The sequence below is a fragment of the Lepidochelys kempii genome, chromosome 3, assembly GCF_965140265.1.
Source record: "Lepidochelys kempii isolate rLepKem1 chromosome 3, rLepKem1.hap2, whole genome shotgun sequence".
NCBI lineage: Eukaryota > Metazoa > Chordata > Testudines > Cheloniidae > Lepidochelys > Lepidochelys kempii.
In genome coordinates this window covers 203,481,332-203,625,510 of record NC_133258.1, presented here as the reverse complement: position 1 = coordinate 203,625,510, position 144,179 = coordinate 203,481,332, and the positions used below count along the sequence as shown (strand labels likewise).

Here is a 144,179-nt window from a genome sequence, read left to right as displayed (position 1 = left end):
GGCCACCGTAGGTCCAGTGTCCTAACCACTAAGCCCCACTGTCTCTCTCATCACCTGCACTCCTGTGGCCCAGTATTTGTGCCCATGACCAAAGAAGGCCCCTACACTCTATGGGAGTTCTTTTACTAATTAGGGTGAGTTTCACTATGAAAGGAGGGTGGCTTTGAGGGTCCTTGATAACTGGTTTGTTCATCCAGCTGCAGTGCTGAAGCTGTTTTTGTTCTGAAGAGTTCAGTCACAAGCAGCATTGGGGGACCATATAATATATTCCCGGAAAAAGGAATTCTGGCAATTTCCCCTCTTTGTTGATGTTCAGGTTGTATACTCTCCTCATGAGCAGAACAGATGCAGTCACTGCACAGGTTGTTTTGTTTTAAACACGTTAAAACTTGGGTCAGTAAACACTCTAGTTCAAACATTTTATTGGGCTGCCTGCAGGAATTAATGGGTGAAATCCCTGGCCTGTGTTATTCAGGAAGTCACATCAGAGCACACAGGCCAGGGATTTCACCCATTGATTCCTGCAGCCAGCCCAATAAAATGTTTGAACTAGAGGGTACCTTCTAGAAAGACATTCAGTCTTGACTTGAAGGTTTTAAGCAATCCTTGGTCAGCTGCTCCAACGACAAAACAACAACAATGGTTCCAATAAACAGGAGAAGAAGAAGGATTATTTTGTTCGTGGACGGCGGATCCAGTGCACAGCGGATCCTCCCTCGGTCGCTGTTCCCAGGTGTTCCAGGTACAGCGCTGTATTCAGAACGCCAGCTCACACATCATGCTGGGATTTTCAGTGCTATGCAACAATCTGAATCCCACCCAAGTCTCTCATTACTGGCACAACACGCACTCTCATTTCACGGCGTGTGTCCAGCGGAAAGGGAGGAAGCGAAGTGGAAATAATTTTGTTATTCTGCACACATTACGTTTCTGGCCAAACAGAAAGGAACATGGACAATCCCTTGTGTTATTCCTGGAGAATCAAAACATTTCAGTGACTTTGAGACAATCAGTTTCCAGGAGAAAGACTGGAGGAAAGTACCCTATAGAGACATGGTCATGAGGAAACTGAGGCATCCTGATTCCTGGGGTCCAGTTCTCTGTTCCTGGTATTACACTACCGCAGGCTGGTTTGGAAGTAACACGCTTTTGTGATGTCTAGTTTAGATCTACATGGCTACAGATGGCAGGATTAGGTGTGCATTGTCAGTGCTAAATAACCACTCCTAATTGCCAGCCTCGTGTGCTGATTCCTGGGAGTGAGCTGTAGCACACAGCACCCTGGAGGTGAGAGCTGTTATTCAGGGAGCTCCAGTGACCCCTGAGCCTTTCCATTAACGGGAATGCAACTTTTGGGAGTTTCTCATTTTTTTTCTTTTTCTGCTTTGCATTGTTCAGCAGAGGCACGTCCTCCCCCACCGTCACTCGCTCCATCAAACAGAAACACGGCATCTGTCGGAGACTTCCACCTGGATTCGTCAGCAGTCTAGGCTTTCCCCCTGTGGCCTCCCAAGAGGAATGACCAGACCAAGACACTTTTGGAGAAAGCAGATTCCCTCTCCAAAGGTCCCACTAACGTTCTGTCTCCACTACAGAGTTAGTGCGAGTTACCCACACTTGAGTGAACTCCCCTCAGGTTAGCCTAACACGAGGGGGAGTGGTCACAGGGCGAAATGACACTGGAGATGTCCAGAGTGATTGGATGAGTAGCAGAGCATGGCTGCATCCCCACTGAGTTCCTGACTTAAGGGGCAACAGCACTCAGGCTTCAACCCACCCCCCATTCAAAGCACCACGGAACTCGAGCTAGAGATTTTTGTGTATGGACAGGAATCAAGTTGTAGCTTGAACTAACACAGCAGTGAAGACAAGCCCTAAGCTCTAGATGCGGAGGGAAAAGGTAGCCTTCAAACTGCCCTATTCAGTTCCAAGGGACAGGTGCTGTCCCTTGCAGGATCAGCCATATGAAAAGACTAAGGGCAGATCCCTTTGGGCTAGATTGTACATAGCTGCACCTCCCCCGGCGCGGCCCTGAGAATGTGAAGTCCCCATCCCTCTCCTGCTCCCCCTTGATCTGGGGGAGGAATAAGGTATTTCACCCCTTTCTATTTGTATACACCATGTACCTGAATAGCCTGGGCTTCTCCTGCTCCTCAACCCCTCCCTGCCCCTATTCCTCTCCCCTGGCAGGAGTCACAATCTGAGCAGGGGAGTGGGGACGGGATACTTCCCTGTAGTGCCTTGGGCTGTTAAAGGATTGTAACAATCTAGCCCTTAGAAGTCAAGGACCAGGCTATTTGTGTAATTGTAATGGCCATGGGTTTTCCTCCAATTTGTTTTCTTTCTGGAGAGGAATATTAGAAAACTAGAGCTAGAGAATGAGAAGGAATCCCAGGGAGAGAGAAGAGAAAGCTAGCTCTGTAATGATTTGGGACACTATTTATGGTAAAAAGGTCTAGTAGTTGTTCACACAGGTTAAGCACATCACAGCCTTTGTTGGGGTACAGTGCAAGGATCAGCTGTACCATTTGGGGGCTGCATAATTGCTTTAAATGTTCTTTGGAGTCTAAAGTCTGCGCTTAATACCTTAACAGCAAGTGGGGGCATAGGTCTTTCCCCAAGAATCTCTCCTTCCCTTTTTACTATAACTTTGGCATGACTGGCATGTCTCCTCTTATACAACACAAGGGAGGTGGAGGAAACATAGCTTTTCCCTGACAGAACTTTACTTTTGGAAATTTGTTTTTCATTGCTCAAAATTCTGCCAAACCAGACTGAAATAGTTCACAGAACTAATCCTGTGAATAGGGTTCTAGGGAAACTATGATAGCAGCTTATAAATTCATGTCAGGATAAAAAGTAGCATTTTTTAAAATAAATTTAGGGTCGTAAAAGAACTTCATAGCGATCTGTAACACAGGCAGTAATTTAAATCTATACGTCTTTTATCTACAGTCCCCACGATGATCAATTGCATTTGTCAAATGCTGAGAGGCTGTATGTTCTCTTTCCCCATATAAATCATTCTGTATCTTTGTAAAATCAAATAGAATTAATATTTAAAGTTTCATTGCTTCATATTTCAAGTTGCAGATCATTTGTCTGAATCACAAAGGGCATACGTGGCATTAAGTAATCAGCATATGAACTTTTTAATGTTCAACAGAAAAGCAAATGTATCATTATTAGGAGTGATGTGGGAAAGTTACATTTTCTGTGTGCTTCTATTGCCCACCCCAGAGTGGGTCCTAGATCCATGAACAATTTCCATGGAATTTAGAGAGAGCAATCACTTGCTAAGGGCTTGTCCACGTAGGGAAATTAACCAGCATAGCTATTCTGGAATAAGTATTCCACTGTTGCTATTCCAGAATAACTTTCTCGAGATAAATGTCCAGAGTAACTAACCCAGAATAAAACTAGTTTAAGTCACTCCTGTATTTTTAGTGCACTACTCAGTGCTGTTCGTTGCCCTTGTTAGCAGTCATCATTCAGTTTAAGGGTGCTAGAACGAGGGGGGCCAAAGTGCCCCCTCCCGCTATGTGGCTGGCTGCTCTGGCAGTGAGCCAGCTGCCCTCTCTTCTGGTGCCACAGCAGCCCCTGGTGGGCAAAAGGTGTAATTGCAATGCATCCCTGGCAGAATCTATTATTCTGAGAGGGGAGGAGGGTGTGTGGAATCTGTGGGGGACATGAATTCTGTGCTTATGTTTCTTTTGCTAAAAAGCGGGGGGAGGCATGGCCCCTGGCCCCCCCAGTTTTGGCATCGGTGCCATGAGTGCATCAGCAGGGTGCTCCTGGGCGAGCTTTAGAAACAGGGCCAGATCCTTGGATCTGTACTCAAAGGATCCTTGGGTCTCTACTGAGAAGGGAGCCCTGGGGAGAAGACGTGAGAGGAGGGGAGTCAGAATGTCACAGGAGTGGGGGAGGAGTAAGAAAAGAGGACATTGCAAAGGGACAGCAACACCCACAAGATACCAGAGCGGGAGCAGGCCTGACATGCCAATCCACTCCCCCAAAGATGCTTGAGGGGAGAGCATGCCTGTCCCCTCGTTCCCTGCTGACAGATAACTGGCCACCACCAAAGCAACGATGGTGGGATTAGTGTCTGTTGGAGGGAGGTGAGGGGTTTGGTGGAGGCCTCTCTAGGGCAGGAGAAGATTCAGGGACACAGCCATGCCTCTGGATGCCAGGTCAACCCAGTGCTGAACTCCAGACCTTTTTAGTTGCCACCTTTGCTGGTTCGGGGACGTACCTTTGCTATGTCGAGGCCGGTTTTACGTAGGGTTAACGTACTGTACCCCCAGATTCCCCTTCCTCTCCCTCCTCCCCCGGCAGTGTCGTCTTTTGGGGAACCTGAAATATGGTAAACCCTAGTTTTATGGAGGCTTCCATAACATTCCCTCGTTGCGACGTAACATCCTCCCGCACCAGCGCACTGGTACTGCACCTCACACATGCTGCTGACTTCTTCGTGTTTTAATATTAAATCATTCTCTCCTTGCCCCTCCCCCCCATCTAACAGCGAGGAGGAGGAGGGGAAGAACCCTTCACTTTTTTTTTTTAAAGTGGAATGGGCAAGTGAAGGGTTAAAAGTTCTCCAAACCATGCTCAGCCTCAATCTTCAGCCCCTGACTGGAACTTGGCAGCTCTGCTTTGGAGCCATGAAGAAAGCAGCCATCTGCTCAAAAACACCATGGGGGTGAGGTGGGACTCTCAGCCCAATGCTATTTTATGTTGTGGGTTTCTCAATTTTTCTGCTAGGAAAAGTAAACTTAGAAATAGTGGGTGGTTTCCTCCTTCAAATCTGCACACATCATTAGCAGCTGTCAATCCACACCCTGTATGTCCATCCAGCCTTACTCCAGATGTCATCTGTTCAAATGATTTAATTTTAAAGAGCCAAATTCCCAACTGGTGTGAATCGATTTTGCTGCATTGGAGTCCAACTATTTTGATGCCGTCTTAGCTTCCTCTAAGAAGACAAAAGTACAATCGAATCATTTTGACTGAGGTCCCACTAAACTCAGAGAGGGAGCCAAGGAAGGAGGATAGGAAGAAAGTTATACAACAGTGGATGTTTTGCTGCTTTGTGATATTTCACAATTGCAACACAGACAAGAAGCTTGTTGCAATGTTCAGTTGATAGCTCTGATCCAGGAAGGTGCTTAAGCATGTGCATAATTTTAAACACGTGATTAACCACTAATGTCTGCGGAACCACTTGCATGCTTAAATGTATGCATGTGCTTAGGTGCCTTGCTGGATATAGCAATAAACTATACAAACAGCTTTACCTTTAAACAGGGCCCGATCCAAACCACTGAACTCATTGGGAGTCTTCCACTGACTTCAGTGGGCTTTGAAGTATGTCCATCTAAGGATCTTTACAAACCTAAGAGACAAGGTTGCCCCTTTCACGGGGAGGAGCATATCAAACCCACCTCGGAAGGAACATGCAAGCTGAACTATTGCTTTGGATGATGCAGACTGACCCTGCTGGCTGGGGCAGGCCAGTTCCATTGGCTGGGGCAGGGGCCTGGTTTCTGCATCTATTATTCTGTCCCTCCCAGCCTCTTTGGAGGTGGCTTGCCCCTTCTTTGGTGCCAGAAGGGATCAGTCCACGTTCACCACTGTGTGCAGGCATTGCAGCACAGGACTGGATTTGGAAGGGCTCCTTGGCCTTCCCCCACCGCAAACCCATTTAGGGCCAGAGGAAGTCAAAAGTTAGGACATGGAGGATTTAAAGAGTCCCATGCAACCTTAACTCTGCCCCCTTGTGCAGATGCATGGTACAGTCTTTAATCGCATGGTAGCATACTCTCTCTGTCCCTCTGTGAGCAAAGATGGAAATGATATATAACAACTTAGGAAGAGGCTTAGCCTGGGAGAAGAGAAACATGCTATTTTCCAGAGTGATCACACTACTCATCTAGCAAGAATGGCTTTTGTCAGTTCATTTGGGTGAGCGCTCCTTTCTTTAAACATGATATTCTTGACTAGTTTAGGTAAGTGAGTGGCATTTTTACTCCTGCCGGAATTCTGTGCCAAAAAAAAAAAAAAAAAATTCTGCCCACAATATTTTAAAATGCTGCATATTTTTTGTGAAAATAATGCAATATAATCAAGCTGCTTTCAATTATTTTGGTAATTTATTTAAACTACAATACAATGGATGGAGAACGGGAGTGGGGAGCATTGGAGGAATTCCCCTAACCCCCTCTGTCTAATGTAGCTAGTATTGACCTTTTACTTCTAGTTATTAGTCAACAAATATATGCAGCCATATGCTCAGTGCTACATCATAGGAAACTGAAGAGCAAGTGAGAGCTGTAGACTCAAACGCACAATTTGTATTGGCTACTGACCATCTCCAGAAAGGTCAGTAGCAAACAGTTCATGGAGCACATTTTGATAGGAAATTTTTTCAGTCCAAAAATGTATACTAGTTCTAATCACTAAAGCACCATGAGCATTTATAAGACTATATTATCCTTTACAATAAGGGTCCTTTACACCACTCTGGCAATGTAAAGGAGCCTTAAAAATTTTACACCTGTTTTATGCTCCTGGGGAATTCACTAAGAACAATGGGAACAATTCACTAAGCAGGCAGGCTACTACATTCTGCTCTGCCTGAGGGAACAAAGCTTGCCCCACACCTACCTCTTGAGAAACACCCCAAAGCCCTGCCCCTTCACGCTGAGCATGCTGCAAGGACCGAGTGTCTCTCTCTCTCACACACACTCATGACTGTCCAAACACACACACACACACCCTGCGGTGATTTATCTCTCTACCGGCTGCTCTGGGTGCCCAAATCAAACTGCCTGCACTGTTGGGGAGGGGGTACATGACCACTCTTGTGGCTTCCCTTTGCTTCCCCACCAGAAGTCATTTTTGTGCAGGGAAGCAAATAAATCTGTGGGGAATTCTGCATGAATTCTGCACAAGCAGAGTGACACAGAATTCCCGCAGGAGTAAATCACTTTACAGTGCAATTCTTCCAGGCAGTAACTTTTCACCAGAAAAGCATGAAAGAATAGTTTTCTAATGGTCACATTTTGGAGGAGCCAGGACGTAATTAACAACAACAAAAATCAGTGTCAATGATCTAGGTAATTTCTGTGGCATGGCCTTGTTTTTGTTGTATTTTCTGAGCAAAAGCCAAAAGCTCCACATTTGCATAGCTTTTACCGCAGTTAAAAAAAATGAATTTCTACGTGCTTGTTGTATGCAGTGATGACAATTAAACGTTATGGCTTGCTCTTGCACAAATACATGTCCTCTGCACGGTCTGTGGGAAGGAGCTAATGTGTATTGCATGCCTAGACCTTCATGTTTTAGTCGTTGCTGGCAATGCAAGTTTTCCAAGAACATTCCCTGTCGGATGACAGAACCCACACAGCAAATGATCTAACGCTTCATCTGCAGGAAGCACAATCACAAGATGTATGAGCAGGCTCCAGTTCAGTCTCAGAATTTGTGGCAGTGGGGTGAAATTTTGGAAAAGCTGTTGCCAAGGTTAGCGTTGAACTGTTTGGTATACAGGGGCAGGGGCTTTCCTGTCGTTTCAAAGGCAATGTCGACATCAAATAGCTGAGAATGGGGATGTGACTAAGAGGCTGACCACAGACAAGATCTTGAGGGTTTAAACACCAAGGAGAAAGGGACGGAACTAGGAACAGTCAGAGGAAACTGAGCAACCAAAAACTTAGACTGAATGTCTGGAAAAACGTGTGGCTTAAATCAGTCTATTAGTAGTAGCATGGTAATATTTCGACACCTCAGTTGAGCTCTGGGCCCTATTGTGCAAGGCGCTGCACAGACACAGTAACAGCCAGTCCCTGCCCTGAAGGGATTACAATCTAAATAGACAAAACAGGTGGAAGGGGAAACGAAGGCACCAAGAGGGAAGTGACTCGTCCAAGGCCATGTAGCAGAGCTGCAACTAGAACCCAGCTCTTCTGAGTCCTCGTTTAGTGCCTTATTTATTGGACCCTGTTGTCTCTACTGGTCCATGCTGATTTACACCAGCCGGGGATCTGGCCCTACAAGTGACTTTTAACACTGCCTGAGCCTCCAGAGTTTCATCTGGGGATGGTAATCGTGTTTCAGTCCCTTTCCCCAATTTCTGTATTGACTGTATTCTCCTATTTCTTTTTTGTGCTTGTGTCTCCCATTCTCTTGGTCTGTTCTTGTACCCTGCATTCTCCCATCTCTTGGACTCTCTCTGCGCCTTTCCCCACCTCCCCAGGCTTGTGTTTCCCCTTCCCATTTCTCTCCTCACTTCCAGCCCTAGTCCCCCCCTTGCCTTTGTGGGGCTAGCCTATGAATGGGACTGCAGGCCTTACAGGAGAGAAAGAGGACATAAGAACTATCCGCCTCCCACACAAACATGACCTACCCCTGGTCTGGATATCCAGCAGCTCTCTGGACAGAGCAGGGAGGAACAGGAAACGGCCTGTGCTGGCCTGCACAGTTGGTGGAGGCTGGCAGCAAAGTACTACACCCATGGAGCAGGGGGAAACTGAAGGGCACTGTGCTTCAGAGGTGGGTCTCTGGGGCATAAGGCCTCCTTTTTTGCAACACTGCTGCCCTTATTCAGGGCTGTGCCCAGAGATGCAAACTAGTGCTTAGAGGAGAAGCGTGGTCCAGTGGTTAAAGCAGAGGATGAGGAATCATCATGGTTTCCCCATGATCCTGAGCAAGTTTTCTGCTCTATGCCGTATTTGCCCCAGCTGTAAAATACTAAACACCTCCCAGGGGGGTTGTGAGGTTTACTTCATAAGCGTTTTGAGATCCCTGGGTAAGACGTGCAATAAAAATACAAAGTATTGTTATTCATCCTTTTCGGTTTTTTATTCCCACTATCCTGCACCCTGCATTTCACTGTGAACGACATGGCCACTGCCATCCCAGTGGCATTTGCATGGAGAGGCAGACTTCGATACCCAACTGGCATTCTGATCTGATCCACTTTAACAGGATCTCTGATTTAAAAGCCTTGCTACTGAAGTGGGTCGTTTTCTGCCCCTCCTTAGACAGGAGCCAACACTTCAAAGATCACGCCATAGAAATAATGTTATTTTGCAGATTTTGGGGAGCTGTATAAACTGACAAATCAGCTAGAAAAATGATGACATGAGGGCCCGCTCCTGCATTGCTTCAGAGGGTCATAATCACAGCACTCGTCTAGGGAAGACACTTCAGTATCTTTACTACTGGTAAGAAAAATCGAATATGTCCACCATCATCTTTTGCCATGGATTTAAATATTCCAGGTCACCAGTCCGCAGCATGACTATTGATTAGTACAATTTCAAAAACAATAACGACTCTTGGCTTCTTGTTAACAAAAAGCAGAAGGCTGGTCCGGTGGTTAGGGTGCTAGCTAGAGACCTGGGTTCAAATCCTTGCTCTCCCACAGACTTTCCTGTGTGATCTTGGCCAAGTCACTTAGGCCCAGGTTTAGGCTCCTAAATCAGTTAGGCATTGCTAAGCTGAAATATATCCTACTGGCAGTGCTATGGATCCATTCACAGACCAGGTGTCGGTCTGTATCTCACAGGGGCCCATCCCTTGGTGTTAGCCAAAATGGAAGGGATTAAAAATGCAGCCAACATCCTTCAGGGAAAGCCTATGAGCACATGAACTCAGAACTCCTGCGAACACTTCAAATTCGAGACAGCTTGAAAGGGTTATAGAAAAATCAGCATGACGTTGAATATGAGTCCTCCGTGAAAGCACTTGAACAGCAGGATTTCCTTGCTCTGTCAGAATCCATACGGTATGTTGGTCCTCCCCACTGGGTTGATTTGCAAGTTACTAATGGATTAAACATGGCGCACACACACACACGTTGTATGAGTCCACATTTGTCATTGAGATGAGCCACCCTGCATGAATCGGTCATAAAGCTGTTTCTAAGTTGCTTACTTGAGCTCCATGGCACATCAGCTTCTACTTTCAAGACCTGAAGAAGAGCTCTGTTTGTAGCTCGGAAGCTTGTCTCTCTCACCAACAGTAGCTGGTCCAATAAAAGATATCACTCCCCCCATCTTCTCTCTCTCTAATACCCTGGGGCCGACACAGCTACAGCAAACTGCAAAGATCTGTCAAGAGTGGCGCTTCAGAATGGCAAAAGAGATCTGGGATCAAATTGGAAATGGGCCCAATCCAGATTGTTCTGTTCCAGAGCCCAAGGTTCAAGGGTATTTGGCTCAAAAGTTCAGCTTCTGGCCCCTCTCTCTCGTTCGATAAAGAACATATCGACATGTATTTGACAACGGTGGCCTCAAGGGAATGAGGCTGACCATTTTCAAGATGACTTCCCAGAATCAGTGCTTGGCATGGTCTGAATTGCTGTATAGAATTAACGGTTAGTAGAACGGTAGAGCAGAGCTCCGGGGCATCACAATTCTGGGCTCCCATAAAGTCCCTGAAGTCACTGCACAAGTCAGCCCCCAAAATGAGCATCAGCTGTGTGCACCTCTGGCATCTCTTTCCAGTCTAAAGTGTAGATAGGCTAAATTAGCAGAGGACAAGATGGCCATTGGCTGTCGTTACGTTACAATAAAAGCAGCAGCCTGGAAACAGCTATCAGCCCTGCGTGCGGTGTCTCTGGATCTTCTTGTAGGTCTAAACATTCCAAATTCAGATGTTTAACATGGACCCTCTCACTGCATCTTAATAAATCTTAGTGTAATTTGGCTGCACCCACAGGATGGAGCTGTGTTGCAATCAGACGACTCCTGAGACTCCTTATGAGCCTGATATTCCTGTACAGAGATGAGGTACCGAGAAGCTAAACAGGGAGAATGACAGCACCAGAAAGCTGACAAAAGAGTCTATTGAACAGATTTTGTCCCCTGCATTGCTGTGCAAAGAGCCAGCCACAAGTAGATGCCCAGGAGGTCTTGGCTTCAAGAAGAAACATGTGTTGTCTGCTGATAAATTAGGTGCAAGTTATTATGGTTGTGATGACTGTTCATGAGAGTGGAAGCAGCAAGGTCCCGATTCAGCAATGCATTTAACTTGATTCCTGTGGCAGTTCCATTGAGAAGTTTCAGTTAATTATCTTGCTGAACCCAAGAAAGGGGTTCCCTGGTGCATGAGGCAGGGGGTTCCAGAGGTGTCCACATTGAGCTTTTACTGAAAATCTCCCACTGTCGTAGCACCCATGGAGCAGAAACAGGGCTAGGAACCATTGGGAGTGCTTGCACAGACCACGTGCCAGCATTTTTACCAGTGAGCTGCCTAGCCCTGATCTGAGCAGGGTGGTATAAACTCCCCTGTGAGCCTTAGCTAGCGCCGATGGAGACGCAGTGGTGCCACGGGGGGGTGGGAGGTTTCCAGAAGCTCCGTGTAGAATCAGCCTTAATTGCTCAGGAGCAGGAGCTGAACTTTTCCAAGGTCTTGAGGGGCAGAATCAGGAAGCTAATGAATTTCTAAGGAAGAGACCATTTTTTTAAACAATCAAATATGAAGAGGGGAAAAAATATGCAGCAAATGATACATGAGCAGAACTAATTTTGTATTTATGGTTACATTTTCAAACGAGAGAGGTACACAAGGATGTGTGCGACTGCACACCTAGGACATTCAGTGACTGCCATTGTGCATGCAAAATGGGCAAATGAAAGCACAAATAACCAGAATTGCATGTGAAGTTAGCCAATATGCGCAGTACTTGAGCCGGGGCGCTGTACCATGTTATGACAGCGGGGAATGTGTGTATGCTACACGTGCATTTGCACACCTAATTGGTTTGAAAATCAGGACCCTGGTTCCCTAAATGTTCAGTGAAGCAACAGCAGTTCTCTAGAGCATGTTGTGACCTTACTCGTGATCTAAGCTATAGGGTGGAAGCGAACTTCCTTTTTAGGGTCACATGTATCCAAATGAAAAAGAGGAAATTCAGGTAGCGCTAAATGAAACTCTGTCTAGCAGATGTACTTATCTGGTCCCCATTGCCATAGTATCTAAGCACCTATCTATCTTTAATGCATTTACACTTGCACAGCCCTGTGAGGTGGCAAAGTGATATTATTCCCATTTTGCAGATAGGGAACTGAGACACAGAGATACTAAGTGATTTGCGCAAGGTAAGGGACTTGAAGGGTGGGGCATGGATCAGTGTCCACATCCCACTCCCCATCAGTACCCAGTCTGGCCCACGGAAGCTAATGATCCAACCAGTGGACCAAATTTGGTGATGAATCCTGGTCACGTGCCACCTGAGGCACGTTGCACATATGCTGAGAAGGAGGAACTTGAAGCGGGATATCAGACTGGCACTTTAACCACAGCGTCACCCTTCCTCTCTCCAGTTTTGTCCAAAGTAATGCCATCATTTTTCCTCTGCATTGTTCTGGCCACCCTGAAATAACACTAGTGTCCCTGATCAAGCAAGACCATCTGATGTATGAACAAAACTCGCCGTGGCCAGTGAAACAATGGAGAAAGTTCAAAAGGAGAGTCATCCAGCAACATTCCTATTTCCTTCATTATACACCCTGCCTCACCTGTCTGGGCAGGAGAATCATCTCCGCTCCCATTTCAATAAAGAAGTCCCCACAACTTATGATTTGCAGAGAACCTCTGCTGAATCAGCAGGAAGAGAGTGATAGGGAAAAGATTCTGGCTAGCTTTAATGTGTTTGTCTATGGTCATATCACCCTAACTAGCCCTAATTTTGGAAGCTAATCAGGGTCAGGCCTGATTAGTACCTGGATAGGAGACTACCTGCTGGAATACCAGGTGCGACCATCTGCTGAGGCTCTCCAACTTCTTCAGTGTTACTTTGCTTAAACCATGTATAAGAATTTGAAAAGTTCAGACATTGCACAGAGTTACATTAGTTCCCAAGACACTTCATCATAGACCATTTACTCCCAGTTAGTTTTGACATACTATTATTTTCTCATGTGTAACACAATAACACTTAAAAAGAAAAAGAGGACTTGTGGCACCTTAGAGACTAACACATTTATTAGAGCATAAGCTTTCGTGGGCTACAGCATCGGATGAAGTGAGCTGTAGCTCACGAAAGCTTATGGTCTAATAAATGTGTTAGTCGCTAAGGTGCCACAAGTCCTCCTTTTCTTTTTAGAGATACAGGCTAACACGGCTGCTACTCTGAAACAATAATACTTTCCACTGATGTAGTATCTTTCTTATGAGAACCCAGTAATTAATAATAACAGTACCTACCTCTTATGTAGTGCTTTTCATCTGGAGAGCTCAAAGGCACTTTACAAAGGAGGGAAATATCATTATCTCCATTGTACAAATGCAGGAACGGAGGCACAAGGAAGTGAAGTGGCTTCCCCAAGGTTATCCAGGAGCAGAGCTAGGCAGAGAAGCCACGTCTCCATGTCTCAGTTCAGTGCTTAATCCACTAGACCAGAAGCACTTTGCAAATACTAATTAAACCTCCCACTGCTGTATGAATGCAGTATAATCCCACCCATTTCATGGATGGGTAAATGGATGTAATTTGCCCAAGAACACAGCACGTGAGAGCCAGAACTGAGAACAGAACCAGGTTTTGACTCCACCTCCCTTGTTTTATTATTAAACCACATGGCCTCCTGGCTATTCAGTAACTGGAAAAAGTCAGCAGCCTATTGGTTGTTTTGCCCCTCATGGTAGTAAATAAGAGTGATCCAGTTAGAGACACCAGGGTCTGAGTAGAAGCACTGTGATGTATTTAAATGGAAGATTGCCCGTTAAAAGCAGTGCCTTATCCTCAACAAGCAAAATGTGATCGGGCTTGTCATTATTAGTTATCTCATTTAAGCAGACGGAGAAAGAGAGAAACCATGGCAGCTAAACACACAGTGAAAGTGTAATCGGCTTACTCATCTCTCGGTAACTTACAAACCATAGGACATCTGTCTTTGAGATAGTGTAACTCACTGCTAAAGGGCGGTATGTGTTATTTCAACCGGTAACAGCCCATAATTGCTTTAGTTACATGGAAAACTAATGATACAACAGCATTTTTGCAATTCAGTCACACAGGAAGGTGACTAAACTTCCTTTCTGTTCCGAGCAGCCAGGATTTTGAAAGGAATATCCCAGTTTGCCAAGGGGTGGGTTCTCCCCACCCCTTCCAAAGAAGAAGCACTGCATCAGGCTGAAAAATTGTGGTTCAAAGCAGATACAGGTATCTTTCTGTCTGTAAAGGAGCGATTTTTCCTCTCTACTGCCTGAAAGAGTAATTGTTGCAAAACTGTATTTATAAATAAATTAGTCATGGATGTGAACATTGCTAAAACATGGTCTGTTATACTATATATACTTAGACACTTACATGGCCGCTGTCAGAGTCTTGGCTGAGTGAGCTCTGCTTTGTGTATGCTCACCAGGCAGCTGTGTTTCGACCCTCAAGCTGGATCCATGTGCTTCTAAGCTCCCTGGGTCTGTGCAGGCTCCAGACGCAGTCTCTGGTCTTGCAGATACACTTCCCAAGAACGGTGTGTTCGTCTGGTACCAATTCTAGGAAATAGGAGCCAGCAGCCCTGGGCCCCCAAGACATGTGCTGATTCCCCCTCCCCCTGACTCCCAGGTTGCTCAAGCACACCTCCCCGGAGCTTCACCTTTGTGAGTACTCCAGTTTATAGTTTAACCCTTCAGGGCATGTGTGATAGTTGAAAAAAGTAACTCACAGACTTTGTAGAGGACTTTCTAAACCAATCACACTTTACTCATAGACAAAGCACAAGAAAGGCACAAATCTAGGCAAAATAACAAACACTTGTGTGCCATATTCTCCCTTAGAGTTCTCACCACTCTTGAGTGCTCTTTGGGTTTGGGACAGTGGCCTCAGGGTCTCAGGTCCCCCATTCTGCACCCCATTCCTCCATTTCAGTCTTCTCTTCCTGGTTATGGACTCTTCTCTCCTGCAACAATCTTCCCTCTGTTTGTTCAAGTCCAACAGTACAACGTTTCCCCCCCTTAGCGAGCATGTCCCCTCTTAACAGCAGCTTCTACCTTTTGTCTTTGTTCCTTCTTTTCTGATGGTGATTTTCCATTGCTCCAGTCCCACCCACTGCAGACAACCTGGGGACATCTTGTTTCCCCTAGATTGCAGCTTTCTTATTGTTCAGGTTAGGGACTCTTCATTGTTCCTGTCGTACCTCCCTAGCCCACATCTGCAAGGTACATGACACAAGCCCTGATAGCAAATGGCTGACTCGCTATACACTGAGGCATTCAAAGATACAGTAGTTGCATAAAATTAACCAGAATTCATAAGCTTTACATAAGCACGTTCCCCAAACCATCACATCTCCCATTATAATAGTATCAAAGCACCACACAGTCTGTAATGTATTTGTCCAGCCAGCACCTCTACGAAGTATTATCATCACCCCCATTTTACAGGTGGAGAACTGAGACACAGACCATAAGTGACTCACCTGAGGTCTCACAAGAGGTGTGTGGCGGAGCAGGGAATTAATCCTAGACTAGCACCCAACCACTGGAGCACCCTTCCTCCAAAAGTAGCTCTAGCTCAATGATTCGCAACTCGTGGGCTACTTGCAGCCCAATCAGCACACAGCTGTGGCCCACGTGACATCCTCAGGGCCATACAGATAGGGTATCTATCATGCGGGTGCATCCCACATAACACATAGAGAGATGCATATGCGGCCCACAATGTTAAATAGGTTGAGAACCGCTGTTCTAGATTAACAAAGGTATCAGGTGTCGCACGTTGAGCTTCCCCTTTTTCGTCAGGACGGAGCCTACGACAATGAGTACCAAGAAGGAATGCAAGGGATTGTTGGGTAACATGGAGCCTTTCAACGGTTTCAGTTTGGTTTGATGCTCAGGTCAGTAGAGGCTGCAAGCCATCGCCATCTGATGCCCGATGTGGCTGGACGTACGACTGACCCCAAATCTGGCAATCAGACCTTTGCTAAGTATGTAGCTGGGGCTTCACAGTACTACTGTCATATAAATAAGCACCCTTATATCTTTCAGGCAGATTTTTGCTTACTCTTCTCATTTTCAGATTAGATTATTTGACTCATCTTTGGTCTCTTCTCCTATGGAAAGACTTGTACTGCCTGACAGCTCTTTGGGCAGTCAGCACAGTGGGACAAAGGGCTCCCTTGTACCATTACCATGTACAGCCACGGTGCTTCTGTCTGCCTGGGTGAGAAACGGAGAGCCCCTGAACTAGTCCCAAGAATTCCTGCAGGGACACTACAGCTAGCATGCGAGGCAATGGTACTTTCACCTTCCATTTTATCCTGATTTTGGATTTTCAGTAGCCCCTATTGCTGTTTTAGCTAAGACCAACATTTCCAGACTCAAGTTTGGGCACCTAAATCCACATTTAGGTACCTAAATAAAGGGGGCTGATTTTCAGAGGTGCTGAGCTCTGGGAGGTCCCACTGAGCACCTCTAAAAATCAGGCCCCTTTTCTTAGGGTGGGGGATTTAGGTGCCTCATTGAGGCACCAACACTGGAAGAGTTTAGTCTATGCATATACAGAGATCTGAAACCCAGTTAGGCCCATCCATCACTACGGACCAATGAAATGAAGCCTTCCCCCAGTGGGAGCTAAAGTGAGCCATAACCTAAAGGATGCCATGGTCTTCACCCCCCCCCCCCGCCCAGCCTTGTGTGTACAGCTAAAAATCTCCTGGCACAGGCCCATAGTTGGCATGGCAGACAAGAGATCTCAACCCATCATGCCAGAGCTTTGTCAGAGTATGGACATGGAAGAGACTCAAGATGATTAGCCAACGTATGGAATCCACATGTTAGGGGTCATCCCATGCAGTCTTCCAACACTCTTAGTGCAGCCAGCACTCTTGTGCTGCTGGAGAAACCCATAGGGGAACCCTACAAATATCAGATCTTTCACACCAGACCAGATGCCACAGCGATGGGCATCCTATATGACTGAAGGGACGAGAAGAGTGCAACTGCCTGATGTAATTCGTTCCTGGTGTTGGCATCAGTCAGTCGGAAGAGAAGAAGTTGACCCCAACACAGAGTGGAAAATAATAGAAAATCCTGTGTCAAAATGGAATGAGGGAGAAGAACTATTGTAAAACAAACAGGCATGCAAGCAAGAGCACCAGTCGCCAAAGGCCGCGTGATATGTCAGTTTGGCAGAACAGCGGTTCTGGAACAATAGCCCTGTGTATCAGAAACTGCTGATCTGTGCCCTGAAACTGAGGCATAACCTGTTACCCTAACTCATGGCATGTGACTGGGCCCAGGCAACAAAGATGGGCCTCGTCCCAGCACCCACGAGTTTCACCCCTTTAAATAACAAATAATAACAGTACACAAAGGGGAGGGTTTTCAAAGGTACAATTGGGCAGTACATGCCCAACTTCCTTTGATTTTCCATGTGAGGTGGGGGCCTTTGACAATCTCCCCCTAAAGTCCTAAGCACAAGTGAATTTGGAAGGTTTCTCTCATTTGTAATAAATATAATCATAGTTACAATAAGCGGTGATGTTAGTGACATAAACTGCAACCACTGTTATATATTTGCCTCAAATGTTGTACATAGGGTGTCGTGTGAGGTGTCTATGGAAAGGTTATGATTTGCTGGTTATGATTATGCTATCTGTATGTGTGTATCATTTCTGTAGTTGAAGTTATGAATATTGGCTATGTACTTGTGTCTCAATGTGTTTGATTCTAAGAAGCATTAGTGAAGCATTTGGTCAGCTTCTCGAGAAAGGAATTTGCAGATTAAGTGCCCAATCAAGAAACACTTAACTGACAATGGACTTTGGGAGACTCCAACCCACATGAGAAGTCTTCCTGGGAACGTTCAAGGTAGCATGTGAGCAATGGCTGCTCTCCCTGTAAAGAACGGAATCATGCATGCACATGTGACTTGCCCACGTGACTCCAAACTCCATCTTGCTGCTGTGATTTTCCACAGTAAGAACAAAGGGGCGTCCCTCCACATGGCAGAGAATATAAAAGCCCCGGAAACCCCTCCATTTTGTCTTCAATCCTGCTTCTAACCTCTGGAGGAACTTTGCTACGCTGAAGCTCTGAACAAAGGACCGAATGACCCTTCAAGCTGTGGATGTACCCCAGAGACTTGATTTGAGCCTGCAGTTTATTCCTTTACTGCTACAAGCCTGAACCAAGAACTTTGCCATTACTGTATGTCATTGATTCCATTTAACCAGTTTTAGCTCTCATCTATATTTCTTCCTTTTTATGAATAAACCTTCAGATTTTAGATTCTAAAGGATTGGCAACAGCGTGATTTGTGGGTAAGATCTGACTTGTATATTGACCTGGGTCTGGGGCTTGGTCCTTTGGGATCAGGAGAACCTTTTTTCTTTTACTGGGGTATTGGTTTTCATAACCAGTCGTCCGCATAAGAAGTGGCTGCTGGTGGTGATACTGGGAAACTGGAGTGTCTAAGGGAATTCCTTGTATGACTTCTGGTTAGCCAGTGGGGTAAAACTGAAATCCTCTCTGTTTGGCTGGTTTGGTGCCTTAATAGTAAAGGAACTCCAGCTTTGGGCTGTGACTGCCCTGCTCTAAGCAATTTGTCCTGAATTGATACTCTCAGTAGTGTCCCACCAAAGGCAGCATCGTTCCATAAGCACTTACAAACATTATCTAATTAGTCCTTACTACGCCTCAGTGTGGCTGGGCAGAATTTTCCTACTCTTGGATCCTCAACTTAAAAGTTTCTTGATCTGATTAAATATAGGCTATCCTAAAATAACAACCACTCAGCCACGAATGGAGGCTGATCTTCTGTTATATAAAGATGATGGCGGAATTGTTTTCTACCCCTCCATTTTCCTCATGACAGCAGCTTAACGTTTCAGGCATACAGAGCCAGATCCTCTGCTGCTCAGTGGAGCTATACCATTTTCTACCAGCTGAGGATATGGTCAACAATTTCTGGACAGGAAAAAATCTACATTTCAACCAACCTTTATCTCACCTTTTATCGCTGTTGTCCAAGGATTACTTTCCAGATGAAGAACTAACCTTTTGCCCCCCCCATTTACAAGTGTCTCCTATCAGACATGTGTTCTGCAGAAAGCCAGTGTAAAGCATCCTCCTTTTCTATCCGCAGCCATTTTACTATATCATCCAACTTCTTTAGCGGTTCAAATTCTTGCATTTCTTACCGCTATGAAACAGTGAGATATTTACCCGCCCTGAGGCTGTGTGGCAATGAAAGAAGCAGCATTTTAAAAGATGACCGGATTGTTTACAAAGCCAACCATTAATGTCACCTTAATGGTTGATTGCTTATATGGCCATACCATTAGCTCAAGGTTAGTTGTTTTAAAAACAAACACCTTCTTCAGAATCATCTGTACTTTCCCCAGCACTAAATGAGCTAAGAGCAGGAAGCCTAAAGACTCCATGTGACTATGCACAGCTGGTTCTGTTCAGGTATAAACAGTATATCTCAAGAATGACATACCTGGTCAGTGGTAGAACCAGTGCTTAATTTGGAATGAAAGAGGTGCTGGCGTTCAAGCACTTTTTTTGCATTCATAATCGATGCAGCAAGACCAGAGGAGCCCGGGGCTATGAACTGCTAAGTGTAGAGTCAGGGCGGGGTCTGACTCTACAGACTGGGGGTCAGCCCTGGCAAGCCCTGGCGCAAATTAAGCACTGGGTGTAACATAAAGCGTGATTGCTGTATGGATTGGGTCAGATATACATGTTATAAATCCAAACATACTTTATGGGCTTGCTCCTCATCATGCTGAAGTCAATTGTTTTGCCATCGTTTTCAGTCGGAGCAGGACTGGCTCCTTTATGGGCACAGGATCGATCTGCTTTAAAAACCGGCTTCTCTACAACTTGACACCTAATCATACAGGGACCCTGAACATTTCAGGCCAGGTTCTCTGCTGCAGAGAAAATACAGACAGAGTGAAATACAAATTGAGAGGTGGCGTGGCACAAAGGAGCCAGTTGCAGCTCTTGAATTTGGGGCCCACTCTATTCTGCCCCAGTCCTCAGCATATTTTAGAGCAGCATTGGGGAAGCAGACTATGGTAGGTAGTAGAGGACCATTTGCCAGCTGGGAATTGCAAATTCTCAGTACAATTTGGCTCCATTCCCTCTCCTTCCTGCCACTCCCCTTGAGCCCTGGCTGGTTGAGGGGTGACGTAGAAACTAGCTGCGATGGCTCCAGACCAGTTGGGGACTACTCCACACCTGGCTGAGGGGGAATACTCAGCTGGGGAGATCCATCCAGTCGACAGCCCATTACCCTCAGCAGAGCAGTAGAAAGGGGCCATGGTGCAAGGACTGAAACTGGTTCATTCATTTTCTTGTAGTATTTCATGCAGCTCTATGTATACACACATTCAGTGTAATTTCACTGCCACCCGGCACCCCTTTGGTCAGCACTTTCCGTCCATGCAGAAGACTCAAGTTCAACATCCCTAGATCTGCTACTGAGTGTGCAGCTCAGTGCAATCTTGAAAGCAAGGTCTTCTGACTTGCATAATCCCCTCCGCTCTTCTCTGGTTTATATGGAATGATTTTTAAAGAAAAAAACTGAATTAAACGTATTTATATTTTTTCTAATGGAAGTGAAACCACCTGACACATAAAATAAATAAAATAGAAGGGAAGGCAATTGTAACATCCAAGATTTTTTCTCTTGTATATTAAGAAAATAAGTAGTGCCATGTGATCATGAACTGAGTGCAGAACACAGGGGAAATAAAAGAAATAGCTTGTTGAAGCATATTTTAATTATTGGTTGATTGCAGATCAGATACAGCTTTTCATTTTCATTTACTGAGCCAGATCCTCAGCTGGTGTGAATTGGTGTCGCTCCATTGGAGCTCAGAATTAGCTTAGATGAGCCAAATTCCTTGCTCATTTAGGCCTGTGTAAATCCAGAGTAATCCCCTTATAGTCAATCAATTTTCAGTGCTGTCAAATTGGTATGAGATCAGAATCAAGGGCCAGATTTTCAGCTGGTGTCAATCACTGAGGCTCCATAGGTTTGAATGGAGCTATGCCAGTCTATACAAGGTGAGGATCTGGCCTCAGGTCTTTGAATTTTCAAGCACTTTCTTAAGATTCCCTATGAGCATATGTAGCATGTTAGTTAAAGAAGGCAGATACCAAAATGAGAGGACAAATCCCCATGGTTTTAGATAGTAAATGAGGGTGTTAGATTCATTATATAGCTTAGTTTCTGGCAAGTTTTTTTCTTCTTCTTAATTTGTAGAAGCAATATAGAGAAATGGAGTAATACACAGCCACGAATGTGCATAAAATGACTTTGCCTTTCAAAAAAGGGAATTCTTCCACCATGCCTGTTATTATATAAGGAATCTCCCCCAGTAAAATCCATCATCTTTGTGGGAATAGTTCCATTCCAATGTTTTCTGTGTATCTAACATGAACCACACACTCTCTCTCTCTGCCTTTACACTAATGTTTTGAAACAAGTTGTCCTGATGCGTCAACACACCCAGAAAGTGTGATCTGTATTTTGGGTTGAAGTTACAGCATGTTTCCCCAGCACCATTTCCCAACATTTAGAATAGGCTGCAGTGCTAACAAGTATCCCTGGCTCATACACAGCCATCACATTCTGGTACCCAACAGGTAACCTCAGGCTGCTGCTGTCAATTTATTCTGAACGTGATCTTTTCATGTCATTCCAAGGAGAAGCTTCCACTGAAGGAGAAACATCCCTGGCTGTCATCATTCGCAGGGTTACAGGAACACGGGCTTCTCATTCTTGCCCTGTTTACGAACATTTCCTCAAAGGCCAGCAGCTCAGTGCAAGCGAAACAAAACAGTCTTCCAAGGAATTGTTTGATATTTATTAGAGCAACTTGTTTGCCAGCCACAAACCGCAAGATGGAAACAACCCACCCGAAAACACTCGCATAAACTTACAGTTTCCTTCTAGAGTCTAGATCATTATTCAGATGAGGTCACTGACGAACGAATGCTGTGATCACAAATTATTTCATTTTGCATTAGTCATCTTGGGTTCTGTTCCATTTTCCAGCTTTATGGACAATAAATACGCTACTGGCTGGCTTTTAAAAAAATATATAAATGAATAAGCTCTGGTACCTTACAGTGATCAGAGCCAGCTCCTCAACTGGTGTGCATCAGCTTAGCTCCATAGAGTTGATTTACACCAACTGAAGAGGTGGCCCACCAGTGTTTTGCTTTTAACTCTTGAAAAGCCGTTGGATCCCAGTTCAGTGATGGGGGTAGGCACAGAGCATTTTTAGGCCTGAATGGGTGGCTGGGAGGTGTTCATACTCTCTGCGATGTGACCTCGTATTTTCAAATACATGTGGTTCTAGCAGATGCAGCATGCACTGTAAGTGGGTGTGTGCACCATGCAGAATGCTAGCGGCAGAGACGGAGACAGATTGTGATCTAAAGGGCAAAGCCTGCCCAAATTGAGGGATTCTGTGATCCGGGGCTTTTGGCTCTGCCCCTTATAGGAATACAGGCCAACAGTAAAACTGAAGTGCAGATCTAGGTTCAGATTCCATCTCTCCCATCACTAAAGCTGTGAGGATTTAGTTCAGGCCCATCTTTGGCCAACAGAGTTTACTAGTTGGCTGAGTCAAGGCCGGTAATACAACTTGCACTGCCAAAGGAATAGCAAGATGGAGAATGTATTATAAGGTATCAGAGTAGCAGCCGTGTTAGTCTGTATTCGCAAAAAGAACAGGAGGACTTGTGGCACCTTAGAGACCAACCCATTTATTTGAGCATGAGCTTTCGTGAGCTACAGCTCACTTCATCGGATGCATTCAGCTGTAGCTCACGAAAGCTCATGCTCAAATAAATGGGTTAGTCTCTAAGGTGCCACAAGTCCTCCTGTTCTTTTTATTATAAGGTACGCGTTATTAGTGGCATAATTACGCCATAAATATTGTCCTGCAACTATCTTTAGAGCAATTTGAAAGGTTTTCTATATTGAAAAGGTAAATGATTCTTACAGGAATAACTGGTTTCCACTTATCATTGTGGCTGCTGCCCTTCTTTGATCAGTCAACAGCACGCGTACACACACCCACATGCACACACAGGAAAAAGTTATTAGCTTCATTCACTTAATAAACATTCAACTGGCACTAGGGTGACCAGATGTCCTGATATTAGGGGCTTTGTCTTATATACACAACTATTAACCCCCACCCCACACACAGACACACACAAAAAAGTGTTGTAATTTTTCACACTTGCTATCTGGTCACCCTAACTATAGGGTTTTTAAGAGCCAACAACTGTTTTTGTTCTTCAGCTTTTTTCTTTTAAAGTGGTGGCAAAAGTAATTTTGTAGGCATTTATGTACTTGGGGCTCTTGTAGGGAGACCCTCAATGGACCCAAACAATATAGAACGTGGGCAGGGCTGGTTGGTGAAGGAGGTGGCCAGGGCACCAAGGAGATGTGCCAATCTGGGGACAGAGTCCAATAGACTTACTCACCTTGAACAGTCTCTTACTCAGTCAGGGGTACAAAGTCAATGGCACCATTTGTAGAGAAAGACGCTACTCTTTGGCAGATGTGGTATCAGATTCTGGCCAGGAGTCTATCTCCTGAGATTTGCCAGCAGTGCACATGTCCAGTCACAATTCAAGGGCCAGATTGTGACTTTACACAATGCCTTGAACAAAAGGTGGTGTACAAGCTGGCCTGTCCCAGCAGTAGCTCTGGGAGGTAATGTACTTCCAGGCCACCCTGATGAGTCACAATTCCTCCCTGCTCCCTCTTTGCTCCAAGGAAGTAGTCATTTGTTGCTACCCTATAATAGCAGCAAACTACAACGCTTCCTGTGCCAGCTCAGCTATTCTGCCCACCATGTAGGGGAATGGAGCCAAAGTTCTACCCATTCCCTACCCACTTCCCTACCACCTGCTCCGGGATCCAAAGCTCTCAGCCCCCTCTTACTCCTGCACATGCAGACCCAATGTCCAATGTCATTCTGGGGTTCAGAAGGTCTTGCATGGGTGTCTAGCCCAACACCCAATCTAGCGCTATGGTTGCTGTCTCCTGGTGAAACACGTAGGGAAGTCAAGTTGTGAGAATGCCATCCTCTCCAAGGCTAAATCCTCCCAACAGCAATGATGTCTTGGGTAGGGTATGCAATCTTCACCTCTCCTTCAGCAGTGGAAATCAAACCCACAGCCTTCAGACTTGGCTTGATTTTTAAGTTTCAATGAGATTTAAATAACAAGCCAAGTTTGATGAAAATGGGTTCAAGAAAATACTCTTATGTTTAGAGTGTAGCTCTGAAGCACCTATCTAACATATTAGGCCTTCAGACTCATCTGCAGACCATTCGCTAATCCATTATCAACCAGAAACATCAACGTCTTCCTACTTACTCTCCTTATACATCAACTACCCACTATTGTTAAGAGGCCATATTATTCTTCATATGCAATCCAGAGACATCTTTTCTCCCAACTATTATTCAATCACAAGGCAGAAAACCCAATCCACCTCACCAGCCTACTTTATATAGACTGAAAACCCCACTACAGCTTCCCTACCCCTACTCACCCTCCCATGGTGGATCAGAAACCATAGCTTCTAGCTACAGACTCATATTGACCTTCATGCAATCCACTATACACCTATAGGCCAAGATTTCTGAAAGTCACTAGCAATTTTGGGTGCTTACACTGAGACACCTTAAAGTGGCCTGATTTTCAGAGAGTGCTGAACATCTGCCCTTTGAAAATCAGGTACCTTTAAGATGTCTCATGCTGCTGAGACACCCAAAATCACAAGTCACTTTTGAAGATCTTGGCTGTAGCCCTCAGAACTCAGAGAACCCAGTGCATCAAACCAAACTAGTACATAGTAGGCCAGATCCTCAGCATGAAGTGATATGGATTTACGCCAGCTAAGAATCTGGCTTCTACCTTTATTGTTGGGGAGTCTACACATCTGTTGAATGTTTTGTATTTTCCTTTTTCAATCCTTGATTTCAACATTTCTGAAGTTGTTGTTATGACATAAGCATATCCTTGTTAATGGATGATGGGCAGCTACACAAGGGCAAAGTTAATATAAAGCAAGTTCTTGGCAAAACTAGTGCCATTTGCCGAGTTGTAAGATAAGCTATTTTCCAGCCAAGGATACGAGCTGCAACAACAATGGGAAAAGTGGCAAAATAAAAGCAGAACTTTGGTAACATACTCTTTTAACCCTGGAGTGGACCTAATTTTTTCTGGGTTACAAAGAGATGTATCATTTGCAAGTTACAGATGGAAAATGCTGGTCAAAATTGTTATTCTTACCTTGTTAACAGGTGTTTCAGTAGTATAACTGTATCAGAGTTCAGGCTCTGGCAACAAGTAGCTGCTTGACTGGTTACTGAAAAGTGCGTATAAGTGATGTGCTATCAAATTTGTAAAAAGGTCACCAGGCAGCTGGTTTTTGGCCAAAAATGCAGCTTGGTTTGGTTTTTTTAAAGTGTGTAAGATCTGTTGGTTGCAATTTTCAAAGCTGACACAGGGACTTACACCACTCCCATTAATTTCAGTGGTTCAGTGCTCAAATCTCCTAGCTGGCTTGGAATATCTCAACCAATATAAACAGAAATGTTCTCTTGATTATTGGTATTATTTTATATGAAAGCAGTTCTTTACTGGATCTAAACATTTTCCCACTCCTAGGAGGTGCTGAGCATTCTCAGTTCCTGCCCTGAGAATGGTCACACCTTGAAGGAACTGTCATGTTATTCGGAGTAGTCAGATAGGGTTGTTATAAAATGTTGCTTGTTCTGTGTATCCGAATGTACACGAGTTAGATCTTGGGGAAATGCATATTGTCAGCTGCAGTATGATTCTTTTCAGTTGGTGATCATATCGTTGGTAAAGTCCATTCTGCCTCAACGTATGTTTGATTCATTTACTGGTTACACATAACACTGCTGCCCACATATTATATCCACAAAAGCAAACAAAAATGTTGTAGAGTGCCAAACCATTACAGAACTGAGCCCAGACACTGCAGCATTCTACTTAGGCAGAAAAACTGGAAAATTAAACTGGCTAGAAAGAGACCATTCTATCATCACCATATTGATGGGCTCCCTGCCTGAACTGCATTTCCCATGAGGCACTGTGACATATCAGGGGGATACAGATTAATGTCTATCCAAGCTGAAACAATTTCCGAATGAAAAATTTTAAAAAACTTTCCATTCTGTGAAAGAATTCTAATACTTTCACTTTTTGTTCTGATTCAGAACAAAATCAAAGTTCAAATGATTGGAATTTCCCATGAGAAGAAAATTCCAATTTGCAACCATATCTAATACTTAGCCACATCTGTAAAGGGTCTGATTTTCACTCTTAGCTCCCCCAGGAGGGCAAGACTCAATCCACTTCAAAGTTATACCATTCATGGTGCAAACAGCGAAACTGAACATTTACTCTTACACAGAATAGCTAGATCTGCCTCACCCCATGTGTGAGTATTCTAATGTTCTTGTTTATTTTCTTTATTTCTCTTTGACTTTACTAAGCAAGTTCATTCACTTAGTAAGAATTCATTATTTGCTATCCAAATGTGGAGTCTTGAGAATACGTTTTCTAAAAGAAAACAATAGAAACATCATTCCAAGAATACACAATTTGCTGATTTTTAGCAGAAAACTCATTTCCTTAATTTCTAGATTTAATGCATGGGCACACTAGAAACAAATCTTGATTGTTAAAAAGGATGAATCCTGTCTTTAATGAGCTTGCACATTCCAAGTGCACAAGATCAAATACAAGCTTTGCACTAAACAGAGATTAGACTGATCTTGCACATTGCCCATTAGCTATTACAAATATACATTCCCCTGTAATGATTTGTGATAGTTGAACAGCACAGCTGGATTGGAGCAATTGCCAAGAGCAATTGAATTTCCGCTCACTCCTGAGGAAAGTTAGCAGAGCTCGATCAAATTCATAGAGTGGAAGCAACTGGCGAAGAACCTAAATGTCACTGTATTTATGGTGGTGAAAGGAAAAATTAGTTTGAAACAGGAAAAATAAATAAAGCAAAGACCCATTTTTAAAAATTGCTGGAGAAAATAATCACAGAGAGGAAGAATTGTCTTGCAGTTAAGGTACCTCAGAAGACCTTGGTTCAGTTTTTGGCTCTCTCATGGACTCCCTGTTTGACTTGGGGTAACATCCCTCAAAAGGGAGTTGTACCATTGACTTCAGTGGGAGCAGAGTTAAGATAACACTAAGCACTTCTGAAAGTCCCGCTGCTGTCAACTATTTGAAGTGGGCCATCCTGATTATCACCACAAAAGTTTTTTTTCTCCTGCTGATAATAGCCCACCTTAATTGATTAGTCTCATTAGAGTTGGTATGGCAACCCCCATTTTTTCATGTTCTCCGTATATATATCTTCCTACTGTATTTTCCACTGCATGCATCTGATGAAGTGGGCTTTAGCCCATGAAAGCTTATGCTCAAATAAATTTGTTAGTCTCCAAGGTGCCACAAGGACTCCTCGTTCTTTTTGCTGATACAGACTAACACGGCTACCACTCTGAAATCTAAAAACAATGACACCTTTAGAAAGGTAATTTAAAGTTCAGTTCAAGAGCTGCATAAATTGTGGCTGAGGATCACACAGCACAACCAATCAACAGGGGCCGAGGCTTTGATATTTATCTCACGTGTGCTGGTGAAATTCCATTGACTTCAGAGATACACACTGAGTAGGGGATCCAGAATTCTGCATGACTGAAGTCAATGGGAGCTTTGCCATCAGCTTCAGTGGGAGCAGGTCCTGGCCTATAGCAGTTCCCTGATCTCTTCACAGCATGATTCAAATATTTGTCAGCCTTGAGGGCTCAGTCCTGCCCGGTGCTGGATGCCCTGGCTTGATTCAGCAAAGTGTTTAAGCATATGCTTAACTTTAAGCACATGAGTAGGCACATTGAAGCCAAAGGGACTAGTTACCTATTTAATATTAAGCACGTGCTTGAGTGCTTTGCTGGATCAAGCCAGTGTGCTCAGCACCTTACAGGATTGAGCCCTAAAGCGTTCAACAGCTGAGTGTGCTGCAAGCCATAGAAAACATTTTCATACGTGTGTGTTCAAACTGGTGTAGTCATTCTATCAGATCTAACCAGGGTACATCCTATCCTGAGTTGTCCTCCGAGGCTTTGGCCACATGACACAACCAAGGGGTTTGATTAAGCCAAACTCCATACATGGGAAAAATAAAGGCACATTAGTAAATAAGAATTGTTGAATAAAGATATAGCTCCAGAAATATTCTCCATAATAATAATTAAGCAGCTGGGATGTGACTCTCACAAAACACACAGACCTTGATTGATTAATGTCCAAGTTCCGAAAATATTTTGCCAGGTGCTTACGTCTAGAGGCAGCTGCTTTTGTATATTTATTCATGTCACATACAAGACTGTCTCGTAATACATTAAATCTGTGCAAGTGCTGCTGGAGTCAAAGATGAGCCCAAGACACAAAGTTTGGATCCAGATCCCAATTTACCTACAGCTCAAGGGTTTTTGAATCCAGGATTTAGGGTCCACCCATTATATAGAGAGAGACTAGCTACAGATTCTGGATCCAGATCTGGATTCTGATCCATATTTCCCCAAACTCCATATATTCAGATCTAGTGGTTTGGAAAATTTTCCAGACCAAAACTGAAAGATTTCAATTCTGAAAGGCCACTGTGGTGCCTTATGAGAGTTGTAGTTTGGGTGCCTCATTCTTCCATTCTCTTCAATGGGGCAGGCTCGCCTGTTGGACTTCAGCTCCCATGAAGCACCACCTCCCCTCATCAACAGTGAGGGGAGGCTGTGCATCATGGGAGATTGTAGCAGCCTGCATGGAATTTAGGCCTGGTCTACACTAGAAAATTAGGTTGGCTTAACTATGTTGTTCAGAGATATGAAAAATCCACACTCCTGTGCGGCATAGTAAAGCTGACCTCAGTCCCCATGTAGACAGCTCTACGTCAACAGAAGAATTCTTCCATTGACCTAGTTACCTGCCTCTTGGGGAGGTGGATTCCCTACACCCAAGGGAGAATCCCTTCTGTCAGCATAGGTAATGTTTACGCTACAGTCACTGTAGCATTTTAAGTGGAGACAAACCCTTAGAGGGAGGACCACTGGTTGCAGGAAGGAAGAGTTTGGAGGAGCACTATGAAGTCAGTCTGTTTGCACATGGCTGGAATGCTAACTGCAATTGCAGCATCAGATTAGGTTTAGAAACCTGGAGCAATCTCATGTTACTGCCCATGAAATAGAAATGAACTAGAATTTCCCTGAGACACTGTGGTGGCGTTTCTGAGTTGAACTATTTCGGTCCACAATATTTTGGCTTTTGTGCCAAAAACTTGAAAAAAAACGTGTTTTCAGCTCTAGTTAACATGTTTACCAATACAAAGTGCTAGAGAGACAGCAGTTGGGAGAAACAAAGTGGCTCTTTTCAACCCAGATAATTTAAAGAAGAGATCTTCTACCACATTGCCCCGGCACTTATTCAGAGCTGCTGCAATGACCAAAGTCTCCCTAGCCCAGTCCTCAACATTATAATTTATTTAAGGGAGTGGTGTCTGTAGCTGGAATTAGGTTTAATGAACGGTGGGGAATAGCCAGGGCTTACAGTTTCCAGCTAAAGAATTCAGGTCCGGAGTATCCTTGTACCCCAATAGGAGGATCAGAAATACCAATGGTAATTAAAATCTTAATTAAAGTATATATTTCACCCTGTGCTGTTTCACCTGGGAACTTTCAGTTTGTTGGACTGATCCAATTGGAGATGCAGCTGTCCTTTAATGTATATTATGTATTGCCACCAAACAGCAAAGGAAGCAGCAGTGTCTCCTCACCCTGGAAATAGACATCCTCCTTTTGCTCTAGAGAGAAGCTACTACTAACCTTTGCCAAGTTACTGGGATCGCAGTAATGAGTTGTATACTCGGATCGGCTCTAAAGCCAAATCTTGGCCTGGATCATGGCTCTTAGATCTATGCATGGAGAGGTCCCTGTGGTTGTTTATTACCCCTCATTGTGTGTGGAAGGTGCTCCCCAGGCCAAGGGTCCATGAATGGAGAGAATGGTGAAGGCACGGTGGGCCTGGGGAAAGCACACTGTCCCCCATACATCTGGCCCTGTGAAGATTCCCTAGAGTCGATTGTATAGCCCCAGACTGCATTAGCTTTTCCACAGTGCCTTCCACTAGAGGTTCTGGGAGCTGTTGCAGCCGTGAGAAGCCAATGGTAACAGGGGTCGTATGAAAGCACGCTGCCACAGCCCTGGGGATTTTGGCAGTGAGGTCTCGTATGGAGGCACAGGGTCTTCGTGTGGTTGGTCTTGTCCTCCCACAAAGATCCACACAAATCCCTGGAGATGTGCATCTGTCTCCCCAGGAAAGCCAGCCCAGTCCCTGCAATGGGACTGTGGCAGAAGGATCTCCATGAGGAGACGGTACAGGCCCACTGTAAGTGCTGACTTCTCATTCAGGATCCATCCAAAACCCACTGAACTCCACAGGAGATTTTCCTTGAATTTCAATGGGTTTTGAATTATGTAGTACAATGCCCCCTTCTGGGTATCCACAGAAAGTTCAGCCATCCCTGTAAACACAGTCTGCAATCTAATACATTTAGAGCTAGAGGGCATGTCTGCACTGCAATTGGAAACCCACAGCTGGCCCGTGCCAGCTGACTCAGGCTCACAGGGTTCAGCTAAGGGCCTGTTGAATTGCACTCGGACTTGGGCCGCAGCCAGGGCTCTGGTACCCTTTTACCTTGCAGGGTCCTGGAGCCTGGGCACCAGCCTGAGTCCTCATGTCTACACTGCAGTTAAGCAGTCTGTTAGCGCAAGCCCTGCAAGCCCAAGTCAGCTGGCACGGGCCAGCCAGTGGTGGTTTTTAGTTGCAGCGTAGACATAGCGAGAGACTCGTGCGAGCAATCCTTCCTCGTATGGGCAGTCCCAGTGAAGCCAATGGTACTCGTCCATTAAAGGGGTACCCAAGTGAGTAATGGTTTCCAGGGTCTGGGCCTAAATCACAAAATGCCCTAATGATTTAGCTTGTCTCTTTAAATCTGTTTCCTTTGGTCAACAGTTGGGCTCAGGTAGAGCAGGTCTGGCACCACTGTCCCCAAATGATTGGTTGCTTTAACAAATCTCTTACCCAAAACTGAAGAATCCCTATCACTGGCGGTTCAGAACAGGTTAGACATCTACCTGTCAGGGATGGATTAGGTAGACTTGGTCTTGCCTCAGCACAGGGGAGATGGATTTAGACGACCTCTCAAGATCCCTTCCCGCCCTACGTAGCTGTGATTCTTAGTAGTAAAATAGGTCAGAGCTGTACGATTGGCAGGCTTTAGATTTCCACTTTCGTTAAGAATAGCTATGATTTTTGTCTTAATTCTTTTGGCTGAGATGATGTGCTAACGTTAATTTGCGCTTTTCATCTGATTTGGCTTTATATATACAAGAAAGGAGAAAAAACCCACCAACTTTTTCACTCCTGATTGCATTACATTTATTTTAGCAAGTGTAAATGAACAGGAAAGGCATCACTTCCTACAAGGAACACGTGCCAGCCATGATGATAAATGGAGACCTTCGGTTTCAGTGCTATCCGGCTGTCAAACACTAAATAACCCTTCCCTCCCCGCAAAACGTGTAAAACAGAAACAAAGACCTCTCCATCCCTCACCAATGCCCTGATCCAGCAAAGCATGTAAGCATGGGCTTAAATGTAACCACCAGGTGCCCCAGGGCATTCTGTGGGTTTGCTCATATGCTTAAAGTTAAGAACATGTTCAAGCGCTTTGCTGGATCAAGGCCTAACTGAACATATAAATGAGAAATAGCTTGCTCCATTATACTACATAAAGTGGGGACACCAACCCTTGAGGGAATGTAGAATTTAAAGCCGAGGCTGAGATTTTCAAAGGAACCTAGGGGAGTTAGGCACCCACATGCCTAATGAAACTCAACGGGATTTCAGTGCCAAACTGGCATAGGCTCCTTTGAAAATGCCAGGCGAGGCTTTCAGAAAGGGGAGCCTAAAGTGAGACTCCTAGAATCTTATTTAGATCCCTGAATAAGTGACTGGATTTTCGCCGCCCTGCCCCGCATCTTTAATTAGGGCCTGGGTGCCCCAGTAAGAATGGGGCCTAAGCTGCCTGAATGGTAGAAATCAGACTTGGAATGGCTTCTCCTAGCAGTTTGTAAGGAATGAATTCTGAAATTGCTATGTATGCAAAACTTCCATTAGTGGCAGTCTAACATGCACACCAAGAGGATATCACTATGTGCCAAGGTGCCCTATGACCTGAATTTCAAAAATTATCATAGTTTGGCAATTTTCCTGAGTTATAGAATACAGTGTGTTCTTTCTGCTATCAGCTTCTATTCCTTACTCTGCCAGCACCCTGTAGAGTGACCTTCGGAAAGTCACTTCGCCCCCTCTGTGCCTCTATTTCCCCTTCTGTAAAATGGGGATAATGGTACTCTTCTTCTTCGTAAAGTGCTGTGAGATCTACTGTGTAAGATCTAGGTATTAACACATATACCTGCCCACGCAGCTCTGGAAGTTTTGAAATCAGCAGAATTCATGACTTCCTAATAACCCATTCAAATTAAAAGCCTAAGTGATTAGTCAAAGATACATCCGGCTGTGATCTGAGTCAGCCTCACTTTTCTTCACCCTGTAGCATCACTCAATTTAAAACAAAGCAATGTCCAAAGTGAACAACCCAGCCTGCCCCCTGAGATATCATTTATTATTGCAGTGGGTGAAGCTCTTTGGGGGGAAAAAAATTGCTGTCCTTTTTGGCAACCGTTCAGGAAACGATGCCTGTTCAAATATATTCAAAGGCTGCTTTAGGACCCAGGTGTCTCAACAAATGTTATGTTCTTGGCATATCTAAACCTGTTTACTTTTTTTGGTTAATACTTTCAGTTCTCTTCATGCCATTGTTCTCGGCAGCCTGGTGAGAAAAGAGACATTTGCACAGAAAGGGAAAATGTGCTTCACATATCTGAAAGAATGTCGTGACCTAAAGCACCTCACAGCATACGATAAAAGGGATTTAGGCCTCCATTTTCAAAGCTGACTAATGATTTTCATGCATGGCCTGGTAAAGGTTAAAAGATTTTGCTGCTGTAAAATACAGAGGGAAACAGAAGTTTACAACATGACAACAGTGTAATATGTACAGTAAACAAGGGCTTGCAGAAGCTGGACTGTTATGGGGATTTATTTGATCACAAAAGGAAATCACCCCCGATACATTTGTTACATTTCATTTTCCGTCCACGTTCCACTCCACTTATCAAACTGGTGTCAAGACTGTAGTGAATTAAGTCAGCGGAATGCGCTCTGCAGCCTTGGGGATATTCAGTGTCAGAAGGGAATGATCTCAAAAGGAAAATGGTATGCGAAAATGCTGAATTGCTTCAGTAACTCACGCGGGTTAGAGACGATGCTCCATGCCCTCTACCCCCACCAAGCCTATCAGGCAATGTCTGTATTTGATCCAAGTTCATTCTAAAAGAGCTTGTCCAAAAGGCCTGATCCAAAGCCCCTTAGAGTCAGTGGGAGCCTTTCTACTGACTTCAGTGGGCTTTGGATCAGACCCTAATTCAATATCCACACATAAATATCAAAATTATTTTTTCAATAGAACAAGGGGAAAGTATTGAGCTTTCCTCACCACTTCTGCACAACCAGCCCTTCCTTTGCAGAATCACTGTCAGAAAGCTGTGTTAGCTGCTTTCATACACCCAAATCTTCCTCCCTGCAATGCCACAGTGGCCCTGGCTGGCTGCTGTACAATCTATTCTATACTCCAAAAAGCTTGGTTCCAGACCCAGTTCAGTTTGCTAAGTGTTAACACGGCAGTTAACAAGCACATCATGTACAAAACCCAAACTCTTGGACCCAAGAACTGAATAGCTAAGGATATTACAAATCTTACACTGCCCACCTAGTTTATAGATTTGGGGGCCAGAATGGACCTCATGTATTACAGTGGCCATAAAGTTTCATCCAGTTACTCCTCTGTTGAGTCCAGTCACTCATGTGTGGCTAAAATATATCTGCTGAAAGGCCTCCAGTCTTGATCTGAAGGCTCCAAGAGATGGAGAACCCACCACTTCCCATGGTAGTTTGTTCCAATGGATAACCACTCTCACTGTTAAAAAAATCCTGTGCTTTATTTCTAATTTGAATTTGTCTGGCTTTAACTTCCAGCCCTTGGTGGTTGTTCTGCCTTCCTCTGCAAGATTAAAGAGCCCTTTAATACCTCCTGTTTTCTTCCCATTAAGGTATTTATACCCTTAAAAAAACATTGACAGATTGAGCCAGATCTTCAGCTGGCGTAAATCAGCAAAGGTCCAGTGAATTCAAGGGGGCAAAGCCAATTTACACCAGCTGATGATGTGGCTTATTATCAAGTATAAAGAAACAACCGTTTCATCCCAACATAACTGTAACCCTAACTTTGACACCTAGACTGATGAAGTCTGTTAACGTATATTTGTTGTCTTGATGTTGGTATCTTAGTATCTTCTTTTAAGGAATGCTGTTAACATTTCTCTTTTATCAGTTAATATATTTACCAAATGGCAGCTGACTTGTTTTATTTATTTTATTTTTTTGCCAAAATACATGTAACTGCTTTTTCCTGAGAATAATGTATATGTAGCATGATAGGAAAAGGGTAGAGCATTGTTGATGTATGGTAAAATGATACACACTTGTATGTATTATGTAGACTTGCATTTCAGGCAGATCAATATGTAGTTAAATAATTTTATGGGGTTTATTTCATTGGGGTTTTGTGTTGAATATATATTTTAAGACTGCTGCTGAAAGAGTAGTATTTATTTTGGGGTCAGAGTTAAGGTTGCTCTGTTGTCATTCCGGCCCCGGTTCTGGGAAGCATCCCTGTTCAGGAGAGCGTTTAAGCACATGCTTAAATCCCATCAATTCCAATTCTTTGAAAAATGCATTTTAAAGCCCTTTACTACTCAAAGGCACTACAAATGCATAGGCTCACATTCCACCGTGGTGTAATGTCAGAAGCTTCAGTGGAGTTATACCAGGAATAAATTTGGTCCATAAGGGTACTATTACAACTGACTCTCTATTTCCTTTCTGGGATATTTTCACCCTTGGCTGCTTTACCATTTAATTAATCTACTTCCTTAGCCACCCTTTTCTACTTGACTAGCCTCACACACTGCATTCCTTCTGAGAAGTGGTCGGTGGAGGATAAATTCTTACTGATCTCCTCCATTCTCCTCTCTACATTGTGAATTTGGCACTATCTCTTTCCTGCCTGTCTGGGGGTCTAGCAAGCTATGAGAGTACCTGCGTGTCAGCGAGCTGCCAGCGAAGATAAAACTCCCAACTCACTGGGAAATATATGATGCCTAAAAATTCTCTGTGAAACCGAAGAGAGACATCCCCTGCCATACAGCACAGTCTAGAGCAAAAACAAGGAGTTCGGTGGCACCTTAAAGACTAACGGATTTATTTGAGCATAAGCTTTCGTGGGTAAAAACCCCACTTCTTCAGATGCATGGAGTGAAAGTTACAGATGCAGACATAAATACACTGACACATGAAGAGAAGGGAGTTACCTCACAAGTGGAGAACCAGTGTTGACAGGGCCGATTCGATCAGGGTGGATGTAGTCCACTCCCAATAAGAGATGAGGAGGTGTCAATTCCAGGAGAGGCAAAGCTGCTTCTGTAATGAGCCAGCCACTCCCAGTCCCTACCCCCTGAGTCTAGAGCAAGTATCCTTTCATCTCTTATATATTTCAGTCTCACGTGTGAGGAATCTATGATTATACTGTGCAGTTGAGAAACCTGCTTATAACCCCAAAATGATTATATATAGGCCAGCATAACTATATTACACTGCTCTACTAGAGTAAAGATCATTGGCTGTTTCCAAAGTCTACAGCTCCCCCTTGTGGAGGATCAAGGAAGTGATTACTGATTAAAGAGAAGAGCTGCACAAATATTTACAGTGATTATTAGTGCAAGGTTTGGAAAGATTTAGAAAGGAGAGTGTGTTTGTCCAAAACTTGTCCAGACTTCACTGAGCTGGAACCTGAGCTGGAAGACTTTTGTGGGCAAAACTTACTTGTGAGATTTTCAGAATATCCTGGTTATTGCCCAGCAGGAAGTACATCAGAATAGCTCCTCCCATAGTATTTCAGTGCCCTATCGTCCTCTCAGAGGTGAAGGCCTGGATTCTGGAAAGATTAAAGAATGTGCTTAACAGGATTACTCACAGCGCATAGGCTTCAGAGAGGGAGCGTGGTCTGACGGTTACGGTGCTAGTCCGAGATTTGGGAGGGTTCATTTCCCTGCTCTGCCCCAGACTTCCTTTGTGACCTTGGGCAACTCACTTGGTCTCTGTGTGCCTTCATTCCCCATTTGTAAAAAGGAGAGAATACCACTGCCCTACCCCACCAGGGTGTTATCAGGCTCTCACACGCAAAAGTGATGTACCCTTAGAGAGATAAAACAGGACTGCCCACAGTGAGTGAAGTGAAGCATGTGCTTAAGTCTTTACCTGAATCAGAAAGTGAAAGTAACAAACAAAACTCTTCCAACTTCAGAAATGGCCAGATTCATTTTGAGGTTCAGACCAGTTCTAATATTATCCAAATCAGTTGTCAAACCCCTGGTAATTTCCTCTCTTATATAAACATTAGGGTTTTGGGGTGGTTTTTTGTCATCTTTTAAATGTTTACAGACTTTGTACTTAAACAGATAACGGAAATATATTGACTGTAAATAACATTTTATATAAACTGATTTATAAAAGTGATCAATGTTACTTATACTTTTTATAGGCTCTGCATGGTCTCTGCATTGAAACAGTATTGGGTGTGTGGTATTTCTAAATGCAATTTGATAAGCACCTACAGCATCAGATAGCAGCTCTATAACCCTAAATACATACATTTGGGCCAGTGTCACTTCACTGACGTCAGACTTCAGTGGAACCATGTTGATTTACAGCAGCTGAGGCACTGGCCCATTTTGGGCTAGCTGCTATTTAATTAATGAAGGGCCAGATTTGCATTTGGTGTAAATCTGTATTGTTCAACTGGAATCAGAACTAATCTCTTAATTGAAATCAAGGGCGCTTTAGCTGAGAACCTGACCTGCTGTCTTGAACCTGTACATCTCAAATCAGTTGAGTTCAGCTGAGGGGAGGGGAAGGGGGAATTGCGTGATAATTGTCTCTGGGATATATAGCATTGCTCAGACTTTTCTGGGACTAGCTTGGAGGCCTAATACTTTGCATTCCTATTCAGGACACATGGGTTTAGTTTTTAGCTCTTGCTTTAAGCTGGAGCTGACAGCACGCTGAGTCCCTGAAGGGAAATGAAGTGCTTTATGTTGCTCAACACAGATCATTTCAGCCAAGTGAGGAGAAGAGCTGCTGATCTACAAGCTCTTGTCTCAGCCTCCATCCTTGAGCAAGACAGAGGTGAACATTACCAGCGGTGGGGGATGGACGATGGGGATGGGGAGAGAATGAAGGTAAGTAACCATTTCTGTCCCAGTGAGCAAAGCTGTCATTTAGACATTCACATTGTAAGCTGTCGTTTATTATGGGAAGTGATTTTAAAAAGCGTATTGAGGCTATAATGTATTACATTGCTGTCAAATATACACATACTCAAGTTCATCCAGACTTACAGAAACAATCACCAGTAAATCCCTACTTTCCGTGCATAGTGAAAATCTCATTTTGCAATCAACCTCTATATAAAGCCAGGGACTAGTGATACTCATTCATCGTTATTAATACCAGCAGGGTACATCACTTTTGCATGTGTGCCCCTCTGCCATGTACATTGGCGAAACCGGACAGTCTCTACCTAAAAGAATAAATGGACACAAATGAGACATCAGAAACGGTAACATACGAAAGCCAGTAGGAGAACACTTCAATCTCCCTGGACATTCTGTAACAGATTTAAAAGTAGCCATCCTGCAACAACAAAAACTTCAAAAACAGACTTCAAAGAGAAACTGCAGAGCTACAATTCATTTGCAAACTTAACACCATTAATTTGGGTTTGACTAGGGACTGGGAGTGGCTGGCTCACTACAAAAGCACTTTCCCTCTCTTGGTATTGACACCTCCTCATCAATTATTGGGAGTGGACCACATCCACCCTGACTTGGCCTTGTCATCACTGGTTCTCCACATGTAAGGTAACTCCCTTCTCTTCATGTGCCAGTATATTTATGCTTGTATCTGTAATTTTCACTCCATGCATCTGAAGAAGTGGGGTTTTTATCCACGAAAGCTTATGCCCAAATAAATGTTAGTCTTTTATGTGCCACCGGACTCCTTGTTGTTTTTTTAATGTACAGTCACTGTCAAAACCCCTGCAGATGCACCACTTGTGCACATCAGAGTTTCTTCTGCTGTGGTGCTCTTAGACACCTTTAGCCTCCGCACTGCTGGAGCGAGGGCTCTGCTGTGAGAGGTTAATGAAAAGCAAGAACTTCCTCCTGCTGCTTGTGGTTTTACTCCAGCTGGGTTACCTAGGGAGGTGGTGGACTCTCCACCCTTAGTGGTTTTTAAGGCCTGGCTTGACAAAGCCCTGGCTGGGATGATTTCGTTGGGGTTGGTCCTGCTTTGAGCAGGGGGTTGGATGATCTCCTGAGGTCTCTTCCAATCCTAATTTTCTATGATTCTAACTCAATAGCATTTTAAATACATGCAAGAAGTCACTATCTGCTGCTGCTATATGCCTCTAGCCCAGAAAAACAAAACAGCCTCCGTTAGGAGCTGAAAGCATGTGGGTTTCAATCAGGTGAGTTAGCAGAATAAAGATGCTTCTTTTTTCTAAGCAAGTGCTTTCTGGACTCACTTGCACTATATGTAACTTCATCTAAGCTTCCCTAGAATTCACAGTCAGATATAGGGTTGCCAATTTTGGTTGGACATATTCCTGGAGGTTTCATCACATGACGTAATCTTTAATTACAGATTAATCTTTAATTCCTGGAGACTCCCAGGCAATCCTGGAGGGCTGGCAACCCTAGTCAGATACCCCCCTAGAGGCACAGAGAGACAAGGTGGGTGAGGTATTGCACAGCCAGGGGTGACACATTTTCATTTTGTAAAGGCGCAGTGTCAGGGATGATAGGCACGAAAGAATAATCCTTCCTAAGGACACAAGTAAGTTATCCTTCAGTGGGCAGAAAGTGATGATGCTACGAGGCCATTGGGTTGGACCCTGAGGTTCTTTGTAAAAATGTAAGGTCATGTATTCCTGTTGATCCCACTGATGCCCATAAAGGGCCTGTGGTCCCGTACCGCATTGCCACCCAAGCCTGCATGGGAGAGGGTGTAGAAGGCGGCTGGCTGGGCACCTCCCTGCCCAGGGGCTGTGAGGGGGAGCAGGTTTCTGGGGGCTGCAGCTGAATGGGGCTCTCTGTACATCACCTAACACACGGGGGCGGGGGGAAGGGGAGGGTTTAATTCTGTTTGTTTCGGTGTCACCGGGGGCGGGCGGCGAACACCACCAAACTGTGGTGGCTAGTTTACAGCCAGCCCCACGACTATGCTGCCCCACGGGCTGCAGCCCCATAGACGGGACCTCCAGCCCCGAGCCTTGTGTGGGTGCTGGGGGGGGAGTTAAGCCAACCTCAGGCTGGGGGGCCTGACCCAATGCAGGGAGGGCAGTGCTGGGGGGCGGGGTCCCCAGGGCAGGGAGAGGTGGAGGGGCCCAGGCTCGGGGCGGGAGGGGCGCCTGGCAATTGCAGCCTTCAGTTCTGTGCCCTCATCCAAGATGGCCGACTCGTTGGGGTCCTTCTGAGGGAAAGCGGTCCCTCTGCCCATACTCAAGATGGCCGAGAGTAGCGACCGGGCAGCTCCCTGGGGGGGGGGGGGGAGGGAGCTTTGCTGCCCACACCCAAGATGGCCGGGGAGGGCGGGGTGACGCTTCTGATGCGCACTGGGCGGCCATCTTGCGCTTGGGCAGCAGGCCCGCGGCAGCGTCGGTGGAGCGGCCCCCGCGGCGCAGCTATGGTGGCCGTGGCGGGAGGCGGAGCGCGGTTCCCCGGGCTGTACCATCGCGCGGACAGAGGGGGAGAGACCCGCGCTGCTGAGCCTGGCGGGGCGGTGCGGTGCGGAGCGCGGGCAGGAGCCGAGCCCCATGAGACTGCGCGAGAGCAGCGCGCTCCGCCTGGCAGGGTAAGGCTGGGCTGCCCCATAGCTACGCCCCTGTAGCCTTCAGCCCCTATAGCTCCGTCCTGCCCTCCCCTATAGCTACACCCTCCTCGCCCCTATAGCTCCACCCTGCCCTCCCCTATAGCTACACCCTCCTCGCCCCTATAGCACTACAGCCCCTGTAGCTATACCCTGCCTGCCCCTATAGCTCCACCCTGCCCTCCCCTATAGCTGTACAGCCCCTGTAGCTACGCCCTGCCCTCCCCTATAGCTGTACAGCCCCTGTAGCTACGCCCTGCCCTCCCCTATAGCTGTACAGCCCCTGTAGTTACGCCCTGCCCTCCCCTGTAGCTACACCCTCCTCGCCCCTATAGCACTACAGCCCCTGTAGCTATACCCTGCCTGCCCCTATAGCTCCACCCTGCCCTCCCCTATAGCTGTACAGCCCCTGTAGCTACGCCCTGCCCTCCCCTATAGCTGTACAGCCCCTGTAGCTACGCCCTGCCCTCCCCTGTAGCTACACCCTCCTCGCCCCTATAGCACTACAGCCCCTGTAGCTATACCCTGCCTGCCCCTATAGCTCCACCCTGCCCTCCCCTATAGCTGTACAGCCCCTGTAGCTATGCCCTGCCCTCCCCTATAGCTGTACAGCCCCTGTAGCTATGCCCTGCCCTCCCCTATAGCTGTACAGCCCCTGTAGCTATGCCCTGCCCTCCCCTATAGCTGTACAGCCCCTGTAGCTACGCCCTGCCCTCCCCTATAGCTGTACAGCCCCCTGTAGCTATGCCCTCCCTACCCCATAGCTCTGCAGCCCCTATAGTTATCCCTTGCTTGCCCCTATAGCCCATATAGTTAAAATCTTGCCTATCCCATAGCTCGACAGCTCTCTGTAGCTATACACTGCTCAAATCCTGAAAGCAGAAACTGTGCTGATGAGTGGGGGCTGCCCTATAGCTATAACCTGGCTGCCCCCATTGCTATCCCCTGCCCACCCCCATCTAGGCAGACACTGTGCTGATGGAGAAGGCTGGGGCTGCCCCTATAACTATACCCTGCCCAACCCCATAGCTATATCCTGACCAGCCCTGATAGGCAGCCACTGTGCCACTGGATAATATGGCTGGAGCTTCTCCTATAGCTATATATTCTGCCTGGCCCCTATAGACAGACACTGTGCTGATGAGTAATTTGGCTAGTAATTTGGCCTGTCCCTTATCTGTGCCAATGGGTAAGGTCGGGGGCTGCCCCTATAGCTTTATATTCTGCCTGCCCCTCCTATAGACACACTGGGCTGATGGCTAAGGCTGGGGGCTTTTTCAGGGACCCTGTCCCCTATAGCTAATCCCTGTGTGGAAGGGTAAGTCTTGGGTAACACTGACTGCTACCTTCCTGCCTACCACAACTGAATCCTGTGCTGAAGGGTTTTTGCATGATAGTTGCCCGACTCCCGTTGGCTCCCTGGCCCCCTCTAGCTAAGCCCTGCTCTGATGGCTGCATGACTACCCCGCCATTGCAGCTCAAATTGCTGCTGTGCTAGCCACATGTCATCCCTGGCACCTGCCTTTGGCTCCATGTCTTTGCTCAGTTAAAACCGGTACAGGTGGCAACTTGAGGTAGAGCGCTCCATGGTGTTTAATAGTGTTTGTGTTGCTGTGCCAGACCCTGCCATGCATGTTACTCCCCACACTGTACTGGCTTGTGCCCCGATCCTGCCAGCAAATGCTTAATGTGATGCATGTGAATAGTCCCTTTGACTTCAGTGGCACTGGTCACATACCTAAAATTAAGCACATGCTTAAGAATTTGCAGGATCGGGAATTAATTTTTAAAATTCCTGTCCGTGTTACACCAGCACCTTTAAACAAGGGAGAGTCAGAGTATTTCAATACCTTCTTTTTTAAAGCCTGAGATTGACGGACTGCAGGGAAAACAGTGAAACGGACTATCTAAACTGCTGTAGTGTGCAAAGTAAGCGGACTGAGAAAAGGGAGGCAAATAACTTTTTTCTCTAATCTCTTTTGATTAGCCTTTTAGGATGTGACTCGTAACTAGAATGGGCACAAAACTTTCAGACAGAACTGTGATTTATTTGTTTTGCCAGAGGACAGTGTCCCTTTATAATGCTGCTGTCAGCAATTAGATGTGCAGACCTGCCACGTTTCAGACTTTTGGAGGGAGTCACACCCATATGGGATAAATTTTAAAGCAGTTTAATTTTATTATCTCTACTTTTGCTCTTGAAGTTGTCTTTTAGCAAGACCCAGATAAATCAACCTTTTTTCAAAAATACAGTTTCCTTAAATGGTCCAAGTTTTACAGTCCAAACCTGTGATGGCCCGAAAATTATGGATGGGAGGTGCATTTATTTATCTATTTTTTTTTTTTTAAGTTTGTGAGACAGATCATGCATTTGTTTGTATCCTGCTAATCAGAGCCCCAGTTCTGCATGCACTTACGCATGTGCCCAATTTTACACATGTGAACTCAGTGGAACCCTTCAGGCACATAAACTTAATCAATTGCTTAAATGTCTGTAGGATCAAGGCTTTCTAGCTATACTTTAATGGTCCTTTTCAGCATAGTGCTATACGCTCCCACTTATGCAAATTCCCTTTATCCAGAAGTCCTAGTTTCCAAGTCCAGAGTGTGTCCCCCTATGTTAGTTAATCATCTGCTTATAACTTCTCCATTAGCCTCTTAGTGCTAAGATAATTTACAGCAATGCATCTGTTTTACTGCCGTAGGGTAAATTAATGTATCCACGCACAATGTGGTTCTATGGCTGCAACATTGTGTCCAGTTCAAAGTGCATCATGTGTAACTATTGTGGTTGTTTCTACAGCAGCATCTCTGGTCAGCGCTCCCCTCCCATCTCGGAGCCCCGCAGATGAAACTTGGCCCCTCCCAGTGATCAATGGGGCAGTCATCACTGAGGGACTGTGGTCAGGCATAGCCCCGGGAAGGCAGCCTGAGCACTGGGACAGACACAAGGTAGGCAAGGTGTTCAGGGGAGAGGTTGGTACATACAGCATCACCATTCATTGGCTCACCGTCTGGAATGGCAAGAGCAGCAGCCAGTCGAGTAAAGCAACATCCCTGAGTGACTCTTCAGTCTGTCACACCCAGCTGTTCCCGGACCTAGGGGGTATGTCTGCACAGCAGCTGGGAGCAAGCCTTCCAGCCCAGGTAGCCACTAGCAGGGCTTGAGCTAAAGTGGATGTTGGGGCTCAGGCTGGAGGTTGGGCTGTCCAGCCTAGGGAGTCGGGTGGGTTTGAGAGCCCGAGCCACAGTGTCCACACGGCTATTTTTAGTGTGTTATCTTGAGCCCCACAGGCTCGCTCCCAGCTGCATTGTAGACATACCCTTGCTGCTTCCCAGCCAGAATCCAGCTCAAAATAGCCCCTCTGTTTATGCAAACACTAGGTTATCCGAAAGTGTTGGATGGCTGCCAGGCCCTCTGGGTAAACAAGAGTGTACTGTATCTGGTCATGAATGGATTTTATCGTCACAGTACCCACGTGAGATAGGGAAATATCCTCGTTTTACCCATGAAGAATTGAAGTAGAGGATTGACTGTGACTTGCTGTCACGGAGTCCCTGGGCGATGCTCTGGAACTGCTCCCCATGAAGCCAGTCAGGACTCTGGGGTAGTTGCCTTTCTGTGAGCAGCCTGTCTTCAGGACACACAGCTCACACAGCTTCCACCTTCCTGGGTCTGACCTCGGAGCATTCAGCATCCTCTGCCCCTCCGTGCGCTTCCCCCCAGCGAGTCCGCTCAGGCGAGGCTCCTGGGGAAGCCAGAGGGTCCTGCACCCCAACTTCGCAGTCAGACGGGACTCTCAGCCAGCCAGTAAAACAGAAGGTTTATTAGACGACAGGAACATGGTCTTAAAACAGAGCTTGCAGGTGCAGAGAACGGGACCCCTCAGCTGGGTCCATTTTGGGGGGCAGTGAGCCAGACAACCACGTCTGCACTTCACTCCATGTCCCAGCCAGCCCCAAACTGAAAAACCCCTCTAGCCCCTCCTCCCCTGGGCTTTGTTCCTTTCCCGGGCCAGGAGGTCACCTGATTCCTTTGTTCTCCAACCCTTTAGCTCTCACCTCACAGGGGGGAAGGGCCCAGGCCATCAGTTGCCAGGAAACAGGGTGTCGGCCATTCTCTGTGTCCAGAATCCTGCACACTCCGGCCCTCTAGGGCTCTGCAATGATCATACACCCTTACCCCACCACCTAGATACTTAAGAACTGCCTAGGGGAAACTGAGGCACCCCCACACTATTCAGAGGAAATATTAAGAACAGTCCCACTTCGCCACACTTGCCCAAAGTCCCTGTGGGCAGAGCTGAGCTAAGAATTGAGTCCAGGTCTCCTGAGTCTCAGTTCAGTGCCCTAGCCAGTTCTTATCCATTCAGGAGAGTTGTGTGTATTCTTAAAAATGTATATCCTGTATAGTTCACTACAGCCTTCATCCTGCAATTGGATCCACCTCAGTGGTCCCGTGTGTCCGTGCAGAGCCCCAGTGAAGTCAGCTGAGTTCTACACAGATGTTATGGTCCACCTGTATCAATCCATCTGCAGGGTCAGGGCCCCTACATATTCATGCATGTATGCGACTAATATTAGGTTAAAAGGATCTTCACATAGGGAAATATGTCATGCAAAGGTCTTGGAGAAGTGAAGATGTAACAGAGAATGGGGGAAACTTGCAGTCAGAAAATTACATATATCTCACAGTAGGCAGAGCATATAGATTTCTGGCAAGTTTTATGTGAAGTAATTCCACCAAAGAATTCTGTTTTGAAAACAGTTCAGGGTCAGCTCCTCAGCTAGTGTAAATCTGCATAGCTGCACTGATTTCACTTCAGTGGAGGGAGCTATGCAAAATATATATTAGTTGAGTCTCTGGTCCATAGAGAATGACAGGCAGTGTGATCCAGAAATAGGCCGGAATGGTAAAAGTCCAGGGGGGAAAAAATGACCCTAGAAAAAAATTTTTGTCCAATTCTTGCAGACCACATTTTTCTTTTCTTTTCTTTTCTTTTCTTTTCTTTTCTTTTCTTTTCTTTTCTTTTTTTTTTTTTACCCCTTTCATTTATAATGTAAAATTACCCGGAAGACAAGCACACAGCTGTTGCTGACTGCGTTGTTGTGTACTAAAAACACCATAATATAGCATGGAGCAAACACAAATCACTTCTAATCATGGCTTCAAATTGCCTGTGTTTTATTTTTGAAAAACACTGGAGCTGTTCCTGGAGCTTTATAGGATTCCATAATAACAGAAGTGAGATATATATTGACATTTGCAGTGATTCAGTTATGCCACTTCCGTTTTCTGTAGCCTAGTTTTTCGATCTTGCACGTGAGATGATTCTGTAGAGTGGTTATTCCTTCCCCACTGGGAATTACAGGCAAAATATACACAAGCAAATGTTTAAATGCAACGTTTTGGTGTAAATTTTGCTCTCATACACTTATGTCAGTAAGTCAGTGGAGTTGCCATGTGTCATGGAGACAAGAATCTGGCCCTTTATTACATAAATGATGTACTAATGTTACTGTATGACATTAACACATTGGTTTTGTTCTGTTTGTACAGCACCTAGAGCAGTGGTTCTCAACTTATTTACCATTGTGGGCCGTATATGCAGGTCTCTGTGTTATGTGGGCTGCATCCACACAATATATATACTACCTGTATGGCCCTGAGGATGTCACATGGGCTGCAGCTGTGGGTTGAGAACCACTGGGTTAGCACAATGGGGTCTTGGTACATGACTAGGGCTCCTAAGCACTATAGTAATACAAATAATAGGTAATAAAATCATTTTTGTAATCAGTGGAGGATTTACTGTAACATTGCAGCTTTGCTGTCCTCATTTTGATGGCTCTCAGTGGAATTTTTCATTACTCTTTGCTTGTCATTAGGATCTAATCCAGAGTAGAGCTTGGTAAGAACCAGATTTTCCATTTCAGGGGAAATTTTATGATTTTGAAATTCTTCTATTCCAAAACCAAATGAAAACAACAGCAACAAAAAATTCAAAATTTTCTGTGAAACAAAATTCTCAACAAATTTTGTTCCAGGTTGATCAAAATGTTTCATTTTGATAAAATTGAAACATTTCATTTAGATCACATTTTTGCTCTTAACTTCTAAAAATGTTTTAAATAAAAACAGTAAATTTTGTTTTAAAACAAGTTATCGAAATGAGAAATTGAAATGTTGCATTCTGAAAATGTCAACACAGGTATTTTGACGAAAAATTTCCAACCATCTCTAATCCAGAGCCCATTGAAGTGAGTGGAAAGCCACTTCACCTCCACCACCATTCACTTTATTAGGCTTTGGACCAGACCCTGCGAGCATTCAGACATTTTAAAAAACCCTAATTTAGGCCTGGGTCCTGCAGTGAGCTCTCTTTAGTAGACCCGTCTACCCATTGGAAGCCCCTTTGAAATCAATGGGTTTCACATGTGCACAGGGGTCCCACTTGCAGAGCTCGTTGCAGGATCAGGGCCTTAAAAGAGAGGAGTAAAGAGTTAATTTATAATCTGATAAGAGATTTCAGCAAGCCCTACTTGTTTTATAAGCGCCTTACCATTGTTTTTTAGAAATCTTATATTAATAATACGGTATGTCATTTTGGGCTGTGTTCTGCAAGGGAATAGAAGGGGTTGTGATGGTGGAAAATGTTAAAACAAGGGAAATCTAGACTCAGTCTGTGTGTCCATGTGTTGATCAAATAGTGAGCATGACTTGGCTGTCTGCACTTCTTTCAGCAGTTTGCAAGATCAACACTTTGTAAGTATACTAGTTCCTAGCAGTCAGACTTGGCTATCCACGTTGATACCTGCAGCATACTTGTTTGCCTTCAGCAAATTCTAGCTCTTAAATGTTGTGAAGCCATTTTGTTTTATTGTTTTAATCGAAGACAGTGATTTGTGATCTGAGCTGTAGCTCACGAAAGCTTATGCTCAAATAAATTGGTTAGTCTCTAAAGTGCCACAAGTACTCCTTTACTTTTGTCTTGGTCGTTCATCCCTTAATCATAAACATACAGATTCTCATACTCCTGAGTAATACTGACCCTTTTTCTTTCAATGGACTGCAGCAGCGCTTAAATACTTTCCAGATGCCTTGGACAACTAGCTATAACTGCAGATCTTAATCTCTGTAATTAAAAGTATTTTGTATGGTAAATGTAAGGAAAAAAATGGAATACAGTAAACAGTTCAGGAAGCAAATTTAATTGTCTTGGTTAAAATCAGGATGCTTTTCATTTCCTCTGCCACCACTCAGTGAAACAACTGAAGTGAGTTATTGTCATTGATCTATAAAACTGGTAGACAGGTTATAGGAGTATCACAGAAAAATGTTTACAAGATGTAGAAGTGCTGTATTTGGCATCAAGTGGGCTTAATTTCCTCTTGAGCTGTTTGTTTTGATCCTAATTCAACACAACATCTAAGCATGTGCTTAAGTCCCATTGAAGTCAGTGGGACATAAGCACATGCTTGAATGCTCTGTTGAATTGGAGCCATAATGGGGGATGCAGCCATATACAACAATAATGACGGAAAACTGAGTGTATGCTGTCAGACGTGGTAAGACCAAGATGCCTTTTTCATCAAACGAAAGTATAGTGAATGTACAGTCCAGTAGTCAGTGTCACAGAGTTTAAGGCCAAAGGGACCACAGATCATATGACATAAAAAGAGGCAATGCCATGAATTTAATTGTAACCCTTCTTTGCCCCCACGAATGCCGGTACCTTTAAATCAGATCAATTACTTGACAATTTCCTTCCTTTTGTGAATTTAATAACAGGAAATAAAGTTGTGTTCATATATTGTCAAAACTGAGACTTCTGTAGAAGCCACTGGCATTTTTTAGTTTTACTCAAAGTTCGTTTTCATTGGCTGAAAATAGTTGCCGAATTTCAACCCAAAGCTCAATGCAGTGGCAGAGTTGTAGGCATCTTGAAACTACTTATTCTTTGCTAATGAATGTCCCTGCCTCAAAGAGCTATATGGGTGCACATATATAGCTCTAGGAGTATACATGTTGAGTAATCATCAGTATTTATTGGGATTACCGTAGTGCCCAAAAGCCCCAGGAAGGATTGGGTTTCTGTACAAATGCATAGGAAGAGACTATCTTTGCTCAGAAGAATTTAAAATGTGCCTTTTGCTGTGTTGTTTACTGTATGTTTGTTGAAATCTGTGTATGAACAATCTTGTGCTGGTAAGAATAAGATTAAGCTGTCTAATGGGTCAATTTCTGCCTGCGGTGACATAGTCCAATATACACGCACATCTTTTTACTCTTCTGAAAACTACTTTCCTTTAACAAAGGTATTTTGCTTCCCTCTTCTCTAAATAAACCCCTTTTTTAAATTCACTGGTATGGAGGAGCATATTTTTTTCTGTTCCAAATCAGATGGATGAATAAGGATCCAGTCCTACAAACACGCACAGCTTGTAGCTTTCCCAATATCTGTAATTCCACTGATTTCTATGGGACCTTTCACATGCGTAAAGTTACTCATACATAAGCGTTAGCCGGATTGAGCCCTAAATTAAATAAAAATTAATGGCATGGAGTGTTTGGAAGTATTCCAGGTTGCTTATTATCATTGTCTTTATAACAGAAATCTCGAATAAAACCCTATTCCATCCCTAAAAATGTGTTCCCTGGAACAATGTAGTTGGTCACAAGTTGCTAAGAAACCCTGGAATACAGAGCAGCCAGGAAATGTGTACCGTGCATTACAGTTATTTTGTAAGTCACAAATCATGAATTATTTATGCCTTGCAGATTAAAATTTGCTTAACTATTGCTGTTTTTATTGCATTAGCTTTGAGAATATTGCAACTGCAACAACAGGATTTGTTGTTCAAAAGCATTCATTATGGTGTCTATCGATGTTTATGCATCACGGGATGGTATGTTGAAGGCATGTTTGACCTCTTATTTGCACATTTTACGTACACTAGTAATGTACTTCATGTCGTGTCAAACGTAATTCACATAAGGAACAAAAGTAAAACTTGATGTAATTTAATGCCAATTGTTACTACTGGGCTGAGAAGCAAACACTCCAACATCAAGGTGAAAGTAACTGCACCGCCTAGCTTTTGCATCCTGTAAAACGGAGCCAACAAGCAAGAGAAAGCCACTCCAGCTGTTTGCTTTGGCCTAGTGCTCCTCTTTAGGTTCTAAAATTTAGTTATAACTAAGTTATACGGTTTAGGTAAACACACATTAAATAATAATAATTTTTAAACTTCTACTAGACCAGGAGTGTCAAACTCATTTTTGGAGTGGGCCAAATGCCTTTTTTAATTGTTGTTGGGGCTTTCATTTAGGATTCCACCCTCCCCTCAATCTACAGTGGATCTCCCAGTGCTGTCAGTGGAAGATCCCCACAAAGATCAAGGGTGGAATCTGGCCTTGATTTAGTAACTGCATATTTAGTTTGTTCTTATTAAAGCCACATTCATCAATCGCTCAGTGTGAAAACTAACTTACTCTTACGACACCCACTATATCTGCCTTGTTTCTTTTCCTTCTCTTTCTTTCTGTTTCTCTCAACTGTTCTTTCTTGTTTTGTCTCCTCCTATCTTTTCTCTGCATATCCTTCCCTACAGCAAAGCCCAGTTCCTTCCCATTCACTTCCACCATTTTCCCCATGTCATACAATAAAATTGTCAGTGATTACATACCATTAACTATTTCATGTGTCACTTATGCTCTTAAGTTAACATCACTATGAGATGAATTGGAGCAAAGGAGTTCACACCTCCAAGTTGTTGTTTCAGGCTGTCTGCAGACTAAGGAGGACAGCAGTGCATCATTGGTTTGTAATTGTTTTGCATTTGGGAGGTTAATTTTGCATCCGGGAGGGCTAGAAATTTACTCTAAAGCCACATAACTACATCTAATAGGTCAGATCAGGCCCTCTGGCTGGGTGTTTAACATCACCGTACTATATTATGCTACTAAGACCCCTTGTAGTAACTAAAAGGTACCTGGGTAAAGAATTTGGAGTGTACCTACTCTGTATGGATAGGACTTGTAGCAAGGGAAGACCTATACCTGTCACAAGAGACACCAACCTAAAGCTATTGTTTTCCTAGCACTATAAGGGAACATATGCCAAACAAACTGGGGCAGTGTAATTTACTCCATGAATTATATTGAATCTCAGCATACCACAGTAGGCTAAAGGTTATGAGGAATAGTGGGTAACTACCCACTATATAGATATTTTGGCTCATACACAAAGGTTTGCCAGTTTAGGGGTAGATTCTGAAACCCTGACTTACACTGAACAGTTCCTTACTCCAAGAATAGTCTTAATGACTGCATTGGCTCTAGTAGTGGAGTACAGTACTGCTCAGTGTGAGTGAGAATATCAGAATTGGGGCATCACTGTGTGCTATCAGAGTTGTTCAAAGCTATGGGATGTATCTTGGAGATACTAAATGGATAACATAGTGATCAAAATCAGTTCCTAGCTACATATCCCTTACTAATGTCCTAGGTAATGTAGTGACTGTTTTAGCATTTTCATCACTTAGTTTTGAAATGAGTTGGCATGAACCATCTGGACCTATATCTAAATCCACCTCAAAGAGGGGAGAACCCCATCTTATACCTTTCAGACCGGGCACCGTGGGTATCATAACTTCCTATGAAGAAAACTCTTCAGGGTGAGGAGTACTAACCTGGGTCATATGGGGCTAGTGGAATTGACATAACCTATTAATCATAGAATATCAGGGTTGCAAGGGACCTCAGGAGGTCATCTAGTCCAACCCCCTGCTCAAAGCAGGACCAATCCCCAACTAAATCATCCCAGCCAGGGCTTTGTCAAGCTTGACCTTAAAAATATCTAAGGAAGGAGATTCCACCACCTCCCTAGGTAATGCATTTCAGTGTTTCACCACCCTCCTAGTGAAAAAGTTTTCCTAATATCCAACCTAAAGCTCCCGCACTGCAACTTGAGACCATTACTCCTTGTTCTGTCATCAGCTACCACTGAGAACAGTCTAGATCCGTCCTCTTTGGAACCCCCTTTCAGGTAGTTGAAAGCAGCTATCAAATCCCCCTTCATTCTTCTCTTCTGCAGACTAAACAATCCCAGTTCCCTCAGTCTCTCCTCATAAGTCATGTGTTCCAGTCCCCTAATCATTTTTGTTGCCCTCCACTGGACTCTTCAATTTTTTCACATCCTTCTTGTAGGGTGGGGCCCAAAACTGGACACAGTACTCCAGATGAGGCCTCACCAATGTCGAATAGAGGGGAACGATCATGTCCCTCGATCTGCTGGCAATGCCCCTACGTATACATCCCAAAATGCCATTGGCCTTCTTGGCAACAAGGGCACATTGTTGACTCATATCCAGCTTCTCGTCCACTGTAACCCCTAGGTTCTTTTCTGCAGAACTGCTGCCGAGCCATTCGGTCCCTAGTCTGTAGCAGTGCATGGGATTCTTCCGTCCTAAGTGCAGGACTCTGCACTTGTCCTTGTTGAACCTCATCAGATTTCTTTTGGCCCAGTCCTCTAATTTGTCTAGGTCCCTCTGTATCCTATTCCTACCCTCCAGTGTATCTACCTCTCCTCCCAGTTTAGTGTCATCTGCAAACTTGCTGAGGGTGCAATCCACACCATCCTCCAGATCATTTATGAAGATATTGAACAAAACCGTCCCGAGCACCGACCCTTGGGGCACTCCACTTGATACCAGCTGCCAACTAGACATGGAGCCATTGATCACTACCTGTTGAGCCCGACAATCTAGCCAACTTTCTATCCACCTTATAGTCCATTCATCCAGCCCATACTTCTTTAACTTGCTGGCAAGAATACTGTGGGAGACCGTGTCAAAAGCTTTGCTAAAGTCAAGGAACAACATGTCCACCGCTTTCCCCTCATCCACAGAGCCAGTTAGCTCGTCATAGAAGGCAATTAGATTAGTCAGGTATGACTTGCCCTTGGTGAATCCATGCTGACTCTTCCTGATCACTTTCCTCTCCTCTAAGTGCTTCAGAATTGATTCCTTGATCAATAACTTATTCCTCATTAATAATGATATCCAGTACTATAATTGATGCATTTATATGGTATTAGGAAACATTTATGGTGTCTTCCAAAGGCCCGAGTCAGTATTATGGCACCATTGTGCTGGGACCTGTACAAACACACACAAAAAGACTATCTTTGCTCCTCAGGGTTTATAGTTTAAGACACAGTGTTAGTGTCTTGTGCGCCTAGAGGCAGAAAAGCACAGAACCGTCAAGCTTCTTTCTTACTGCCATAATATTTAGAGGATGTGTCTAGAGATAGTTGGAAAAATGCAGAATTTTTGTGTGAAAAACGATTGACATTTTTAATCACAAAATTTCAATCCCTCTAGGCTGAATGAAAACCTGCAAGAATTTCTCAGTTTTTTTTGCCAAAATATTGTCAACATTTTTAAAATTTTAAACCAGATCTGTGTCTTTATTTCCTTGCATGTTCTATATATTTCTGTACGTAATAGTCATACAATTTAAGTATTGCAAACAGTAGAACCTCACAAACTCGCACCATTAATCTCCTAGCCTGGGTATGCTCATTAAAAACCCGCTAGACTCTCTGCTCAACAAAGATTTAACCGCCTGTTGCTGTCATGCAGGTAGTGTGGCCTACTGGGTAGAATACTGGATTGGGACTCAGTTTGCAACCTGCCACTGGCCTGCAAGGTGACCTTTGGCAAATTACTTCCCCTCTCTGTGCCTCAGTTTGTCCATCTGTAAAATGGAGGGAATGATATGTAACCTCCTTTGTAAAGTGTTTTGGGATCTACAGATGAAAAGCACTGTATAAGAGTTTTACAATTTAGTTCCTTGGTCTCATTTTACTAATACTTAATTATTTTGCCAAACATGCTACAGAACATTTACAGTGAAGGATTATCCTAAATAATTAAAGTTAAGCCTGTCACGGTAAATTAACAAAGTACATTTGGTGACAGCAGTCACCTCAATAGACTTATAGTCTTTGTCAAGCTTTGTGAATTAGAAGATAAGAGAGCAAGCGTCAATGAGTCTTTCAATCTCTAGTGTGAGTGATTGTGATGGTCTGCTTTGCAGTTAAGATGAATATGAAAATGATTGGTGCAGGTGGATGAGATGTGCTCTAATGGACTCTTGCTTTTGTTTTCTGGCAGGATGGAGAAGAAGAAAATTCTAATGAAATCCAAAGTTGCTGCTTCAAACCTTCTGAGTGCGCTGCATTCGCTCTATCAGTTTGGCCACCTCTGTGATGTGACGGTCCATACTGAACACCTAGGGATCCAGGAGGAGTTTCTGGTTCACAAGGCTGTCTTGGCTGCTTCCAGCAATTACTTTAAGGGGCTTTTTCTTCACGGTGAGATGTTGGATGCTAAGAATTGCACCGTGACTCTACAGGACATATACACAGAAGAATTCACCTCCTTTCTGGAATTCGTCTACACTGCAGAAGTAGAGATTGATGCAGAAAAGTTGCATCGGATGAAGGAGGTAGCCGAGAGACTCGAGTGCAAGGATTTGCTTGACATTTGTGAAGAAATGAAGGTGGAGGGTAGAAAAGCCTTAGATTTGAGTGTCCATTTGAAAGGTCAGATATGTGAAAATGGTGGGCCCCAGTGGGTTCGTGTCCAGCAAGCAGAAGACAATGAAGTGAATGATTCTTCCCAAATTGGGGCGACACCCATGAAGAGAAAATTTTGGGACAGCCAGAAATGCAGAAAATTGCAACCAGACTATGAGATTGTTGATGGACAACCTGCAAATCCCAATAAAGGCGGGACAGATCTTCTGGAGTCGAAAGCTGGGATGGCAAAGTCAGACAAACAGAACAAAATAGAGAAAGGTGAGATGATTAGCATGGATACAGTCAACCCAGAGGAAAATAAGACAAGCCATTGTGCCCTAAACCGGTCAGACTCAAAGGAAACCTGCATAGTGATAAAAAATGTGCTCCCTGGCCAGGAGGAGGATGAAAATAGTTTAATTTCTGAGCGCCCCAGTAAAACTGAACGCAGGAAATCACCTCGCAACGTATCAAAAGTCTTGCCACAAATGTACACGTGTGAGAAGTGTAACCAGTCATTCCATTTCATCAAACACTATCAGTCGCACATGGAGCTGGAACACGACATCAACATAGTCCTCAAACACAGCTGCAATGTGTGCGACCAGCTCTTCTCAAATCGCCAGAACCTCAGGCAGCACCACCTCACAGTTCACAACGACGAGCGACGCTTCCCTTGCGTGTTTTGTGACAAGAGGTTCAAGCGCCGGAAGGATATAAATGACCATATCCGGAGGGTGCATGAAAAGAAAAGGAATCCCCAGGCATGTCCATACTGCAACAAGGTTATCAGCTCCAAATGTGGCCTGACAGTTCACATTCGAACCCACACTGGAGAGAAACCTTATAAATGTGAACGCTGCCCAGCCAGTTTTGCTCAGAGGTCTGCTTACAATACCCATGTAAGGTACAGCATTTTGTGTGTGTGTGTGGACATTAAGAGAGGAGTATTTTCAAGATCCTGATTGCTTCAGAGCTAGGTTCTTTGGGCACTTGGAAGGCAATAGGAGTCTTTCCATTGACTACAGTGGGCTTTGGGTCAGGATATTATCAGTTTGCAACAGCTCTGGGGTGATGTTTTCAAAGCCATGCAGGGGATTTAAATGCATTGAAATTATTGGGAGTTGTGCAGCTAAATCCCCTTTATTGGCTTTGAATGTCTCAGCCTTTGGGTTTTAAACATGAGCCCGGGAGAACTGAGATGTGCTAAAAATGAGCAAGACCTGGCTAACGATAATCACAAATCTATTTTTATTTGATCCTATGCCCTGCAGGCTGTGTCGAGGTAGTGTGGGCTTTCACACAGGCCTTTTCTGCACTTGACTGACCAGAAACGAATCAGTAACATTTCACAGCAGTCTCCAGATCTGCAAACAGACAGAATTTGATTTTTATGAGAGCATAAATATAGAATTGCCATTGGCCCAGGACAGAATTCCTGACTTTCAGCTGTTACAGCCCTCCTGAGTCCTGAAGTGATTCCAGGACCCTCTTCAGACTTTTTCAGAGATTCAGTCCTCCTATTATGACCCTCATACTCATACCTCTGTCCTCTTTTCTGTGTCCCTCTGGAGTCCTCTGCTTCCCCAGCCGTGGAAAAGGCCAAGTCAAATAAGTGATGTACATGTTTTGGGAGGTCCTGAGGTATTGGCACTATTAAATATGGAAAAGAAATGTTAGGTTATATGACAGGTATTTAAATATATACGTTTTTATTGTTCTCTTCTCCGGAGTCTTGTACAGTTGAAATCCTGGACCCAGATCTGCTGTGTTGGAGTCAACTCAAAGCAGCCCTAAAACTGTAATAGTTGCCAATAAGAGGATGGCTCCAGTATGGAGGAATCCTTTGTTGAGACCATGCCACCAAAATGCTCCTACTTCACCGCGCCCCCTGTGGATGTATAGGGGGTATATCCCTATACTCTCATTATCTGACTGCCATAACCCATGTTGGAGCCATAGGCAGCTGGCATAAATTAGAGCAGCCACCAGGTAGGAAACTGGTCTGATGATTAGCCTGTTGAATTGGAGATAGTTCACCTCCCAATGACTTCATAAATATCTGCTTGACTTTAGCAAAGCTTTTGACACGGTCTCCCACAGTATTCTTGTCAGCAAGTTAAGGAAGTATGGGCTGGATGAATGCACTATAAGGTGGGTAGAAAGCTGGCTAGATTGTCGGGCTCAACAGGTAGTGATCAATGGCTCCGTGTCTAGTTGGCAGCCGGTATCAAGTGGAGTGCCCCAAGGGTCGGTCCTGGGGCCAGTTTTATTCAATATCTTCATAAATGATCTGGAGGATGGTGTGGATTGCACTCTCAGCAAATTTGCGGATGATACTAAACTGGGAGGAGTGGTAGCTACGCTGGAGGGGAGGGATAGGATACAGAAGGACCTAGACAAATTGGAGTATTGGGCCAAAAGAAATCTGATGAGGTTCAATAAGGATAAGTGCAGGGTCCTGCACTTAGGATGGAAGAATCCCATGCACCGCTACAGACTAGGGACCGAATGGCTAGGCAGCAGTTCTGCGGAAAAGGACCTAGGGGTGACAGTGGACGAGAAGCTGGATATGAGTCAGCAGTGTGCCCTTGTTGCCAAGAAGGCCAGTGGCATTTTGGGATGTATAAGTAGGGGCATTGCCAGCAGATCGAGGGACGTGATCGTTCCCCTCTATTCGACATTGGTGAGGCCTCATCTGGAGTACTGTGTCCAGTTTTGGGCCCCACACTACAAGAAGGATGTGGATAAATTGGAGAGAGTCCAGCGAAGGGCAACAAAAATGATTAGGGGTCTAGAACACATGACTTATGAGGAGAGGTTGAGGGAGCTGGGATTGTTTAGCCTGCAGAAGAGAAGAATGAGGGGGGATTTGATAGCTGCTTTCAACTACCTGAAAGGGGGTTCCAAAGAGGATGGCTCTAGACTGTTCTCAATGGTAGCAGATGACAGAACGAGGAGTAATGGTCTCAAGTTGCAGTGGGGGAGGTTTAGATTGGATATTAGGAAAAACTTTTTCACTAAGAGGGTGGTGAAACACTGGAATGCGTTACCTAGGGAGGTGGTGGAATCTCCTTCCTTAGAGGTTTTTAAGGTCAGGCTTGACAAAGCCCTGGCTGGGATGATTTAACTGGGAATTGGTCCTGCTTCGAGCAGGGGGTTGGACTAGATGACCTTCAGGGGTCCCTTCCAACCCTGATATTCTATGATTCTATGCTTCAGTTACCTTTGGTAAATGAAATAACCAGACAGTCATTCATTTTCTGATATAGCTGTAAAACTAATCTGACATTTTTTTGAAATAAATCACTTTAAAAATGTATAGTGCGTACCTTCTAAAAATGAAACCTACATCTATTTCTGAGTTGTGAAGAATATGTATTAAGGTTATAACAACCAACAAGAATTCACTTTTATGTAAAAAACCATGATTAAATCAAGTCTTCCTGACTAGTGATTTAAATCAAATCCACCCTGCTGTATTATTTTCCCAGCAGGGAACTAGGACACAGAAAAATTGCTCATGATGACATAGGAAGCCTGTAGCAGATCTAGGAATTGAACCCAGATCTTCTGAGTCCAGTCCCGCACCTTCACCATGAGACCATACTTCCACTCAAGCATGAGGATTATTTGCCCCTGTAGCTTTATCCTAGTTAATGCAACTACAGAGAATAATTTTATCCCTATATATATATAATTCTTTCTTAAATTTTATTAATGCATTTAATAAATCAATAACGTTGATACTTTAAAGAATCCCCTCATGAGATTGCATATGTAAAAAGATACCATCCATCTGTTTCTGAAGAAAATCTGCATGCAGAGACTTTTGTGTGACAATGATGTGTGTAGTGAGAAAGAAACAAGGATACTAAGGGAGAGAAGTGTGATTGACAGAAAGAATTAGGTTCTATATAGTATAAACAGTGAGCTCAAAAAAGAGGGTTCAGTGAGGCTAAATTGTAGGAAAATGCAAACTGAACACATAGGAGTAGAAAAATAAATGAAGTAGTAGAGTAGGAGTGAAATCCACAATAGCAGGATGAGCAGATAATTCCAGACTTTTAAAGCAGTTGCAGTTACACAGTATCAGTCTTTGGTGTGCCCAGCACACAAACTGTAATCTTTCAAAAGAATGCAGTGTGGCACTCTGTCTCATGTTCTGTGTTATCTTATCACCTGCAGAGGGAAAGCAGATCGATCTCATGCAGAAATCTCCCAAATAATTTGTTTTAAATTTGTGGTTGTTAAGCGTTCAAATTTAGACTATGCAGGATTCTTTTGAGACAGGTTTTGAGACAGGTTTTGATACCCTTATCTCAGTGTTCATAAGGGTTTCTGTTTCTGGTCCTAAATTAATAAGAAACCTGTTGGTGCTGCAATTTACACAAATAGAGATGTTGCCACCTGCCAGTATTTTTATAAGAAAATGTTTGTGTTATGTTCTTGTTTATTGGTATTATGATGGTGCCTAAGGGTTCTAGTTAAGTATTGGGATTCTGTTGCGCTAAGTACTGTAGTAACACTGTTAGAAAGACAGATTACCATAATTGACTATCTGCACAAACAGTACGCAGATTTGCTTTGTATAATTGCATGCACAAAGTAGGCATGTCATTGCATGAAGTTTACACCTTCAATGACATTTCTAATTTGTTTAAAAACCAAACACTGCATATCTTTCCATAGTCACTGTATTGTAACAGTGAACTCAAGATTATGCTGAAGTGATGAATCCCAGTTCTGTTTTCTTATCCACCTTCCCATGCACACGTCCTGTGTGAAAACAATGGGAATTTTTTCCATGTATCTTAGAGCTGAATAGTGCCTTTGCATTGTGGAGAAATCACAAATGGCCTACAATGAAATTCTTAACCTTTCAATTAAAGTGAAACATCAGTTTTGTTGTTTGAGAATCACACACAAAGTGTTTCAGGGTCCAATGTGGCAAATATAATGTGCTTCTTTAAGGAAGTACTAAGGGTCAAATGCAGTAGATATTTAAAAGTATGCCATTTAGTATTTAATTGCTTTTAATTTAATTAAAAGTAAAGCAAGAGGATGTCAAGTTGTATTTGTAAGAACCCATTTGTTAGACTGAATTTATAGTCATGATATTAATCATGAAAATCATTATATTAATCAGGTAACACACAAATTTGCTTTAGAGAGAGTCTTTTCCTGATGACCTTCTGGTTTTAAACTTCTGCCAGTCCCTCAGTGTAGTATACATTGCTAACTGTGAAAGCAAGGATACCCAATGGTTTCAGTAATGCTTTCACAGAATAACTTGCATAAGACACTTCAGTTATCGTTAATTATCTGGTCTCACCTTTCTACAATATTTCCTTGCTCTCTTGTTCTAGATGTTCTACTAGTTTGTGAAAGGCAACATTAAAATGAATATGAGAAACCCGATTCCTTCGGTGTGCGTGCATATAAAACCAGGTGTTTAACCTACTATGGTTGTGTTCTGTTTTTAACAGAAAAATACATGAATCTGGGCAAGACAGGAAGCTTATGCCAGTCTACTGGATGGTAGTTCCACCTGCAGATAGACCAGATGCAACATGCTGTGAAACCAATATTAGCAAAGAAAGATGGGTTGGAGCATCAGATACTGGGTTGCGAAAAGCTACCAGGAGCAAAGAAGCCATGGACTACGAGGAAGAACCAGAGAGCTCATCTAATGCACAAGTGGATTGCAGCAATGAAGGGGAAGAAAGGAAGGGGCAATATGATGAAGCTGAAGCTAACAGAGAAGATGAAAATGAAGATGGGGATGAGGATGAAGAAGGAACTAATGTGAAGGGGGAAGAGGAGGGAGATTACGATGCAGTTTATTCTGAAGCAGATGGTGGTAAAGATAACGAGGATGTTAGTACAGATGATGACGATGACTCCTCTAATGATAAAGATGCTGAAGAAAATGAATCGGGTGAAAACTTTAAAATAAAGAAGGTAACTAAGGCCCGGGTAACTAAGAAGTCTGCCTATGTTATAACATGTGATAAATGTGATGAGCAGTTTGTCTCTCGGAAAAAATATGTGGATCACTGCAAAGATGTCCATCAGTCCTTGCCCGGTAAAGTCTATCAGTGTGATATCTGTAGCAAGTCATTTGCTAGCTACAACAGCTGGAAAGAGCACAGAGCGTGTGTCCATACTGAAGAAAGGCAATTTGCCTGCACTCTCTGCAATGCTACATTTAAAAGAAAGAGAGATGTGAGGACACATTATATGCGGAAGCACGAAGGGAGAGTGAAGCGCCCACTGTGTTCGGTCTGTGGGAAGATTCTGAGCTCTCGAACTGCATTGGTGTTTCACATGCGGACACATACAGGGGAAAAACCCTACGAATGTAGCATTTGTCATTCCAAATTTGCACAGCCATCACAGCTTAAGATCCACACCAGGTCAGCCTACAGTACCGCTTCTCCCATTACTGAACCCTGCATGCACTCTGTTTCAGCACACCTTCCCTTGGGCGACCCACTGTCCCCCAGTCATTTTTCTGCAGTATCCATGTAATAGAGGAATGCTGGGATTTATGTTGGCCTGTAATATCAATGATTAACAAAGTGTAGTTCTTTTATTTATGTAAAGTTGTTTGTCTACTCCGGGGTCATTACCTCACCCTTGGGAAAGACTTAAAACATAGCAGTACCATTCACACATGGGCAAACATATAGGGATTACTTCTAAATAAGATTGAGCCAGATCCTCAGGTAGTGTAAAAAATGGCAAGAGGGGAAGGATTGCCAAGTGGTTAGGGCACTAGTCTCAGATTTAGGAGGCCCAGGTTCAATCCCGTTGTCTGTCACAGACTTTGTATGTGACCTTGGGCATGTCATGTAGTCTCTCCGTGCCTCAGTTCCCCACCTGTAAAATGGGGACAATAGCACTGCCCTACCTCACAGGAGTGTTGAGTAGAAATACATTAAAAAGATTGTGGAGGTGCTTAGATACTTCAGTGTTAAGTGCCTAAGATATATACATAGAAAATGCCATGAAAGTCCTGTTGCGCTCTGCTGATTTACATTGGTATAAGATCTAACCCAGAAAGTCAGAATTACACCAACAAATCAAGGAAGTTCAGGGTTTGTTTGCATGCCACCTCTTGTACAATGTGCAGCATTTTGACTGACGTCTCAAAACCATGCATGATCTTGCATATCGTATAGTATGAGCTGGAATGTGAAAACAGCACAGAAAGTTGCAGATGCGGGACGTTTGACTTCAGAATGTCCTTGTTTTAGCTCGTTTAAAATCAGATTCCATGTGGATAGTCTTAAACATAACGTGCAAGATTTTCCTTAGCAACCTTGCTCTTTAAAAGTGGGACTGTCCTCCTGAGTTAAAGACCAAGGGCCTGACTCTCAGCTGGTGCAAATCAGTTTGTGTGATTTACACATGTTGAGAATAATAGCCCAGAACGCACTGTAGGTGCCTGGAGAGATCTGCTGCTAGCGTAAGGAAAGAAAACATCCACATTGCTGTCACCACTACCAAAGCAGCAGCCGCCAGTCTTTTGTAAGTTCTGGCTCTTCTCTGCTGTTTGTGTCATAAGAAATAACCTTCAGAGGCTAGTCTTTCTGGAGCCAGAGGGGAAAAAGCAGACCCATCAATGAGGCCCAAGATAACTAAAACTAAAGTAGAATTTTTGAAAAGCCAGTATTTAAATTGAGATCAATGGGACTAAATCTTTCTGCTGTGCCAATTAACACCAGCGGAGTATCTGCCCCAGTACGTTCATCACACTTATAAATAGTGAGGTCATTGATATCTGCTATATGTGAGGTTTTTTTTTCTTCCAAAGACAAATACAGTCTTGATGATAAACTAAAGTAATATACTTGTGTAAATGTCTAGGAACCACATGTTGTATGTAGTGCAGTTGTAGCCAGGTTGGCCCCAGGATATTAGAGAGTCAGGTGGATGAGACCATATTTTATTGGACCAACTTCTGTGGGGGTGAGAGACAAGCTTTCAAGCCACACAGAGCTCTTCTTCAGGTCACCTGGTCTTGTCTGTCTGCACTCACTGTTGTTTTCTCTCCTTTGCCTCATTCACCTGCTAAGATAGGCAAGCAGCCCTTTTATTTGAAATAACCCCTGGCTTTATCAGTTCCTGGCTGATCACAGCAAGAGCATACATATACTCTCACAAGGAGTTTATCAGTATCGGGAGCTTCTCAGAGGAGTAGGATATTCGCTTCATCACTCTGGTACATAGGTGCCAACTCTGTGGGTGCTCCAGGGGTGGAGCACCCACGGGGAAAAATGAGTGGGTGCTCTGCATCCACCAGCAGCCAAGCTCCCCCCTCCTCGCAGGGTGGGGAGGGGACTTTTGGGAAGGGGTGGAATGGGGGTGGGACGAGGGTGATGCAGGGGCGGGGCCAGAGGTGGGGGGGGGGGGTCAAGCACCCATCCGGCAGAGGGGAAGTCGGCGCCTATGCTCTGCTGTATCATCTAGCAGCCAGTATAGGACAATAGTATAGTTGGGCTGTCCGTGCTTTAGGCCACAGAGTCTTAGGGCTGATGCTGCTTTTGAGGCACGAAGGAAGAAAAAGAAAGGAACAGCCAGAGGAAAATCTTGCATGCTCCCCTGTAAGGCATTGTAAGGGAATGATCCTGAGCTGGTGTGAGTCAGCCGAGCTCCTTCAGATTAATGAAGCTACACGGACTTACTCGATCTGAGGAGTATAAATGTCTTTACCAAGGATTTTCTAGGCTCCCCCTTCCCCCCCTGCACAATATTCATGCAAAATCCCAAGCATCAGATAGGGTCATTCATTGCAACAGTACACCTTAGGGGCTGCATGCATCTTTGATGTAATATGCATGCAAACCTTCAATTTCCTTGCTGAGCTGAACACATTTATGCCAACTCCCGCATAGAAAATCTAGGCAAACTCTCCGGGACCGTAACGTCCACAGAACAGGAAATTAATTTCAAGAGGAAATGCTATTTAAAATCCCCCCTGTCTACTATGCTTAATTTGTGCTGGGGCTTGCCAGGGCTGAGCCCTGGAACGTCTAAGCTTGGCAGTTCATAGCCCCGGCACCTCCGGGCTTGCCACCTCAGTTATGAAAGGAAAAAAATTGCTTGAACCCTGGCACTTCTTTCATTACAAATTAAGCACTGCCTATCTAGCTGTGTTTTCTCAATATCTCTCTGTGTTTCACTGCCTGTAGGTCTCATACAGGAGAAAAGCCATATATTTGTGAGGACTGCGGAGCTTGCTTTGCTGACAAAGGCAAACTAAATGGTCACAAGAGGACACATACAGGTAGGAATTAAACACTCTGGGCCCCTCCCTCTACCATTCTCAGCCCTTTATTTGGTCAGGTTGAATACAAGTTGTCTGCAGGACATCCCGGTAGAACAGAAATCATCCAAATTCCTAAGCCTCTTGACAGCAGGGAATAGGTAGGGGCAGGGAAGTGCACTTTCTATTTTTAACTCACAGGAGGTACCTAGATGATGAGGGCCATGTGGGTACCTGGATAGGTAGACATCAGAAAGCCTGTCTGAGATGCAAGACTGAAGAAAGAGATTGGGATAGAGAGAGGGATTTTGGGAGTCATCTGCATAGAAACGGCAGCTGAGGCCGAGTGAGTAAATAGTTAAGTCCACATTGCGAAGAGTTGCAAAGGGACCTCACAAAACTGGGTGACTGGGCAACAAAATTGCATTTATCAACATTGAATTTCTTCTTCCAAATAATGCACACTAGAAAACATAATGCCAACTATACAGTAGAGCCTCAGAGTTATGAACACCAGAGTTACAAACTGACCAGTCAACCACCGCCCTCATTTGGAACCAGAAGTATACAGTCAGCAGCAGCAGACGCAGATTAAAAAAACAAATACAATATAGTACTATGATAAATGTAAACTACTAATAAAAAGGGAAAGTTTAAAAAAAAAGATTTGGCAAAATAAGGAGACTTTCTGTGCTTTTTTCATTTAAATTCAGATGGTTAAAAGCATTTTTCTTCTGCATAACAAAGTCTCAAAGCTGCATTAAGTCAATGTTCAGTTGTAAACTTTTGAAAGAACCATAACGTTTTGTTCAGCGTTACAAACAAACTCCATTCCTGAGGTGTTTGTAACTCTGAGGTTCTACTGTACATACAAAATTATGGGATCTAAATTAGCTGGTACCATTCAAGAAAGAGACCTTGGAGTCATTGTGGATAGTTCTCTGAAAATATTCGCACAGTGTGCAATAGCAGCCAAAAAAGCTAACAGAATGTTAGGAACCATTAGGAAAGCGATAGATAACAAGACAGAAAATATCATAATGCCTCTATATAAATCCATGGTATGCCCACTTCTTGAATACTTGAAGTGTTACTTTCTCCTTTGCATAACACAAGAACTAGGGGTCACCCAATGAAATTAATAGGCAGCAGGTTTAAAACAAAAGGAAGTATTTCTTCACACAGTGCTCAGTCAACCTGTGGAACTTGTTGCCAAGGGATGTTATGAAGGCCAAAATGATAACAGGGTTCAAAAAAGAACTAGATAAATTCATGGAAGATAGGTCCATCAAGGGCTATTAGACAGAATGGTCAGGGATGGTGTCCCTAGCCTCTGTTTGCCAGAAGCTGGGCATGGATGACAGGGGATGGACCACTCGATGATGACCTGTTCTGTTCATTCCCTCTGAAGCACCTGGCATTGGCCACTGTTGGAAGACAGGATGCTGAGCTAGATGGATGTTGGTCTGACCCAGTATGGCTGTTGTTCTGTTCTTAATGAGGTCACGCAGGGATAGGGTGAAGAGGGGAAAAAGGGGTCAGACTCCTGAGAGTTGCCAACAAAGCATGGTGGAGGGGAAGCCAGTTGAAGACCAAGAGAGCAGAGACTCATGGAAATCGAAAGGTTACTGATCGTCCAGGAGAAAGGACTGATCAAATGTGTCAAAGAGAGCAGGAGGATTAGCACGGGCAAAATACAACAGAACATCAGACTTGGCCAGGAAGAGGTTATGGAGGTAACTGGTAAGAGAATTCAGATTGTTTTTTGTTTTTCTTACAGGAGAGCGTCTCTTTAAATGTGATGTGTGTGGAAAACATTTTGCCACCAATGAGTACTTAAAATGCCATAAGCGATGCCACATGGGAGCTAAGCCCTATAAATGTGGTGTTTGTGGGAAAACGTTTGGACTGAGAGCCTCGCTAGCCCAACACAGTAACGTTCATGCAGGTAACAAAGCAAACAGATGTTGTTTTTGGCAATAAATGAGTAGATACTGGTGGAAGTTTGGATCTGAAATTGTTTGCAAAAGGAGCGTTAGCCTTTAACTCAACAATCTTTTTGATGGGCTACATAAGTATAGTGGGGGGGAGTGATTTGGAGCCAGAGTTCACACTTACTCATATTTTTTGTAAAGGAAAAAAAATTCATACACTATTTAAAAAATAACTAATATACCCTGCATTGCCTCCGAGATACAATGTACGGTAGTTGGTTACATTGGGCCAAGTGCAGTTTGACTCTTTGTTCGGAAATTCTTTCTCCGAGACCTTTATCCTGCAAACGCTTACGCACATTCCTAACTTTAATTATTTGCAGAGCTTGATTAAAGCAATCCAGAGCCCTGTACGCTCCCCCAAATGCCCATCCTCCATGGCCATCACCCTAGCAGAGGGTGGACTGGTGGCAGGAGCCAGTAGCAGGGTAGCATTCCCCAGAAGAGGGGCCTGATCTGCTTTAGTAGAGAGGAAGGGGCCAGGTAGCTACCTCCCTGGTTCTATTGGCTGTTGCACCTCCGTTTGGAAACTCAGGCAGGCCCTGCTGGATCAGTTTCACTTGGGTCACATTTTCAAGCTTTTCTTTACAACCAGGGGGGCTAGAAATATTCATCACATGATTGTGGGAGCCAGGGGTGTTGTGCAAGTGCTTTAATCCAGCATTGCTCACATAAATAGTCCTGTTACTCACATAAGTAAACTTAAGCATGTACCGAAGCATCTGCAGGATCAGGCCCAAAGGGACTGATCTTCAGCGGTTGTGGGTTTTGTTCATTTGCAGAGACACGTCCATATTTCTGTGAACAGTGTGGAAAAACATTTACTCAGCAAGGAGCTCTCAGGCGTCACCAGCGTATTCACACCGGTGAAAAACCATACAAGTGCAGGGCTTGTGAGAGAACCTTCACAGACATGTCCACCTTACGGAGACACGTATCGGTACGTTGCCTCTCTGCTGCCTTTGTAGCAGTTAAACTGCAGTACAGAAGTTTAATTAGGGATGAAAGGGGCAGGGAGCTACATTTCTGCAGCTGTTTTTTTTTTATTTTATTTTTTTTTAATTTACTAGGGATTAGAGTTGATGCTTCAGTTTTGATTCCTTATGAAAAATAAATCCTGTTAGGATGAGGGGGAGGATTAGGGTGCTAATTTACAATTACATCAGGCTTTTAATATTATTTATTAGGGTTGTCAAATGATTACAAGAAATAATCACAATTAATGGTGAGATTTTAAAAAATAGTGGCGATTAATCACAGGTTTAATCACATTGTTAAACAATAATTGAATACCAATTTAAATGTGTTATAAATATTTTTGGATGTTCTACATTTTCAAATATATTGATTTCAACTACAACACAGAATATAATGTGCACAGTGCTCAGTTTATATTATTATTTTTATTACAAATATTTGCACTGTAAAAAAGATAAAAGAAATTGTATTTCTTGTAATTTACAAATGTAGAAAAATTTTTTGTTACATAGCTGCACTCAGAAACAAAACAATGTAAAGTTTTAGCACCTACAAGTCCACTCAGTCCTACTTCTTGTTCAGCCAGTTGCTAAGACAAACAAGTTTGTTTACGTTTATGGGAGATAATGCTGCCTGCTTCTTATTTACAATGGCACCTGAAAGTGAGAACAGATGTTTGCATGGCACTGCTGCAGCTGGCATTGAAAGGTAATTACGTGCCAGATATGCTAAACATTTGTATGCCCCTCAATGCTTCAACCACCATTCCAGAGGACATGATTTGCGTTAATTGCTTGAGTTAACTGCTATTAATTGACAGACCTATTATTTATACTGTTGTAGCACCTAGGTGCCCTAGTCATGGACCAGATGACGTACCAATTCTCAGGCCTGACAGCCAAACTGGTCTTAAAATCCAGTTATTTTTAAACAGCAAAATCTGATCATACAGGAAATGAAACACGAGGAAAGACAAGAACCTAGCTAATGTAAAGCGGATGCTGCTATAGCTGGGTTTTTTTAAAATCACAATTAGAGGTCTCCTCGAGCCTAATTTTTAGGCCCAACCTGGACCTGAACCAGACCTAAGCCCACCCAACCTGAGCCTGAGACCCAAACTGACCCCAATCCTTCCTGCGAACCTGAGTCAGCATCACTGTCACCTCCTGCCTGTGGGGCTGGCATGGTGGCAGATGAATGTGCTGACTGCTGCATAGCCTGCTGGCTGCTGCTCCCCACTGTGCTGTGTGCACTATGGAATGAGAGTCACGGCCACTTTTTGGCACACTCACTCCGTGATTGCAACACATGCAGAGCAGCGAGGTGGCAGTGGCTGGCAGGAGCAGGGCACGCTCCTGCCACAGGCAGGAGTAGGAGAACCCACCCCAGCCACAGACAGTCCGGTTGTTTTCCCACCTGATCCAGATGCAGCCCTTGTAATCAGGTTCTGCTGGGATTGGGTCAGGTTGCAGGGCTCTGATCACAAATGCTGTGGAAAGTGGTTTCACCCTCATACTATAGATACGAGATACAGTGTCTTACCATTTCTTGAAACTTCAGATGCATTCTCAGAGTTCTGACAGGACACGCAGCTCCAGGTGATAAACTGGACTGCGAGCAAGATCGCTAGGACACCATTTGGGTCCTTGAAGTGACCTCTTTGGGGAGGAAAATCAGGACTGTCCCAATTTCCATTGGTCAAGTCTAGCATTCACCTGTGTGCTCAGAGTCACATTTCTGCCAAAACTGTGTCATGGCAGTGGACCTGGAACAGTAAATAGGTCAGAATTAGTAATGTTGAATCATTCTCACATTTTAGAGCCCAGCTAACCCCTTCACCCATCCCAGTGCAGCATTGGAATGTTAAAATCAACCCTATTCCATTTTGAACATGGTTAATGAAAGTAAAATCTTCAATTGTTTTAAATTACTATTCAGAAACATTTCTTTCCTCTACAATCTTCGTTTTTTCCCCCCCTAGATCCATGACCGGAATGCTCACTGGAGAAGTTTCTTAATAGATCTTACTACCAAAAAAGACCATAATTGGTCCAAAATAGAAACCTTATCAGATGTCTGTATGGGTGAGGACTCGGCACCTGAAATTTGGTCCGTTGACCAAGGTAAACTTTATAAACCAGAAAGCATTAGCATAAAAAAAGCAGAACAGAGGCAATCTAGTGTTAACATGCGAGACGCTGATCACTCCCTTTTATACTTGTAACTCTTATTGCTCTAACCAGAAAACTATAAAATCTCTAGATACACTATGAATGAAAACATTTCAAATCTTTTTTCAATATAGCTGCTTCATTTTTAAGCTATGTGAGATACTCTTATCTTTTTGCAATTGATACGAGATGTTACATTGCAGTTTTTTATCTTGTTATGGTAAACTATTTATGCCAATTAGGTGTTAGACCTATGTACAGAATTTTATTTTTAAAAAGTATCTTGAATATATCACACAGTAAAATACCCATTTAATTAAAGTATATATGTTTGTTTTTGTGTGTGTATCTATATATACATGCACATGCATAATAGTGTTATTGTAAATTGTCTTTATAATAAAGATATTATGTTTAGAACAATCCACATAAAATGATAACCTATGCTGTATCTAATTTATTTGTACATATTTTATTGTAAAATATTTTTAACTTTCTTGATCAATACAAAAATGTTCAAATATTTGCTGTGTAATGTTATAAACCAACTAGAATGTAGCTGTTTAATGATACAAGTCGGTGGTATATGCTGTTTCCCAGCTTTCGATGGTTCATTTTGTCTTGACACTGTGATATTTGCTTTTAACTCTTAAATATAATTTCTTTGTATACTGTAAAATAAACTTCAAAATTATTTCTTAAAAGGTGATGGGACATCTCTTAGGTCCATATGTATAATAAATAATAAGAAGCTGTGAATTATGGGCTCAGTTTTATAATTCAAAGGTTGACTGAACAACCTCAGATTAAAAGAAATGGTCTTTTGCATGGGGTGTAGTTTTATTGGCCTTCTGAGAGGTTGAGCATTCAAATCCCCGATGGTTTTCATAAGAGTTGTAGATTCTAAACACCTCTGAAGATTACAATCCTTTTATTATTCAAAAAACTGCATATAATATTATTGAGATCTTAAATGCGCCAAAGTCAGGACATTCAGAGCTTTGTTTCTGAGACCAATTGTAACACAGAGCACCATTGCACATCTTTAGTATTTTGTATTATTGAGAATGGTGTTAAATGCATGTCTTACTACACGGTGTGTTCAGTGTGGGGGATTGAAACAATTGTGCTGGAAACAATACTTTTGAATTGCCTGATTATGGGCCAGATTTATTGTTGATGTAATTCCAAAACCAATGGAATTGCACCAGGGATTAAATTGGTCATATGTTCTAAAATCTCATGTTGCATTAATATGATTTTTTAGAAAATGTTTGTGTAGTTGGGGGCAGGGGATTATTGAATTTTCTTGATTTTGGGATAGGAGCAACTTGATTGGTCAAACTGGGTAAATAATGACTGACAGCCCTGATTCAGCAAAGCACTTATGCACAAACTTAGGTCTCATTAATGTCAGTAGCTAATGCCTTACAGGGCTTGGTCATCATTCCGTCTGGGGCCTTGGTTGGGAACATCAGAGTCAGTGTCCTCACAGAGGTCAACATCTTCAGTGATTGTCCAGCACCAGCTGAGGTGGAGCGGGCACTGTGTGTGCATGCCTGATGTACGCGTACCAAAACAATTGCTGTACGCCCAACTCACCAAAGGACGGGGAGGCCAAACGAAACGCTTTAAAGATACCCTCAAGATAAACATCAAGAGATGTGGCATTGACACCACGCACTGGGAGATAGCAGCCCAGGCTAGGGATAACTGGCAAAGATTTGTCAGAGAAGGAACGTCCACTTTTGAGGAAAATCGCTTTGCCTTGGTCACAGAAAAATGCCAGAAAAGAAAGGAAAGATGACGGTCATGCAGCAGTTGTGGCCCAACCCTGACTTCCAACACCACATGCAACATCTGCCAATGAGCCTGCAGCTCCAGGATTGGATTCCTCAGTCACCAAAGAACCCATAAAAAATAAAACCTGTGAAAGAGATCATCCTTGACCTCGAGGGATCACCAATGACGACGATAGGTTAGGAAACTTTGCAGGAGCATCTTGCCTCTTTAATGTAGAGAACACTATTCAGAACATCGTATGTGGAAAAAAATCACAGCATCCGAATCTATTTAGAATGTGTGCTCTGCTCCATGGAAAATTCCATGCTTTTAATCAGTGAGGGGAGCTCTCATACTTGTGAAAGGAGGGTTGTTTGTGTGGCGTGTTTTGTGCAGTTTAAACTAGGCGACAAAGCAATTGTGTTAGTACTCAGAGGTTTTGAAAGCTTCTGAGAATACAGATCTGTGTTGCCTACATAAAAAAAGACAAAAAAATAGAAATACTTTTAGGCTCCAGGGAAGATGAAAATAGCAATGCTCCTTTGATTGTTCCTGCCCCCTGAAAATACTGCACAAGAGGTGAGCAATGGTATGAGAAAATACCCAGTAAAGAACTTAAAATGTGAGCCTTCCAGCTCCTGTGCTGCAGAACAGCCCTATCCCTGCTTCTCTGCCTTCTGTCCCCTGACTCACACATACATTGTCTTCTGAGGAGAGATGTACCCCCTTTCTCTTGGTCTAAGATGAGCTGCAGAAAGTGTAATGGTACAGCTCTCTCTGTGCCCTAGGATAGCTCCTGGATCTACCATGATCTTCCCCAAGAGCCCACTGAATAAATAGGATGGACTGATATGACCCTCTCAACTTCTGCTGTTCAGTGGAGTCATCTACCTGGTAAGTGAGGGGACTTCCTGGGGGAGGTATCAGCCTGCTCCTGTTAGGGTGACCAGATGTCCCGATTTTATAGAGACAGTCCTGATATTCAGGGCTTTTTCTTATATAGGTGCCTATTACCCCCCACCCCCATCCCGATTTTTCACATTTGCTATCTGGTCACCCTAGCTCCTGTGATCTTTTTGTTCTGTATCTGCAGCTCTGACATGAGCAAGTACCCGTTGTGTGAATGCAGGGAGCACCCACCTCTTCTGCAGATGGGAGTCTCTTCCCCATGCTCTTGCAGAGGATGCTCCGTTGTCTGAATGGCAGCATAGCAATAAGTGCTGGTCTCAGTGTACTCTGATGATTAAACGTTTTCTGCTAGCTGAGGCGTGAATAACTTAATTTGTGGGTGAGTTGGCAGCTGTGTTCTTAAATTTGAGAGAAATGCTATGCAAAGTCCTGGTCATGACTGATGGTTGCCTACAAAACGGCTAATGTTTTGTGAAGTAAGGCTCCTAAATAAAAGTAGCCTGAGAATCAGGGGTACTGAGTACCCATAACTTCCACTGGAGTTAATGGAGGCTTTAAGCACTTATTAGCTCTGGAAAAAATGAGGCCAATTTTATTTAGATCCCTAAATTATAGGTGATACACGTAGCAATCCCTACACTTAAGATACTGTTTTCAGTTGTGTATAATAATTTGAGCTGAAATTTTCCTTGATGAATGTCTGCCTCTCGCATGATTTTTTGGTAAACGTCAGCAAAAACGGTTCAGCCATTTCTCAGAACGAGATTAGGGGAAAATGTTACTTTTGCCCATGTTAAAAAAGATCTTGTAACCATTGTGTTGAGAAGCTCTAGCATCTTTATGCTTTGGAGCAGGGACTTGACAAGATCTTTCTTGAGTGGTAACAGCTAATTTAGACCTTGTCATTTTGTATGTATAGTTGAGTTTGTTTTCCAGTGTGCATTACTGTACATTTACCAACACTGAATTTTCAGTTTGTTCCAAAACCCCCTCTATTGACATCTCAATCTGGGAAAGTTCCTCAGATTTGTCACCCAAAAAGAACGGCTCAGGTGTGGGAATCTCCGTCACATCCTCTGCGGTGAAGACTGATGCAAAGAATTCATTTAGTTTCTCTGCAACAGCCTCGTCTTCCTTGAGTGTTCCGTTAGCACCTCCATTGCCCAGTGGCCCCACTGATTGTTTGGCAGGCTGCCTGTTTCTGATGTACTATTTTTTTTAATCGCTGTCGGTTTTTGTGTCTATTGCTAGTTGCTCTTCACATTTGTTTTTGTCCTGCCTAATTCTACTTTTACATGCGACTTGCCAGAGTTTATGCTCCTTTCTATTTTCCTCAGTATGGTTAGACTTCTGGGTTTTAAAAATTGCCTTTTTCTCTCTAACCCCTTCTTTTACTCTGTTATTTAGTTAGCCACAGTAGATTTGTTATCCTTTGGGGGGGGGGGGAGTTGTGGGGGTGTAATACATATAGTTTGAGCCTCTATGATGGTGTTTTTAAAAAGTTTCCCTGCAGCTTGCAGGCATTTCACTCTTGTGACTCTGTCTTTTAATTTCCCTTGAATTAGCTTCCTCAGATCCCTTGTTACTGGGGGGGAGGAGAGGTCCTGTGGGGTTTCTACCCCCCCCCCCCCATGTTAAATGGAATGACAAGACGGGGCCATCTGGAAAGGGGACGAAGCCCGTTTGAAGGCCTGGTGGGAGGAGGCGCAGTGTGAGCCCAGACTGAGGCGCGTGGGGGGCACAGGACTGGTAGGGATGGGACGCGGCCCCGGAGTGGGGTCTCACTCCCAGCCAGCGGCCCCATCCCCGAAAGGGGGAAACGTTGCCAGGCAACCCCGCGACGCGAGGAGGAGGAGTCTGACGCTACTTCCGCCCGGCTCGCTGTCCGTTTGCGTCATATCTCTGCGCCGCCGCCCTGTGGCTCGAGCCGGGAGGGCGGCGACGCTTGGTGTAGTGACGCCCATGGCGGCGGCAGCGCTGCGGCTCCGCCCGTGGCAGTTGCCGGAACTGGCTGGGCGGGGGGAGCGCTCGTGAGCGCCCAGCGCTTCCGGCCGCCGCGCGGAGCCCGGGGCTGCCCGGTGAGTGAGCGCGGCCCGGCTGGGGTGTGAGCCCTGCAGACCGCCCCCCCTCCCGGGGCGGGGGAAGCCCCCGGACATGTGCCCCGGGTGTGGGGATGAGGGACCCCCCCCCAGACCCCTCTGCCCCCTGGGCGCCCACAGAGCCCCTCCCCCCACAGACCCTTCCGCCCCCTGGGCACAGGGGGAGCCCCACAGACCCTCTTCCCCCATAGATCCCCACCCCCTGGGCACAGGGGGAGCCCCACACCCCCCCCTTCCCCCATAGATCCCCACCCCCTGGGCACAGGGGGAGCCCCACAGACCCCCTTCCCCCATAGATCCCCACCCCCTGGGCACAGGGGGAGCCCCACACCCCCCCTTCCCCCATAGATCCCCACCCCCTGGGCACAGGGGGAGCCCCACAGACCCCCTTCCCCCATAGATCCCCACCCCCTGGGCACAGGGGGAGCCCCACAGACCCTCTTCCCCCATAGATCCCCACCCCCTGGGCACAGGGGGAGCCCCACACCCCCCCCTTCCCCCATAGATCCCCACCCCCTGGGCACAGGGGGAGCCCCACACCCCCCCTTCCCCCATAGATCCCCACCCCCTGGGCACAGGGGGAGCCCCACACCCCCCCTTCCCCCATAGATCCCCACCCCCTGGGCACAGGGGGAGCCCCACACACCCCCTTCCCCCATAGATCCCCACCCCCTGGGCACAGGGGGAGCCCCACACACCCCCTTCCCCCATAGATCCCCACCCCCTGGGCACAGGGGGAGCCCCACACACCCCCTTCCCCCATAGATCCCCACCCCCTGGGCACAGGGGGAGCCCCACACACCCCCTTCCCCCATAGATCCCCACCCCCTGGGCACAGGGGGAGCCCCACACACCCCCTTCCCCCATAGATCCCCACCCCCTGGGCACAGGGGGAGCCCCACACACCCCCTTCCCCCATAGATCCCCACCCCCTGGGCACAGGGGGAGTCCCACAGACCCTCTTCCCCCATAGATCCCCACCCCCTGGGCACAGGGGGAGCCCCACACACCCCCTTCCCCCATAGAACCTCCCCCCCCCCTGGGCACAGGGGGAGCCCCACACACCCCCTTCCCCCATAGAACCTCCCCCCCCCACACACACACACACACCCCGTGGCCCTCCCAAGCGTTTCCTTCCCCAGGGGTGTGGGGATGAGGTGTTTACCTATGGACAACTCCCCCTGAGATTGTGAGGCCCACAGACATTTCCTCCCAAGGGAGTGGGGCTGAGGGTTAACCCCACAGACACTCTGAACACAGTGTGAGGGTAGAGGCGTTGGATCCCAGACACACCCCTTTACAGAGGGGCAAAGTACTCCACTCAGGAAGGAACAATCAGTTGCATACCTACGAAATGGGAAATGACTGCCCAGGAAGGAGTACTGCGTAAGGAGTACGGAAAGGGATCTGGGGGTCATAGTAGATCACAAGCTAAATATGCAGCCCGCTGTTGGGAAAAAAAGCAAACCTCATTCTGGGATGTATGAGCAGGAGTGCTGTAAGCAAGACATGAGAAGTAATTCTTCTGCTCCACTCCGCGCTGATTAGGCCTCATTTGGAGTATTGTGTCCAGTTCTGGGCGCCACATTTCAGGAAAGATGTGGACAAACTGGAGAAAGTCCAGAGAAGAGCAACAAAAATTATTAAAGGTCTAGAAAACATGAGCTATGAGGGAAGATTGAAAAAATTGGGTTTGTTTAGTCTGGAGAAGACTAAGAGGGGACATAACAGTTTTCAAGTACATAAAAGGTTGTTACAAGGAGGAGGGAGAAAAATTGTTGTTCTTAACCTCTGAGAATAGGACAAGAAGCAATGGGCTTAAATTGCAGCAAGGGCAGTTTAGGTTGGACATTAGGAAAAACTTCCTGTCAGAGTGGTTAAATACTTGAATAAATTGCCTAGGGAGGTTGTGGAATCGCCATCATTGGGGATTTTTAAGAGCAGGTTGGACAAACACCTGTCAGGGGTGGTCTAGATAATACTTAGTCCTGCTTTGAGTGCAGGGGACTGGACTAGATGACCTCTCGAGGTCCCTTCTAGTTCTATGATTCTATAAGAGGTGTGATGATGGGGGCGAGTGGAATCTCTCCAGCTGTTGTGACGGGGACATTGCCCTGCACATCCCCTCATGCCCAGTATCTCTTGGGGTTGTTGGTGTCACCGTGTTTAACGTGGTTATTGTACCACAGATGCTGCAGGTGGAGTGTAAGGGGAATTGCTAGGTGTTGTGTGGTGCATGGGATGAGATTAGTGTAAATACCCGGCTAGGAAAGGGTGTGAAGTCCATTGTGATGTTTTGATCCAGTTTGATGAGGTCCTGTGGCAACACACCATCACAGTGTCATGCAGGAGTCTGCCCTGTTGGCCAAGCTTCCATGAGTGTCAGCCTGATAACTTCCGTGTTTCCTGATCCCATCCCTACAGCACTGTTAGCTGGGCTTCACATGCTCACTTTATCTGTCACCTAAACTTGATGCCACTCTTCTGTTCCAGTGGCCATTCTACTGTGCCTCACAGATTATAATTGTCACTTTAGCCATACTGGATTATGCCTGACAAAACTGGCTTTCTGTCTTTTGTTTTGTCAGGCAGTTCTGCCTCTAGACCAGAGGTTCTCAAACTGGGGAGTGTGGAATGTATTTGGGGGTGGGGCACGAGCAGCTTTTTTTTGTGGGGGGGAGAAACTTGTTGTGCACATTTTACCCACAGCAATGCCTAACTAGCAAAACGGATTCCTCCAGACATATCAGGCCCTCAGATGGCACTGTCCTTTTTGTCGGATTTCTGTTTAAGCTTGCATAGCATTCTACATAGTCGTTGCCATCTGTATGTTAATCTGTTTGCTACGACACTGTGTGCACATTTAATTGCACACATGGACCACAATCACAATTTTGCTTTTATTACAATGGATCGTTGGCTCAAAAAATAACCAACGCAAGTGAAAAACAGAAGCCGAACCTGATTGAAGTGAAGCACTGCCACTGCACATATTGGTATATGTACTTGTGTGATGGGGCAGGGCATAAACTACTACAGACACAAAGAAGGAGAGCACGATCAAATAGGTTTGACAACCACTACTCTAGACGGTGGCACTTTAGTATGGCATGTGACTTGGATAACAGATAGCTGGCCATACATGAGCACATGGTCCCCAGTTCTACAAGCTGTTCCCCGTGGGCAGACTCCCTGTGCCCACACAGCAGTTTGCAGGCTTCAGTGACAGAGCATCTTTTTTAGGAGAAATGGATATGGATGTTTCTCTTGGCACAGATACGTGCTTGAAGCAGAGAATGCTGTTAGCAGTTTGAACGAGAGTTTGTCACCCACTGGAAGTGAAAGCCTTCCATTGCACTATATACCTTATTGAATATGTTAAATTAGTGTTTCCTGTTTGAACAAATTCCAATAGAATGGAAGACCAATGTTAAGGACGAGTGCATTCTTTACCTTGATGGTAGTTCTTAGTTCTATTATCACAGCTTTATGGAGAGTGTGGGTTATTAATGTTCATATAATACACTGGTTTAATGATTCGGATAGTCTCTCTTGGGCCTGACTCTTAGAAACTAATAGATAGGGTATACAGTTTAAGGAATTCTCTAGCTCAAGTGGAAGAGGCTGGTGACTTTGAAGCTGAAGATTCTGTGCTCACTCTCTGGTGATGACCATTGGTGTCTGTACTCGGGACAGTTCGTAATAATAGCTTTTTCAACTTTTGGTCATTTGTTCAATCAGTAAACAAGTAGCTAATTACAAAGTGATACAGGAAGTATTGTAACATGTAAAGTAGTTAAAGGCTTGTACCTCTACTGAAAAACTCACTTCCAAACTGTGCTGATATCAAATGCTTTATCAATTAACGGATCTTTGCTTAGTTAACCCCAAAATATATAGTCTGAGATGAGAGGGAAGAGAAAATGTCTCTGGGATAAATTAAAAGAAATGGAAGTTGTGTTTAGCCATCCAAGCTCCATCGTCCATGCTTGGTAAAAGATGTCAATCTACAGTAGGCCTTGCAAGAGGCAGACCAATCATAAGAACGTAAGAGCTGTCATACTGGGTCAGACCATGGTCCATAACCCTGTTATTTTAGAACAGTTTTCCCAACTTGTGGAGATAAATAATTAGCCCCACTGTTTTATAGTCTCCTTGACTTCTGTGTTTTGAGAACTCATATTTTCACTTCATCCAACTTTTGTTTAAAATATCTTTTTGTTTACCCCAAAAGCCTATTCTCAGGAATTATTCTATTTGGGATTGTAAGTATGCTTTTATTATGCACCTTAATGAAAGCATTTCTTTTTATCCTTCTTTTGTTCACTTAGTCTTTATTACATTTTAGAATCCTATTAGATTGAACTCTGCACTTTTTTAGCATCTTACTTCTGATTTCTTAAGGAGTGAATCTGCCATAATGATGACTGTGACTTGAAATAGAAGTTAACTTCTGAAAAATCTAATTACTTTCTATGAATGGCTGCTAGCTTATTTCTAATAGAAATGAGACACAGCTAATCTAGTCTGTGCTTCGGGCCAGATTTTTCAAAAGTGCTTTTCTGAAAATCTGGCCACTTTATTAAGGTGTCGGAATGGGAGTTGGGCTTTTAAGTTTTGGTTTCTTCATGATAGGCAACTAACATGTGATGTTGTTAACAGCAATTTGCAGAAAGAAGAAAGATGGAAAGTAATGCAGTGTTGCTAGAATCAAAGTCCTCGCCGATAAACCTTCTTAACGAAATGCATCAGCTGCGTCTTCTGGGCCATCTTTGTGATGTGACCGTTAGTGTGGAGTATCAAGGTGTCAGGGGAGAGTTTGTTGCTCACAAAGCTGTATTGGCAGCAACAAGCAAGTTCTTCAAGGAGGTGTTTCTTAATGAGAAGAGCATGGATAGCCCAAGGTCAAACGTGTTCTTGAATGAGGTCCAGGTAGCTGATTTTGCTTCATTTCTTGAGTTTGTGTATACTGCGAAGGTAGAAGTGGAGGAAGACCGTGTGCAACGTATGCTGGAAATAGCTGAAAAGCTTAAGTGTTTGGACCTGTCTGAAACCTGTTTTCAGCTGAAGAAGCAAATGCTTGAATCAGTGTTGCTGGAGTTGCAAAATTTCTCTGAATCACAGGATGCTGAGGAGAACAGTGGTATCCAATCAAATGCTTTACTTGAATTGAAGACAACTGTTGTGTCAGAAGGTGACCATGCAGACTGTCCTCCTGATTCTCCCAGTTCCCGCATGGAAAGACCCAGCAATGGAGTTTCTCCCGAGAGGCCAACTGCCAAATCAAAGGAGAAGGTCGACAAGAAAAAAGAAACCATGAAGCCTCCCTATGCCAAAATAAGAAGAGCCAGTGGGAGACTGGCTGGGAGGAAAGTATTTGTAGAAATCCCCAAGAAGAAGTACACAAGGCGGTTGAGAGAGCAACAGAAGAATGCAGAGGATGCTACTGAAGAGAACAAGTTCCCGAAAGACCAAATCATGCATGATGTGGAGAAGGAAGAGGGGCAAGTGGAGAACAGCATGAAGCCTGAGAATGAAGAGTGCAATGGCAACTTTGAATTAGAAGACAACTTTAAAAAATCAGAGGAGGATAAGAAGAAACGAGGCAGCAACTTCAAATGCAGCACCTGCAAGAAGGAATTCCTGTATGAGAAGAGCTTCCTCAAGCACATAAAGCACAGTCACGGCATTGCAGCTGAAATCATTTACCGGTGTGAAACCTGCAGTCAGACCTTTGCCAACCGGTGCAATTTAAAAAGCCACCAGCGCCATGTCCACACCAGTGAGCGCCACTTCCCTTGTGAACTCTGTGGTAAGAAGTTCAAGAGGAAGAAGGACGTCAAGAGGCACATTCTTCAGGTTCATGAGGGTGGTGGGGAGCGTCATCAGTGCCAACAGTGTGGAAAGGGTTTGAGCTCCAAAACTGCCTTGAGGCTTCATGAAAGGACGCATACAGGCGACAAGCCTTATGGGTGCACAGAGTGTGAGGCTAAATTTTCTCAGCCTTCTGCACTTAAAACACACATGAGGTACGAACAGACTTAACTGGCCTTGTTAGATTCTGGTGGGAAAGGTAAAATCCACTGAAAGACATCCTGAACCTCAAGTAGAGTGAGGATTTAAAAGGAGACTGACTGGAGGGTTTCAATATATCCCTTTTCAGAGTGTTTTCTTTCTAATTAGGGGAGCACTGTCATTTAATTTAAGCCCAGAGTATAGGGTTAGGCCCCGATCCAGCAAGCACTTAAGCACATAAATTTATTCATGTGAGTAGTTCCATTGAAATCAGTGGGACTGCTCTCATAAGTAAAACTGCACATATGCTAGAATGTTTGAAGGTTTGGGGCCTTAGGTTTTTTTTTAACTGATTTAGGAAACACTAAAATTAATAGTAAAATGTTATGCAGTGGGAATGAAAAATGTTTTTAAAAATGTAAAAATCCTCAGTGGTGTGTGTAACCCAAATAAAACAGCACCAGGATGCTGCAAAAAAACCCCAAGAAGTGAAATTGACTAGAAACAGACCAATCTGGTGTCACTGTCAGCGAATTAAGTGCAGAAAGTAGACAGACAGCAGGAATGATGAGGACTGTAGCAGGGTAATAAAGCTTAATATTTATATAGCACTTAGAAAATGAGAATATTGTGCCTTTGCACATGGGACTCATGAAGTCCATGTGAGCTGCGTGTCTGTGAGGGCAAATTTGGCTCACTTGGGGCTTGAGACTGCAAGGTGATGAGCTACTCTGGCCCTGACGCTGCAAAAGCACTTAAGCATGTGTTTAAAGTAAAGGGAATTACTTGTTCTTAAAGTTGAATACATGTGTAAGTGTTTTGTAGGATTGGGGCCACTGCCTTGCAGAATCAACCCCTCGCTAGCCCACAGAGCACACTCTGAGACAGGGTAAGTGGGGGAAAAGGGAGGTAGATGGTGCATTCCCCAAAATGTCGCTTTCCGAGCTGGAACTAGAACTCTGGAAGGTTCTGCCATCGCTAGGCCACTCTCTCCTCTGAGGTATGAAGTCCATTCGAGTTTAGTCTCTTAATCTAAACGTACTACAGACAGACAGGGTGCTTTCTGTCATTATAGTTCCATTGAAATCAATGAGATTTCACATGATAGTAAACACTATGCCCCGTAGTAAGCATTTGCAGGATTAGGTCCTAAAATGTTGTTACCAACACAGATATCGAATTTTTTCAGCATCACCCTCTAAAGTGTTGGGACCATTTGACACTGAAAATCATTCACTGGTCAGGAAAATGAATGAGATTCCCCCTCTAACTGGTACCAATATGAATGGACAATGCTATCTATGATGATTTTATTGTTTAAGTATTGAGAAGGTGCTCAGCATTGTATGTGTCATGCATATCAAGACAGTCCCTGTCCCGAGAGCTTATACTCTAGAAGACAGACCTAGAAAGACAAGATGCTTGGGAGACCCAGAGGAAGAACCCACTTCAGATAATTACCTAATTTTTTCATTTTAATTTTTACATATAATCTCCCCTGCTAATATTTAACTGTGAGAACTGATCATCTGGTATTTTTGTTCCTGCAGAACTATTCAAAGGAGTCAAGTAAATCAAGTGTGAAGTTCATGTGTAGGCAGGAAGTTAAAGGTAGATGCAACTGAAGTGCAGTTATAGACCCTGATCCTGCAAGCTGCTCTGCATGGACCCTGGACTTCACCCATGCAGATCTCATTGCAGGACTGAAGCTATAATAAGGAAAATGACTGTATAAAAATGCAGTGTAGTTGTAGCCGTGTTGGTCCCAGGATATAGAGAGACAAGGTGGGTGAGGTAATATCCTTTATTGGACCAACTTCTGTTGGTGAGAGAGTTAAGCTTATATAAAAATGGCATTTTCCTGTTCTGCTCGCTCTGTGTCTTCAGTCTGAGCCATAGCCACTTACTTTACTTTGTAGGTCTGACAACCCTGCAGAGCCAGCACAGCTAGGGAATAGCGAACCAAACTATGTTCTGGCTCAGTAATCATTTAAAAAGAACTGTTAGCCAAATTCTGATTGCAGAAAATGTTATTGATGATATCCGAGCCTTAAAGATTACTGCTTGACTTTCAGATTCCAGGTGCAATTTAAAAGAACAGTTTATATTTTTATTACAATTAAATATAATTTAACCCTCTATATCTTTCCCTCTCCATTTTTGTATTTGAAGTGTGTAAAAATTCAGTATAGATTTTTAAGCTTACCAAAAACTTCTTTGGCTCAAATATTTCTGGATCCTGATTCCAAATCATGGAATGTGATAGTCAGGCACAGCACTCTGCTTGTGTGGATCACAGCTCAGAATCTCGGCTTGATTAGGAAATCTTAGAAAGACCATTAGCACTGAACTCCACAATGCCAAATTTTTTTAGTCACATTTCAGAGGATAGCCATACAGTAACAGTGACTAGTAATGTACTGTAGAGGAGAGAGAACCTTTTAGCTTAATGGTATTTTTTCATTTCAGAATCCACACTGGTGAAAAACCATTTGTCTGTGATGAATGTGGTGCAAGATTCACACAGAATCACATGCTTATATATCATAAAAGGTGTCACACAGGCAAGTTTCTTCTTTTGTCACCCTCGCCATGTAAAGGGATGTTAGATGCAAAACTTATGTTATTTAGAACCTAACTGCTGTTGCAGCTTGTGTTTGTGACATATGTTTGTGACATTTATAATGTGTGTGTGTGGGTGGGGGGGAGATCATGATTTTGTGAATAGGTGTCTTTACCCAGGTTGCTAGGTTTAAGGAAATGTACAAAAAAGGGTTAAGTTTAATTAGCATTTCCTAAAGAAAAAAACACAGCACAAGACTTCAGTAAAACACCAGCTGTATAAATAATTGCAGCCATCTGGATCCTGAGCGATCAGGAGCTCCAGTATGAAGCACAAGTAAATTTTTGTTGCATATTCTGCTTTTCTGTATTGGAGTTAGAGCATTTTTGAGAGAGACGGGGGGGATCTTCAAAGCTTCACCCTTAACATTTTCGGAATTTACTACCGTAAAAACAAGTTTTTAAATGTGTCCTTATCAAAAATATTGCGGCATCCCACACCTTTCCTTCATACAGGTTTAGTGTCATTTAGTTTAATAAACTAATACTGGTCTGCAAAATTGTTTAAAAAGGAATTCTGATAAACCCAGCTATGACTGTGAGTGTCAGTAAAAAGGTCTTTTTTATTTTTGTTTACAAAGGGCTCATTTATGAGACACCTTTACTCGGTCTGCGTTTTGCTCCCTTACTTCCTTGCATGGGCTACCCACATCAGTGGTCTTTGCTTGTGGGCGGGAAGTGGGTAGAAGTGGGCGAAGCCTATTAAAGGGAATGGAAGTTTCCCATTGGCTTCAATGGACTTTGGAATACGGGTAGCTGGAGACTGCTTTGGAAATTCAGTCCCATTGTTAGTAGGGCTTTATCCTAATTATTAAAGCTAATTATGAACTCATGTCCTGGGCAGACATGCAGCAATTAACCTAAGAAACATAATTTTAAAAGTGGCTTATTTTAACCTGTAATTACCTACTTCATACACTTGTGATTTAAATCTCATGTGCTGGATTGATATTCTACCACCAGACTTAAGTCATGTGTGGGGAATTTCTTCTTTTCCTTTTGCATTTCTTACCCACACGTGTCAGAAATCTCTCCATCCCCCCTGCTCGTGGACTCTTCTGCCTTGAACAAATGTGAGCTGGCAGAAAATGTAAAACCAGTGACATGTTAATACAGGGAAACTTGCCTTAAGCAACAACCGAACGTCAGCTACTTAATGGAGTGGCCTTCTAATGAAGGTGAGCAGGACTGTGTTCAGTATGGGCCCAAGCCAAAGGCTGCTAAGTTAGTGGAACGACTCCAACTAACTGACGACTTCAGTGGGCTTTTGTTCAGGTACTACATTTGGGGATATTTTGGTGCCTTCTGAGAGTGGTGCCTTGTACAGCTTCTCAAACAGGCATATTCCGTACCTGATAAGGCAGCGCTGACTCCCCTGAGCTAGGCCCATTGAAATCCTTTTTGACATTGACCTGTGTTTAGTTTGTATATAATAGCTCTGTGTTTGCATGGTTCTAAAACACTCCTTTGTTTTTTCCTTCTCTGATTCACCCTGGCTGTAGGGGAAAGGCCTTTTATGTGTGAAACATGTGGGAAGAGCTTTGCCTCGAAGGAGTACTTGAAACACCATAATAGAATACATACCGGATCCAAGCCGTTTAAATGTGAAGTTTGCTTCAGAACATTTGCACAGAGGAATTCGCTTTACCAGCATATTAAAGTTCACACAGGTAGGAAACATTTGTTTGGAAAGTAAAGTGTCAAGATCTATAGGTCTAAATCTTAAGACTATTTAATGTTGAGGGACTCCTTTAACCAAGAACTTTTATTACTTTTAAACGTACTAATCCTTTGTGGAACTCTTAAAACTATTTTCAGCCAATGGTGGTGTTTCCTCCATTCCTTTCCTCTTACTCCATCCTCCAAAAATGTGTTCTCCCTGCTGGTTATACAACAGCAGTTAACTATCAAGCACTTCACAGAGCTGTGCTGATGCCCCATGAGACACGCAGAGAAGTTTATTAGTAAATAAAGAGCCGTATCCAGCTTGACAAAGCTCTGGCGGGGATGATTTAGTTGGGGATTGGTCCTGCTTTGAGCAGGGGGTTGGACTAGATGACCTCCAGAGGTCCCTTCCAACCCTGATATTCTATGATTCTATGATCCATTTTAGCTCCATTCAAAATACTGCAAAGATCAATTTTGTCTTTGCAGACCTGTCCTCCCACCCACCTTTCTTGCTTGCTTCCTCTTCCCAATTTGTGTTTGTCTCTGCCTGTACCCTGTTCTCTGACATGAGAAGCAAAATGGCCATGGGTACAACTGCATCTCTGCTCAGACGCAGCCTTGCTTCCCTAGTGGTTCCATCTGAACCATGCAACTCTAGTCAGTGTCAGGTTGCTGCTGCCAGCATCTCTGAGCAAACACTACCTACTGCCTTTGCTGATTGGGTCCTTGACATTGTCTTTGACTCTACGCTCTCCTTCACCCATAGCTATATGGCTTCCTCCATAACTTCATCTGTATCTTATCAGCCTCAGTTCTACCCCTGCTGAAATCTTCATCCATGTCTTTATCTCCTCTTTTGTCTGTTGGAGTGCTCCTTAGTTTCCAACACTGCAGCACGGTGCGAATGTTTCTGTCTAGCTTTGCTCATGTACAAAGTGAAGCCCACACTATAACCATCTAGTTGCTCTCCACTGCAAGAGCCAGCTTAATATTGTCCACAGTTATGAAATTCTCCCTAGACACTCTCTCTACTTTCCTCCCCTCAGCTTGTCTAGCACTGGTCTCTTCTCTGTCCCTGCACACAATCCTGCCACTGATGCTAAAGCCTTCTCCCCTATATTGCCTGCCATCTGCAATACCAACCTTGTATCGCTCTGCCTCATCACATTTGCATCTATTTTCAAATAATCTGAAACCCCTACTTTCTTTCCCTGTGCTATTATTTAACCCTGTGGCTGTATCACAAAATGCTTTACTAGGGTAAATAATAAATCACAGGTGAAAGATGCTTTAGACTAAAGTGCATTTTACCTGCTGAATGGTATTGTGATCTGCTTTGGTAGATGGTGTGATAAACCCCAGAATTCCTGCCCTAGTAAAATACTGCTATAGGTAAATATGAAAACTCATGTATTTCAGGCCAGAAGCTCAGTTGATGCAAGTGCTCTGTTGACTTCAATAGCGCTAAACCGATTTACACTAGCAGAGGATCTGCCTTTAAACTATAGCAATGGTCTGTTTACCTTGGATGTGTCAGTATAATTTTCTGCAAATCTGAAATTCCCGCAAATGTATTTGCAGGCTTTCTGAACATGCCTGTATGTGCCTAGTCAAATATATGTGATATGAGGGCACGTATGAGATCACCAAAGGAGCAGCACTCTGGGTACGGCTAAGAGGTCAGTCTAACCCTGTGCTCTGATTTCAGGTGAACGGCCCTATTGTTGTGATCAGTGTGGTAAGCAGTTCACGCAGCTCAACGCATTGCAGCGCCATCATCGAATACACACGGGGGAGAAACCGTTCATGTGCAATGCATGTGGGCGAACGTTCACGGATAAGTCGACCTTGCGGCGGCACACTTCAGTAAGGACGGAGTCCTGCTACAGACTCCACTGCTAGCTCCCGTCGGCCTGATCTCGCATTTCAGACACGCCTGTGTAAAATGGGCCCGTTCTAGAAAAGGGCCTGTTGGCTTTAGAACACCTAAGGAAATGCATTGTCCCATTGAGGCCGACAGCTTTCCTGGGTTACAGTCAAACTAATCTCACTACTGGCAGCATAGCAAACACACATAGCAGGAAGGAGAGTTATTTTTCTCACTCTTTCACTGACCCAGCATATGACCTTGGGTCTGCCATTTCCCTGCGAAATGGAAGTGATAATACAGGGGGGCTGTGTGAGACTTCACTTATTTGGAGAGAGACACTGCTTTGCCAAGTTAACACTTGATGAAATGGAGCAAGGGGGCCCATCAGGGACCTGACTGGAGCAGCACTGGGGCTGCTGTTTTCTGCGTCAACTTATTATAGCTCAGGCCTCTTCTCCCTGTCTCCAGAGGGCTGCCATAGGAGTCCATTTTGGTGACTGTGTGCCTGCTTGAGAATCCCCATGTAGGAAGATGTAGCAAGTCCCCCTCCTTTTGACACTGCCTGAGCAGTATAAAAGCTGAGGAGCAGGGCAGAGAATCTGCCCCATTATTTGTAAACAGATTTTTAGATCCTTGGCTGGCAGATTCTGTAGAAAGGCAAAGTGTTGTCATTCTAAACAGCAAGTGCTGAAACGGTGTTGTGTTTGGTTTTAGATACATGATAAGAATACACCCTGGAAGTCTTTCCTGGTTATTGTTGAAGGAGTGTCTAAGAACGATGAAGGTCACAAGACAGAGCTTCCTGACGAAGAGTATCACATGTCACCTAAAATAACAGAGAAGTTGCTGTCTTTTTCTGAAAATGGCCACTATCAAAACTTGACTGCTGTCCCAGGGAGTGTGACTGCACTGCATGACAACAGTTCTACCATAGTGACAGACTGCAAATCAGATGGGACTGTGGGACCCCAAGAAGCCCTCATAGCTACCACCTTAAGTGAGCTTACAGTACTACATACACAGACAGATGCTCTTCAGCCGCAGCTCCATGCTCTGGTGAATATGGAATAATTTGGTATTGTTCACCAACCCAGCCTAACTTCTGACTTTGCCAGTAACCTAGTGATGTAATTAGGAGAAAGCATAGACCCAAAAGGAAGAGGGACTAGTCATGGATGACATTCACGGCATTTATCTCCTCCTCACCCTTAAAACACCAATCAGTAATCTTCAATTTGCATAGTCTAGCTGTAGCTCCTTTTCCCAGCTGATAGCTATTATTCTACTTCATTCGTTTCTTGATTTTTCTGTACCCTTTGTTATGAAAGTGTGAAATAGTACAATCACTTCAGAGAGCAGTTAACCTCAAGCAGAGCATATGAAGACCTGCCATTGTTTTAATGTCTGGAAATTGGTCCACGCAGTCTTCTCTTCGCTACCCTTCCTGCAAAGGTGTGGTAAGCCCTTCTTCCTTTTGTTTGGATGGCTTGAGTGCAGCTCCCTTAGAAAGGAGGGTGCGGGTTTTTTTGTTTTGTTTCCAATTCGATTCCACAACATGTGTGAACAAAACAGAAATATTGTGGTGCTTCTGGCCTAACAGTCAATGGAATTAAATATACTTTCCTAGTAAAAGTTCATATGTAGAAAATAAAATTCTGTTAAATTTCATTTCAGAAAGTGTTTTAATCTTGGCTTTGCCAAAGCTTCAAGCAGAATTATTTTAGTGTTTGGAAAAACTAATGGGAGCAAGCTTGGGAAATGTATGGAGTTACATTCCAATAGTTCCTGTTTTTCCATAGCAAAAATATGGAACTTGTAGCCTGCGGGTTTGGGTGTTGGAAGCAGATTGCGCTGTTCTAAAATAGCTCATACACTGTTACGGAACTTGCTCCAATAAGAAGTGTCAATTGTGAATTAGCAGGATCACTAATCTAGTGATTAAAATAACTCACTAAATTTGCACTCTTAAACTCTGATCTTGCAACTGGCTCTAGTGGTGCAGATCCCTATTGACTAATGTGAGCACAGGGGTCTCTCCTGATGGATTCATTTGTGGAATAGGGGCCTTGGGGTACAGGTGATAAGTGGGATACATTAAGGCCATTCAAGTCGTTTCAGGCCCCAAATTTTACTTTAGAAAAGGCTTATTGAAATAACCACATAAATGTTTTTCTTTACAAGTTCTGTAAAAACTTTTTGAAGAGTCATTGTTGGAAATGCAACCACGGGCTAGTGCCCGGAAGTGCCCAAGCTGAGGCAAATGCCAAAAATAAATGACATCAGTGCTGACATTTATATTTTTAAAGCTTTTGTTTTCCTGGTTAGAATGGTATTTAGTATCTGAGCTGAGAAATTTAACAGGAAGATATTGACAATGTGCCTTTTTTAAGTGTCAAGGAAGGTAGTGCTTGCTCCAAAAGCCCACTGAAATCAGGCTTTATGGGTTGAATTCTGCAAGCTATGCTCCCAATAATCTGATTGTCAGTGGCACTCCTCAAGGGTGTTGAGGGTTAACCTAGTAAGAGATTGCAGGATCAGACCTTTCTGTGGAACCCACCATCTACAAAAATCTGGTCAAATTCAGGGTGTTAGTTTTCGTCCTAATCCTTTGTTTTACAATGAGACTATCTTACAGGTAGTAAAGGGAACACAAGTGGGATGGCTCAGTACAACCAGTTTCTTTCCATTGCAAGGGGTTTCACTTTCCAAGTTAGTTTATTCTTAGTGAGAGAAAATATATACGTTAATGTTCAGTTTTTTCTTTATTTTGAGGAAATGACATGTGTTTGGTGTGTTTAACTGAGCAGAGGCTGATTAGGTCTGTGAAGAAGGCCTGAGCCTGTTCCCACGGATTTTAAGTGGAGCAGAATTAGCCCTATGGTTAACAGCATTTTAAGATGAAGCTTTCAACAATTAAACATCTTAATCCCACTTGCCTTTTTTACAACTCAAAGAGGCAAACCAGTGGGCTAGAAAAGGCACAAACCATTTTAGATCAGTACAATTTTGTGCTTTTGTGAACATTTTAGGAGCAATATACTTGTTAATCAACTTGACCAAGCAATTAACTGTTCCAAATTGGGCCAGATCTTCAGCTATGTCAGTTTATAGCAGCTGAGGACCTGCCCTTCTGATTTTTGCAGATATTAAATTTTTTGGTGAAGGTTCCTTAAAGTAGATTTTTTTTTTAAGAACCAGTTTGAGAAAAGCTTGCTGAAAGTTAAGCACAATCCATCATTATGGCCCACTCCTGAAAGACTTACTGGTAGGCAAAGCAATAAAAATAACCAAACTGTGGACCAGAGTTTTGGGGTATTTTTGAACCTTAAAGGAGCTTCTGATGTTACCTTTGAACCCTAGCTTAATCCAGAAAAAGGGTTTAAAAAAATAGCTTTCCAGAAGGTTATATTTGACATATTTATTCAAACATTGTGTTCCCTTTGAGTGTTGAAGTTCAAATGATTCCTAATGACCAATGTACAGTGTTTGTAGATATATTTAAATCCTGAGCATTAGTACCTGTAGACAGAGGAAATTTTTGTATTCCATGAATGTATGGAAGTGAGTAACCTGTACGAACTATTAAATCCTATTAAAATATTGAACTAGTTACTGCCCTTTTTGTAAGTGACTTGCTTGGAGTACCATACATTCCTCTTCCCTGAGAACAATGCATTGTATATTGCAGAGATCTTATGATTTTAGATAATTACAGTAACTCTACATAAGTTGCTACTGATCACCTGGTGACTTAGGCCCTAATAATTCCAATTGTTCAGTACTCCGTTTTGCTTCCATAGTGCTGATTATTTCTGCAATAATTTTAATGTTATAACATGCATCAGAAAATTCTACAAGACATCACTTATTTTCACAAGTCATATAGTAAGCCCTACAAGAACTTCAGTTGTACAGACTATTTGTATTTAGTATACTTGTTATGCGCAAGGTGAAATTCAATGCACAGCATTCCAAAGAGTTACACACTAAATATGCAGAATCTGGAACCACTTGCTGCAGAGCACTCTTTGAAGAAAAGGGGCTTTACTGTTAAATACAGCTAAAACCGCTAGTGGTCACTGCTATCCCAAAGCTGTAAAAAGTACCTCTGATCAAACCAGGGAGTTTAAGTGCATAGCACAAGCCATTCACCAGAAAAGAACGCTCCTCAAAATTACTTAATTTTTATTTTATTACTGTACCGCTTCACACAAAACAATCTGTTCCTGCTCAGGCCATTTCATTATTAGTTTTCATAATACAGATTCTTGACCTGGGGGGAGGAAAAATAACACCCTGACAGCTTTGCTCTATGTTTTACATGATTTGAAAACTGGTATATCACGGCTTACAACAAATAATTACATTACAGATGACATGCTGCTATACAAAATCACCAAGGTTTGCATTTAGACAGAACTACTACGTTATAGAGTGCATTAATAACAGATAACAGACTGGTACATCAGCAGCAATTTATGTATACTATTGTAATTGTGCAAAAATACTGCTTAGGTCCTGGAAAAATAAATTCATAACCAGTGCCAAGTTGTAAAAAAAAAAAGCTTTCCCACAATTTCTGTATTAACAAAACATGCCTGTGTAGGATTTTCACTAAACTGTGTTTTATCTGATCTCCAATTATATGTACGATGGCAAAAATATATTCCTTTTTGAATCAGGAAAGTTATGAAACTGAAAAAAACTAATGCCCCCCTACAAACAAAGCTTGACATCTCTCTTCTTTTTCTAAACATAAGCATGCATGTATTTTCCTCTCTGGGGTGCCTGTGTAGAGAGACAGCTGAGTCAACACAGATACAGCACTCAGGTGTGAAAAGTCAACCCCCGGTGCAACAGCTATGCTGATCTAACTCCAGTGTAGATGCAGTTAGATCAACAGGAGAATTCTTTTACCAGCTTAGGTGCTAGTGCTCAGGGCCATGCTTTTCCTACAGACCCAGAAAAAACCCTTCCATAGCTGTAAGCTGCATCCACACTGTAGGATTATGTTGGCATACATCTGTTTAAAGGAAAGTTGGACTTGTTCAGGAATAGTTCCCTGGAGGGAGACCCAAGTCAGCCATTTCTAATGTGACTAGCCCTTGTAAGCAAGCATTAATCACACAAGCTGCAACTTTTTAATGTTTCCCAGCATATCTGAGTCTGTTGCTCATCAGCACCAGCTCCTCCCATTTTTAAAAATTTCCTCTGTGGCCCCCTGTCGGCCGCACATCTCCATCGGACAAACCGAGCACATCTTCTCTAAGAAGCTTTTCAAATTCTAGAAAACGATTTTGTACAATTTCAATGATAACTCACTAGTGTTCATTCCAGTTACAAGAAAAGCCACACTCACTACATAACACTAAGCCCTTCCTGATTTAGAAAACAATCAAGTAGAAGAAAGTTTAAATTGATTGTTGATAGGAGTCAATAAAAACCATCTTCTCTCCTGGAATTTTTTATATCATTTGGTCTCCTATCTGATATTTTCTGTAAACAAATGCCATAAGGGTGCTGGCTTGCTAGGGTTACTATACACCTGGCAATCCCATTTTATTAAGGAAAGCTAGAAGCACAAACAAAAAAAAAAATAGATATTCTTAAAAGCCAGCTAGTACCCTGTCTGGAATGTGGGTAGGTCCGTGCATATTTGTGGCAGGTCTTTCCTCCAAAAGAGATTGCCAACTATGGAATACTAGTGTTTTCCTACTTTACAGTATCCAATATTTAAAAAGGTCAAATGACAAGCAGCATTTATGCAAAATAAAGCTAGTAGTCTTTCATTGTGTAAGCAGCACTGGTGATCTAAGAATGGAATAATTTCTACAGCTTATTGGAACTGTATTGAAATATTAAGCCATAACACTGAAACTGCATATGGTCATGAGTCTATCTCACTGTCATACATATATTTAATGTAGGTAGCTTGTCTACTTATCTCCACTGAAACTAGGATCTGCACACACAAACACAAACTGGGATTCTTCAAGATCATTTTCAATTTCTACAGTTTTAAAACAAGCCTGGGCAAGCTGTTGTCCAACAGCGCTGAAGGAGGGTATCTTAGCTAAGATCAAGCCTAATACAATAACTAGGCAGCATACCTTTGACACAGCTTTGCCAACAGCACAAAGGGAAGGAAATAGCGTTCTGGCACATACAAAAAACCTGCAGCAAAGACAATAGCAGGAACTTAGGTAAATGAAAAGTTAGAAAAATATATTATTACCTGTTAAAGTCATCTTAGGGCAGGAGAGATGGTATGCACCAAAAAATAATGTAAGTGGAAAAATATTTCCAACCAAAAAAATAGAAGAAACTTACATTTCATATATAGTCCTTAAATAGAAAATACATGATAAGCTAGGTCCTACTTAAAGAATGTTTTGGGGAGAAGGTAATTGATTTAATATATTATACGCAGACCCCTCACCTATGAAGATGAATGTTTTTAGACCCAGGTCATTATGTATTTGTTCATGAACACATGTATCTGTATAGTATATACACATACACACATGCATACTGTATATAAAAATCACAAGCATTTCACTAGCATCATTAAAATAGCTCTATCATTTCAAAAACAAAAATCTAATGTCTGACTAAGGTCCATTAAAAACACAGAACTTTAGCAATATGTTAGCATTAGATCAGAAAATATTGTGTGTACTGTATGTCATGGATATTTACAAGCATGGATCGAAAGTGTTGAAGACGATGAGCTAGTAGAGAAATGGCGGCAGAAATAAGTTAAAAATGAAAGACTTTTGGCTCATCAGCTACCAAAAATAAAGATTTTTGCCACAAGCATTTCTTTCACTGATCTCAAAAGTCTTGTGAATCCCTCTATTGCTCTCACATATGAAGATCTGTCAGCAACACCTAGGAGTATCATTTCTTATCCATCCATGTCATCAAAAAGACACCAGGATACTAACAATACAGGTAATTTGGTTCATAAACAACAAAATTAAGCTAGGTGTAGTGTCAAGTATCCCATAATGGTCCATGGCCATTACACAAAAACAGATTATTTAGGAGTTAGGCAACATGCTACATATACCGCAAATAATTCACTTTAGGTCTCCATCACCATCTCCTTGAAGTGACTTTTTGATGCGAAGCAACATAGTCGTAAGCCACTGATCCAAGCGAGATATGGAATCAAATTCCTTAACCTAATGGGAAGGAAGTTTAAAACAGTTTAACAGAGGGCAAATGGGAATATTGCTATCACTACTCCTAGCAGTAAATGGTGTGCTCCATTTCATTTGCTAGTCATTTATTTAAATTTCTGTTAGTTAAATATTCCTTAAACCACCGATACATGTAGTAAAGGGCTGATCCAAAGCTCATTAAAGTCAGTGGGAATTTCAAAGATCAAGCACAAAGAGGCCAGGATTGTTGGGAAAAGAAGGGAAGAGGAAGGAACTAGAGTGGAGAGTAAAGAGTCCTCGAAATGGAGTGATGACCAGTAGGTGAGCACTGGTAATTCAGAAGAACCTCACCCAAGTTTTGGGTTTTTTTTTTTACACATTATACTTCACGGGGACTTAAGCCTATGCTTCAGTGCTTTGCTGAGGAGGGATGGTTTGCTGAATAGGGACCTTTAGACATTTTCAGCCACTCAGTACTGCTGCAACAGCCCGAGGCACCCCATGCCCACTGGCGAATATGGCCTAGAGATGTTTAAAAACTTTTGGAACCTGATCTGCTACTGCACTGATTTCAGCGACGTTACACTGTAAAACTGGAGTTACACAGTCGTGAATCAGGCCCTTAGATTGTAAACTCTTTCCATTAGTTTCTCAGGATGGAGACTTTAGACTGAATTTTCATTTACACTAAGGCCTCTACACTGCTCTGTTTACCCTTCCAAAGCGGTGTGAAGTGGTTTCAGTGTACATGGCAATCAGACCCCTTTGCCTGTGTGTTCTGTACAGCACAGAGGATGCTGCCAGTGCTCAAAGAATAACAGTGCCCAGGAACGCTTGTGCAAGTAATTGAGCATGCAAAATTAGCGTGCAGAAATGAAGACTTAGAGGGGAGCTCCTTTGAACTTTGGTCCCAGAATAGTCTGCCGCAAATGTATCCGTGTATAGCTTGACTACTTACTGCCTCAGTGTACGCTTCACAGTTTTGGTCCTCATGAGCTTCCAGCAGTTTCTAACAGAATTACAGTCAAGGGTAATACATTAGTATTGAAAATTTATCACTTCAATTTACAGCAGACTGAGCACACACTGCCTGGGTATTCTGTTACCCTGTGGTCTACAGATTACATCTAACGCTTTTCTCCATTAAGAAACCAAAAGAGATAAATATCTAATGCTTGCGCATCGCTCAGAACGATGAACTCCTGAACCTGTTCAACCCAACAATATACAGACAGTGTCTGATACTCTCCAACAGGCCCTTTGGATCTACTGTTATAATATTTGCTTACACATAAATATCTACTTTCATTTCATTATAATTTGTCTCTATTTTAATTGTCTCCCCAGTTACACAAGTTCTGTACAATTCATGGGGTGTCCTCTAATATATACAAATCATATGAACAGCTCAACATAGTATATGGTAAGGGAAAGATAGTACAAGTGCAATTTTTTTACTTTCCAACCAACAACAACTTTCAGGGCAACTGTATTTAACATCAGTTCTACTTACTTTCACTAGCTTGCACTCTCTCGAATCTGTGAATGCTGGGAACATTTCTTCATACTTCTCAAGAGCAAGCTGAAACAGAGAAGCGAGCCCTTCAGTTGAAATTACTAGAAAAAGCAACCATTAGGTTTCATCTAAATACAAGAGTTATTCTCATAGTTATTGTCTTTATGTAACCTAACCCTAATACACTGCAACAAACAGCGTAACATAACAGATTCCAATAAAATCCCAAGAACACAAGGAAATTCAGATTTAAGATCCAGACTTGGTCTTTGCCTAACTGGGAATGTGTCTAAGGTGTTGTAAGGGTGGAGGGAAAATAATGTGCTAGAAGGCTTATTTAAGTTTTAAACCCTGTCATTGTGACAGGTGATGCTCCTAACCCCAGCTAGTTCCCCTTCCACCTAAACTAACACACATTTCTACTGGGGGAAAAATAACTGTCCACTGTTTGAAGGAGGATGCAGGAAAGGAGAGTTTGGATCTACCTTGAGAGAACTCCAAAAAAGAGGTCATTTGCCTTTCTTCCCTGCAGATTTTAGGAGAAACTAGACACAACGGAGACTGCAGAGCTAAGGGAATGACTTCTGCAGTCCACAGGAGAAAGTACATGCTGCCTCTTAAGCAGAAGCCAGTCACGCTGTGGTCTGTTATTTTTTTCAGCTTGAGCTGTGACTTTAAAGAGCCCTGTTGATTTCAATGTGTGTTGGATCAGGCCATGAAGGTGCAAGTCAGGTCATACATCCCTGGCCTGATCCAACACACACTGGAATCAACAGAACTATCCCGCCTGACTTCAGCAGGTGCTGCACCAGAACATTAATTACCTGACTGAGCCTGCAAGTCAGGGGCAGTACTTAGGTGCCTACAAAACAAAAAAAGCAACTCGATTACAGGCAGGATGAAAGTCAGCCCCTGAAAGGACTCCTATATATTTGAAAATCCTGATCAAAAGGAGTAACAGAAACAGCTTCCTTTTGGAGACACTTAAATCGTGGCCTTTTTATGGGACTGCGCCCACATAAAAATTGTTTTGTTTTGAACAATATGGCGCTAGACAGAGAGTGCTTCCCTTTCTTTTGCAAATAATTGCTGGCACTATTTTGTGGATATGAATGTGGTCATCTGTGCCTCCGTTCGACTCGTAGTTATCTCTCTACATGCCTTTGTCTGCACCCAAAACTAAGGGCGCCTCCTATTGTTGGCAAGCATAAAAAGGAAATCTGGCTTTGAAAAACAGGCCCCGCCTCAGCAATGATTCCCATGCAAAAATAAAAGTCAACTGTTCTTTTCGAAAACGAACGCACTGCCATAGCTCAGATCCTACGGTGAATGTTTAATAGTAATCACCGCATATCAAGAGAGAATGTATATTTCACACCCATACTGTGGAAATGCGAAATAGTTCAGTCACATTTGCATTACTTAATGTTGCAAAATTTCATTTACGTGATACTGTACATCCTAGGAGAACACACTAGAGGTCACTAACCTTAGCATTCAACTCATCCACAATGAAGTGGCAGAGAGCAGCTTTAAAGAAATACTCTTTTGCACTGTACTTGAGCAACGGATTATCCATAGTATTTGTTCCAACCTAGATATAAAAAGTTATAGTGACAGTCAGGTTGTATACTATCTTTTCTTTGTAAGACAAGAACTAAAAACCCCCAAGGTGATCAAAATTACATGTAAGAGCTCACACTTGTTTAAGAGACTGGATTCAAAACATGCAACAAATACCACATCCTAAGAAAAAACAACAGCTCAAGAGGTTTCATCTAGTACAACAAAATTCCAAAGTGAAACAAATCAGTCACAAATATTCTTATATATAAAATAATAAAGTGACGTAGGCATTAAAGTCCCCACCTACTGTGGTTGTAAAGATGTATGTGCATGCACACACCCATCTACCCTCTTTAAGGGTTTATCCAGCACATGTCAATGCAGCACTTAAAGGCTGTACAATATTTTTTAGGAGAACCACCACCCAGAACAGAAAGGTGGTTCTCTCTGTTCCTCCAGTGATCACTCCTGCATGTTGCTGAGCGCTCTCTCCCTGATCCAGCGAAGCACTTAAGCACGTACTTAGCTGTAAGCACAAACAGTCCCCCTAAAGCCAATGGGACTCCTCATGTACTGAAGGAAGCTGGTGGACTGGGGACAAAGTGCTCAGCACCTTGCAGGACTGAGCCCTCACAGAAGAGGAGTGAGACTGCACGTGTGTGTGCATGTGTAGGATTTTAAAAGAGCACTGATTCTGGGGAAAACCGCACACTCTCCCTCTAACTAAGTGGTGTTTTGTACTCTGTTTTGTACACTCCAGTCATCAGGGATGCACTCCGTCTCAGCTTTTCTGGCAAGCAATCGGAAACTAGCACCTCTTATAAAGCAGAATGTTGCAGGCAAAGGGAATCCACTCTAGCACCTCCACCAGGTTTGTCTGGCATTACAAACTGATGTTCTGGAGCATGTTACATAGCACTATACAGACACATAGAGGTCAAGTCATGGCTGCCCTGCACAAGATCAGTAGAAGAGGAAGGAGAGTGAAAGGAATTGGTTTCCCAGCACTGCACACCCATACAGGAGGCAGACACCATTTGGATGGCTGCCGTCCTAGAATGCAGGAGGTCCTGTGCTGCCAGCAATATTCCAGACCCCAAAAGGGCCATGTATGGAATGGGAAGAGCATGGCTGTGGCTTCATGTCCCCTGCGCACTAGCTCTCGGCTGCTGAGTACTGGCGAGAGCAAAACTGTAGAGCAGATGCAGTAACCGTCACCAGTCAGCATCCCTGGAAGCATATGTCCACTCCTCCATGGTGCAAGCATAAGACTCCAGCTACCCCTACACTACAATAGTTTGTTTCCCCACATCTTAATGTTTTAGGCCTGATTCGGCCAGGTGCAGGGAGCCCTCAACTCCTATGGAAGTCAGCAGGAGGGGAGGATGCTCAGTAATTCCAGATCAGATGCCCACAGAGCTCTATTTATTGTGCACTGCTTCACAAGTACAGCCTCTCTCAAAGTGCCTTCTATTTGCCATTTGATGCAGACTAGGGAACAGTGATTTGATTCTGTGATATCCTGTACAAGGACTGGGCCCCTAAACAGTTCACAGGCAAAGAGCTGATTTAAAATACTCCCAGCCAAAAAAAATCTTCATTATGACACAATAGCTAAGTTTGCAAACACTGTAGGTGTCAATGAAGACAAAACAGTACAGTCTTACAAAAGGTAAAAAAAATATATAAAAATAAAAATTTGAAAGCCAGGAAGTTCACAGATTAGGTTCCACAAACAACCCTAGCTGACCTTACACCAATGGTCATCCTCTAGTTACCTACCAACCCTCATATCTGGAAATTCTGAGCACAAAGGGTAATATGGTGGCAGCAGAATCTCTATTAAAATGATCCACTTAAATGCATCGGCTGCCAGCCAGTCTGCTAGGGATTAGCTCTAGCCATGGATTCCTAATTATTTCACAGTTTCTCTTGATAATTAGTGCTATGCACTAGATCTCAATTAGGACTCAAGCATTAACAACATTTGAGATTCCAGCCATAAGACTATTTTGCGGGTGGGAGGAAGAAAGAAGAGACTTGGAAACACAAGGCACAAATAGCTTTTGGAAAAGTTTTCTAACTCTGCAATCACATGTCCAATCACCCTCAAAGTTTTCCCCAAAATTATACCAGATAGGGAATCCCCACCCCCAACCCAAGTTATAGGCCTTCAAAACTAAGCTTAGAAAGTAAGTTAGAATTTCATCCTGGAACAACTCACAGAAGCAGTATCTACCTTTTTAAGAAAAAAAGCTCTACACTAGATCTCAAAAGAGTCTGGAACAGACTAAATCGGCCAAGCCAATTTCTAGATACTGTGACCAAAAAAAAAAAAAAATCACTCACTTTTTCAAAAAGTAAAATATATTTTTGATAAATTACATCTCAGAAATTTGAGAGACAAGGTGGGTGAAGTAATGTCTTTTATTGGACCAACTTCTGGTTGGTGAGAGAGACAAGTTGTCAAGCTAACACAGAGTTCTTCTTCAGGGAAGAAGAACAGATGCAGTAACTATCACCAGGAAGAAATGCTCTGTGTAAACTCAAAAGCTTGTCTCTCTCTCTCTCACCTACAGAAGCTGGTCCAATAAACGTTATTGCCTCCCCGACCTTGTCTCTCAAATACCCTGGGACCAACACGGCTACACACCACTGCATATATCTCCCAGTAATGGCTCATCTGATTCATGGCATAGTTTGACAAAAGGAATTCTACTCTTGACAAAGTCCACATGTGAAATTTCACATCCAGTTCAGTTGTACGGAATGGGCAAAATCTATCTTACAACGGGAAGCTAGTTGCAGCCTCAACTACTGAGAGAATGCTGATTCTTTCCACAATTAGGGCAGGAAATGATCTCTTTAGTCCACCTTCCTAAGACCAATGCAAGATTTAGGGCTTGTCTACGTTGTCCCGCAGTTTGGACTACAGGATTGGCAATAACAGTGCACTAATGCATTAATGCAGTCCTGTTTGAAGAGAACTATGTTAACATGAACTAGGAACCCTTTAGTTCATGCCTGCAGTGTTCATGAGGGAGAGTTACAGTGCAGCATTTTAGTGCTCACTGTTATTCACAACCCCACAGTCCAAACTGCGGGGCAGTGTAGACAAGCCCATAGAGTTCCAGATTTAGTGACCACAGGCCCTGACCCAGACATCAGGAGCAGCATATAATATGCAGTTACGTGTCTTCAACTATACTCTCCATTTTATAAAAAGAGTATATATACACTAACCTGCTCGTAGATTTCAATTGCCTTCTGGTACTGCTCTAATTGAGCAGCATATGCAGCCACCTTCAGCAGACACCTGTTAGCTGAACTAGAATCAAGAATTTCAGTTAAAATAAGTAACGGTACAGTACCTAGTGGTAAATATGTCCATTTCCCTGCTTCTCTAATAGATACATCCACTAGTTAATGTATGTGAAAACATTGCCCAGTAGTTACCTGTTAGAAAAATGAGTATATTAAAAATACCAAAACTATTAAACCACTAAGGTCAAATGTTGAATCTGAAAGCTTTCTGCAAATCTACAGAAAATTCTCTTCCCAGTGACCGATGGTATGATATTCAGCCCCAAAGAGACGAGAAAGTGTGTGCATTAAACATCCCACAGTGGATGGAAGTCAAATATTTCTAAACAAAGGCAGAAATCAGTTTTCACATGCAAGCACCTTAATAGGTCTCCAAAGATCGCCATTTGAATACTCAGACTGACAGGTAGGTAAGTGAATGCCAATTTCATGTACCTAAGTGACAATCTCAGCATCTTAATGCAGGATTTGGACATCTTATTAAAGAATTCACAAATTAGGAGAGGCAAATAATACTTGCACATCTTATTATAGGAAAGAAAAAAGAAGGATAAATCCAGACTGTAAATCTTCATTGTTTCAAATAACTATTCTATGAAGAAGACTTGCCTGTTGGATTCTTCTCCTTTGTAGTAATCTGCAGCTTGTTCATAATGTGCAATTGCCTAAAAGACAGACACAACATTTTTTTCTCTCAGCATGTTACTTTTGAGATGAGATTTTGGGGGGAAGACTGTATTTACAAAGATTAGAATTTTTCAAAATTCCTCAGGTGGTTTTAGAGGGATAACATGACATTCCACTGTTATTGTCCCACAAGATTATACCAATATTGACACACTGCAACCCATCCCGAATGAACTCCGATTAAGAGCTCAATCCTGCAAAACTGGACTACTGACTATAACTCTTACTACTGCATGTAATCCCATTGAAATCAAATGGCAAGCTTTGCAGACAGCCTGGAGAAGGAAAGAACAGAGAGGAGAAAGACCCAGGAGTCCCAGCAGGAAAAGGATAGGGAGATGCCCCAGGACATAATGAGGCTTCTCCAACAGTAAACACAGATGCTGCAGACTCTTGTGAACCTACATGTTCAACAATCCCGGGCTCACCTCCCTTTGCAGTCTATGCAGAACTCCATTGCAGCATCCACCCTCAACATTCCACATGGCATCAAGGGCCACCGCCCTACCCCTCTACCGCTCCATCCCAGGAGACATTACGGAAAACCACAGCTTCACATACGCTGACCTGGGACAGCCACAGTAGCTGTATGTGTAGCTAAAATGGACATGAATGTTCTTTCCTCTTGAAAAGTTCCGTTCTATTAATTCATGAAATTTTGAATGTCTTTGCTTTTAAATTGCTCAGATCTTTCTTTTCACTGATTTTGTTACTGAATAAAATTCTATTATTTGGAAAATAATCCATCTTTATTAGTTCACAGCATATGCTGCAGTGCACCCAGCAGTTCTGAAATCACCTACTTACCTGTTACTGCACAGCATGACAACTCACAAGATCAGTGACCTACAGGGTCTCATAATGATAAATGTACAGCGAGCTCTACGAAATTAATAGGTGCACTGACAATGTTATAGTCAACCATGTACCCCCAGCACCACACAATTCCTGATAGGCCACAAAACAGCAGGGCCACACAGAGCACAGTACACCACAATGCGTTACTGACGCTCACTGTAAAAGTGCTTCTTCAAAGCCTCCCTGAGTCATACAGCTGCGATAAGCTCTTCTGCGATAAGCCCTTGTGTCTGGCTGTTTGAACTCAGCAGACAGCCTCTCCACCTCTGCCCTCCATCCCAGCAGCAAGCTTCCCCGCTTTGCTTCAAAGATATTATGCAGGACACAGCAGGCAGCTATAACCATTGAGATATTTTTCTTACTGAGTTCCCATCTCGTGAATAAACAATGCCAGATCTGCCAAAAGCACATTCAACTTCATTTTGCACCTGCTGAGCTGGTAGCTGAATCTTTCCTTGCTGCTCTCGAGGTTGCTGGGGTATGGCTTCATGAGTAAGGCTCAGATTTTGTCAGATATTTTTAGTAAAAATCACGGATGGGTCATGGGCAAAAAATCCCGTGACCTGTCCATGACTTTTACTAAAAATATCCCTGACAAAATGTGGAAAGAGGAGGGTCCAGCACCCCCAGCGGCTGGAGGCTCTGGGGTCCCCTTGCCCTCAGCCATGGCTGGGAGCTATGGGGTCCCTGCTCGGCCCGCCGTGGCTGGGCAGAGGCAGGGGGGGCTCCTGTGGCCTGCAGGAGTTCCAGGGAACCCCCACAGTCCATGGGGGCTGGGAGCTCAGGGGTCCCCTTAATGCCCAGTGCTAGTTGCTGCTGAGGGCCTGCCGCCAGCAGCGGCTGAGAGCTGCGGGGCTGCCTGCTGACAGCTCCAGCCCTGGGGCACAAAATGTCACAGAGGTCTCTGGAAGTCATGGATTCCGTGACTTCCATGACCTCTGTGACATAATCGTAGCCTTATTCATGAGCAAGGGGTAGGCTAGGTCCCCCAGGATCACTATTGGCATTTCAACATTGCCAGTGGTTATCCGCCGGTCATGAAAAAAAGTCCCTCCTTATAGCTTTCTAAAAAGTCCTGTGTTCTTAAAGATGTGAGTGTCATGCACCTTCCCTGACCAGCTCACACTGATGTCAGTGAAATGTTCCCACTGATCCACCAATGTTTGCATAACCACACAAAAGCAGCCCTTCTGTTGATGCACTCTATGGCAAGGTGCCAAAATAGGGATATGAGTGCTGTTTATTGCTCCACCACAGTTCAGGAACCCCATTGTTGCAAATCCATCCACTATGTCCTGCACATTACCAAGAGTCACAGTCCTGGGCAGCAGGAGGAGATTAATGGACCTGCACTGAGGCTTGCATTACAGTCACTTGCATGACAATGGCCCCTGCATTGGATTTTCCCACTCCACACTGATTTCCCACTGACCGGTGTCAATCCAGCATTGCAAGTTTCCACTCACTTCCCCACAGTCAGTGCAGCTCTCGTTTTGGTCTTCCTGCACTGGAGGTCTGGGGCGAGCTCAGCACACAGATCTGGGAATGTGGCCTTGCGCATTCAAAAGTTCTGCAGCCCCTGTTTGTCATTCTAAGCCTGCATTACAGTGCAATCCCACCAGTAAGTACTCGTGTCCAGAAGCAGCACGCCACCATCTCCAGCTGCTCCATGAAAGCCAACAACCTTGAATTGGTGCTCGTTATGTCCCACAGCAGTCTGTCCTCCAAGGAATCGTCATGTTCCCCATTGATTTGGTTATTCTTGCAGCTCTGGATTGTGTGTCCTGTGCTTGCAATGCTTACAACAAAGTGCAGAGCTGTGCAGGCTTCCATGCTTCAGTCAGAGAAGGTGGATAGCGAGGAGAGCCATGTAGGTTTGTGGGATTTTGATAAAAGGAGTAAAAATTATGGGATATAAATGACATTACGGGATGGAGACAGCTGCATGCTGGGATGTTGACCCCTTGCTCCCAGTCACCCCTGCGTGACTCGTTTAGGCCCCATCATGCATTGCCAAAAGACTTCCCAAAAGACAGTGCGTTTGATAGTGGCGGGTCGCACACTGGGACTCCTACCCATGTTGCACAACATTGTGCATTGACAAAAGCACTCCTGGTGAGTACATGCACCGCAGACACAAGGAGCCAAGTATGCACGCACAATATACTAACAATGGCAGCTTAATGCCAACATAACTTGGGTCGACCAAAGTTTGTAGTGTACACATGGCCTTAGAGGAAAGAGAGATATCGACTGGATTAATTAAAAATACCACTTCCCATGGCAAACCGGACTTTCCTTGTAGGGTAAAGGGAAAGAGTTTCATCCAAGTCTGTTAGCTCTGACATGCTTAGCATCCAAGGCTGCAGGCACTGCAGACATCCCATCACACTTCTGCAATGATCTGTCAAATCGTACTAAATAGGTGTAGCTTGATTGTCTCCTTCCCCCGTCCCCCAAAGAGCTGTACCATATAAACAACTTCTGTGCAATTCACACTTTCCTGTCAGTCTTTCACAAACACTTTTAAACTGACCAACACAGCATCATCCTCATCAGGTCTGAAATGGGATCTGGGGTATTTCAAGAGCACTCGCGTAAATCTAAAGTGACTTGCTCAGTCCATCTGCTTCAGGCCTCCATATGAGAGTCAAGCTTGCACTGATGATCATAAGGAAAGGAAGAGGTAACTTAAAAACATGGAAGAGAGGGGGAAAAGAGGCACATAAAAGGCAAAGACCAAACAACTCATCTCTGAGGCTTGATCCTGGTATCACTCACACCAAGTTTAACCACACTAACTACAAGTTTAACTACACTAACTTCACACAAGTTACTCCTGACATATACCCACACAGCAGTATCGGAAACAAGCCTAGAGACTTTAGGTTCCTGGTAGAGCCTGATTCATGAAGTTCCCTAGGCCAGCAGAGTGAAGTTTCATAATCATACGCAGTTCTGATAGCACATTCAAATATAGTTTCAATGAAAAATTCTAAGAGTTTAATCAGCTTACCTTTTCAATATCTACCAGCTCCGTCTCATAAATCTCTGCAATGGTGATGTGATGCTTGGCAGCAATAGTAAATCGGCCCTAGGATGGACAATTTAAAAAAAAAAAAAGGAAAACAGAGTTTTTTTCCCCTCTCTCCTTCAAGTACATGCAGCATTTATTACTTTTAATAGAACAATGATTTAATCTAACTAGTTTAAATAAAGAGGCATCAATCTAAGTTGCCAGACATTGGGATACCAACCCCAACTCCTCAAGGCAATGCAATTTCTTACCAGGTCTGTGTAAATATCGATGGCTGCATTTAAGCAGTTCATAGCCTCTGTAGCGTAAGCATTCAGGAAAAACAATTAAAAATAAAATCAGCTGAGACATCCAGACATTGTTCAACAGTTCAGCTTTCACCAAGGCAAGGCAGTATTTCTGCTGTGTGTCTGTTCTGACCAGAAACCTAAATGGCCAGCTTCTCAAACAACCAGCTACCCAGGCTCTGAAACTGCAGACGTTCATTTTAATGCCCCAAATGTAACACATACAAAAACCTCTGAGATGTGTGAACTAAAAGTACATTTAAGTGCATTTGTATTGGCAAATCTAGTAACCATATAATGTCGAATTCCATGGAGACATGCACATCCTATGAACAAACTGATTTTTCCCAGACCAAATTTTTGACTTTGAAAAGTTACACATTCAAACAGTAGCGTATGCAAAAAACTGTATCACCAGTCTCTTAGTTTGCTTTTGAAAATTTTGTCCAGAAGAAGCAAGCTTTTAGTGTACTCAAATACCTAGTGAATACACAGGAAACCTATCAATATTCATAAGAACATAAGCATGGCCATACTGGATCAGACCAACAGTCAATCTAGACCTGTATCCAGTCTTCCGACAGTGGCCAGATGCTTCTGAGGGAATGAAAAGAACAGGGCAATTAGCAAGTGATCCATCCCATTGTCCACTCCCAGCTTCTGGCAGTCAGAGCCATTGATGGACCTATCCTCCATGAATTTTTCTAATTCTTTTATGAACCCATTATAGTTTTGGCCTTCACAACATCCCCTAGCAATGAGTTCCGCAGGTTGACTGCACATTGTGTGAAGAAGTTCTTCCTTATGTTTGTTTTAAACCTGCTGCCCATTAATTATATTGGGGGACCCTGGTACTTGTGTTATGTGAGGGGGTAAATAACAGTTTTATATTCACGATCGTCACACCCTTCATAATTTTATAGACCTCTGACATATCCCCCCCTTTCTTGACTCTTTTTTTTTTTTAAGATGAATAGTCCCAGTCTTGTTAATGTCTTATCAGATGGAAGCTGTTCCATCCCCCTATTCGTTTTTGTTGCCCTTTTCTGGACTTTTTCCAATTCTAGTATATCTTTTTAGAGATGGGGTGACCAGAACTGTATGCAGTATTCAAGGTGTGGGCGTGCTATGGATTTATATAGTGGCATTATGACATTTATTGTCTTATTATTTATCCCTCTCCTGATGGTTCCCAACATTCTGTTAGCTTTTTTGACTGCGGCTGCACATTGAATGGATGTTTTCAGAGAACTATCCACAATGGCTCCAAGATCTTTCTTGAGCGATAACACCTATTTTAGATCCCATCATTTTGTATGTATAGTTGGGATTATTTTTTCCAATATATATTACTTTGAATTTATCAACATTGAATTTCATCTGCCATTTTGTCGCTCAGACACTCAGTTTTGCAAGATCCCTTTGTAACTCTTCACAGTCTCCTTTGGAGTTAACTGTCTTGAGTAATTTTATATCGTCTGCAAACTTCACCACCTCACTGTTTGCCCTCTTTTCCAGATCATTTATGAATATTTTGAACAACATTAATCCCAGTTTTCTTTTTTTTGTAGCCTTTCTGATCTCCTTGAGCATTTCACAGTCAACGTGACCATCTTGGTCAGCTGGTTGGCAGTATATTCTTTCTGCTATACTCTTATTCAAGCAAGGAATTTCTATCCATAGAGATTCTATGGTACTGTTTGATTCATTTAAGATATTTTTTTACTGTATTTCACTCTATGCTCTCATACACATATAGTCCCATTCCCCCACCAGCATGTACTACTTTGTCATTCCTATATATTTTGTGCCCTGGTATTGCCATGTCCCACTGATTATCATCATTCCACCACGTTTCTGTGATGCCTATTACATTAATAGCCTCATTACATTAATAGCCTCAACCAAGCACTCAAGTTCATCCATCTTAGTATTGAGACTTCTAGCATTTGTACTCAACCACTTACAAAATCTGTCAATATTTAGTTGTCTGCCTTCATGTGATGGCTGTCTCACTGGCCCTGTATGTAGAACTGGAAGCATTTCAGAGAATGCCACCATGGAGGTCCAGGACTTTAATTTCTTAACTAGCAGCCTAAATTTGGTCTCCAGGAACTCTCGCCTACCTTTCTTTATGTTGTTGGTACCTACATGTACCACAACCACCAACTCCTCTTCAGCTCTGCACACAGGTCTGTCTGTATGTCTCCAGAGGTCTGCAACCTTCACACCTGGCAGGCAATTCACCATGCGGGTCTCCCAATCATCACAAACCCAACTGTTCATATTTCTAATAATTGAATCCACCATTACTATTACCTGTCTCTTCCTAATAACAGGGATCTCATATTCCAGAATGGTATTCTCACTGCAAGAGGACACCATGACATCATCTGGAAGGAGGCTCCAACTATGGGATAGTTTCCCTCTGCTCCAGCTTCATGTTCTCCTTCCCCAAGACTTTCTTCCTCCTCAACAGCATAGAAGCTGTCAGACTGGGGGCACAGACATCTATTATATCAGTAGTTGCTCTTAAAATATCCAATGTTGTGTGTAGTACCTGAGTAATATCCCTTTAAAAAGAAGTCCGGAGCCCTTTAGGGGAGCTCCATATCTTCTATTTCAGTAGAGCAGCAGTGTATGTAGGTAGCTAGGTCTTATATATTTGTACATAGTTAATAAATACAGTTATTTGGAATCCAATTGTGTCCATGTGGTTTCCCCATAGTCTTAAGGCTGTGAGAGACAAAGGACACAACATACAGGTTGTTTGAACACAGCTTTGCCAATGAGCAGGTGTCTTTTCTATCCCTAAGAGAGTTTTGCGATCTTTCCCTTTTCATTCACCCTCCCTCCCCTGAAAAGTCCAGACATCTCAGTGGGAAAGCTGAACAAGTCTCCTTACTTGAATCTGTCAATGATGTTTCCATAGGAAGTCAGAGGGGTCACTGTTACTTAATATAAAGCATCCTTCATGTTGTCTACCAGAATTCTAAATCCTACTGGCTGAGAAACAGACAAGGGTCCAAATTCTGCTCTCAGTTACACTAGGGTAAATCCAGAGTAATTCTGTTGAAGCTACTGGATTCACTCCAGATGTATACAGGTACAAACAGAACACAATCTGGTTCACAACTGACATAGACAGAAACAAAGAACTACTTCTTTAGACCTGTAAATCTCAAAACACACAAATGGGTAAAACCAGACCTATTATGACCAATCTTATTTCAAAAGGCTCATGAAAAAATGTAATCAGATTGCTTCAACCCAGAACAGACATGATAAATTTAGCATTAGTTGCAGAACATGAATGAGGAAACAGGCCTTAAGCAAACTATTTCTTGCCTCTCTATGAAATGCTCACACTCCAAGACCATACTTAAAGTGCTTTATAGAACACTAACTGAAGATCTTAAATCAAATACCTGTCTTACAAAAGGAAGCCAGTCTGCCAGTTACTACACAACTAACAGGATTTGTATATTCTTGTACAGTATTTCATTTGCCTTACCTTGTGGATCTGCCTTTTTGTAAGCATTCCCAGCATCCACAAAACCGATGGCTGCATCATGTTTACTCTGTAGTTGCATATGGAGCTTGGCTGCCTGACAAAATGCATTTCCTGCAGCTAGGAAAGAAATACAACAAAAAAGATTAATATTTCCAGTCTCATTTAATAAGCATGAATTTATGGACATGCCTCCAGTAAAAAGATGAGCACGTACTGCTTTCCACTACCTGAAGAACTTTAATAGATATGGCAACTATGCAAGTGGAAGAAAAGGCACATGAATTCCAGTGACCAAATCATGCTCTTAGATACATGTGCTTGTGATTTGTGGAGAACTGCTATCCTTAAGTGTGCAAAATCATGGTGTTAAGAACACATATGGCCAAATTTCAATGGACCTACAAAATTATAATTTTTTGACTGTGCACCCTGATGCACAAACAAAACTCTGTATTTGTATGCAAAAATCAGGTCATCATCAATAAAACTACCCCATTTGCTCAACAAATGTTTTCTTCCATGCACAGAAAGAGGAACATGCAGCGTAGGAGGCCCACTGAAAATTTAAGGTCACATTTTCAAAGAGACAGCTTTCCTTTTGCAGGTTCAATTTGCATATGCAAAATCTGCATCCTCACTTTTATGTCTGAAATTGGATGGTGGGTTCAACTCTGAATACTGCACCTCTACCAGATTTGTAGGTGCAATCAGGTAGTCAGAGGTGGATCATATAGATGTACTTTGACTTGTTATGCAATTAATTCTCTGGGTGTCAAACTGCAGCTGGAAACTGCACCTGAGAAAAGGGAGGCTGAGACCTCTCTCTTTTTGAAATTTTTAGTGCCTGCAACTTGATGGCAAATGAAGCAATAATATCACTTTCTTACTCCTGAAGGCATTCTGTGCCAAAAAAGTTAAAAATTCTGCACCAAAAATATAAAAATTCTGCACGCAATATTTTAAAATTCTGCAAATTTTCTTTGTCAAATAAATGTGGAGGCTCTAGCATGGCATTGGGGAACACAGGTCACTGGCTGCACAGATGTGGGCAATCACTATGCAGCTCCTCCCTTAGGACACGGCCTCAGCGGTGAGGCTGCACCCAATGCTGACATAGTGCAAGGACTAGGCCTGCCCCAGAAACACCCCAGGGCCCTGTCCCTCCGTGCCAGGTGCACCAGGTGTGGGCAGGCAGGCTCAGCAAGGCAGGATCCAAGTGTGGAGGGGCTCAGTGTGGGGGGATCGAGGTGTGGTTTGAGAGGGTTCTGTGTGGGGCAATCTGGGTGCGGGTGGCTCAGTGGGGGATCCGGGTGCAGGGGGGATCTGGATGCCCAGGAGCTTGTTGGGGGTTTCTGGATGCAATGGTAATGGGACTCTAGAGGGGGGTCCAGGTGAAGGTGGTTGGAGCTTAGCAGGGGGGTCGTGGTGGGGGAATAAAGCTGGGCGGGGGGTCTAGGTGTGGGGGGCTCAGTGGGGGGTCCAGATGCTGGGGGAGTGGGGCTCAGTGGGGTGGGGATCCAGGTGCGGGTGGCTTGTCAGGGTGGTCCAGGTGCAGGGGGAGTGTGACTCATTGGGGGGGTTCTGAGTGTGAGGGGGTAAGGTTTGGAGTGGGGCTCTGGATGCACGGGGGTTGGGCAGGTGGAGGGAGCAGCTCCCTGTACAGGGATCCCTCCCCCTGAAGCTGAGGATCAATGGGTGCAGGAAGCGGCAGTGGGCTGGGGTTGGAGTTCGCAGAGCTTCCTGCAGCTGGTGGAGAAATCTGGGGGTGGGTCTGAGTGGGCCCTGGATGCCATCCAAAGGAAGAGGAAGTCCTGTCCTTCCCAACCCAGCCGGGACTAGCAGCTGAGCCCAGCACAGGGTAGGAGTCACCAGCTGGGTCTTCCCCAGTCCCACCTCCTGCCTCACAGTGATTTTCCTCTCTGCCAGCTGCCCTGGGCATCCGAAACATGCAGCTGGGGAGGGTCGCATGACCGCTCTTGTGGCTTCCCTTTGCCTCCCCATCAGAAAGTCATTTTTCTGTGGGGAAGTAAAGAAATCTGTGGGGGACATAAATTCTTCGCGTGTACAGTGGCACAAAATTCTCCCAGGACTATGTTTCTGTTACTATTTCTACCCTATCCTAATACTGACCAATTCACACATTCAGAGTGTGCTACTCAGTAGTGTATGTGCATTTAGCAGGAGATTGACAAAAACACAAGTGACAGCTAGGCGCACTACTCCCAGTGACTTTCACTGGGAATTGGGCACCTCGTTTTTGTTTTGAAAGTCTCCCCCTTAACCTGTATGTTGATGGCACATCCAAGCATGATTTAGAGAGACGCAGATAAAAAGTTCGGGAAGAAGTAAACATTTTTTTCAGTTCCTCATCTCCCATTTGTTAAAGAAAAACTGGTGATATTTTGTCCCTTGTGAACAGAGTTTTCATTCCTTTTTTGTGAAAGGCTGAAGAGATACCAGTGTCTCAAATCCCAAGATTATTCCGTGCATAGGATGTTCACGTTTATCTTGGGAAATTTATATTTGCATCAATGTTTCCCACAGCCACCAAATATGGCACAGCATTTCAAACACAGAGCTAGCAATAACTATTCCACTTTTACAGTGCTACCACTTCCCCACAGCATAGCAGGGAACAGCTATTCTCCTTGGGTACCTCTGATTTATAGCTCATCCAGAATATTAGATAACTTTCAAGTTTCTGGCCTCAGGAAGAGTGTGTTTTACAAGCCTTAAAAGCAAATCAAATAGCCCAGGGAAGCGCCTCTTGAGCAACTTCTTTGTAGGCAACTAGCTTTAATTATTTTAAAATCATAATGTGAACGTGGACACAGGCTAGTTAACAAAACATTGTAAGTATTTCGGTCACCTCCCTTTCCCCACTCCCAACATTTAATTCATTCCAGAGAAAACTATGGGGGTTTGATGGTGTACAGAAATTATATTGCCATAGTCACTATTCCCATGGAAACACCCTACCAAGTGGAACTGTACATTGATAATTTGCAACAGGACGCTTGGGCATTCACAGGTCACTAAGCTGTTGGAAATGTTCTTAACCAATTATGCAAGCATGCAGCTGGGTATAAAGGTTTCCTTTCTTAAATTTTCCTGGCTCTGGGTAACTTATGACATTTCTCTCTCCCCACCCAAAATATGCAAGATAAAAAGCACAAGTGGAGGTGTAAAAAACAAAGGTTGCCCCTCGCTTGCCATGATACACAGATTTTTTCCCCCTACCAAGGCTTTAATTTGTTTGCTTGCATGTAGAATCATAGAACCACTGGGTTAAAAGGGACCACAAGGGTTATCTAATCTAACCCTCAGTCAAGATGCAGGATTTGTATCATCTAAATCATCCAAGACAGATGGCCATCCGGCCTCCTTTTGAAAACCTCCAGTGAAGGGCCTTTCACAACCTCCCAAGGCAGCCTGTTCCATTGTCCTACTGTTCTTACAGTTAGGAATGTATCTGTATAGCTCGTGCATGGTCTTTATCTCCAAGACGAAGCTCAAGCTTTCCTACAATTAACCTTACAGATGAAACAAACTACTTACCATTCCAGTTTTTGGCGATCTTGAACAAGTTTGCAGCCCTGGTGTACATTTCACAGGCTTCTTCTACCTTTGAATTTCCTCTAGAGGAAAAAAAAAGTGCAAGTCACTCAATTACTATTCGCACTGCAATGAAATATAGTCATTTGGGGGTGGGCTAAAACCCAAGAACAGAGTTTTGAATTTTATCTTCTGATTTGTTCCAATGACCTGGTCCTTCCAAACTTTGTTACCTAAATGGGCAGCTCATCCCATTGATTATACGCACAGTCTAGTCAGATCCTTGTTTTGTTCAATTAATTGCCACTGTGTTAGGGTTTTGGGAAGCGTGTTCCCCTGTTGTGTCATGCAAAGTTCCAACCCCTATAAAAAGTACCATTTCCAACACAAACACTCAAGTGTAAGAGCTTCCGATTTTCCTTCCTCAAGGACTGGTGTGAATAAAATCTGGATTACTAGGATGTTCCTGGCAAGGGAACATGAAGCAGTACCAGAAAGGTCCAAAACAGGCCCAGGTTCTCAGAAAGTATTTAGGCACCTAACTCCCATTCCTGGGCCTTAGTCTGTTTAAATTCAAGCAAATGCTTGCAGATTTTTTTCCTCACCAGCATTGGCCTAGTTGTAATCAACGACAACAACATACTGAAAGTTTTCACTCCAAAGAGAAAACAGCATGAGGTCAAACTCACTACTGTTTGTCAATCTTGTTTATCAACAATATACAGTAGAACCTCAGACTTATAAACACCTCAGGAAAGGAGGTTGGTTGTAACTCTGAAATGTTCGTAACTCGGAACAAAACGTTCTGGTGGTTCTTTCAAAAGTTTACACCTGAACATTGACTTAATACAACTTTGAATCTTTACGATGCAGAAGAAAAATTCTGCTTTCTCTTTTTTTTTTTAGTAGTTTACATTTAACACTGTACTGTATTTGCTTTTGAGGTGTCTGCTGCTGCCTGATTACATACTTCCGGTTCCAAATGCGGTATGTGGTTGACCGATCAGTTCGTAACTCTGAGGTTCTACTGTACAAGGAATAAGGACAACAATTAAAAGCCGCAGGGACTGGTTGAAGAGGTGACCCTGGGCCCAGAGTGTGTGACCAAGGCTGCTGGGATTGCTGGAACCAGTGGTAAAGGCCTGGCTGGAGGCTGGAACCAGCCTCTGGGCCCTGCTGGAGTCTCACACTGGAACTGAATTCTGCCTACTCCCCTCTGGAGCTGCTCTGTTAGGAACACAGGGGAAGCTGTGCTGTTTGTAGCTGTACTGAATGTTACTGTCAGAGGAGTTGAAGTAGCCAAGTGGATGGATGCCTTTGTCCAGGGGAAGAGAGACTATCCTTAGAACAGAAGCTGCAAAGTTTCCTCTCTAAGCAGGACTGGGGAGAAATTGAACAGAGGAAGCATCTTCTGGTTTTAACCTTCCTTTAGGGCTCTCTGCCATCTTGGGGCATTAGCTAGGAAGGGAGCTGCTGCACGTGGTGAAGCCAGGAACCCTTGAAAGGCCTGATGTTTCTAAGATAAAGGCCTTAAAACAAGGGAGAAAGGAAAAGATAAAAGAATTTTGGAGTGAACCCCCAAAATATAAAGATTTGCCTATGCTCTGTAATTCAGGACAGCAGGGACAGCGCAAGAGGCGTGGCGTGTGTGGGAGAGAGGAGGGACGGCATCAGATCAAACTGAAAGTATTTAATACCTACTTTGCACAGATGAAAGTGACTTCCCAACCTTGCCCGTTAGGTAGATTCACAGGCTGAAACTGGCATGAGGCAAACTAACCCAGGTTTTCCTAGAAGAGGGGAAATAAATCTCATCTGGTCAGGGGCGCTGGAACAATTTTTATAGTGGGGGTGCTGAGAGCCATTGAACCAAACTATAAACCCTGTAGTGAGCTACAGCTCACTTCATCGGATGCATACCGTGGAAACTGCAGTAGACATTATATATACACAGAGACCATGAAACAATACCTCCTCCCACCCCACTGTCCTGCTGGTAATAGCTTATCTAAAGTGATCATCAAGTTGGGCCATTTCCAGCACAAATCCAGGTTTTCTCACCCTCCGCCTACCCCCCCCCCCCCCCCCACACACACAAACTCACTCTCCTGCTGGTAATAGCCCATCCAAAGTGACTACTCTCTTCACAGCTCAGGGTCTCAAGCCCAGCCAACCCTGTCAGCTTGAGAGCCCAAGCTCCAGCTCTGTGCCACAACATCCACACTCCTACTTTAAGCATGCTAACTCGAGCCCTGCAAATGCAAGTCTGTCTACCTGGGCTGGACAGACACAACTTTAGTGGCTTTTCTGAGGTTGATCCTGCAGGCTGATGAGCACTGCAGGAAGCGCAGAAAACCAGAAGTGTTAATGCCCAGCACTCACCATCTGCAAAGGACCTGTGCAGAAAGGCTGCTTTCAGTATGCCTTGCACTGCACACAGCCCTGCTGAATAGGAGAAGAGAGGAAGTAGGCGTGATTGGAGGGGATTGGGAGGGTGGGAAGAAAGGTCAGAGGTAAAGCCAGGATTCGGTGTTTAAAGCACAATCCAGTGACTGCAAATGTTCTTGTAGGCTCACCAGACTGCAGATCCCCCTCAGCTACTTTCTCTCACTGGAGAGCGATTAACAAAGCACTCTGATCAGCAGCACTACCTACAGCTCAGCACCACTCTCTCACAACCCTCTTCTATACCCCTACAAGACTGAGCCCGTAATTACTTATAAGCACTAAAGTTACAAAGAGCTTCCCAAAGCATCCAAGAACTGCTACAACCTCATTTAGAATCATGTTTTATAACTGACTGGTCATGGTGCACTACATTTTATAGAGAATCTTGTCAGACATATTGTATGGAGGAGAATTCTAGTCTTTTTCTCAGTGTGTTGAGGACATTCGCCTGTTCTAACTTTAGGTGTGGAATAAGAGGGAAAGAAAAAAATCCCAAACTGAAGAAGAAGTTCTGCACCCGCACAAAAGACCAAGCACTGAAATATAAACCCCAAAAGTGAAACTCAGTCTAACTCCCACTCAAATTGGCAACTGTGAAACACACAAGATACTCCCCAAGGAAAGAATCCAAGCAAGCCAAAGTACAAATTGACGTTCCAAACCGTGGAATCAATGTTCTAATAGTGTTTATCACGGTAAGTGTTTTATGCTGTGAAGCTTGCTAATTATTAATGTAGATCTGGTTCTGAAACCTACATGCAGCTACCTGACATTGAATGCTTAAGATGCCCCTTTAACCTGGTCTCCTGTGAACTCAAAAATTCTGAATAAGCAAACAGAAAATAAACAGAGGTCTGAAGTACACTTCACTGGTGTAGCTATTGTAGCACAAGCTATAATTAAATAACGTGTTAGTTTTTCCAGTATCATTACACCAATTGTTTTCAATATTATCTTTTACTTTGCTAACACTAACGGCCAGACCCATCAAACACCAATGTGAGCTTTGTGTAAAGACTGGAAGTAGATTATGGTTCTCTAAACTCTAAGGACAATTTAAGGGACATTGGTTTAGAGGACTGTGAGCCAAGACTTCAGGTCCCAAATTAAGTTTCAACAGGGCAACTCACATGCTTTAAGTTAGGTATGGTCTTATGTACCTTGTGGAATCGTGACCTCTATCTCCAGCTATGTCACTGACCCAGTGTCACCTCCTGGATGAAGTCACGCAAGTGACTTTGTCTCAGTTTACCCATTTGTAAAATGCGTATGTTACTTAAGTAGAGGAAAACGTACATATGCTTACCCTTAAACCATACACTGAAGAAAAATATCTTCAAGGTGGCCCTCTGGTTCTCCATGCATTCCCTCACAGGATACTTCTGAAATTACGTGCAAGCCTCTTTGGGCACTGTTTCAGGAGGATAACTTTGCAAGCTACAGTGACTTACTAAATCAGGAAGTAGTCTATATGTATAACCATTTCAATCTCAGTTATATGTTAAACTAAATCGTTTTCACTCCCTACCTATCTACAGGACTTTACTATGCTGGAGAAAAGGAAAAATTTGTGTCTGAATTCTTCCCCCAAAGCTACAGGAAGGCTGAAGCCTCATTAGCAGATATATGAACCTTACTATCTCAAAGAATAAAAGCTCTTTGTAAGTGCATACTATTATTAAACAGACCTGTCCAACTAGTTAACAAACACTCAATTTCTGATAAGCCATATCTTTGGCATTCTCTTTTCTACTCCATGATTAATTTGCGGCATTTTTATTACAATGGCAGCATCTAAACATAAATTGTCATCTCTGTGTAGATAACACTGATATGTTGAAAAGGCTTAACACAAAGGCTCATATTCTTTTCTCAACTGCACCAGTGCAAATCCTGAAAACCTAAATATAGAGGTGGCTACCCATTCCCTCTATAATAAGTCCTGTGAAGTCAATGGCAATTGTGTGAATACAACACATGTAAATCCGGAATAAAGAAAATAATTTGGACCAAAACATCTATTGCAGAAGAACTTTTCCTATTTAATATGAGCCAAGTTCTTCCTTAACTAAATGGGGTTGCAGGAGAAGAGTGATGGAAAAAAATTAGCCTTGCTTGGACAAATACCTGTAGGCATTGAGCAACATGAGCAGAAAGGTTTCAGAGTGGTAGCTGTGTTAGTCTGTACCAGCAAAAACAACGAGGAGCCCTTGTGGCACCTTGGAGACTAACACATTTATTTGGGCATAAGCTTTCATGGGCTAAAACCCAGATGCACAGAGTGGAAAATACAGTAGAAAGGTATAAATACACAGCATATGAAAAGATGGGAGTTGACTTACCAAATGGGGGGTCTGTGCTAACAAGCCAATTCAATTAAGGTGGAAGTGGGCTATTCTCAACAGTTGACAAGAAGGGGTAGAAATGATGCAGGAAAATAATTACCAAAACTTAAAAATAAATAAATAAATAAACAAACACCATTTAAGTTCCTAAGTGACAACACCGTAATTACCTACTAAATTATTTATGAAACTTAAGCACTTAAAAACAAAGAAATGAATAAAGATATCATAATTCTTACACTGCCCACATAATATACACATGCATATTATTCTCATCAAGTATAAATAATGCATATTTCATCACAACAATATTCACTCTGACTCATGGACTTTTTTAATCTTAATTTTCTGAATCTCAATATTTTCTTTCAGGGATATCAGAAAATCCATGTTTTTAATTGGCAGTACAAGTTTCATGTAAAATACATATAACTGCGCTTTTTAAAGAATAACTATTTAATAGAAAAACAGTTTTATATTGATTTATGCTAACTTTATGTATAAATGTGTACATAGCGCCAATTTACTCCGATCCCGGGGGGTGCTCGAGCCCCGCTGTGCCCCAGGCCCCGCCCCACTCCACCCCCACACCTTCCCCCCAATCCCCACCCCCGCCCTGCCTCTCCCCACCCCCACTCTGCCCCAGGCCCTGCCCACACCCCTTCCACTTTCCCTTCCCCCTCCCCCAAGCCACCACCCTGCCTCTTTCCAGCCCCACCCCACCTCTTTCCGCCTCCTCCCCTTGCCTCTTCCTGCCCCTGCTCCGCCCCCTCCTCCCAGTGCCTCCTGCATGCTGTGGAACAGCTGATTGTGGCAGGCAAGAGGCTCTGGGCTGGGGGGAAGAGCCGATCAGCAGGGCCGCGGCGGGCGGGAGGCGCTGGGGGAGGGGGGCGATGCTGACCCGCAGGGCTGCCAGTGGGTACCGAGCACCCCCTATTTTTTTCCCCGTGGGTGCTCCAGGGCCGGAGCCCCCGTGGAGTCGACACCTCTGTATGTGTAGCGAGCTGTGTCATCTTCACTCGTATAGGACTGTAACTATGGCTACATCTGCACTTGGAACCGGAGGTGTGGTTCCCAGCTCGAGCTGACATGCTCACACTAGCTCACACTAAACAGTATTGTAGCTGCAGTAGGACAGGCAGCAGCAAGCGGTAGCCCAGACTAGCTGACATGATTACAAACCCGCCCAGGCTCCATGGGCTTTTAATCGGGGCAGCTAGGCCAGGCCACCACTTGCCGTTGCCCGTGTTACAGTTACACTGTTGTTTTTAGCATGCTAGCTCGATAAGAAAAAAGTTGATGAAAGGCAACCATCTTGAATGAAAATGTCATGCCACTAGTTAATACGAATTCCTGTTTCTACTCTTTGTTGACTCTGGCTAGATTCTCGACTTGAATAATACAAATATAAATTAGGGCTTTTATGGCCCCATAAGCTACTGTGGAGTATTTTCCTCTTTATAAATCTTAAACACACTGGGCTTAAAACTGTCATTGACTTCAGTGGGGCCAGGATTTCACCATCAAGTCTTTTGCTTCTTAAACACCTACTGTAGAAGGATTAAAAGTGAAAATTAAACAACACGGAAAGCGGTTGTGGTTCACTAGAGACATGTAATGAAGCAAGATCCAGTCATTCAGATTTTTCTTATGACTAGTAATGCTCTTCAGAAAGGCCTTTGTTTAACTGTCACCAGTGACATACCACCAAAGAAATGGGTTCAGACCCTGAAACTGAATCCACACAGAGAGACCTTTAACCCCTCAAGGATCCAATTACAGGGCCGGGGCCCCTCAACTGGAAAAGAAGATTTTTCAGCACAATTTGTATCTTGAATGAATAAGACCCTCTTATATTATCTCTTGCTGAAAAAAACTGATCCTTTCACAGAACAAGGCTTCATACAAAAATGTTGCTATTTTGACCGTTTGTTCTTGGTACATTAAAATGTTTTCCGGACTCTGGGCCTGACCCAAACCCTACTGAACTCAACCCCACACCCCACCCCACTGACTTCAATGGGCTTTGGATCAGGCCCTACAGTTTAGTTTTGAGAAAAGACAACTGAAGGGGGAGCTGATAAATCTTCAAATATGTTAAGGGCTGTAATAAAGAGGATGGTGGATCAATTGTTCTCCAAGTCCACTGAAGGTAGGACGAGAAGTAATGTGCTTAATCTAAAGCAAGGGAGATTTAGATCAGATATGAGCAAGAACTTTCAAACTATGCAGGCTGTTACGTTTTGGAATAGGTTTCCAAGGCAGGTTGTGGAATTCCCATCATTGGAAATTTTTAAGATCGGGCTGAACAGACATCTGTCAGGCATGGTTCAGGACTATGCTTACTTGATCCTACCTCAGCACAAAGGGCTGGACTTGATGAGTTCTCAATGTCCTTTCCAGCTCTAAATTTCCATGATTCCCTTACTTATACATGTAGTTCCCATTAAGCAGGCGTACTTGTGTGCGTAAGGGAAGGCAGGATCAGGCCCTAAAAAGGCAATTGCACTGGAGAAAGAATAGTACTCCACAAAGACTTCCAATTTTCCTTTAAATTTTCCGGGCTACCCCTTAAATAACTTTTATTTTTTTAGAAACCCTTTCTTGCAGTTTATAAACAACTGAAATGTAATTAAAACAATTGGGGCAGCGGGAAGAAGAGTGAGAGGAAAGGAGGAAGAAAGGGTAGAAAAACAGGGATATTGCTGCAGACAGTATAAGGCACAGGTAAAAATGCTTTCTTCTCAAGGAGCCCAAAAGTTAAAAAAAAAAAAAAACTTACTTGCGGATGCACGCAGTACACAGAGTCATTTAAAAAAAATTAAAATATAGACGAAGTTTTAAGCCAAAGTATCTGGTAAGATCAACAAACACAGATTCAACAAGGCCAGAAGGGACCAATGTGATCATCTAGTCTGGTCTCCTGTATAACACAGGCCATCGAACTTCCCCAGAATAATTCCTAGAGAAGATCTTTTAGGAAAAAAAAAAATCCAGTCTCGATTTAAAAATTGTTCATGATAGAGAATCCACCATGACCCTTGCTCAGTTGTCCCAATGGTTAATTCCTCTCACTGTTAAAAATGTATGCCTTATTTCTATTCTGCATTTGTCTAGTTTCAACTTCCCACCATTGGATCATGTTGTACCTTTCTCGGCTAGACTGAAGAGCCAATGTCAAATATCCGTTCCGCATATAGGTATTTATAGACTGGGATCAAGTCATCCCTTAACCTTCTCTTTCTTAAGCTAAACAGATTGAGCTCCTTAAGTCTATCACTATAAGGCATGTTTTCTAATCTTTTAATCATTTCTCATGGCTCTTCTCTGAATCCTCTCCAATTTATTAACTTTCTACTTGAACTGTGGCACCAGAACTGGACACAGTATTCCAGCAGCAGTCACATCAGTGCCAAATGCAGAGGCAAAATAGCTTCTTTACGACACTCAAGATTTGCTGTTTGTGCACCGAACAATCACATTAGCCCTTTTGGCCACAGCATTGCACTGGGAGCTCATGGTCAGCGGTTTATCCACCATGACCCCAAAATTTTTTTCAGAATCACTGCTTCCACGGATTACTCTGGGCTGATTTCTGCACCAAAAAATTAAAAATATTCTGCAAAAATCTGCTATTTTATTTCTCAAAATAACACAATATAGTCACACCAGTTTCAATTATTCTGGTAATTTATTTAAAAATATCTGTCAGCAAGTATGTCTGTAACAATACAGACAACAAAAAAGATTCAGGAAATGTTTTTTGACAGATTCCTTACTAGGCATATTAATATAGAACTCTGAGTAATAATTCATTTAAACTATGATACAGAAAAAGTACTTTCCGCACCCCCTCAGAAGAAGTACAAAGGCTTGGGGGAGTCAGGAGTAAAGGAGGAGCTAAGGGAGAGGGAAGTAATTACTAGGAAGGAGCCTGGGTATGAACTTGGAGGGTTTTGGGTGTGGGTAGGAAAAGTATGGAACAGGTTTTTTGGGTGGGTGGGTGGGTGGGGAGGGATTGTTAGGGAGCCTCCCCCATCCAGACCCTGACTGACCCCTAGCCTCTCCCATTCAGTCAGGCATATCTACCCCAGTCCCCATGTGTCCCTGTACCCCCATGTGTCCTTGCACCTCCCTCACCCCATGTGTCCCTCCTTCCCCACTCATACAACCACTCCCCTCATCCCCATGTGGCCCTACACCCCCACTCAGCCACCCCCATGTGGCCCTGCACCCCCTCCTCCTGTCCCCATGAGTCCCTGCACCCTTTCAGGAAGCCCCCTCCCCCATCCACCTCTGCACCTCCTCCCCCTGCCCCCATATGTCTCTGTGCCCCGACTCAGCAACCCCCTTCCATCATATGTCCCAGCACCCCCTCTCCCACCCCAATGTCGCCCTGCGCCTCCACTCCCATTCAGCCCCTGCCCATCTGTCCTCCCCACTAGCCCTTATGAACCCCAGCCTGTGACCCCCTAGCAGCCCCATATGCCCCACGCTGTCCGTCTCCCCATATCTTCTGTCTCCTGACCTGGCCCCAACAGCGCTGTGAAGAAGGTAACCGCAGCTGGGGCTCGCCCTGGAGCCACCGCTCTGCTCTAGCGCCACAGCAGCCCCTGGTGGCCAAAAAGCATAACTGTAGCAACTTTCCCACAGAAGTTATTTTCTGCAGGGAAAATAATTATGCATGGCACATTAATTATGCATACACAGTGGTGCGGAATTCCCCCAGGAATAAAGGATAGAATCCCCATCCTCTATGTATGGCCTATAGTCTTTATTCCTAGATGTATACATTTACATGTAGTTGTATTAAAATGCATATTGTTTGCTTGCACCCAGTTTAGCAAGTAACCCAGATTGCTCTGTATCAGTGACCTGGCCCCTTCACTATTTACCACTCCCCCAATTTGTGTATCATCTGCAAACGTTATCAATGATGATTTTATGTTTTCTTCTAGGTCACTGATAAAAAAGTTAAATAGCATAAGGCCAAGTACCGATCCCGGCAGGACCCTCCTAGAAACTGACCCTCTCAATGATTCCCCACTTATAATTAAATTTTGAGATTTATCAGTTAGCCAGCTTTTAATCCCTTTAATGTGTGTCATGTTAATTTTATATCATTCTAGTTTATTTTTTAATCAAAATGTCATTTGATATCAAGTCAAACATCTTACAGAAGCCTAAGTACATTACATCAACGCTATTACATTTATTAACCAAATTTTTAATCTCATCAAAAAATATATCAAGTTAGCATGACAGGATCTATTTTCCATACATCAGTGTCTATTGGCATTAATTATATCACTTCATTTAATTTTTTACTAGTTGAATCCCATATCAGCCACTCTATTATCTTCCCCAGCATCGGTGTCCGACTAATAGGACTATAATTACCTGTCACCCCACTCACCCTTTTAAAATATCAGCGCAGTATTAGTTTTATTTCGGTCTTGTAGAACTTCCTTAGTGTTTCAAAACATATTGAAAAATCAACATTAATGGTCCAGCAAGATCTTTTAAAACTCTTGGATGCAAGTTATCTGGACCTGCTGATTTTAAAATGTCGGAGTTTAGAAGTTGCTGTTTAACACCCGCCTGAGATACTAGAGGAACGGAAAAAGTGTTATCAACATCATATAATAGGACTTCATTATTTGTTTTACTCCCCAAATACAGAACAGAAATATTTATTGAAAACTTCTACCATTTCTGCTTTAATTACTTATATTTCTACCATTTCCAACTAGCAATGGACCAATACCACTGTTAGAATTTGTTTTGTTCCTAACAGACTTAGAAAAACCTCCTCCTTATTGTCCTTAAGTCTGATGCCACAGATTTCTTCCCGAATCCCTTTGCTTCCTTTACCAATATTCTACAATTCCTAGGTTCAGATTTATATTCATTATTATCAACTTCCCCTTCCTTCCACTTGCTATATACTGTGGCATTCACTTACCCTCTAAACCAGGTCAGTTTTTTTAACCAATACAACTTTCTTCCTCAATTGTGGCTTTTGGGGCATCTAGTTGGGAACAATTCCCAATTATCATTCACATTTTTCTGATTAAATTCTTCCTCCCAGCTGATTTGGCTCATAACTATTGTAAGCTTTGTGAGACTGGCCCTTTTAAAGCACCAAGTATATATGTTACTGGTCTGGACTATACTCTGTTAGTCTGATGAAATATAGACATATGCAATATTTAAACTTCAAATCTTGAATAAAATTCCTCACATGAAATTTGTTTTATTGAGAGGCCAAACGAACAAATACTTAGGCCTTGTCTACATACAAACTTTCAGCAGTTTAGTTAAGCTGATTTAGTAAAAATGGTGCAAACCCCTGTTTGGACATTCTTATTTTGGTTTAAGAGCTACTTATTTCAGTTTAGCTTCAACCTGTTAATAACGGAATTAAGCTAAATCAAAATAAGCTCTTTTTGCACCAGGTTAATAAAAATCAGTATAGAAATCACACCTTAAGTTTAACTCTGCATATAAACTAGCCCTTACAAAGGCAAGATTCAAGCTGTTGGAATCAATGTACATGTTAATTTAAAAGTAGGTTACTGCCTTTGACTAATGCTACCCATAAAATAATTCATTAAAGCAAACAGGCAAAAAACTCACTAAAGGCCTTGCCTTGTACCATGATCTCAGAGTAAACACATTAAGAGTTAAATCTTGCTCAGCGCAGAAGAAATTATATTTAATTTAGGGGATTAACATTTTCGTATGGATATAATCAAGTGAAACATTATTTTTGTTCCAACAGACTAGCAGGCCTTCCCCACTGCTCACAGCAGAGAACATTTTTCCTCTGTGAAAGAGGGAAATTAACTTTCAATTCCTTGTTTCCTAAATAACAGACTCACTTCATAACATTAAAGAAACCTCCGTCATAGCAGTAGCAGCAATGTGGTTCCAATCCCCTTAGCCTTCTGTAGGAAGGATACCAGAATCATTCATATTTGAACTAACAGCCTAATGGGATTAGATACACGCTAGGTAATTAACTGATCTTCTGATCAATACTGTTTACAAACCTTACCAACCTTTATTCCAGAAATATGACAATTTCAGCATCAGATTATGTCTCTCCAGAAAGGAGAGAGATTCAAAAATTGACAGACACACATAAAATACCTTTAAAGTACTGGTTAAAAGTCAGGAGTTATTATTATGACTGTAATGATGCATTAGCTGCTCTGTGGCATATCAGATGATGATATTAGAGGGGCAGAAGAGGAGAAATCATCATTCTCCATTGTAAAGCTCCAATAACGCAGAGCAGCCACCTCCACTGCCACTAGAGAATTATCAAAAGCAAGCCTCCTCACTGTACAGAAACCTGGATTATGGGCTAAAAATGCTACTTCCTTCCGAAGCAACTAATCACTATGGTGATTTCTTAACATAAATGATGTCTGCTAAGCAACAACTTTGAAAGAAAGAGAAAGAGGGGTAAATGCAGGATGTTTCCCCACAACCCCATCTCACCCATCAAAAGCTTTCATCACTGCAGAGGGCTCAGTGATCCCACTCCACACCCGGCTTTGACACGTACCGTCATCATGTACAAAGCACTGGAACTTTTGCATCCGTACAAGGCATGACGACATATAGGCGACGGGGGGGTGGAAATTATACAGATACAGCCAGGGAACAACGAGCTAAAGGCAACGTTTTGTTCTCGTCCCCTTCCCTCCTAGTAGCAACACAGCAGAGAGAAGGAAGCTTTTTCCCCCATGGCAGGCCTGGGAGGGAAGTAGAGGGATTTTCCTGCGTACCGTCTGTGTAAGGACACCATGGGCAATCCTTATGTTATCGATCAATACCTGTAGGGTGGCAGGAATAAAGCCGTCTGTGAATTACCAGGGTGCACGCAGGAACCGGGCACAATTAGAGAGGCACCTCTAGGGCGGCACCAATACCGCCGCGTGTGACTCACCAGGGTGCACACTTACTGGAGAGGCAGCTCCAGGAGGGCACCAAGGCAGCCGATCGTGAAGGAGGCGTGTGGGTGTGCACGTAAATATTCGCAAAAAGACAAGGAGGACTTGTGGCACCTCAGAGACGAACCCATTTATTTGAGCCTGAGCTTTCGTGAGCTGCAGCTGAATGCATCCGATGAAGTGAGCTGTAGCTCAGGAAAGCTCAGGCTCAAATAAATGGGTTCGTCCCTGAGGTGCCACAAGTCCTCCTGTTCTTTTTGCCAATACAGACTAACACGGCTGCTACTCGGAAACACGTAAATATTGTACATCTCTCTCTCTCTCACACACACACACACACACACGCGAGTCATATGCCTCGCTAATGTCTGCGCACGAGCCTAGTGCTCACACCTGTCCCCACACGTCCCCGCCGCGCACGTCCCAGCGCCCCCCCCCCCCGGGGACACAAACAGACAGACAGACAGACAGACAGAGAGCGACCCCCGCCCCGCCCCGCCCCGCGCTCACCCGAAGAGCCCCCTGAGGAAGGAGTGCGAGGACTTGACCCGCTTCTCGGCCTCGGCCATGAGCTGCACGGCCTCGCGCTCCTTGCCGCTGCTGTCCATGGCGCCGGCTCTGAGGGGATGCGCGGGCCCGGCCCGGCCCTGCCGCCGCCGCTCGCCCGCCCCGCGCCTCACGCCGGGGGAGAGCCGAGCCGAGCCGAGCCGAGCGGTGTCGGGAGATGTAGGCGGGGTGGGGGGGGGGGGCGCAGGCTGCGGCGGGGGCTGGGCTGCGTGTGTGAGAGAGAGAGAGAGAGACGCCGTCACTGAGCCTGTGGCTGTGAGGGTGTCAGTGTGTGAGGACAGTGTGAGTGTGCGTGCGCGTGTAACAACCAGCGTGTGTGTATGACTGCGTGCAAACGTGACGGTCTATGTGTGGCGGTGGTGTTAGGGGGAGGGGTGTATAATGGTGTCAGTGTGTGACTGTCTCCGTGTGTGTGTGTGTGTGATTATATCCCTGTGTGATACTGTCAGTGTGTGTGTGATTGACAGTATCACACAGGGACATAATCTCACACACACACACACACACTGACAGTATCACACAGGGATATAGTGTGTGTGTGTGTGTGTGTGTGATGGTCTCAGTGTGTGATTGTGTCAATGTGTCTGATTATGTCCCTGTATGATACTGTCAGTGTGCGTGTGTGTGATTATATCCCTGTGTGATACTGTCAGTGTGTGTGTGATTGACAGTATCACACAGGGACATAATCTCACACACACACACACACACTGACAGTATCACACAGGGATATAGTGTGTGTGTGTGTGATGGTCTCAGTGTGTGATTGTGTCAATGTGTCTGATTATGTCCCTGTATGATACTGTCAGTGTGCGTGTGTGTGATTATATCCCTGTGTGATACTGTCAGTGTGTGTGTGATTGACAGTATCACACAGGGACATAATCTCACACACACACACACACTGACAGTATCACACAGGGATATAGTGTGTGTGTGTGTGTGTGTGTGTGATGGTCTCAGTGTGTGATTGTGTCAATGTGTCTGATTATGTCCCTATATGATACTGTCAGTGTGCGTGTGTGTGATTATATCCCTGTGTGATACTGTCAGTGTGTGTGTGATTGACAGTATCACACAGGGACATAATCTCACACACACACACACACTGACAGTATCACACAGGGATATAGTGTGTGTGTGTGTGTGTGTGTGATGGTCTCAGTGTGTGATTGTGTCAATGTGTCTGATTATGTCCCTGTATGATACTGTCAGTGTGCGTGTGTGTGTGTAATTGTGTCTGTATGTGATGGTGTCAGAGTGAGTGTGTGTGGTGATGTCAGTGTGTGTGTGCACGCACCATGGTGTCAGTGTGTGATTTTTGTCAGTGTGACACTGTCACTGTGTGTCTGATATTTAATATTATAATTTAATGTAATGTTTTGACACTATCAGAATGAAATGTTTTTATCTTATCGAAGTGAAACAATTTGACAGTACTGAAACAAAGCTTTTCAGTGTTTTCGAATCGACATTTTTTGGAATTTACATTTTGTGGAAAATTTTGACATTTTGAACAAAAACAAACTTCAAAATGTCAGAATTTCCCACAGAACTGAAATTCCATTTTCCAACCAGATCTAGTTTTAGGCTTTCACCCTAGAATGTCCTAGTGTCCTGCAATACCTGCAATCAACACTGAGTAAAGTTATACAGTGAAGGTATTAAGAGACATATCTATGAAAGAACATGGTTTTACAAGAAAAATAAATTGGGATTAGCTGGATGTACTGTATTTTTCCATAACCATTTTCAAATGTCTTCACATGTGAAACAAGCAATTTTGCATTTGGAAGAGGACTTTCACTTGCCTACTTTCTATAATTTATGATAATGCTAAATGCAACTGAATACACATCTCTAATGAATGAAATCATTCTGAATGACATAGTTCATGGCAATACATAGCATGGGACCTAACCCTTAATTGTTACATTAAGGGTATATCTGAACTGAAATTAGATACCGGTGTTTGGCCCGTTCCAGCTGACTTGGGCTCAAGGGACTCAGGGGCTGTTTAATTGCAGTGTAAAGTTCCTGACTGCAGCCTTAGCTCTGGGACTCACCCACCTCTCAGGGTCCTAGAGCCAAGGGTCCAGCCTGAACTCAAACATCCACATCGCAATTAAACAGCCCCTTAGCCCAAGCCCTGCAAGACCAAGTCACCTGGCATGGGCCAGTTGCAGGTTTTTAATTGCAGTGTAGACCTACCCTGTGTGTACAACTAGGATGATGAGTAAAATATCATGCACAAGGGGGCAGTATTCACAAAACTTCCATGAAACTGGAGGTTTATTATTTTGCTCAACATGCAATGTACAGTACCAGTAGATTACAGTCAAAAGGCAAGCTTACGGAGGCAGCATCCCACAAGCAAAAAGCAGAGGTTTTGAAATCTGAAAAGGGAAGAAAACAAAAAGTGCAGAAAACTCTGTTGGAAAAGCTTGAAGTGACAACAGATGAGCAACTTCAGAGATGGACGGAGCTTTTTAAGTTTACTGAGGCTTTCTGTGCAGCAAATCTTCCTCTAAAATCCCTTGACAATGTAACCCTGAAGGATTATTTAGAATGTGACCTGAAAAATGTTGGAATCTTACCAAGTTCGAGACATTTACAGCAATGCTCCTTGCCAACAGTAGTTGAAAATCATGTAAATTAAATTAAAGAAAAGCTGAAGACTTGTGATGGATGGAATATTTGAACTCCACTGGGCTCATTCGGCTATGTCCTATAGCTAGCTGAACATTTAGTTAAAATAAAATGCTTTCTAATACAGCCACATACAAGTTCAGACATTTAAGTAAGGAGAATAGATGTCATACCAACAGAATGAGGGCCTATATCCTGGAAAGAAGTGACTCTGAAAAGGATTTAGGAGTCAGAGTGGACCACCAATGAAACAGGAGCTCCCTCTCATGTATTTCTTGTACACAGGAGGTTGCAGGGCTCCTACTAGCGGATCAAGCTTTTGTATAGATATGAACTGGCTAGAAAGCCTCCTTCTCAGAAAAATACACACCAGATGTGTTCAAAATAAGATCCTTTAATGTTCTGCCAGGTGTGGTTAAGGTTTGCTTAAATAAGGTGTGTTAAACACAGTGCCACCTAATGGCTGAACTGTATAATACAGTTCAGCATTCCATTACATCTCCCCTTTTAAGTTCTACATTCCTCCCATATGCAAAATTTACACTGTCATGATATCTTTGAAGTTCAGCAGGCATCAGTCTGTTAAGTGTCTCTGAATCATACTGGCTTTCTAATTACATGACCTGAATGCATAACAACTTGGGCATCTGGCTGTCCATTAGTTGCAATGACCGGCTGTGGCTGATTTGGAATCTTTGAGTCTCCTTTTTGTTCTGCATCTGTAGATTGTTCTTTTGAGGAACAAACTGTAGATGTTGATGGTTTCTGTTGAACTCTCCACTATCTGTCTCGATCACACGTGATGTGGACAATGAATTCTTTTTTTCTTTACGACAGCTGGACCTGTTCATCCTTTTTCTCCATCCAGCTTGACACAAAGAAGGTAATCAGGTTCTAGACTTGACAGTTCTCTGAGTGTTGTCTGTTGTAAATGTGTTTGTAAGCTTTTTTGCCTTTTGATTTGATATGGCTACACTCTTCATGTCTGGCCACTTTGGATTTTTTTCTAAAGTCAGAACAGCAGTCCTGAGTTATCTTCCCATGAGGAGTTGTGCTGGACTATATCCAGTAGGTGCTGTTGGTGTTGATCTGTAACTCAGATGAGCAAGGAATGGATCTTCCTGCTGCAGGATTTTCTTGGCTATCTGTTCAACTCTCTCAGCTTCTCCATTCACTTGTGAGTAATATGGGCTGCTAGTAATACGATCAAATTCATAGTTCATTCAGAATTACTTAAATTCTGCTGCAGTAAACTGTGGTCTGTTGTCTGTCACTAGTTGTGCTAGAACAGGGGTTCTCAAACTTCATTGAATCCTGACCCTCTTCTGACAACAAAAATTACAACATGACCCCAGGAGTAGGGACCGAAGCCTGAGCCAACCCGATTCCCACTGCCTTGGGGTGGGGGAGCCAAAGCCAAAGCCCCACTGCCCTGGGCGGGGAAGGGGTCAAAGTCAAAGCCCAAATGCTTCAGCCCCAGCCAGGGGACCTGTAACCTAAGCCCTGCTGCCCAGGGCTGAATCCCTCAGGCTTCGGCTTCTTCCCTGGGTGGTGGGGCTCGGGCTTCAGCTGCGAGCCCCAGCAAGTCGAAGCCAGCCCTGGCAACCCCATTAAAATGGGGTTGCGATCCACTTTGGTGTCTCGACCCACAGTTTGAGAACCACTGTTCTAGAACACTGAAATGAGCAAAAGCACACTTCAGTTTTTCAATAACACTGCAGCATGTTATGTCTTTCAAGTACATTTTTTCTACATAACTGGGAAAATAATCCACTACAACCAGGTAATGATGTCCTCTGAACTCGCATATATCTGCAGCTAGTCTCTTCCAAGGTGTCTGGTAGAGGTGTTGTTATTAAAGGTTCCCTGTGTTGGTCTGTTAGTTCTGTAATGTTCATATGCAGATACTTTATTATTTATGTCTTTGCTGATACCCAGCTACCACACTACCTGGTTGACCAATTCATGGCATTTAGTTACTCCCTGATGTCCTTCATGGATGAGGTTTTGTATTTCTCCTTTCATTTCATTTGGAATTACGATACAATTGACTGTAATCATGAGGTCATTTGACTCATTTAATTGTCCATATACCACAAAATAGTCTCTTGTCACTTGTTTAGTGTCTTTTAGATACTTGGGCCAGCAGCCCTAATGTAGCTTAGAACTTCTTGAAGTTGCGTATCTGTCGAAGCTATTTTTATAGCTGGTGTAGTCTCTTTTCTGACACATTCTGTATGTGTCCATAGCATCCCACATATGCCTTTACGTCATATTTGAGCTCATGGGTAGTTGAATGTGCTGCAGAACTCCATGACAGTGTCTTTCTACTACCATATTTTTCCCAGAAACCTTGAATGTATAAACAGGGGAATAGTGAGTAGGAGTAGAGAGGTGATTTGACCTCTCTATATGGTATTGGCATCTGTTACCCACACAATTTAGGGCTCTCCCCCCTCTACCCTCTCTTTTGCGTAATCAGGATGTAAGGAACCCAACTTTAGCCCTCCATGGGCTCCGGACTAACACCCATTCCTGGTTGACTCAGGACCAACACTCATTCACAGTGGATTCAGGCCTCTACGGGTATGCGGGGCCTTTTACCAGTGAAAGAGCCTTACACAATAATATACTTTACCTCTGTTTATTAACAGTTACCAAACAGAATACATATACTAAGCATACAATACTCATCCCTTCCAGTAGGGCAGACAAACTTTTCCTGGAGGCCTGTCAAGATCAGGTAGCCCGGGGCTCCAGCTTCTGCACAGTATGGTCAGCAGAGTGTTGAGGGCTGGCCGCTCTGATCTTGGGCTGTGTCCTGGAGTTAGGTTCCAAAGAACTTCCTTTTGGACCCCAGTTTATTCAGTTAAAAGTTGACTATACCTTAACCAATCATTTTCAAATAAAGTCTTACAAAACAGCATTTTTCACCCATCTTAGACCATTACGAAACAAATCTTTAACCAATCATACCCACCACAGTATGTCGTAAGCAACCCTATTTTATTCTTGAGGTAAAAAGCATTACAGAAAAAACATATGAAAAGCAATAAAAGAACCTACACGCATGCTAAGACGTTTACCACAGTCCCCCCACCCCTCCCATCCTAACATGGATTCCAGCAGGACAAGTCCTTCAAATCCCCTTGTGGTTTCAAGTTTATCACAGCTTCCTCTCTGAACAAGCACATTCATATCAAGTTTAGTCCACTTTGTAGACAGGTCAGGGGTCTTTGTTCTAGAGTTTCCAGGAGCAGGTAATTAGCAGACAATGGGTTTTCCTCCCCAAGGGATAACTTCAAAAGAGTGGATTCAAAGTGAGTCATTTGTATTCCCCTCACCCCCAGGTATTTCCTAGGAAATCCACTTTACACGCATTGTCCCAAAAAGTTCTTTACTTCCTAACATGTACATTAGTCAAGCCCTTAGAAAAGAGTTACATACAATCCTACAACAACAGCTGTAGCTCACGAAAGCTCATGCTCAAATAAATTGGTTAGTCTCTAAGGTGCCACAAGTACTCCTTTTCTTTTTGCGAATACAGACTAACACGGCTGTTCCTCTGAAATAGACAATTATGTTTTTAATACAATGAACTCTAAAGATGTAAAACTTAATACAATAAAGTTCAACTTCATTCACTGAAGTTCATTCAGAATATTGCCGGATATGCTCAGTCTGTCACAGACTGGCATTAATCATATTTTTAGCCTTCAATTCTTTGCTGATACACTCAACATCAGTCTGTAGTTCCTTGGCTCATCCTGTTATAAATATTGGAACTAGATTGGCAGTCCTCCAATCCTTTTGAATATCCCCAGTTTGCCAACATTTGTTAAAAATTAACATTGGTGAGTCAGATATTTCCTTAGCTAGTTCCTTTAAGAACCCTGGGAATAAGTTATCTGGCCTGTTCATTTGAAAATGTTTAATTTTAGTAGACATTGCCTTACATCCTTGCAACAACCGGTGGCTGGAAGTTAAAGCCCAACAAAATCAAATTAGAAATAAGGCACACATTTTCAACAGGGAGGGCAATTAACCATTGGAAAGAACAACTAAGGAAATGGGTAGACTCTCCATGTCTTGAAGTCCTCATATCAAGACAAGATGACTTTCTGGAAGATCTCCTTTACTTAAACACACTTTACTGGGCTCAATGCTGAAGTAACTGGATGAAATTCTAAGCCCACAGCAAAAAGTTATGATTGAATGGACCCTTCTGGCCTAAAAAGCTATGTAACAGGCATTTTATCTGCAAAGGACTACAGGAACTGGGTCATAACATTGGGAACTGGGACCTGGCAAGTTCCTATTGACAGGAGAAGAGGAGGGTTATGGAGGAAAGGCATGTCTTTGAGAGCACACTTTTCTTCATGGGAAAACCCTTTTTTGTACTCTGTCCTATGTGCTATGGGGAGTCAAAGGTTACTAGATCAGACTGAAGTTGTAGGTTGGACCACAGAGGTGGCTGTGATGAGCTGATGACATCACAGAGGTGGCTGATTGAGCTAAGCTCATAATGGCAAAAACATTCCCTGCCCCTGAGGCCAGTTACTATGAAGGAGTTGGAGGGTGACAGTGACTTGCTGCCGGGAGTGAAGGCGCGAGCAGAAAGGAATAAAGGGGCTCCAATAGAGATGTTCCATCTTCTGGGGAAATGTCCTGGGGTCTCAAACAGAAGATCTAGAAGGTGAAGAGCCCCAGTCAGGACGTGCAGTGACTGCTCAAGGTGGGATTAGCTGAGATTTCCTCATTATAATCCTTAGAGTGTTTATATCTCCATTTGGAAACTGGAGATGGGGAAGCCCTGTTGGGTCCCATTAACAAGCTGCTCTCCCCACAATAAACCAGCAAAATATGTTTCCCTAAAGTGTATTAGCCAAGACTTTGTTCTACTTTAGATTTAAATGTTTCAGTCAATGGGGCAGCCTCCTCTTCATGTGGAAGATTCTCCACACCCGAGGGGCTGTTGCTGAGGTCTTCTCCCACATGCAGGGCAGCGCTGGGCTTCTTCACAAACTCCCCATAGTCTTTGCTTCTTTTTTTTCATTTCTTCTGTAGGGGCCTGGTCCAAGGCCCAGGGAGGTGAAAGAATGAAATTACAGACAGGCTGGCAGTGAGCTCAGCTCCTGCAGGTAAGTGGACGTGGACCTGAAATGTTACTGACAATATAATCCTCTCCCACAAGTAAATACACGATTGACAAGATAGTTACAGTGCAATCAGCTCTTACAGGTAAGTGGACAATGACTCCCACTCATACAGACAGGCTGCCAGGGAGCTCAGATCCCATGGCACATAGATCAGATCTCCCATTTTAATGGACACGCTGCCCCGTGAGCTCAGCTCCCGCGGGCAAGTGGACGATGATCACTGCTGTTATGGTCAAGCGGCCAAGGAACCCGGCTAAAACCGGCTGGTTGACAGCGAGCCCCCTGCCTGAAGCCAGCAGCCAGTGATGTTTCTGCCAACCAGACTTCTCTTCAGATACTGCTTTGAGCCCCTGAGAGGAGATGGGCCAGCCTGGTCAGCACAGGAGGGAGCCTGCCTTTATCTCTTTGAGCCACAGGACAATTGGAGATGGACTGTGCTCCAAGCTCAAATTGGCAGAGCGGTCGAGCACTGCTGCGGTGGGCAGGTTCCATCTGGACCAGCTGTGACAGTCAGGAGCCCCCGATACACACTCCACTGGGCAGGGGGCTGCCCGGTTCCAACAGGCAAAGGCCCTGACAAATTGCTTAATCCCCATCCCAACAATCACATCTTTTCCCTAAAAATCAATTCCTCCCATAAATCAGTTAACGCTGCTCCCTCCCCAAAATCAGTTGTCATCTCACCCAGATAAATTGTCAATTTCTCCCATTGATACTGACGGGCTGCTAATGAGCTCAGCTCCCATAAATAGGTGGGCAATGACTCTAACCTTTATAGACAGGCTGGCAGTGAGTTCAAAGATCACAGGGAAGTTGACTTAAAATGTTACTGACAATATTACCCTTGCCCATAGGTGAAGAGACAATGATTGAAATCACCCTGGGGCATAGTCTATCAGCCCAGTTCTGACAGGCAGGTGGCCTCTGTTATCAGGGTTTTCAGAACCCCTAACAGGGGCAACTTAATTTCACTTTAGGCGGTGTTAGGAATAAATCAACAGGAACACATTAACCTCTGGCTGAGCATTGAGAGATGTAGATTCAATACCCTGCTCTGAAACAGACTTTGTGAGAGACATTGGGCAAGTCACTTAGCCTCTCTATGCCTCAGCTCCCCACCTGTGGGACAGGAACAGTAGCCCTTCCCTGCCTCCAGAGTTGTGAGAATAAATATATTAGTGATGGGAAGCCCATTGAGCTCTGCTGATGCAAAGTGCTATATTAGAGATAGGTTTTATTAGTAAGCTGCAAATCTCCAAGTACTTCAGCAGCCCACTTGTTCCCCAATAGACAACGACACCCCATTTCCAAAACTGCCAGTCTTCAAACCACATAAGCTGAAAACATCATATCATGTAAATTTCAAACACCACACCATTTAACTACAAAAGAATGATGCATGTCAGACCAAATGTCTCTGTGTAAGTGAATTGACTTAAATCGATTTTACACCAAGATTGGTTTTGGCCTAATCTGTATTTTTGATCATCAGTGTTTAAAAAGCATAATCAAACATACTGGTATTACTGTAATATATATTCCCATTAGGAAGTTGTTATAATTGTGTTCAAATAGTTGGGGATAACTCCTCACAACCTCCTGTAAGGTAAGTAAGATTCTTTACCCCATTTTGCGTCTGTAGCAAGGCAGAGGCATTTAGGGCCCAATTCAGTGTTGCCAGGTCTTACAATTTTATCACAAGCCTTACAGTATTTGAAGATTCATATTAATAAAGTGCTCTGAAGATGAAAACTCTCAGAATGATTAATGCGTGTAATCTGCTCTCCTGGTCACATCATGTCAAAGTTCCATTGATTTCAAGGGGAACAGATCCAAGCCCATTGTTACTCCAGTGAATTTTCTGTGTCTGCTTTGTGCTGTGTTTATGGATTCCTAATTTTTGTTTTACAACTTTTTTTTTAAAAAATTGCTATGTGGAAATTCTGTAAGAGTTAAAATTTATTGAAAGCCAAAAATAAGAGATTTGTAAAAACACCATTACAGGATGCAAAGGGATTTGTGTCCTTCACTTTAATTAAATATAGGGCATAAGGGAAGATTAGGAGAAATACTGCAGTAGAAGAATAAGAGAGAGAGCTATTATTTTTAGTGTAAAATTGACAAAGCTGGAATCATTTTTTGTTTGCTTGTCTTAAAAATCAGCATTTTCAGTGAACTTGCAGGTAGCACTCATCAGAATTCTAAAGGAACAGAGAAAAGTTCTTTACAAAGCAATCGACATCATGGGCCCAGAAGGGAATCCTGGTGAGAGTACACTCATCTATGCCAGAATAGCTAATAGCACAGTGGGCAGGTATTTGGCCCATGGGAGACCGAGGTTGCAGGTCCCTATTCTACTTAATTGAGACCATGGACTTGAACCTGGGTGTTTTCAGATACTTAGAAGAAAGGAATTGCAAGAATAAACCATGAGACTCATGAATTTACCTAAGGGTAGGCCATACCAATAATGCCAGCTGCTACTGATGATTTCACAGGGAGTGCTACTTAAAATTCAGTGGCACTATATGGCTCTCACAATCATTTACATCTATGTTTCTGTTATTTTAGTGGCCACAAAACACAGATTTTATGAGAAAAAAGTATCTTGGAGCAATCAATATCTCCCAGATGAGTATAAGTATCGCCATCAACAACCATTGCTGTCCTTCTTGACCTTGCATCTGGAAGTTGGAATATGATACGACTATAAATATTGTTATGTCCCCAGCGACACGGACTTGTTGGTGTTCCATTATCCTTTCTGGATATACTGCCTTCCAGAGGAAATACGCTTATATGTCTGTTCTAGCCAGAGATCTCCATTACTTTCCAGTTGCAGTCAGTACTACTGAGATGGACCCCAGCCCAAAGCCTATTGAAGTCAATGGATCCCAGGGGGCTGTGGATTGAGTCCATACACACAACCAACCTTTGAAAACGACCACGGGGACCGAGTAACGGCGGGAAGAGGCCTTCTTCCTTTCTGTAAGCTTTTTTTTAAATCAGGTTTCTTTTTACTTCGGCAAAACATCTTTTCTAATCTAAATCTTTGACTTACCTTTTTTTTTTTGCTGCTTGCCCTGAGACATACAGGGCCCTTGGTGAAAATTGAGACAGGAGCCCTCATGCTGTCTGCAAGGTTGTGTAAAAAACACTAAGCATAGCCTCTGGGATCTGTGGTCCCCTGACCCTATAAGTATAGGGCTATTGTTTCCTAGCCTAGTGACTAGAGCATTTGATTAGGATTTAGGTAAGATGGGTTCTGTTACCACCTTGGCCACTAAGCTGCCAGGTGGTCTTGTACAATTTATTTCACTTTTTGTACCTCAGTTTCCCCCTCTGTAAAATGGGGATAATGGTACTGCCGTTTTCGAGATCGACGGATGAAAAAGCACTATGTAAGAACTAGGGGTGTCGTTATTTCAACAGCAATTGCAATAGTGGCACTAAGTACTGGGACTACACAGCACTTGATTCTCATCCACAGCCTCTTACAGGAATCAGCGATTTCTCCAGGCAAAAGTAGAAACAAGGTGGGGGGGAATCTTTGTTTTTCTTTAAATGTAGGGCACTGGACTGGGAGCCAGGAGACCTGGGGTCTATTCTTGGCTCTGCCACTGACTTGCTGTGTGTCCCAGGCAGGTCTCTGGGCCTATATTTACCTTCCCAGCCCTTGTCTATTTACACTGTAAACGCTGTGGGGCAAGGACTGTTTCCTACCATGTCTGTACTGCACATAGCATAATGGGACACTGGTCTTGTTGGTGCCTCTAAGCACAGCTGTGATACAAATTCTACTGTTAATAACAGATCTCCTGCCACTCAGTATAGCCCATGTGTCCTGATTGCAACAAGCAAGATGAATTATTCAGTTAAAATCCCAGCTAAACATGTAACCTAACTATCTTTATATTCTTACTCTATAATTTATCAAGCGTTGGCCATCACCACTTTCCACATCTGGCTACAGCTTTGTTTCTCGGGTTGCCCATTTTGGTTGGACGTATTCCTGGAGGTTTCATCATCTCCTGACAATCTTTAAGTAAAGATTAATCTTTAATTCCGGAGGACTCCAGGACACTCCTGAAGGGTTGGCAACCCTTCCTCTTTGGATGCTATCTATGACCTCTCATGGTGATGGGAACAGACATTAATGAATGAGACATTGCTACATTAACAGACCAATACGTACATCCACGACACATTAGCACACACTTTGTCTTATTCTCTGGGGTAGCCAAGAAAGGGAACTTCACCTTAGGTGAATGTGGAGCCTGTGAACGGTGCTGGATTGAGAGCCTCTGCAGGATGCAGAATTCTATCCCCCAAACTTATGAAAGCGTGACTCCTGGCATTACAAGTGTCTCTACACCACGCCTCCAGCATGCCCCAAACCTGCCAGGGAGGAGCAATCTGCAGGCAAAGGAGCACAGTTCAGTCTCCCCCTCCATGCAGTCCGTGGCCTCTCTACTGACATGGGTAACGTGGAGACTTACGATGACATTTTAACACAGGTTCTATCTCACTTGAGGTTGATGCTTGCACACCTCAGTAGTTCTTGCTCAGGTGAGTAGTCCCAAGTCAATGGAATTACTCACCTGAGTAAGGGATGCCCAGGTGAGTAAGAGTTTGCAGGCTCAGAGCAGTGGATGATCAACAGCATTGACATTCTTCAGGACAGCATTTTACTCTTTTCGGGAGGGTGCTTTAAGTTTGGAACATGCCATTTTTGTGACAATAATAGTTCCCAAGGCTTTGCCCTGCACCTTCCCAAAGGGCTGAACAATGGCACGCTTCGTGGGTGTTATTTTTTCCATTGTATTCCATGACGATTCAGTCTGTAAAGACTTCCCATGTTTCACTCGCATCACTTGTTAATGATCACATTTTCCCTTATTTAGGCTTCTCCTGCCCGCCTCCTCTGACTTACAGGTGCCACATGAGCGTTCACAGCTCGCTACTGAAGTCTAGACACAGAGTGTGCTGCTTTCTGCTGTTCTGCAAGGAACTCTACCTGCCAAGAGAACTGGCTAACTAGCTAACTTCTGATTGATATACCATCCTGCTGGAGAAGGGGAGTATAAGACGTATAGGACCAGCTCCTCAGCTGGCATACATCAGCACAGTTTTTACTTCAATGGTCAGCTACACTGATTTACACCAGCGAGGGAGCTGGCCTATGTTACTCTCTCGAATAGACACAGCTGAAACCCCTTCTCAGCAAAAGATTCTCTCCCTCACTCCTTCAGGCTCTGCTTTTGTGAAATGTGTCAGTTTCACCTTTGCCAGTTTTAGTTTGCTATTCTCCCTTCTCAAAGGACCTGGTTTTCTTCCTGGGCAAGTTCAGCAGTGATTTTTTTTTTTAAATTATTTTAAGACACACTGTGATAAACTCAGAGTAAAACTGAATTTGACACATATGCACAATAGATTCAGTTCCAAAGGGTGCTTTTCTTTTTCCCAGCAGGTTGTCAAAAAGACAAGAGAAATGGGAACCGTGGCAGATGTACTCATTATAACTAACAACAAAACCTGTAAGACAGGGCTTCTCGAATTTTTCTTAGTGTGGCTCACATACTAAGGCAGAGGTGTTCTTGTCCCCTTCCTATCATAGTTACTGCCTGAGAAGCACTGGGATCAAAGATAGCACTGCAGAGATGAAGAGCTCTCAAGAAGGCACGTGAGAAGGCTAGACCTGATGTGGCAGAAGCCCAAAGAAGTTCTGGTAAAAAACAAAGGATGTGGAAGTGTTACTTGTTATTCCTAAATTAAATGACACTAGATTAGATTGAGAAACATGGTGCTAAGAATGCAGTAGTGTAGAGGTGTGTCTGCAGGGTTGTGGATGGAAGCAGCCCATCTTGGGGAAATCCACAAGGGTCGCACCCATTATTATGGAATAAGGTGCCAGAAACCAACTGTACCTAGGAGAAGGGAAATTCCAATTTCAAACTAGGGCAGACTGGGCTCCCTTAGCCTCTTTTAGGCAAGTCTGCGTAGGAGGACAACCGTGATTTCAAATCCGAGCAGTCCAAGCTCATTAGACTTGGAAGGGAAGTGGACTGGGGCGGAATCGCTGATACCCGTTCCTAGCAGGCCAGCATTCTGTGTCATGGCATTCCCATAAGCTGGAGAAAGTGGATTGGGCTAACAAGCCATTACACTGGCAACTTACTTCATATAGAAACAGTACGGCAAGACAGACTGACTTATATGGATTTCAACCCAGGCCTACCAAACCTAGCAGATAGAGAGGGACGTGGATTTCAGATAAGGGCTAAACGTATTCCCTGTATTGTGAGCTGGAATGTTAAAACTATTTGTTCCAGGCCAGACTGAGCTAGTAACGAGATAAGGAATGTATAGGTTCCCTTTGCTGTTATCCAGGAGACATATTGGCTGGATGCAGGAGGGTTCACTGTTGGAAGTTATACTTTCTGTTATTCCAGACATTCAAGTGGACAAGAAAAGTACAGGGGAGGGGTTGCCATAGCAGTGGATAAGAGAACAGTTCTTCAGTGAACAGCTGGAAACCAGTGTCTGAGCAGATTGTCATAGCAAGGTTTACTGCTGCCTACAATAAAGTGCACGACTGTGAGCGGATGTTACACACCATCAGAAGCAGCAGAAGAGGAAAAGAAGGATGGGTTTTTAATCAACAGTCGGATAGCATTGTAGACGAGTTTTCTGATCATGATATATGATTTTGATAATGGGAGATGATGTCATTCTGGGGTGCCATCCAGACCAGTGGGGGGCTGTCTCACCTCTGCCCTGCAATCTGGGGTGTCTCACAATGCTTTGCTGCTGTAGCTCCCAACCGGGGCTGCTCAAACAGCAGGCAGCTCACCCCTGAGTGTTTGTGTATAGTGTCACAGCCTATACTGTTATGTTCACCCCTTTTACAAAACTATGATAATTTTTGTACAAAGTATGCCTTGTGGAGTTTCATTGGAAACATCATCATCTGCTGAACATGAGTGGTAAAATGTGTGTATCAACATTGTATGTGAAGTTATAAATTTCTATTGTATAACATTGCTGTAACATGTTCCACAGTTAGAAAGGCAGGCTCAAACCAGTTTCTCAGAAACAAAGGACACACCGACACATGGCCCAGTGTTAAAAGAGCATCACCTGCTTAAGCAGCCATTCTCCAGCAAGGGGAAGGTGAGACTATTCAATGTACATTCCATCAAAGGGATGGCTCAGACCTCACATCCACAAGACAGTACTTGTCACCTGCCTCCCAGCTGGGGGGTAACCTTAAAGAGGGAAGAGTGATATCAAAATGAGAGACAGTGGCCACCATCACTTCTCTCTCCCTCCAGCTCTACTCATGGCAGCTATAATGCTCAAAAGACAAAGAGAGCATAATTGGGTGGTCTTGGCTGGAAGGCTTTTCAGCCAGTACAGACTGCTGTAAACATACGGTGAGACAAAACCTTTTTGCTTTTAAGTTCACTTAGCTTGCTAACTTAGGTATTCGCTTGTGTTTTACTCTTTGATTTCTTTTGTAACCAGTCCTGACTTTCAGGCATCATTACTTATAATCACTTAAAATCTACTTCTCTGTAGTTAATAAACTTATTTTATTGTTTTATCTTAACCAGTGTGTTTGGATTAAAGTGTATGGGAAGCTCCATTTGGGATAACAAAGCTGGCACATATCATTTTCCACTGATGAAATGACAGACTTTACATGCACTTGTATTGTTCAGTAAGGTGTTGGATAATACAAGACACACATTTCTGGGGGACAAAGCTGGGACTAGGAATTTGCAGGTGTTGCCCTTCATTCATGAGTGACTGGTCGGAGAATTCATGTAACATAGTTGGGAGTGATTTTGCATGCTGAAGGCTGTGTGAACAGGCCAGGACTGGATGTTCTGAGAGCCAAACAGTGTAAAACACACCCACAGGTTAGAGAATTAAGGGGACACAGCTTATCAACAGTCCAGATTGTATGCTGGGTAATGTCACATATAGACACAGTCCCGGTCTAGCAACCCTGATGCCAACAGCCTGTTAGCAAACACCAGCTTCACTCTGGCTTCCACCAGCTTTGTAAACTGGTTAAACAATGAACAACAGTTCCACAGCTCCAATATTGTCATTTCACAGAGTTCAAGATGGACCCACTTTGGGTTTTTTCCAAAGATTCTCATGAAATTGTCACCCAAGACATTATTGAAACAACTATAGAAACTGCTGACCAAAAGCCTAGCTTTCATTCAATGAAAAATGTCAATAGTCATGCTGATAATGTTTTTATATGAATTTGAAAAAAAGTCAGCAAACATTTGAAAAAGTTGACTTTTTTTTTTTTGAAAAACAAACAAAACCAAACCCCATTTTGGAGAAAAGCTAATAGCCTTCTCCGCATCATGTCACTGATCTGCACTGTCCTTTCTCTGCCAGGAGAGTAGGGTTTCCCAAAGAAGGAAGCCCACCTTCCTCTGAAGCTTTGCTCTGTGACATTCTACCACTAGGTGGGAGACCATCAGACAAAGCTCCCAGGTTGGATACTGCAAAGTAACACGGTCCTTCCAAGCTGGGGAGCGTGCACTGCCTCTGCAATGCTCCCTGTTCATACCGACGTAGGACCAGAGCCAGGAATCACACCTAAGTCCATCACACAGTAGTACTAAGCACCAAACATGGCTACCAACCTACAGAACTTATCTTATAAAGGAATGTGTAACCCAGCACTGGATAGACGTGCCTTGCTCTGGCACCTCTTGGGATGAGGCCAAGCGGTTGCATTTGTTGCACATCGCTAGTTTGGAATAAAAATGGCAATTCAGAGGGATGACCTGAAGAGCTAAAGATTTAGCAGCAGGTCAGCAAGGGAGTTTTTATAGCAATATAAATAAAATGTTCCTCCACATGGCAACAGCCCCTATAAAACATCCAGCCTGGGTTATAGGTTTGATGCAGAAGTGTTTATTGTTCACCACACTAAAGCAGTATAAGAATTGCACTGGCAAATGTACTCAGTTCCTCTTGCCGGGGTTCTCAGGCCTAACTTGGCCCATTTCATTTTGTTGAAGGGGGGAGGAATTACATAGACTTAATTGAAATTAATTCATTACTTGCAGGGAGCAGAATCAAGGCCTCAAGCTGGATTTTGCCACTCATATTTCTTTCAGATCCAGAACGAGTGTATATCCTCAGCTGCAGATAGCAGCTGCTGGAATGGAATGTTCTTGTGCCTTTATTTTCCTATTAGCATTACAAGAAGGCAGTTTGCATCGTTCATCTTGGGAGCCTGGAGACTTGCAATATTCCAGTGACCTATTAAAGGTGCCTGGAAGGTCACAAACTCATGAAGTATCATTTGGTTCAGGAAGCTGTCGGTAAATCGAACCTTCCCCAAAGGTGGACTTGCCCTGCTGTAGCCAGGCTAATTCATCAGGCTTCATTTCACTGTCAGGATCCATTAGGTGTTTAGAACAAGGATAGATATGGACAGAGAAGGCATTCAGGGGAGGCCCGAAGAAGGTGGATGGAGAGGTTTAGATGAACAGAACAGATGTGCATCCATCAGGGCCAGATTTTCAAAGGAGCTCCAAATCTGTGATCACAGCTAGAGTTTCTTGCATGAAAGTGGCATATTTTGGGAGGAAACTGCAAATAATAGTGAATGAAGTCAATGGAGCTATGTTAATTTACACCAGCTGAGGATCTGGCCTTTGAATGTTAGCTTCTCTTTTACATGCCTGCTAAGACTGGATTTCAGGACTGTTTCTCTAGACACAGTTGATGGCATCATACTACCTATATCAGAGCTCAGGTCCTGGAACTCTGGATCAGCTCCCTCATGATGGCAGGTGCGCTTGTTAACACCAGCCAGGCCACAATGGGGGGTTGAAGTGGCAGGGAGAAATGAGGGGCTGGGAAAGGAGAGGTCCTGCAGGGAAGCTACTGCGAGCAGCCAAACATGGGGAATGAGTTTACATGGAAGATGATGTTTTGCCGTTATATGGGTACCAACTGAGCCAAATCACAGGAAAGAGAGATCATATAAGGGGTGGTCGCACAGATACACCCTCCTCAAGGCCCTTGGGTGCTATGAGAGCAGTGAAAAATGGCCTTAGCATAAATGAGAATCAGGCCTTACTGTCTAGGATAGGGTGGTAACGTCACCGGCTTGCAGGCATCCAAAAGAGAACCTATGGTTGTAAAGCCACAGGGCTCTTGAGGAGAACCACAGCCAGACTGCCCTGTCCCAAAGGGAAGGGGTGCAAGGGTTCAGAATCCTGGGAACACACAGCAGACAGACTCATTGAATGTGGGGTGAAGTTAAAAGCTGCCGTTCCCATGGGCAGCAGATATAATAGGCAAGGGGAGGCGTTGCCTCCCTTAGCACAGCTGTCCTATGGGCCATGGTGCCCTGGGCCATGGTGCCCCCCAGCGCGCCTCTTCCCCTCCCTGCTCTCTCTTCCCCAAGGCTCCCATGGTACTTGCTGCTGCTGCCTGGAGTCTTCCTCCTCTCCTCTTCTGCACGCCATCCACTTCCCCCCCAAGTGGTCCCTGCAACTGCTGGCGGCATCTCTCCTCACCCCCGCTTCCTGCACGGCGTGTGGGTATGGGGGTGTGTGTGAGAGAGAGAATGCGAGCGGGGAGTGCAGTGGCAGATGCAGGGGAGTGAGGAGGCGAGCGGAGGGGGTCCCTGAGTAACTTTACACAGTGAAATAGCCTTCCAGAGAGGTAGTAGCAGAGATCACTGAAACTGTTAATGGGCCATTGAAGCGGTAATGAAGCCATTTAACAGGCGTTTGCCAACACCCAGGAAGCCTTTGGCCACATTCAGCTGGCTTTTCTATTGTAGGGAAATGTGTTATTGGGGTTAAAACCAGTTTCCAAATGACCTGTCAGTTATTCTCTGTACCCAGCAGAAGTAACTGTGGACCTGGCTGAAGGAAGAGCTGACACAGCCAGTGAGTTTATGTCTTGATCTAGTCGTTTTATTCAAACCCAGTTTAAGTAAATGAGCCTGGCAGGGAATCCTGTGTAAGGAAGATGATTAAACTCCTGCCCTAATGTAGGCTGTCAATGACAAGCACGGTTTCAAAAGGAGAGATGAGGCTTCAGGTTGTGGCAGGTAGCCTGGCTTCTCATCTCTCTCTGTACACAGTGTACACTGAACAACCTGCCACGTGGAGGAGAATCTGTCTGGTAACTGAGCTATGCCTGTTGCCTATTCAGTCCCCTTGGGGAATGTTATTAGTGCTTGAACATGAAAAGGGGAGAGGGTGTCATGGGGGTGAGGGGAAGCAGCAGGATGGGGAGGGGAGCCAGCTGTGCAGCAGATGGGGGTTGTCTCATGGCAGGCGGGGAAAGGGTCGGGGGGGGGGGGGGAGGTGAGCAGAGGGAGGGTTCGGAGGGCTAAAGAGGTGAATGGCAAGTCAGCGGTGGGTGGGGATGGAGTGTGGGCAGGCCTGTGGGTGGAAGAGGCAGGACAAGGAGCTCGCCTCCCCCAGGGGAAGTTTCACCCACTGCCCATGGCTGTGCCCCAGCTAGGGTGACCAGACAGCAAGTGTGAAAAATTGGGATGGGGGTGGGAGGGTAATAGAAGCCTATATAAGAAAAAGCCCCCAAAATTGGGACTGTCCCTATACAATCGGGACATCTGGTCACCCTAGCCCCAGCCGAACTCCCAGGGAGGACGGTAGAACATTTCCCCCCCTTTTTTTGAGAAACCCCAGTGCAGTTACTGACAGCAGCAGCCACTAGATGGCAGTCATGTTCTGTATTAAAATGTGAGTACAATCCACCCAGATTTCAGAGTAACAGCCGTGTTAGTCTGTATTCGCAAAAAGAAAAGGAGGACTTGTGGCACCTTAGAGACTAACAATTTATTTGAGCATAAGCTTTTGTGAGCTACAGCTCATTTCATCGGATGCATACTGTGGAAACTGCAGAAGACATTATATACACAGAGACCATGAAACAATACCTCTTCCCACCCCACTCTCCTGCTGGTAATAGCTTATCTAAAGTGATCACTCGCCTTACAATGTGTATGATAATCAAGGTGGGCCATTTCCAGCATAAATCCAAGTTTAACCAGAACATCTGGGGCGGGTAGGAAAAAACAAGGGGAAATAGGCTACCTTGCATAATGACTTAGCCACTCCCAGTCTCTATTTAAGCCTAAATTAATAGTATCCAATTTGCAAATGAATTACAATTCAGCAGTTTCTCGCTGGAGTCTGGATTTGAAGTTTTTTTGTTGTAAGATAGCGACCTTCATGTCTGTAATTGCGTGACCAGAGAGACTGAAGTGTTCTCCGA

The 144,179-nt window shown here is 43.7% G+C and overlaps 3 protein-coding genes across 6 annotated transcripts; 2 read left to right on the top strand and 1 right to left on the bottom strand.

Moving 5' to 3' along the window:
* The first annotated feature begins 40,011 nt into the window (after nt 1-40,011).
* LOC140909720 (uncharacterized) lies at nt 40,012-70,052 on the top strand. Of its 2 annotated transcripts, XM_073339705.1 has the most exons (8): nt 40,012-40,248; nt 43,067-43,215; nt 53,446-54,759; nt 59,342-60,271; nt 63,053-63,147; nt 64,907-65,074; nt 65,903-66,060; nt 68,080-70,052. In XM_073339705.1, exons 3-8 carry the CDS (start codon nt 53,447-53,449, stop codon nt 68,320-68,322), a joined length of 2,907 nt encoding a protein of 968 aa, XP_073195806.1. In that variant the 5' UTR covers nt 40,012-40,248; nt 43,067-43,215; nt 53,446; the 3' UTR covers nt 68,323-70,052. The 2 variants fall into 2 exon arrangements, with proteins under 2 accessions (XP_073195806.1, XP_073195807.1); XM_073339706.1 differs by lacking the exon at nt 65,903-66,060 and having other exon boundaries at nt 68,080-68,172.
* A 2,843-nt stretch (nt 70,053-72,895) lies between these two features.
* On the top strand, nt 72,896-90,906 carry GZF1 (GDNF inducible zinc finger protein 1). Of its 2 annotated transcripts, none has more exons than XM_073339701.1 (6): nt 72,896-73,038; nt 77,722-79,088; nt 81,544-81,638; nt 83,199-83,366; nt 85,073-85,230; nt 85,949-90,906. In XM_073339701.1, exons 2-6 carry the CDS (start codon nt 77,743-77,745, stop codon nt 86,303-86,305), a joined length of 2,124 nt encoding a protein of 707 aa, XP_073195802.1. In that variant the 5' UTR covers nt 72,896-73,038; nt 77,722-77,742; the 3' UTR covers nt 86,306-90,906. The 2 variants fall into 2 exon arrangements, with proteins under 2 accessions (XP_073195802.1, XP_073195803.1); XM_073339702.1 differs by lacking the exon at nt 72,896-73,038 and adding an exon at nt 74,174-74,445.
* On the bottom strand, nt 89,409-124,366 carry NAPB (NSF attachment protein beta). 2 transcript variants are annotated; one of them, XM_073339704.1, is made up of 12 exons: nt 124,012-124,366; nt 110,748-110,827; nt 107,190-107,306; nt 103,640-103,686; nt 103,368-103,445; nt 99,416-99,471; nt 98,726-98,810; nt 95,406-95,510; nt 93,914-93,982; nt 93,359-93,409; nt 92,307-92,421; nt 89,409-91,408 (listed from the first exon to the last, which is right to left on the bottom strand). In XM_073339704.1, the coding sequence occupies exons 1-11, from the start codon at nt 124,107-124,109 to the stop codon at nt 92,317-92,319; spliced, it is 891 nt and encodes a 296-aa protein (XP_073195805.1). In that variant the 5' UTR covers nt 124,110-124,366; the 3' UTR covers nt 89,409-91,408; nt 92,307-92,316. The 2 variants fall into 2 exon arrangements, with proteins under 2 accessions (XP_073195805.1, XP_073195804.1); XM_073339703.1 differs by having other exon boundaries at nt 89,409-92,421; nt 124,012-124,365.
* Nucleotides 124,367-144,179: the final 19,813 nt, after the last annotated feature.

Bases quoted from the DNA above. Each gene is read 5' to 3' on its own strand.
- LOC140909720 (XM_073339705.1), top strand. From the start codon at position 53,447: ATGGAGAAGAAGAAAATTCTAATGAAATCCAAAGTTGCTGCTTCAAAC. The intron at 60,272-63,052 runs GTCAGCCTACAG...CACTGCCTGTAG, and splicing joins CAGCTTAAGATCCACACCAG to GTCTCATACAGGAGAAAAGC. The intron at 63,148-64,906 runs GTAGGAATTAAA...TTTTTCTTACAG, and splicing joins TCACAAGAGGACACATACAG to GAGAGCGTCTCTTTAAATGT.
- GZF1 (XM_073339701.1), top strand. From the start codon at position 77,743: ATGGAAAGTAATGCAGTGTTGCTAGAATCAAAGTCCTCGCCGATAAAC. The intron at 79,089-81,543 runs GTACGAACAGAC...TTTTCATTTCAG, and splicing joins GCACTTAAAACACACATGAG to AATCCACACTGGTGAAAAAC. The intron at 83,367-85,072 runs GTAGGAAACATT...CTCTGATTTCAG, and splicing joins GCATATTAAAGTTCACACAG to GTGAACGGCCCTATTGTTGT.
- NAPB (XM_073339704.1), bottom strand. From the start codon at position 124,109: ATGGACAGCAGCGGCAAGGAGCGCGAGGCCGTGCAGCTCATGGCCGAG. The intron at 103,687-107,189 runs GTAAGGCAAATG...CTTACGCTACAG, and splicing joins CAAAAAGGCAGATCCACAAG to AGGCTATGAACTGCTTAAAT. The intron at 99,472-103,367 runs GTAAGCTGATTA...TCTGTCTTTTAG, and splicing joins AGCTGGTAGATATTGAAAAG to GCAATTGCACATTATGAACA.